We start from the raw sequence: 144,179 nt of genomic DNA on the forward strand, positions 1-144,179 counted from the left end.
TCTGCACCAAGATTCCAAAGCCTTTGAATTCCAAAAGTTTTGTCCTAAGTTTGGGGAATAGTCATTTGGCAGCAAAATCTAATCAGAACTGACATGAGGCTATTATAATCTTTATGAATCTCACTGCATGTGACTTTCGTACAATTTTCTGCAGAAAGTGGATATGTTATAGCAAACAGTGTTACCCCAGACCGTGCAGGGGGCATTATGATAAATGGTCTAGAATGTGCATATACCTATATAAAATTGGAAAATCCTGAATTCAGAAGCATAACTAGCCCCAAGATTTCTGATGGACCCATGCAGCTGTGTTCTTTATCTTCATTTCTTGGAGGTAGTTACACCAGCCAATTGTTAAGACAGCCATGTCACTGAAGAAAAATGAGAAGCTTTTACCAGAAGAGCAAGCTATGACCCCAGAAGACTTGTAAGAAAATGGTACATGTTGCAAGAGGCTAGAGGGTGGGAAGGGGAGAGAAAGCAGAAGAGATGGGGGCAGAGAGAGATAGAAAGAGAGTGGGTTTATGAGTGGGAGAAAATTGCTTTGAGATTTTAATACTTACACTTTTAATAGGTAAGAGCCTATTTATTTTTTCCTTTAGATGGTACAGGAACAGACATTAGGAATCCTTACAGTCCTGGAATTTTCTAGGCCTGTATCTCTTTTATACACTTAAAATATGTTTTAAGTGTATGAAGGAGTTTATGAAAGTTTAAGTGTATGAAAGTTTTTAAATATATCTTTTTAAAAGCTTTATCTCAGTTCATTTGTATGATTGTATGGCATGACTCAATATAGTACTTAATTAAGTATTAAATACAGTAAACATCTCTCCAAATCTTCTTCTCCTTGGAATTTGAGACTTTTATTAAAGAAAATGAAGTAAGTTATTTTCTTTGTTTTAGTCAACGGAAATAAAGTTTAATGTGCTCCTTTTCTTTACACTTCTACAGTTTGATGTTCTTGCATCAGCAGCTGCAGACCAGTCTGAATAGTTTATACATGTGATGAGGGCATTATTTTCATTGGCATTTCCCACGTCCTATGAGGTCTTTCTCCTAGCTCCATCTGAGCGTGCCTCTGGAGATCTGAGAAAGTGACAAATGATGACAGATGAGATAAATTCATCTCATTAGAGGCTTGGTCCATGTAGGACAGTTCTACTGCGCATGTGTGTAAGCATTTTTCCCCAGAGCAGTTTTGAAAATTAAGACTCATAAACATTTGTTAAATTATTTTATTCCCCTAGGACATTTATACTTTGTTATAAGAAAACGCATCTTAATTTTTTTTGTTTTTGCCTCTTTAACATTGAATGATCAATGCTAAAACCAGGTTCTGTTGCTATCTGAATTGCATCTTTTCCTGTTATTAAAGTTAGGGGAGTTTTTCTGTAACGTTTGTTAAATGATTCATGAATTGTTTGCTCTGTCTGCTTTATAAGCTATTGGATAAAGGTCGGCACTGCATTCGCTTGTAGGAAATACCTTCCAGCTCTAGTCTTTAGGTTTGCAAGTGTGAACTTTGGCGAGACAACAACCCTTGGGGTTACATATTTAACGAGAGAGATTGGGGATGGTTGATGACTGTGATAGCTCATGGAGTGGGTGGTGATGGTGCTCTGGGTATGGAGGTGAGGGACGTGTTAGGCAGCTCTCCAGACTTTTTTATGCCCATCTCTTGTTGGAGACTGTCCATTACTTTCTAGTTGCATTAACTAGGACCAGCAGTTAATGGACAAGCAAGAAGGGAGTTAGATAAAAATGGGTGAATATGGATTAAGATGTGAAGATGAATATTATTATTATTATTATTATTTGAGATGGAGTTTTGCTCTTTTTGCCCAAGCTAGAGTGCAATGGCATGATCTCCGTTCACTGCAACCTCCACCTCCTAGGTTCAAGCAATTCTCTTGCCTCAGCCTCCGGAGTAGCTGGGATTACAGGCGCGTGCCAACACGCCCAGCTAATATTTTGTAGAAACAGGGTTTCACCATGTTACAAGGCTGGTCTCGAATTCCTGACCTCAGGTGATCTGCCTGCCTCAGCCTCCCAAAGTGCTGGGATTACAGGCATAAGCCACCTCACCCAGCCGATTAATTTTAAATTATATGGGAGAATAAAAAAGAACAGGTCATTTGTGGTTATAGTTGTGGTCCTATCTCTTTTTAATTAATCTTTTACCCTACGTTACTTAATCTTTTTTTTTTTTTTTTTTGAGATGGAGACTCACTCTGTCACCCAGGCTTGAGTGCAGTGGTGTCATCTCGGCTCACTACAACCTCCTCATCCCAAGTTCAAGTGATTCTCCTGCCTCTGCCTCATGAGTAGCTGGGATTACAGGCTCCTGCCACCATGCCCGCCTACTTTTTGTGTTTTTAGTAGACACGGGGTTTCACCATGTTGGCGAGGCTGGTCTTGAACTTCTGACCTTGTGATCTACCTGCTTTGGCCTACCAAAGTGCTGGGATTACAGGCATGAACCACCGTGCCCAGCCTCACTTAATCTTGATAACACTCTTTTCAAGCAGTTGCTTTACATATTGAGAAACTAAGACATGAATTTGTTTTTTTGTTGTTGTTGTTTGTTTTTTGATACGGAGCTTCGCTCTTATTGCCCAGACTAGAGTGCAGTGGCATGATCTTGGCTCACTGCAACCTCTGCCTCTTGGGTTCAAGCAATTCTCTTGCCTCAGGCTCCCAAGTAGCTGGGATTACAGGTATGCGCCACCATGCCCGGCTAATTTTGTGTTTTTAGTAGAGATGGGGTTTCACTATGTTGGTCAGGTTGGTCTCAAACTCCTGGCCTCAGGTGATCCACCCACCTCAGCTTCCTAAAGTACTGGGATTATAGACATGAGCCACTACGCCTGGCCTCACTTAATTTTGATAACATTCTTTTCAAGCAGTCGCTTTACATATTGAGAACCTAAGACATGGATTTGATATCTTTGGTAAGCGCACACAACCACTAGGTAGTTGAGAGAGAATGCAGGAATTTATCCAGAGCTGAGGAGAGACTATCTTCACTCTTAGGCATTTAAAGTTGATTGGGAAGGACCAAACTGAAGAGCCACAGAGATGGGTGGTCAGGACTGCTATAGTTGAGGTGTGTCTCAGAAGGATAACATGTTGACATAGGCATGGATTGGAATGTACAGAAAAGGAGAATGGTGAGGCTTGTGTGTGCTTGAAGTCTGGAGCTTGCACATGGAAGGATGAGTGGGAGATGAAAGGAGGCTGCACAAGTGGGTGGAGAGCAGTAAGAAGAATTTATGGGTGATTGGGACTCACGAAACCCTTGGTGGGTGAGGGTGGACCATGATGAAAGATGTGTAAGGAACTATAGATGCTTTGGTGAGGAAAGGAGAGAGGAAGAGTTTATTGGTGCTGAATTGGGAATGTTCTAGAGGTTTGTAATTTTTTTTCTACCCAGTTTAAAGATGAAACAGTGAGGAACTTTTGAGTCAAATGGATCTATACTGAATCTCCCAGTTTGCTACCTAAAGATCAAGTTACTTGATAATTCCTAGCTAAAAAAGTAAAGAATACTTTTAGAGAGTAGATCCAGAAGTCAATCACATACACCGCCAGTGCTAGAATTCTCTTTTTCTTTTTTTCCTACTGCAAATAGCTTTGCTAGTATATTTTTGTGGCAGGGGAATAAATAGGTTTATGTCCATTAGATGTAAATGAAAAGACTAGGAGATACACAGTTACGTTCAACTTTGAGGAAAAAGGTAGGGAAAGATACAGCTTGACTGTTTTTAGGAGTGTCAGGCCACCTTTTGTTTTTATTGGTGTTTAGCTGTAGGACACACATTCTATCAACAGAGCAATGGTGACCTTTCATTTTTTACTCTCCCAGTGACAGAAAAAGGATGTAATTGTTCAAAGTCTTCCAGTGCAACTTTAACTCTACTGTAAAGGGGCTGTAAGTATCGGTGCAGTGTCCTGCATAGCAGAGAGTTCTTGGCAACCACTTTGTCAATCAGCTCCTTTTCCTAACTGTGGTCCTCATCATTTGCTTATTGTTTGCCCAAAGTTGAAAGGTTCTTTCAGGTAGGTTGTCAAGTTGACTTAGGAGTAAAAGCCCATGGTGGTTCAAGGCAGAATGGCACAGATGGTCAGTTTTAGCCAATAGTTGTTTCAGAAACAGCAACTCAATGTGTCAGGCAAAATCCTTGGAGTATGAATTCTGATTCCAGTTTTACCAGCATTGTGTTGTGACTTTGGGAAGATAAAGAATTTTGGTTGGCCTGTGATGATCTTCTTTAAGTGCTCTGATATGTAGATATATGTTCTCTAGCAGCTATTCTTCTCAATTGTTGTGGTTAATTTTTTTTTCATCACCAAGAGCTATGTTGTGGGGACAAGGGCAGTGTCCATCTGTGGCTGCATTATTGCTGCTCCTTTTGGTCAGGCTTTTCGTCCTGTCTGCTTCCTAGTACCCAAATCTAAATCTCTAAGGAATCTGTGAATCTTATTTTTTTTTAATTTTATGTATTCCCTAAGGAATTTGTGAATCTTATTTGTTAAATCATGATCTTATGTATTGAGGAAAATAATTATTAAGCTTATTTTATTTGACTGTCAAAAATATAAAGCTATTCTAGGATTAATGATTAGTTGAAAATCTTAGTAATCATTACCAATTGTGGGAAGAACGGTGGTTTCATATGAGTACAGTATGACTAGCGGTTTTTAAAAATGAGGAATACATGGGAATTCTCAGGGCATTATATTTTACCCATGAAATAATTCTATTTTTAGTAATAGCTACTTAAATTAATTTCATCTAGGTTTTGTTCTCACATGATCTGTTTCTTAAACTTTTTGTTTATTTAACATTATATTTTACACATGAAATAATTATGTTTTGAGTAATAGCTACTTAAATTAATTTCGTCTAGGTTTTGTTCTCACGTGATCTGTTTCTTAAACTTTTTGTTGATTTGACATCAAATTCTAAGTACTACAGAAAGTACAAAAGGCATCAATGTGAGGCAGTGGAGAGAGGAAGGCTGTAAATATAGAACAGTGTCCGTATGAAAACACCACAGAGGCATATTCTATTTCTATAGAGGTATTTTATTTTTACAGGATTTTATTTTTTCCAAAATTCAAGCTAGGTTCTTCTACTTTTTTTTATTAAAAAGCATCCTAAAACTATGTACTTTATAGCATATTGGATTATCTGTGGAATCCAGTACCCTAGCCCTGTCTGTCATCATGGAAATACTCACAGGGCAATGAGCTGTGTACACCCACATGTTTCTGGGCAGAAATGGATTGGCTGCCTACTGGGTTGTGTCTTACCTGATTAGGAGCTTCTTCAGTATCAGGGAGCAAAGTTGTACTTGAGCAATTTAGGATGTGCATTTTACCCTTTCCACTTCTGCACAAAAATATAAATGTTGGGATATGAGTTTTACAGAGTTGGGTGCATGTAGGCACTGATGTTTCTCTGATGACTCTCCTGGCAACTTTGGCTCTCCCCAGTGTTGTTTTTGTTTGACTTTTATGTACAGAACAGATTTTAGTCCTGTTTGGACACATCTATACCCAATTTGTTTTCCAAAGCTCATGCCTGAGCCCAACCGAAGGCTGTATTCCTATTTGACCACTCAGTATTCTCATGGACACTGGAAAAACAATAATACAAAGCCATGCGAAGCATGCTGGCTACAAGGTTTATTGAAAGGTTTTCCAGCCACAGTGTTTCCATATTTTTATAGGATAGTGTATTTTGTGAGACACTTTTAAAAGTGTTAAAATACATAGAGGAAACATTATGCCATCTGGATATTTTGCCACAGAAGGTAAGTGAAATGCGAAAATGCTATTTTTGACCATTGGAGTTGTACTTTCTGGCATGTTGGCTGGCTTCACAGGAGCATATTCTTCTATTGCCTGCCCCTTTTCCCTCCCACCTACTCCTCCTGTGCCCATGGCAGGGACTAGATGTGTGGCCAAATCCAAAGTCAATTACCTGTATAGCCCTCCATAACTCATCACCAGTAGTGCAGAAAGAGGAGGCATCCCATGTAGAATCAACTTTAGTTACTGGTCTGTTTCTTAGAAAACTCAAACATTGTCATAACTGTCATAAGAAAACAGTGTTTTCTTATCCCTCTCTTATCCTTATGACATTGGTTGATCTATGACTTGAACAAAAAATTCATGGAACCCATTGTGAGCAGGAAAGGAGTTATCTGAAAGGCTTTAAACAACCCTGATGTCAGGTTTTCCTGCCAGTAATGATAGCTGGAGATATGCTCAGATGCTGGCTGCTTTCTTGCCTTAGTGTGTTCCACTGAATGCATGATGCATGCACTTGTGAATACATGCAGATACATGGGTGTAGCTGCTTGAAAGACTGGATCTTTCATGGGACAGCATATTAGGCTTTTTTTTTTTCCAAACAAGGTCTCATAATGTCATCTAGGCTGGAGTACAGTGGTGTGATTATGGCTTACCGTAGCCTCAAACCTCTGGGCTCAAGCAGTTGTCCCACCTTAATCTCCCAAGCAGCTAGGATCATAGGTACATGCCACCAAGACTGGTTTTTTTTTATATATTTATTTTGTAGAGAAGAAGTCTCCCTATGTTGCCCAGGCTGGTCTCAAACTCCTGAGCTCAAGGCACATTGGGCATTATGTTGCTATGTTGAAACATACTTCCTGCTTCCTCATATTGATACCTGCTTACTGCACATGTACACATGGATAATGCACAGGTCCTGTGTCTCTCTGCTGTGGGGAATTAACTCATGCAACTTACTGTGCACTCTCCATCTTGCAGTAGAAGTGGTTTAGTTAGAAAATGGGAGAACTGTTTTTAAATATCCCTTTGGAACTGTGTAAATGTTGAATTAAAGTGTCCTTAAAAAGCAGTGGTTTCTTTAACTTTTGAGCATGTGTGATGTCCCCTGTGAGGTAAAACACTCTGCTTGCTTCCATTCACCAGTGGCTGATTTGCAGGCTTGTGCACTCTGTGGCTTACGCTGTTCTCTCTGAGGATGATTATGAGGAGTGGCTGAAAGGCTATCAAGAAGCCAGCACCACATTGAAAAATGGAGCTCAGTGGTTGGAAGAGTGTGGTCAGATCATTGAGAAGTTAACCACACATGATAGTCTTTACAGATCCAAGAAGGACTTAAGCAGCTACCGAACAAAATCTTTGAACAGGCATCCTTCTACTATATAGTGATGTTTTCTTGTTCTGCTTCTTGTTCTTTTCCTATTCTCTTGTCTTGTTCTCTGAGACATTTCTTTGTTTGCTTTAAGAAGCACTTAATTTTCATGGCTATCTGAAATATCTAGCCACCCTCAACTGAGAATGACAGCTTAAGAACTCTCAGGCCAAAAACAGCATCAGTGACTTTCTGGCTTTGCTTAGGATTAGGCTTAATGAGATTAGCTCACCATGTTGAGTTACATGAACAATCAGAACGCTGTGGGCTGATTAGACAATGTACACACTAAGCATTCTCACACTTACTTGTGGAAATAATATTTAAGTTTTGCCATTGCTACTCTGTATTGCCTACTTCATTTTGTGTTGTTATGGTGGCTGTCTTCACTCTATCCCAAGGCATTAGGTAGCTTTCTTTTTATGGGAGTCCCTCAAGTCTGAGAGCTGGATTTCAACTTTTTCTGTTTTATGTCAGCAACCATTAGACCATCCATTTTCCAATTTCTATAACTTTGAAGCCATCACCTGTTTGCTTTTTTCATTTCTTTTTTTATTTTTTAATTCCTTTTAGTTTTTTATGCTCAGTTTTTATGTTTCTTATTCAATTGTTTATATTCAGTCATTTTAATGGAATTTGGGTAGGAATAGAACTGAATTCAAGTGTTCATTTGCCTTGATTTAGTGGAATTATCCAAAATTACTTTTAGAATCTGAAAACAGTGATTATATATACTGGGTAATTTACAAAAAGAAAGAGGCTTATTGGACTTACAGTTCCATGTGGCTGGGGAGACCTCACAATTGTGGCAGAAGGTGAAAGGCACATTTCACATGGCAGCAGACAAGAAAAGAGAGCTTGTGCAGGGAAATTCCCCTTTTTAAAAGCATCAGATAATGTGAGACTTATTCGCTATCACGAGAACAGCACAGGAAAGACCTGCCCCCATGATTCAATTACTTCCCACCAACTCAATCCCATGACATGTGAGAATTCAAGATGAGATTTGGATGGGGACACAATCAAACCATGTCAACATTTTACTTGCAAATTATATTTGAAATTATCTTAAGTTACTATGTTGCTAGTCATTCACAAAACATTTAAACAAATTGCGATGCCAGAACTCATATATTGACATGCAGGGACCCCTGGAAATCAGTAGAGAAATGTATTAGAAAAAAAGTTCTAGCAAAGACCTGGCTGATTGTTGGCCTTATCACACAACCTCAGGCATTGGTCACATTAGCTCACAGAGCTAAGAAAAACCAAGTACTAACCTTGTTACTCAAGACTTTAGGTACTATTGATTTAGATAGATAAAAGATTTATTACAAAGTTATCCTGAAGAATATGTCCCTCATGCAGAGGACCCAGGAGGTTATGATGACCCCGGAAAGCCTGACCAGCAGTAACAGTAAAAGTTACATAGGGACATGAGTGCAGAAATATTATCTCTACTGAAAATAAGTTTTATACTAGGCAAGAGTTACAGGGTATATGTAGAACTTTAGCACACGGGGTCAAACCAGTTGTATAAGTTCTATATGGTTTATGGGTTAACAATGGTAAATCCATTATGCTTATGAGAAGTGAATTAGCACAAATGATTGGAATAGCAAATAACTCCAGGGTTCATGATGAATTAATTGCTAGAGCACAAAATAACCAAGACCTCTCTGACTTATGATGGGGATGGGTAACAGCAGTTTGGATGAGACAATACTCAAACATCATTCCCAGGTTAATCTAAACTAAAAAATGGAAGACTTTAGAAGGAGCCATTAAAATACTCAAGAATATGGAAGATTATTATGAATGTCTGATGGGACAGTACTTTATAGAACACCTGGGAAATTTCCCATCAAAAATGACTTTTTAAAAAGTCAAGTTAATATATCCAAGATAAATCCAATTACTCACAATATACACATAATATACCATAATGAGGTGGGAAATTGAAGAAAAATAAAATTGAAAAGAAAGAGAAATAAGCTTTCCTGTATTAGGCTGACTTGTCCCAGAGGCACAAACTGGCACATCCCAGACCCAAGAAAAGTCTTGATAATATTATCTAATGTACTCTGGAGACTCTCCCAGCACTCCCTCAACATAGGGAGAAGAAAAATTTTCCTTTGTTTTAGGGTATGAGTTTATAGATTCTTGTTCTCTGTAACCAGTAACTTCAAGTATTCTGTTTTATCTAAAAAGCACAGCGAAGGTCATGAGAAGCCTGAGCAGGCCTGAACTACAGCTATCTAGACACCATAGTGAAGGTTATGGGATAAGCCTGTGCCTAGGCAAACCTACATAATGGACATCTGGGTTGCATAGCAACAGTTATGTGCAATCCTGAGTTATGAACCTGTTACAATTTGATTAACTGTCTTTGTCCTGCCTCTGTATCCTGCTTTCATGCCACTGTAAGCTTGCTTCAAGCTAGCCTACCCCCTTTTGTAAAGTGTGTATAAAAGTCAAGTGCTGTCTTTGTTTCAGGCCCAGTCTTTGGATGTGAGTCTGCTGGGCCTGAGTGCACTCAATAAAAGATTCTCCTGTTTTAGCCCGAGGTCTCTCTTGTCCTCCTAAATCCCACAATAATATAAGACTGATCTTTTGACTGCCGTAAAATCTTTCTTGCCTCTAAACCAACACTTCATTCTATAGTTTAATCTTCTTTCCACTTTTTCTGTTCTCTTAGCTTAAGGAAAGATTATGACAAACTTTGTATGTTTTTCATATGTACTTGCAAAAGATTATACAATTTTGTTTTGATTATTCTTACTTTAGGCTGAAACTTCCCTAATCTTCCCTTAGAGATTGTGGCATATCATGCTAGTTTCCTTTTCATATCCAATTGTTTCTTCTGCATTTATCACCCTAGCTATGTGATTATATTTTCTGAGCTTCCCTGCAGCTTGTTATAGCCATTTGACTAAGCCAGTGATTTGTAAGCACTGTGCTATGTGTACCTTCTATAAATCCTTCCTCCTTCTTCTCTTCATCTACCAAGCAGTCTGGAATGAAAATACAATAGCTGGACATCAGTAGCCCTCCTAGGTAATGCAAGCAGGAGTGAAGGACAACACAGTCTATTAACTTCTTTACTAGAAGATAAGTTTCAGAACAATAAGAAACTTGTTTATGTTGGTCAAAGCAATATGCCCAGCGCTCACACAAAGTGTATGGCATGTGCTAAGGGCTCGGGTATCAAATGGGTATTGAATGAATGAATAAATTAATTAGTTCACTCTGGAGTCATGAGTAAACAAGGTCTCAGCTTATTTCACATAATCAAACTCCTGATCAAATCACATTACTCTATTTTTTTATCTTTACTGCCTCAGCCTTGCCAATGTTATAGGAAGATAAGATTTTTTTTAATGTACATCAATATTCCTTTCCATTAAAATGTTTTAAAAGCTGTTTTTATAACAGTGCTTTCCAATATTTTCCTGCTTAGCAAGTTCAAAATTCTAGGACTTCAGACAATATTATTCTTAACACAGAATGCAGCCACTGGATCCTGAGGATTTCACTAGATGTTAGTTACTGAAACTGAACTTTCTTGAATTCTTTTCCTTCCACTGTGGTCTCCCGCATTTCAACATATCACCTATACTTGTCCTCAAACTTTATTTAAATTTTTCAACAGAAATAAATTAAATATTAATCATTACTCCTTCCCTGTTTTTTGAAGTGATCCTTTTCTTCCTATGATACCAATTCCTCTGGGCCCTTTTCATGGCCACTTTTATGGTTATAGGGTTTGCAAATACATTTTTTGCAAATGCATATAATTTTATTAATTATTTTTTACTCTACCTCCAAAGTTGTTGCTATTTAACTCTTCGTGAGAAAAATTAAACTCATGTTTTACTTTTGTTATATACTTATTTATACTTGAGCTCCTTGATTTCTGCTCAAATTGCTTTTCAAGTTACCTGCCTTTTAGAGAAGACATTATTTGGTTTTCATTAGGTGTATCAAGCTTTTCTTGATAGGTGTATCAACAAGTGTAGACTTCTCTATACAGAATTTTCTTTTTCCAGAGTAGTTTTCTGAAAAGTCTATTAAAACAGAGAAAAATACAGGTCTTCGAAAGAGCTCTTCCTAAACCTCCCCTCTACCAGAAATATTTCTATAGTCACATGGTCCTTTCTCCCTTCTTGCTTTTGTCTGAGTCCAAAACTAATCTCTCCTTGATCTGGACTGCATGCACTTGTGCCTTCTCAGGGCCCTTTTGTGTTTTTTCTTCTCTCTTGACTTCAAAAATGAGGTTTCTGTATTGGCTGTTACCCTTTAACATAGAAGTATACCCACCCTTTTTAAAAATCTCAGAATAAAAAGGCTTGATTTACCATGTATCTGCTTTACTACCTCATCTCTCTTCTCAGCGAAATATTTGGGAAGAGAAGCCTTCAGTTTGTGTCATTGTTTTCTCACCTCCAGTTCACTTTCCCCACTGCCTGACATCCAGCTCACTCATGCACATCCCTTGTCACTAAGTTGCCATAGACAACGTTTAGCTTTCCTGCCCTCCTGGCAAAATTTGACTCTGTGCATTGGGATAATATGTATTCAGCGCCTATTGACCAGGCACTGCGTTGGGTCCTGCTGTTATAGAAATGAGAAGCAGACATCCTCTCCATTCTGATAAGACTCAGTGGAGCAGCTATTCCTGATTCATATGCAGGTCGCTTGACTTGGCCTAGCTTTTGCAAGCTTCACTTAATGCCATGTAAATCTCCCTATTCTCCAAGTCTTTCTTTCCGATTCCCCTTACTATACACAACTTCTCAAGGCAATTGTCTCCATGCTCATGGCTTCAGTTGCCTTCTCTATTCTTTGAGGACAAAACAATTATAAATGTTTTCATTTAATAGCTTTATTTTATACAAGATGTCTCATTTGCTATAAACATAGATTCAAAGTTGCTCCATAAAAGTAATCGCTAAAATATGGTGACATTTTTAGCATGTAAATTTTAGGGAATTTCCCCAATTACTCTTAATGGTTTGATTTAGTATGTGTATTATTTTTGAAAATATATGTTGGGATGTCACAAATGGACTTAGTCTACAGAGATTTATATCCAACTCTTGACTAGAGAGCTCCATTTTAATGTGATGCTGAGACTAAAAACCTATCTTTTCCTTCTTACCTATTTTTCTTCCTACATTCTCTGCTAGGAGAAAGGCACCACTGTTTCCCCAGTCCCCCACACCAGAGCCTTAGCAGCTCTGTTTTCCCTGTATCTCCCCTCTTCTTAACATATAATTACCAAGCACTACCTATTCTATCTCCCAAATGATCACAAAACTTTTCCCTTTGCTTTAATCACTGCCACTGCCTTTAACATTACTCTTCTTTAAGATGAAGCCTGTTAGTTGGTCCTGTTGTTTCCTTCAATCCTTTGTTATTGTTCAGAGTGACCACACTGCACACACATCTGACAGTGATGCCTCACCTTTGTATGGTTCAAAGATTCTCATGTTTTCAGAATAAAGTTAAAACCACCCCAGCACCAAATTTGGAATCAAATAGACCTGGGTTTGTATCCCAGGTTCATGCACTGTCCAGAAGTGTGGTCTCAGAAAACTGAACTTTCTAAGCCTTTGTTTGCTTATCTGCCTAAACTCTCTGAGAGTGGGGACTGTTTCATATATACAGTGCCTGGCACGTAGAAGGGACTTAATTATTATTATGCCAAAGGATAATTTAGAGACACAAACAGGAAGACACACAAAATGGAGGGTCCAATGCCAGCCTGGAAGAATGAGATGAGACAGCAAGAACTGGGCATTTAGGTAGGGAGGAAAGAAATTGACTGGACCCTGTGGGGAAAGACTAAGGGGTGGGAATGCAAGGCAGAGCCAGTCTTTGGTCCTGGTGCCCAGCCCTGGGAAAGCTGGCTACAGGCCGATGTGGAGGATACCTCCCAGGGGACCCTGGGGACAGTGTCAGCCACTGAATGAAGAATGAAGGGGAGACATTTTTAAATCAATATGAAAAAATCGTTGTTCTTTCAAAAATTATACGAACCTACAATATCACTTCCTCTAAAAGATCGACTTCCACCTTCACTTCCTGATAATCAGGCTGGGGGAATTGGGGAATGTAGACTACCTGGAATCAAATCCTGGCTACCCCTGAGCAGTCATGTGACTTTGGGGAGCTTACTTACTTCTTCATCTCAATTTATTCTGTAAAATTTGTAAAATGAGATTATTTCTGAGGGTTAAATGAGCATACCACAGTTGGAACACTGTCAGGCACATGCTGTTTGCCAGTTGTTGACTATTCATCTTTATTGAATTAGGACTATGGTACTCTACTTTATGGTTCTCAAGTTTGTATGAGAAAATCATGCTTAGTGCATTGATAATCAAAAAAACTAAATCAGAAAAACCCTGCCATGGAAGGAAGACACAGAGGGGAAAAAAGGGAGTGGGCTAGTTTCAGTATTTCAGAGCTTGTGGGGACAAGTTAGTTCCCTATTTTATAAACAAGGAAGTGGAGGCAGGATGTGTCCTGGGATCTCATGCAAGATACACAGTGATAACTCCTTACTGAGAGTAGAACTAGGGTCCCAGGAATTGCTATGGACAAAGTTCTGACAAAAATTACCCCTTGGAAGACAGGAGGAGAGTGTTTAGATACAAAAACATTCAACAATTTAGGCATATCTAAATTCAGTGAGCAAATGAAAAATGTACTACTTGGCAAAACGAACTTGCTAATGGGACCCATTCTGCTAACTGGGAACCCATTCTACTAACTATAAGTTCCTGCAGAACTTATAGAGGAGGATGGCTTCAACTAACAAATCGGCCTGTGCTTTCCTCAGGACCTAAAAGCTCAGAAAGCCTGTGATGAATGAAAGCATTAGTCCCAATAGCACTGCACAAGGGGCCAGGAAAGCAGCAGCATCATAAGTGACAGGGTGGGGTAGCCCAGTCTGGGACACTGTGAGCTGTGGGGCAGGGCAGCAGCTGGGCAGGGCATTGTGAACTGTGGGATAGGGCAGCCGGGTGGGGCATTGTGAGCCACATGCCTGGGATCCCCTGGGTCAGTGGGCTTCAGTCTGGAGGTGATTGCAGAAGGAGGAGCAGCTCCCTTTGTTGTCTCTTCAGGCAGTTGTAGTGTCTCTTCAGTGTTTGTTGGGTTCACAACCTATTTAAAAGCCAGCTGGTCTTCACCCTCCCAGACAAGTCAGCTCAAGGGAGGCGGTGGGGTGCAGGCCTTGGCCTGAGCCCCACCCAAGGCTGAGCTGTGGGGCAGGCAGGAGAGCAGGAGGCAAGACCATCTCTGCAGGCGCAGTGAAGCCCTGGCCTAGAGCAGCAGGTGTGAGAGGCCAAACCTGCAAGCTAAGGCACAGGTAGTGGCAGAGAGGAGTAGAGGCCCCCCATGGGGAACACATTGAACTGCTGTGTGTGCCCCAAGTGGGGCTGGCACCGGGGGCGTGTGTGGCCCTGTGAGCCTGAGATCTGTGAGGCAGTAACTGGGAACACAACGCCAGTAGCACCAGTGCCTGCTGCTGTAGAGCCTACTGAATTTGCTTTTGAAGCTGTTGAGAGCCTCCATGTACACCACATCCATGACCAAGAGATGCCAGAAGGTAAGGAGGTGATGGATGCCATCTGCTCTTGGCACACCTTTGGCTGCCACTGTCCCCAGGGTCCCCTGGGAGGTATCCTCTACATAGGTCTCCTTCATGCCTGTAGCCAGCTTTCCCAGGGCTGGGCACCAGGCACAAAGACTGGCTCTGCCTTGCATTCCCACCCCTTAGTCTTTCCCCACAGGGTCCAGTGAATTTTTTTCCTCTCTACCTAAATGCCTAGTTCTTGCTGTCTCATCTCATTCTTCCAGGCTGGCATTGGACCCTCCACTTTGTGCCTTTTCCTGCTTGTGTCTCTATTTATTATCCTTTGGCATAAGAAGCATTATTTGAGGCTTTTTTTTTTTGATATATTCTCTCTTGCTTCTAAATAATATCTCAAATACCCCAGCATTCCAGTACCTATCCCATTCTCTCTCTTTACCTATCCAGATGGTGCCTAAGTAAAGGAACCAGGTAAGTGCCCAAGTGTTCCCTTCCTTCCATTTATTAGAGTATGGAAGAAATAATACTAATACTAATACTCAGGACAATTCATACCCAAATATTTTGGAATTTCTTATTTAAATTCAAAATAGAGGTTGCCATGGTATTCTTAATAGGTTGTTTTAAGTCACCTTGATAGAAGCTGCTAATTCCTTCTAACTATAATTTGAACACAGAAGGAAAGAAAATGGAGCGTGCTTAAAATAATTGGGAAAGATGTGAAGTGTTACTGCCAGGGCTGCAGAAAAATTAACGTGTTTTCCCCCCAAAGGAATTTACCCATGAAGTTCTGTTTACTTTAAAATTCCCAGTTTACGCTGGGCAGGGTGGCTCAGGCCTGTAATCCGAGCACTTTGGGAGGCCTAGGCAGGTGGATCACCTGAGGTCCAGAGTTTGAGACCAGCCTGGCCAACATGACAAAACCACGTCTCTACTAAAAATAAATAAATAAATAAATAAATAAATAAATATTAGCCAGGCATGGTGGTGGGCCCCTGTAATCCCAGCTACTTGGGAGGCTGAGGCAGGAGAATCACTTGAACCCGGGAGGCAGAGGTTGCAGGGAGCCAAGATGTGCCATTGGACTCTAGCCTGGGAGACAGAGCGAGACTCCGTCTCGAAAAAAAAAAGAAAGAAAGAAAATTCCCAGTTTAACACAAAATGGGTCTCCACATTTATTCTGGTGACTTAACAGACTTCATTTACCTCCTTGTTCTAAAAGAGAGGTGGGGCGGTTCATGATCAAAAGCTTCAAAGAGATGAAACATAAGTTTGGACTTCAATTTGTAATGTAAAGATTGAAAGTCAAAATGCCAGACCTTAACTATGCAAGAGTGTTTGTTGCCATGGTTCCTCTTTCCCCCTCCTGCCAGTAGCATCTTGTTCAAAGATAATAGAGTTGGAGTTCTTCAGACTTTAAACTTCTGGGAGAGGCAGGGGGATGGGAAGAGGTAGAAAAGAGGAAACATTTAAAATTTTGCCTCTAAAATTTTGGAAAGAGATAAATCTAGGTAAAAATAATTCTGGATAACAATATGTCTTGAATAAAAAGTAAATCTTCCAAAATAGAAAACACTGTATTGTAAAGATATTTAAATCCAGTTGGTTCATTGGTTTCATTTAAATGTCAGAGATTTCATTAATTTAGAGGAAATGTCTTGTAGCTCTTCTATATAAACGTTGGTTGGGCTCTTCAGTTTTTAAAAAGGTAGAATAATTAAGACTCATGATGAATGTGACTTTGTAACTGGGATGTACTATACTCACTTTTCAGGATATTTCAGAATTGTCTTAGAATAAATAAATACGTTATATGAATTAATTGATTATACCTTTATCCACAAAGCACGTAAGTACTTGTGTAAACTTCTGCTTTGCTTGAAAGTGTAAGGTAAGACTCTGAGTGATTTTATACATGAGTTAGTAGACGAGTAGTTTTGGATGACAGCCCAAAATAGACTCTTTATTGTCATTCTTCAGGATTTACAATACTTTTTTCACTTTTTTTTTTTTTTTTTTTTTTTTTTTTTGAGACGGAGTCTCACTTTGTTGCCAGGCTGGAGTGCAGTGGTGCGATCTCGGCTCACTGCAACCTCCACCTCCTGGGTTCAAGCGATTCTCCTGCCTCGGCCTTCTGAGTAGCTGGGACTACAGGTGCACGCCAACACACCCAGCTAATTTTTGTATTTTTAGTAGAGACAGGGTTTCACCATGTTGGCCAGGATGGTCTCAATCTCTTGACCTCGTGTTCCGTCCACCTCGGCCTCCCAAAGGGCTGGGATTACAGGCGTGAGCCACCTCACTCGGCCTACAACACATTTTATGTATGTCTCATTTGTCCCCTCCAAATACAGATAAGGCCTCTGTATGTTCTCCCTATATTGCTAATGACGAAACAAAAAGAGATCTTAAATGACTAGTAAGACAGCTACTAAACAGAACTAAGGTTTTTAAGTCCTCAGAATGACATGGAAATGATAGATATGCTGAATTTAGTTCTGTAAAGTTTTTAAAACTCCAGAATACATCTTATATTTTACCTGTAAAGTAGACCTGTCTTTTAAAATGATTTTTAAATGATTTTTAAAATTATTTATTCCATTTAAAGTTCATTTTACACAACTCAAAGGCAACATTTACCTCTTCATTTTTTTTCTAAATAAAGGAGAGTCTGACTACGTTACCCATGCTGGCCTCAAATTGCTGGCCTGGGCTCAATAGACTTTTCCACCACAGCCTCCTGAGTTGCTGGGACTACATGCATCTGCCATCTTGCCTGGCCCTATCTCATGTCTATACATTTATTTCAATGGATAAGAATAAAAGTAGAGGTAGTGAAATAGCTCAGGTTTGTCATTCAAATAAACAAGTTGATAAATTCTAAAGAATTTCTCTTGGTTACTGTGAATTGAAGCTGAGAGTGTGTGGGACAGGAGAAGGTGGCAAGAGGCAGGTAAGGAACCAGGCATTAAGCATAGGGTGATAAGGAGTGTTACAGCAGAATAGCTTTAAAAAAAAGTTCGTGAGCACAGAATTTCTCATTTTGTGTTGATTACCATGACCATTAAATTTTTATTTCAATTTGTCTTAATTGTATTTGTGTGGAATTCAATAAAACAATAAGCAAAATCTCAATTTTATCAATTGCCTATTAACTTTTCATAGGAACACAGCAGAGCACCAAATGATAAAAGTATAGACACATTGAAAGTTTGCTTTTAAAATCTTTATTTGAGACAATTTTATATTGGTACTCCTGGAAACTGAGAAATTTCTACTTAGATGTGAAACATTTTGGTTTTTTTTCAATGAGGAATTAAATTATTTCAGTTGTTTAGAAATTAGACACAAGTTATGCTTTACTTTTGTCTTCTCTCCTGAAACATTTCAGAAGAACGAGATTTATTTAAGGCATTTCAGAAAGCTGTTTCTAAAAACCTGGAATAGATTTCAGATTACTCAAAAGTGTTTTTTACTACCTTACCTTCATTTAGCAGCCTAGCTAATGTAACTCAAGGTAGTAACTGTAATACAAAATAAGGTACTGTGATCTTATTATCCAGTTTCACTGTTACTCACCAATTTTTCATGCGCCTTTTATGTTCTGACTTTAGAAGCTTTACTAATTTGGGAGGTAAAGGTGCTCTCCAGTGACCCATTTATTTCCCCTACCCTAGCGGTGAGGGAAGGAAAGAATGGACAATATGAAGTGAAAAAGCCTCTGAGCAACAGACTTGTCCTCTTTTCAGCAGCTATTTTAAGCCCTCCTTTCCAATGTGTTTAATGGAAAACATACAGAAAATACAGAAAAGTAATTTGTTATACTCAGAATACTCAAAGCTAATATTCATTATGATTCTGGTATTGATTCTTTCTTAATCTTTATGCATGTGAATATAACATTTCTTCAAAAACAAGATTACTGTATATGTGCTGCTTCCTAACTTTTATCTAACACAGTGAAATAATGACATAAGTTCCTGAAACAGTGCTTGACATCTAGAGAGCACTCCAGGATGTCTTTCCATGCCTGTGCACCTGCACCCTGTTCTACCTCATGCCTTCTAATAGAATCTTGGTATACCATGGACTGGTTGGAGCATTACTTATTTACCTGTCATTTATGATTGTATATCTTTTATAGTAACATCATACACAGTTCCATTTTGTTTGATCATGGGGACACAGATAAAAAATGTACTTTGATAACTGATGCATTGTACCTCCCTATAAAATTCAGATGGTATATTTCTGTCTCAGAACATAAATCAATGGGATGAGTCATTTTGTAGTTAGGGTAGTTTAGTATTAAATGTTCCTTTGCCAAACTGAAGTTAACCATTGACTATTCACTGGACATTAGCATTTCTTATTAAAGTTTTTGTGATTCTTGGTAGCTCTTTTGTGGTTCCTGGCAGTTCTGAATAGCTGCCCCTTTAAGAGTTCTGATGCTGTCTTAGATGACCAATCAGGAGACAGCACTAGAAGAAATCTTAGAAGATGTGGGAAAACTGGGAGAACTTAACTAGTTTTAGGTATACTGAAACATATGTAATGAGTATTTGTGTTCCAGATGCAGGGCAAATGGTACTACACAAGACAGACTGCCCATCCTAACTCTGAACCTTACATTCTAGAGGGAGCTAGGATCAATAGCACTTGAATAATCAAGAATGTGAGGTGGTGAAATGTTTAGAAGAAAGTAAAACAGAGCAATGGATTGAAGAGGAGGGCAGTTTTACAGTAGGGAAGGAGGCAGAAGTTGGCTGTTTCCTTAGGTGACATGTGAGCAGTTCTAAAAGTGAAGGGAAACTTGTGAGGATGTGGAGAGCTTCCACACAGAGGAATAGCTGCTTTTGATTTCCTTAAATGGAAGCAAACTTGGTTTGACCAAAGGACAAAAAAACACAAGGGTGGCTGCAGCAGATTGAAAGACAGGCCAGGTGGTTAAGACCTTACAGAAAGACACAAGGATGGCTGCAGCAGAGTGAAAGGCAGACCAGGTGGGTTAAGACCTTGTATGCAATATGAGCGTTAACAAAGATTATAGACTTTGTGATGAGAAGCCATTGGAGGAATATAGCCCAGGGAATCCTGATATTTCTTTAAGAAAAAGATCAGATTAGCTGCTCTGTGAGAATATGCTGGGATGCAGGTGAGGGTGGAAGGAGGCAGACCAGCTAGGAAGCTGATGGAGTGGTTCAGATGAGAGTCAACAGTGAACAGAAAAATAAGAAGGACCTGAAATAGGCTGACTTGAAGAAATTAAGTGAATCTGGAAGTAGGTAACAAAGTGATCAATAGACAAGTCACAAAACAATGCAGATGATCTTTAAACACATCTTAACACATAAGAGAAAGGCAAATGAAAACTATGCTGCAGTTTCTCTCTTATTGGGAGAAATTTCAAAAACTTTCCAATACATTCTTTGGTATGGCTGTGAAGGAAGTTGTGTCCGTATGTTGCTGGTGGAAATGCAAAGTGGCTCAGCTCCATAAAGAAAACTTTGACATAATCTTACAGCATTGTAAATGCATTTATTTATTTATTTTATTATATTTTAAGTTCTAGGGTACATGTGCCCATATGCAGGTTTGATACATAGGTATACATGTACCATGTTGCTTTGCTGCACCCATCAACTCGTCATTTACTTTAGGTATTTCTCCTAATGCTATCCCTCTCCCAGGCCCCCACCCCCCAACAGGCCCTGGTGTGTGATGTTCCCCATCCTGTGTCCAAGTGTTCTCGTTGTTCAATTCCCACCTATGAGTGAGAACATGCGGTGTTCGGTTTTTTGTCCTTGCAATAGTTTGCTGAGAATGATGGTTTCCAGCTTCATCCATGTCCCTACAAAGGACATGAACTCATCCTTTTTTACGGCTGCATAATATTTCATGGTGTATATGTACCATATTTTCTTAATTCAATCTATCATTGATGGACATTTTGGTTGGTTCCAAGTCTTTACTATTGTGAATAGTGCTGCAATAAACATATGTGTGCATGTGTTTTTATACTAGAATGATTTATAATCCTTTGGGTATATACCCGGTAATGGGATTGCTGGGCCAAATGGTATTTCTAGTTCTAGATCCTTGAGGAATCGCCACACTGTCTTCCACAATGGTTGAACTGGTTTACAGTCCCACCAACAGTATAAAAGTGTTCCTATTTCTCCGCATCCTCTCCAGCATCTGTTGTTTCCTGAATTTTTAATGATCACCATTCTAACTGGCATGAGATGGTATCTCGTGGATCTGAGTTGCATTTCTCAGATGACCAGTGATGATGAGCATTTTTTCATGTGTCTGTTGGCTACATAAATGTCTTCTTTTGAGAAATGTCTGTTTATATCCTTTGCCCACTTTTTGATGGGGTCGTTTGTTTTTTTCTTGTAAATTTGTTTAAGTTCTTTGTAGATTCTGGATATTAGCCCTTTGCCAGATGGGTAGATTGCAAAAATTTTCTCCTATTCTGTAGGTTGCCTGTTCACTCTGATGGTAGTTTCTTTTGCTGTGCAGAAGCTCTTTAGTTTAATTAGACCCTATTTGTCAATTTTGGCTTTTGTTGCCATTGCTTTTGGTGTTTAGTCATGAAGTCCTTGCCCATGCCTATGTCCTGAATGGTATTGCCTAGGTTTTCTTCTAGGGTTTTTATGGTTTTAGGTCTAACATTTAAGTCTTTAATCCATCTTGAATTAACTTTTGTGTAAGGTGTAAGGAAGGGATCCAGTTTCAGTTTTCTGCATATGGCTAGCCAGTTTTCCCAGCACCACTTATTAAATAGGGAATCCTTTCCTCATTTCTCGTTTTTGTCAGGTTTGTCAAAAATCAGATGACTGTAGATGTGTGGTGTTATTTCTGAGGCCTCTGTTCTGTTCCATTGGTCTATATATCTGTTTTGGCACCAGTACCATGCTGTTTTGGTTACTGTAGCCTTGTAGTATAGTTTAAAGCCAGGTAGTGTGGTGACTCCAGCTTTATTCTTTTTGCTTAGGATTTCTTGGCAATGTGGGCTCTTTTTTGGTTCCATATGAACTTTAAAGTAGTTTTTTCCAATTCTGTAAAGAAAGTCATTGGTAGCTTGTTGGGGATGGCATTGAATCTATAAATTACTTTGGGCAGTATGGCCATTTTCACTATATTGATTTTTCCTATCCATGAGCATGGATTGTTCTTCTGTTGCAGGAAGTCAGGGACCCCGAATGGAGGGACAGGCTGGAGCCATGGCAGAACAACATAAATTGTGAAGATTTCATCTTAATATGGAAGTTTATCCGTTCCCAGATAATACTTTTATAATTTCTTATGCATGTCTGTACTTTAATCTCTTAATCCTGTTATCTTTCTAAGTTGAGGATGTACGTCACCTCAGGACCACTGTGATAATTGTGTTAACTGTAAAAACTGATTGCAAAACGTGTGTTTGCTGTAGTCCCAGCTACTCGGGAGGCTGAGGCAGGAGAATGGCATCAACCCAGGAGGCGGAGCTTGCAGTGAGCCAAGATCGCACCACTGCACTAGAATAACAGTGATTTTTATGGAACAAAGGAAGACAACCATAAGGTCTGACTGCCTGTGGGGTCGGGCAAAAAGAGCCATATTTTTCTTCTTGCAGAGAGCCTATAAACAGACGTGCAAGTAGGAAACATATTGCTAAATTCTTTCCTAGCAAGGAATATTAATATTAATACCCTGGGAAAGGAATGCATTCTGAGGGGGAGGTCTATAAATGGCCGCTCTGGGAATGTCTGTCTTGTGCAGTTGAGATAAGGACTGAGATACGCCCTGGTCTCCTGCAGAACGCTCAGGCTTACTAGGGCTGGGAAAACTCCGCCCTGGTAAATTTGTGATCAGACCAGCTCTCTGCTCTCGAACCCTGTTTTGTGTTGTTTAAGATGTTTATCAAGACAATACATGCACCACTGAACACAGACCCTTATCAGTGGTTCTCCTTTTGCCCTTTGTCCTGTTCTTTCAGAAGCATGTGATCTTTGTTGGACCCTTATCAGTGGTTCTGCTTTTTGCGTGTTGAAGCATGTGATTTTTGTACCTACTCCCTGTTCTTACACCCCCTACCCTTTTGAAACCCTTAATACAAACTTGCTGGTCTGAGACTCAGGCGGGCATCATGGTCCTACCAATATGTGATGTCACCCCTGGCAGCCCAGCTGTAAAATTCCTCTCTTTGTACTGTCTCTCTTTATTTCTCAGCCGGTCAACACTTACAGAGAATAGAAAGGACCTACATTAAAATATTGGGGGTAGGTTCCCCCAGTATTCTTCCATTTGTTTGTGTCCTCTTTTATTTCATTGAACAGTGGTTTGTAGTTCTCCTTGAAGAGGTCCTTCACGTCCTTTGTAAGTTGGATTCCTAGGTATTTTATTCTCTTTGTAGCAACTGTGAATGGGAGTTCACTAATGATTTGGCTCTCTGTTTGTCTGTTATTGGTGTATAGGAATGCTTGTGATTTTTGCACATTGATTTTGTATCCTGAGACTTTGCTGAAGCTGCTTATCAGCTTAAGGAGATTTTGGGTTGAGATGATGAGGTTTTCTAAATATATAATCATGTCATCTGCAAACAGGGACAATTTGACTTCCTCTTTTCCTAATTGAATACCCTTTATTTCTTTCTCTTGCCTGATTGTCCTGGCCAGAATTTCCAACACTGTGTTGAATAGGAATGGTGAGAGAGGGCATCCTTGTCTTGTGCTGATTTTCAAAGGGAATGCTTCCAGTTTTTACCTATTCAGTATGATATTGGCTGTGGGTTTGTCATAAATACCTCTTATTATTTTGAGATATGTTCCATCAATATCTCGTTTATTGAGAGTTCTTAGCATGAAGGGCTATTGAATTTTGTCAAAGGCCTTTTCTGTATCTATTGGGATAATCATATGGTTTTTGTCATTGGTTCTGTTTATGTGATGGATTACGTTTATTGATTTGCATAAGTTGAACCAGCCTTGCATCCCAGGGATGAAGCCAACTTGATTGTGGTGGATAAGCTTTTTGATGTGCTGCTGGATTTGGTTTGCCAGTATTTTATTGAGGATTTTCACATCCATGTTCATCAGGGATATTGGTGTGAAATTATCTTTTTCTGTTGTGTCTCTGCCAGGCTTTGGTGTCAGGATGATGCTGGCCTCATGAGTTACAGAGGACTGCCTCCTTTTCTATTGATTAGAATAGTTTCAGAAGGAATGGTACCACCTCCTCTTTGTACCTCTGGTAGAATTCAGCTGTGAATCCGTATGGTCCTGGACTATTTTTATTGGTAGACTATTAATTATTGCCTCAATTTCAGAGCCTGTTATTGGTCTATTCAGAGACTCAATTTCTTCCTGGTTTAGTCTTGAGAGGGTGTATGTGTCGAGAAATTTATCCATTTCTTCTAGATTTTTTAGTTTGTTTGTGTAGAGGTGTTTCTAGTATTCTCTGATGGCAGTTTGTATTTCTGTGGGATCAGTGGTCATATCCCCTTTATCATTTTTTATTGCGTCTATTTTATTCTTCTCTCTTTTCTTCTTTACTAGTCTTGCTAGTGGTCTATTAATTTTGTTGATCTTTTCAAAAAACCAGCTCCTAGATTCATTGATTTTTTTCAAGGGTTTTTCATGTCTCTATCTCTTTCAGTTCTCCTCTGATCTTAGTTATTTCTTGCCTTCTGCTAGCTTATGAGTTTGTTTGCTCTTGCTTCTCTAGTTCTTGATGTTAGGGTGTCGATTTTAGAGCTTTCCTGCTTTCTCTTGTGGGGATTTAGTGCTATAAATTTCCCTCTACACACTGCTTTAAACATGTCCCTGATATTCTGGTACATTGTGTCTCTGTTCTCATTGGTTTCAAAGAACATCTTTATTTCTGCCTTCATTTTGTTATTTACTCAGTAGTCATTCAGGAGCAGTTTCTTCAGTTTCCATGTAGTTGTGCAGTTTTGAGTGAGTTTCTCAATCCTGAGTTCTAATTTGATTGCACTGTGGTGTGAAAGACAGTTTGTTGTGATTTCTGTTCTTTTACATTTGCTGAGGAATGCTTTACTTCCAATTATCGGGTCAATTTTAGAATAAGTGCCGTGTGGTGCTCAGGATGTATATTCTGTTGATTTGGGGTGGAAAGTTCTGTAGATGTCTGTTAGGTCTGCTTGGTGCAGAGCCGAGTTCAATTCCTGGATATCCTTGTTAACCTTCTGTCTTGTTGATCTGTCTAATATTGACAGTGGGCTTTTAAAGTCTCCCATTATAATTGTGTGGGAGTCTAAGTCTCTTTGTAGGTCTCTAAGGACTTGCTTTATGAATCTGGGTGCTCCTGTATTGGGTGCATATATAGGATAGTTAGCTCTTCTTGTTGAATTGATCCCTTTACCATTATGTAATGGCCTTCTTTGTCTCTTTTGATCTTTATTGGTTTAAAGTCTGTTTTATCAGAGACTAGGATTGCAACCGCTGCTTTTTTTGCTTTCCATTTCCTTGGTAGATCTTCCTCCATCCCTTTATTTTGATCCTTTGTGTGTCTCTGCACATGAGATGGGTTTCCTGGATACAGCACACTGATGGGTCTTGACTCTTTATCCAATTTTCCAGTCTGTGTCTTTTAATTGGGGCATTTAGCCTATTTACATTTAAGGTTAATATTGTTATGTGTGAATTTGTTCCTGTCATTATGATGTTAGCTGGTTTATTTTGCATCATTAGTTGATGCAGTTTCTTCATAGCATCAATGGTCTTTACAATTGGCATGTTTTTGTGGTAGCTGGTACTGGTTAATTCTTTCCATGTTTAGTGCTTTCTTCAGGAGCTCTTGTAAGGCAGGCTGGATGGTGACAATCTCTCTCAGCATTTGCTTGTCTCTAAAGGATTTTATTTCTCCTTCACTTATGAAGCTTAGTTTGGCTGGATATGAAATTCTGGGTTGAAAATTCTTTTCTTTAAGAATGTTGAATATTGGCCCCCACTCTCTTCTGGCTTGTAGAATTTCTGCTGAGAGATCAGCTGTTAGTCTGATGGGCTTCCCTTTGTGGGTAACCTGACCTTTGTCTCTGGCTGCCCTTAACATTTTTTCCTTCATTTCAACTTTGGTGAATCTGGCAATTATGTGTCTTGGAGTTGCTCTTCTTGAAGAGTATCTTTGTGGCGTTTTCTGTATTTCCTGAATTTGAATGTTGGCTTGCCTTTCTAGGTTGGGGAAATTCTCATGGATGATATCCTGAAGAATGTTTTCCAGCTTGGTTCCTTCTCCCTGTCACTTTCAGGTACACCAATCAAACATAGATTTGGTCTCTTCACATAGTCCCATATTTCTTGAAGGCTTTGTTCATTTCTTTTTACTCTTTTTTCTCTAACCTTGTCTTCTCTCTTTATTTCATTAATTTGATCTTCAGTCACTGATACCCTTCCATCCTCTTGATCGAATTGGCTATTGGAGCTTGTGCATGCATCACTAAGTTCTTGTGCCATAGTTTTTGACCCCATCAGGTCATTTAAGGTCTTCTCTACACTTAGCCATTTGTCTAACCTTTTTTCAAGGTTTTTAGCTTCCTTGCAATGGGTTTGAACATGCTCCTTTAGCTCAGAGAGGTTTGTTATTACCGACCTTCTGAAGCCTACTTCTGTCAATTCATCAAAGTCATTCTCTGTCCAGCTTTGTCCCATTGCTGGCAAGGAGCAGCAATCTTTTGGAAGATAAGAGGCACTCTGGTTTTTAGAATTTTCAGCTTTTCTGTTCTGGTTTCTCCCCATCTTTGTGGTTTTATCTTCCTTTGGTGTTTGATGCTGGTGACCTACAGGTAGGGTTTTGGTGTAGATGTCCTTTTTGTTTATGTTGGTGCTATTCCTTTCTCTGTGTTAGTTTTCCTTCTGATAGTCAGTTCCCTCAGCTGCAGGTCTGTTGGAGTTTGCTGGAGGTCCACTCCAGACTCTGTTTGCCTGAGTATCACCAGTGGAGGCTGCAGAACAACAAATATTGCAGAGCAGCAAATATTGCTGCCTAATCCTTCCTCTGGAAGCTTTGTCTCAGAGGGGCACCTGGCTGTATGAGGTGTCAGTCAGCCCCTACTGGGAGGGGTCTCCAAGTTAGGCTACACAGGGGTCAGGGACCCACTTGAGGAGGCAGTCTGTCTGTTCTCAGAGCACAAACGTCATGCTGGGACAACCACTGCTGTCTTCAGAGCTGTCAGACAGAGACGTTTAAGCCTGCAGAAGCTGTCTGCTGCCTTTTGTTCAGCTATGCCCTGCCCACAGAGGTGGAGTCTATAGAGGCAGTAGGCCTTACTGAGCTGAAGTGGACTCCACCCAGTTCAAGCTTCCAGCCACTTTATTTACCTACTCAAGCCTCAGCAACGGCGGACACCCTTCCCCAGTCATGCTGCTGCCTCACAGTTCGATCTCAGACTGCTGTGCTAGCAGTGAGCAAGGCTCCGTGGGTGTGGGACCCACCAAGCCAGGCATGGGAGAGAATCTCCTTGTCTGCCGGTTGCTAAGACCTTGGGAAAAGCACAGTATTTGGGCAGGAGTGTCCCATTTTTCCAGGTACAGTCTGTCATGGCTTCCCTTGGCTTGGAAAGGGAAATACCCCAGCCCCTTGAGCTTCCTGGGTGAGGTGATGCCCCGCCCTGCTTTGGCCCACCCTCCGTGAGCTGCACCCACTGTCCAACCAGTGCCAATGAGATGAACCAGGTACCTCTGTTGGAAATGCAGAAATCACCCATCTTCTGCGTCGATCACGCTGGGAGCTGCAGCCCAGAGCTGTTCCTATTTGACCATCTTGGAACAGATCCCCTGTAAATGCATTTAATCCAGAAATTCTACTGTGAATAATTTTTCCTGAAGGTGTATCCATGAATATAAAATAACATAAACACAAAATTTTTGTTCTATTATTTTCAATAGCAAAATATTGTAGATAACTCAAATGTCTAGAAAGGGACTGGTAAAATAAACTGATACAACAATACAAAGGAGAACTATGGAGTTGTAAAAGGAATGAAATCTCTCTTTACTGCTGTGGAGTGATTCCCACGTTATATTATGTTAAAAAAAAGCAATGAGGGGCTGGGTGCAGTGGTTCACACCTGTAATCCTGCACTTTGGGAGGCCAAGGTGGGCAGATCATGAGGTTAGGAGATCGAGACCATCATGGCTAATACAGTGAAACCTCATCTCTACTAAAAATACAAAAAATTAGCCAGACCTGGTGGCAGGCACCTGTAGTCCCAGCTACTTGGGAGGCTGAGGCAGGAGAATGGCGTGAACCCGATAGGTGGAGCTTGCAGTGAGCTGAGATTGCACCACTGCACTCCAGCCTGGGCAACAGAGCAAGACTCCACCTCAAAAAAAAAAAAAAAAAAAAGCAAGGAGGAGAATGTACAGTAATATACATAAAAGAAGGCAGGGGAAACATGTATTTGCTTACTGTAAAAAAAAAAAAAAACAACACTGGAAGGGATTCTTGATGATGATGTGTGACAGTTTTTCCCTTAACTTCAGTGGGTAGACAAAGTGCATATTTGCTCAAGATGTTATTTTGGCATTGGTTTTCCAGTGAATGCTAACCATTCATTTTTTGCTTTTCAGTTAATTTGTGAAAGCTTTTCTTTGTAATTTATTGTTCATTTTTTAGCATATAGATTGCTCTTGCATTTCATTTGATCCTCATAATATTTTGAATTTGTTGATATAAGAATTATACTTGTTTTACATGTGAGGACAAGGCCCCTGAGAAGTACAAATTAGGTTTTTCAAGGTTTGGATATATAAGACTTGGTAAACTGAAAGTGTAAATTCTACATAAGACTAGAATTTATAGAATGATTCATGAGTTTATTTGAATACCCTTTTTATTTTACTGTCTTAAAGTTTATTAAAGTAATTAGGCTTTACAGTTAAAACTGTAATAGTCAATGGTGAGAAATGAAAAGGAGGTACTTATAACCCAGAAGTGTTCTTTTCTTTTAAAGACAGATTATTGCTCTCACTCAGGCTGGAGTGCAGTGGCATGACTGTAGCTCACTGCAGCCTTGAACTCCTGGGCTCAAGCAATTCTCCCACCTCAGAGCATCTGAAGTAGCTATGGCTATAAGCGTGTACCACTATGCCTGGCTAATTTTCAAAATATGTTTTATAGAGATGAGGGTCTCACTGTGTTGTCCTGCCTGGTCTCAAACTCCTGGTGTCAAGCAATTCTCCCACATTAACCTCCCAAAGTGTTGGGATTAGAGGCATGAGTCACCACAGCTGGCTCAGAAATGTTCTTAAAAGCCTAAGAAGTAAAGTGCTCTTAAGACATATATAGGCCAGGCGCAGTCGCTCACGCCTGTAATCCCAGCACTTTAGGAGGCCGAGGTGGGTGGATCACGAGGTCAGGAGATCAAGACCATCCTGGCTAACAAGGTGAAACCCCATCTCTACTAAAAATACAAAAAAATAGCCAGGTGTGGTGGAGGGCGCCTGTAGTCCCAGCTACTCGGGAGGCTGAGGCAGAAGAATGGCGTGAACCTGGGAGGTGGAGCTTGCAGTGAGCTGAGATCATGCCACTGCACTCCAGCATGGGTGACAGTGCAAGACTCTGTCAAAAAAAAAAAAAGAAACATATAAAGGGGAAGTATACTACCTAATGTGAAATGTCACAGCTCAGTCACAGTCACTAAAACAGATCAAGGAGTTAAAAAGTTATGGCAAGACTGAGAACTGACATGGAGAACAGCAGTGGTTAGGAAGCCCAAGGTGGGGTTGTCCGACCTGGGAAAGCAGAACCAAGGCATGAGTGAGCCTGAGATGGGCACAAAGGAGCTCCACGTGTGCCCTCAGGTGATACAGGTAGGCCAGCTCAAGGCTATCAGGTAGGTAGCATCTGATGCATGAAAAGTCTGGCCTTAGATAAAATCTCAAACTGCATCATAATTGAGAGACTTGGAATGTTTTTATGGGCCATAAAACTAATACCAGGTACAGTATAGGGATGATAGAGCAGGTCAGTAAATGCAGTAAGTCTTTACATAAACAGATGCTCAGCAGTTGGCTCAGAAAGTGTTGACGTATTTTATTTAATTGGGATATATGAAAGTAATATGTTGAAATTAATCTCTTTCTCTGAATATGCTCCTTCTGTCAGTTAATTCCTTCATTACTGCCCTCTCCCTTTTAATATTTTGACAGGAAAAATTATTTCTTGCATAATTTTACAAGTTTTACATAAGTTTACAGTTGCATAACTTTAATACCTTTGGCCTTTAATAATGCATCTTACTTATTCTAAATTGCATACATTGTTTTGTTACATTTTTAACATCTTTACAATTGAGATAGATCTTACGACTAATAGAATCTTAGAGAAAAACCGGTATTCAGTGTCAGCGAGTCTACAGATTCCTTCTTCTGAGGGATGTTTACATTTAGACCTGAGCATAACTGTTTTTTAAGTCACACGTTTCCCCATCATTCTATTATGCTGCCAGATCACGTTGTAACTTAAATTGATAATACAAAAACACTGGGTCTTAAAATACAGTGATAGTTATAACCCCTAAACATGAGATCAAAATTATTTTCCTAGTTTCCTAGTTTCAAACATTTTAGGAGGTTACAAAAATAATTTTGAAGGCATTCACATAAAGTTGTGTAGTTATTGTGTTTTTATCCTCTGGATGTCTCTAAATCTCTGCATGTGCCTGTTTATGGGGCCTAATATTTTATTTAATAGTTGGCAGTCTTTTGTGACAATGAAAAAAGAGTAGTGTGATTTCTCAGAGTCTCCTTAGGCTCTTGGGAAAAGAGTTAATGGAGAATGCAGAAATAACAGTGTATGTGTTTAAGTTTCTGTCTAATGGCTTAAGTGTCCATTCTATAAAATAGCAATATGTGGTATTTGTCATCAGCAGAAATTACAAGTTATATAGAAAATTGTGGTAGGCTATAGACATAAAATGAATATTTTCTGAAAACCCCATGCAAATAAACACTAGTAAATTCCTAGTGAATTCAGTACATACAGTATGTACAAGTGATATGAAACTCATCAAAGTGGAAATAATATTGTTAACTATGGAAAAATGGTCAAAGTGTATAATCTAATAAACAAATATAAGTTAGAGCCTCAATAGTGTTCCTCCTTCACATCAGTAGGAATTTTTTTAAGTATCCAAAGCTGAACTAGAAGCTAAAACTGGTGTGATTTGAAGCACTGTGCCCTAATATGCCCATATCTTCTTTAGAAAGCAACTTAGCACTATATATTGATTCATGAAAACAATCTCACCTTTGTTCTAGTCATTCCACTTTTGAAAATCTTTCCTGAGGATCTCTAAGAAAAAGTACAAGATACTATACATGAAGGTTTTCCTCATAAGAACAAAACTTTGTAAATGCCTAAATCACCGACAATAGGGCATTGGCTAAGTAAAGTATAGGAATAACACTTGATGAGCCAATATTTTCCAAAGGGGTCAAGGTCATTTGTAAGAAAATAAAACATAAATGGTGTACTGCTTAGAGCTATTTTTTTTTACCATGCATAAGGAAAACAAAAAGTAATGGTTGTGAGTTTTAAACAAGGCATTATTTTGGCTCTTGCAAATTTCTGTTCTTGATAAGACATTTCTTAAAGAAGTAAGCAAGAGACTTTTACCTATTCCTGCCTTTAGTGTAATCATCAGTACTATCAGCAGTGCTGACTAACCAAGTCTCTTACAGTTGCCAGTTGAAGAAAATCTACCTCAAAATAGTTAAAAAAGTTTATTGAAAAATTAACTTACATAGCCAGGGAGTTAACAGGAGTCAGTGAGGCACTGCTTGACCAAGGAATCAAATGATATCCCCAGAACCTATCTCAGTTATGCTCTTCTCTGTTGATCTCTCCTGAAAATACCCTTCTCTTGATGGCAATGGGAGCCACTGGCAACTCCTGGTCAGCTACCAGTCCTGTGAGCCAGTTCATCCTTTCTCCTCTAGTTCTTCGGAAGTCCCAGATGAACTGCGATTGACTGGCCAACTCCTTGGTCAGATGCCTAAAACCCCAGGAATGGGAGAGTGACAGCTTGTTACTTGGGCTGATCTTGTTTTATTTCCTGTATGTTTTCATTTCTTCTTGATTTTTGTATTGAAATACACAATAGCACATCTTGGTTTTATGTGTGGGGTATATGTGTATGGGCGTAAGCCTGCTACTTTTTGAATCTTGTACATAATTTTCCTGGGCTTCCATGGAAAATTCCAAATTAAACATTATGACACAGGTACTGAAACATTATATGAGTTCTGCAAACATTACTTGTTATGTTTCACACTCAAATGATAATATATTTGCTTTTTTGATACAAAGTAGTCATGGACTTTTTCAGAAGCTTTAGGTTAGGGACGGCTATACAAGTCTCTTCCTGTCATGTTGTGCACAAACAATTTTATTTTTCCACATAGCTAACATTATATCATCAAATTTTCAAATATGTGGGAAAAAAACTTGAAAATGACTTTTGTGTAAGTTTTTTACATAACAATAGTTTTCTCCCAGTGAACTTCAAATCATGGAGAAAAAAAACAGATTTTTTAGCTATGTAATATTCTAGTGAGATGGCAGTATTATTAAAATGGATGATTCGGATTTCTGCTAAATCAGAAACTCCTAAATTATTTTTATACTAGATTCTAACCACTTTATTTGGAGGGAAGAAAAGGATCCTGGGTAGATAAATTTGTGAAATGCTGAGTTGGATAGTATTCACTAACAGGCTGATTAGTTTTTACTGTACCACTGTGCACTTTGATTTTGTAAAAGCAAGGGATAGAGTGGATTGTGATTTGCCCACTAAACCCCTTTTTAAAAAGTAGAACAGTTACTAATATGTGATTTGGAAGATATTGCCTTAATTATTACTCTGAGTAGATCTTCATCTAGTTTCTTACAAGATTACTTAAGATAAGTGGGTTGAGATGGACAGTGCTGAGGAGTGTCATAGGTTTTTATTGTTTTCCCTTATTACAACTTTTATTATATGATGACAAAGTTTGTTTAATAAAAATTCAAGAATATTATTTTTAGTCTTGCCTAAATGGATTATCTCACTTTGGTGCAAGGTGGACTGTAAACAGACCTACCTTGACATACATAGGGCCAACATTTTTTAGAAGAAGGTCTAAGTAAGATCTGTTTCAAAAGCATTCTTTATGAAGTCCCAAATGAATCATGTGTTGGAAAGAAGTGAGATTTTAGCTTTGGAAATGGAGGGCAAAAGTTAAAAATCATTTTCTGACATGAAAGTGTCCTTATAGATTAGAGCATTGAACATTTTATGCAGTCTGCTTAAATCTGCCATGATGAATTGCCCCTGAATAAATCACAGATAAGTAAATGAATTAGCCATGTTATTTTCTGAGGGATAGTGGCCAAAAAACAGCTCTTTATTTTAGCATGTTTGATATATTGAGCTAGTGTCTGACAGTAATTTCCCACAGCATCAGTTGCTGCTTGAGCCTATTCCTAAAATGTGCTGCGAATATCAGTAGAGAGGCAAGTGATTATATTTTTATTTGATAAGTAGAAGTGGTAGATGCAGGAGGCAGATGAGGGGGAGGGTGTCCGGAGAATCTGTTACCTGCCTGTGCACTGGGAGAATGGGGTGGGGTCACGGGAAGTTTGCATCTTGTGCAGTGGGGAGGAGCCTGGCCTCTTCAGCTTGTGTGTGGTGGCCTGGTATTCAGTCTGTGAGTTGGGAGCCCGCTGGAAGGATCCCCTCTCGCTTTTCTGAGATTTTTTGTTCCTTTTTGCCAAATAAATTCTGTTCTACTCACCCTTCAATGTGTCCTTGAGCCTAATCTTTCTTGGTCGTGTGACAAGAACCTGGTTTTAGCTGAACTAAGGAGCAGAGTTTTGCAGCAGAAGGAGCAGGGCATGTATATGACTCCTCTTTTGCATTAGATTATTTAGTTTTAGTCTCTTTGAAAGTCCTTGACATAGCCCAGTTTTATTCCATATGTATACAGAGAGGCTATAATTTTGCATTCCCAAGTAGAATTATTATATTTTTGCCTTTATTTCCTTCATATTTATTACTAGAAACTTTTTTCAGGACTATTTAAAGTGATTGAAATGAATGTGTAGCTACTTTAAAAATCATTTTTTCTATTCGCATAAATTATCACATTTTTTTTTCTCTGTAGATAGAGCTTTGGAGCCAAACCCTTCTGATGATCCAAGGGCAAGCACAATCTTCTTGCAAAAATCTCAAACATATGGTGAGACGACACTGTTTTTTCCACCAAGAAGACGACTGAAAACTCTCTGTCATAATGAGTGTATTATAGAAAGTATTTAGAGAAACTTACATTGGTTTAAAATTTTCAACTTTTCATATATTCACTTGTCCTATTTTAATGTGTGAAATACTTCTCTTTAGTTGTTACTGTGTGAGTGAAAACATGTAAACTTTCTGTTTATACATTTTGCTACCTTTTGGCAACACCATTTGTCATGTGATTTAAGAGTAGTCATAGATTTATCTTTATTCATAATTTTTTATTCATATTTTTTGTCTTTCGCCCTTTCTTCCCTTGCTCCAAAAAGTTCATTTTAATGATGAATGATAGAATTTAGGCTTCAGCTTGGTCTTTATTTAAACAAATAAAAAAACCATTTGTTCATCAATGGGGATTGAATTTGTGATTTCAGCCTCCTCTTATACAGTGCTTTAACCATATAAGCTTATCACATTCAAGTTTATGCTACTCAAAACTTTTAAGCTATTAAACTTTTCCTGTTAATGTAATATAAATTTAAACATCCAGTACTCCTGCTTATATTTTAAATGTTATGTTAAATCCTAGTTTATTTGATTAAAAAGCCATATACAACCAAGTTTTTTAGTTGATTTCAACAGCAAGAATATAAATGAGGGTTCTATAATAATATTTGAAGTAATGCAGCACAATAAAATTTGGGTTTCTAATTGTGCTTTTATGGTTTGTGTGGATTTTGCCTGCCTTAAGTCAGTCATCTCTGGTCAGGACTTGTGTTTGTCCATTTTTGCATTGCTATAAAGAAATACCTGAGTCTGGGTAATTTATTTTTTAAAAAAGTTTAATTGGGTCCTAGTTCTGCAGGCTTTATGAACATAGCTTCAACACCTGCTTCTGCTGAGGGCCTCAGCAAGCTTACAATCATAATGGAAGGCAAAGGGAGAGCAGGTGGTTTCACATGAGAGAGGGAGCAAGAGAGAGGGGAAGGGGGAAGGTGCCACACTCTTAACTAGCTCTTATGTAAATTACCAGAATGAGAATTTGCTCATTATTGTGAGGATGGCACCAAGCCATTCATAAGGAATCCACCACCATTACCCCAAAACCTCCCAGGAGGCCCTGTCTCCAACATTGGGGGTCACATTCTCATATGACATCTGGAGGGGGGCGAAATATCTAAACCATATCGGAATTGTATTTATCAGTTCCTTCCAGAGCCATGGGCTTCTCACAGAGTGTGCGGAAGCACTGAAGGCTATTTCCTGTCCCTCAAGTCTTCAGTGGTAGGAATGTTTGCTTTTAAGGCCTTCCAGCATCAAAGGAGGAGGCAGTGTAGGAAACAAAGCATAGCCCAAGTCCCTCTTGGAGCTTTTATTATTCTGGCCTTTGTTAGAAAAAAATAATGATTTTGTTTGCTGCAGATACTATGTCCAATTAAGTTTGCATACTCATTTTAAAATTTAAATGTAAGATAGGTTACTTTCCAGTTGTGCAAAGACACATTTTTTTGTTAGTGACATATTAGTAGATGACCAACAAGTGGTTTGAGATGCTTACAGGGATTCTGGTGCATCTACAGATTTGTACCTTGCCAGGAACTAGTTCTTAGAGCTGCTAGCTCTTAGATTCTAGTAATTAAAGTAAGCCATGTGTAAATGCAGAGTGAGAAAATACCAATGAATCATGGCTCATATATGCAACAGTTGTTAAACTTATTTATTAGCTAAATTTCTCATCTGGCTTAATTTGTTATGCCCCTTTTTTTGTACATGAGCATTCTTTCATTTGACTGTAATAGAATAGATGATAGATGATAGATAGATAGATAGATTGACAGATAGATAGATAGATATTTTTTTTACCCCGAGATGGAGTCTTGCTCTGTCAACCACAGCTCGAGTGCAATGGTGCGGTCTTGGCTCACTGCAACCTCCGCCTCCTGGTTCAAGTAATTCTCCTGCCTCAGCCTCTCAAGTAGCTGGGATAACAGGCGCATGCCACCATGCCTGGTTATGAATGTAATAGAATATCTGTTAGGACAAAAAGTAAAGCCAAGTTTTTAGATTTTACTTTATAAGATTTATTAGGCCCTATAATTTAAGTTATAAATAGTTGGAAATTATTTTTAAATGGAATTTTGTCTCATTTACATAGAGATAATCAATCAGATATTAGCAACTATTTTATTTTATATTTGTATCAGAACTGATTTTTTTTATTCTTAGTTCAAGAAAAGAGAAAGAGCAACCACATGAACCATGTAAGTAAATAGTCACAAAGTTAAGAAATTCATAGTTTGAAGGAAAATATGTCTATCTTGATTCCTTAAAAATAAAATGAGGACCCAGTGCTATTAGCATGGAACTCTCTTTGTGGACTTTGCAAATCTCTTCTATCTTTCCAAGTATCAGATTTATGCAGAAAAGTCTTTAGCTTGGTGTGTCCACCTTTTAAAGGATCTGACATGCAAGTTAAATTTTAAGAATGTGGTTGGTATAAAGATCTTTATTTAATCTTAAAATAAATCAAACAACAAAATTAGAATAACTAAGTTAATTTTCCACACTGTCTATTGACTTTCTGGTATAGCAGGTAAAAGCACAGCTTTCTGGGTATACCATGACATTATTTTTTTCCCACTGCTTTGTCCAATTGTAGCACATTTTTATTAAATCAGTAATATTTACATGATTCTGCTTATGCCAGTATTATTTACTGCTAAGTCATACGGTGTTTCAGCTGTGCATCTTCATTATGTATCCTTCATTCCTTTAAACAGTTCTGGCATCTGAGCACTTCTTCAGTTCTCCCAGATAATCCTTTTCCTGGCCTATGTTAGTTTACCCAGCCAAGTGCAGTAAGTAGCCGTTGGCTGGTCTCTCTGCTTTCACATCCTGTAATTTTTAGCATAGAATTAATTGTCTGACTGTATTCATTTGCCTGTCTCTAACAGTTATTCTTACCCCAAGTGTTGTAACATTTGTCACATGCATATCAAAAATATTCATCAGCTCAAATACATCTGTTTTATATTTCTCTTGGGGCAATTTTCCTTGGCCTTTTGTAATCCTAGTTCAGTGTAGAGTGGCTTTCCTAGATGTGCTACATGCTTGTTTTTCTAAGCTATCTCTTGAAAGTCTTCTGAGATCTCACTTAACTGCCCTCTTCTGTGAGATTCCCTGAGTCCTAGATTCTGTGTTTCCTTCTGCCTTGTTATCTTCTCTAGTTGTACTAGAGCACATTTTCCTGGGAAAGGGCACATGGGAACATGTTTAGAGACCCAGCCAGTCTTAAAACCCTTCTTCTTTGATATAGTATAAAATTTTAGGTTGAAAACAACTAAAATGCATACTAATAGAAATAACTCAATTTATAACAATGTAGTTAGAATTAATACCAAGTTAATTTCAGTAGTATATAAAATCTTGCTTCTAAATAGCTCTGTTCTCTATCCTCTTCTTTGTGTTATTGTTATACAAATTACTTCTGAATACACTATTAGCCAAAAAAAAAAAAATTTAGGTTGACACTAAATGTTCCGGTTCTAAAGGTATTTTGTAATTGTGTTCTCATTATAGTATTGTTTTTTAATCTGTTGCCATTGTGTGATACATTATTTGTAACCGGGTTTTACATATCTCTAGAAGCTTTTTAGGACCTTCTTTCTCTCTGGGATTCTGAAATTTTGTAATGCAGCTTGGTGTGGGGATCTTTTCCCTTTATTGGGGCTACTAAGTCTTCAGATTATCTCTTCTAGAGAATTTCTTTTCTTCTCTATTTTCTCTGTTAATTTTTTCTGATATTCTTGTTATTCAGATGCTGGGCTGCTTAGACTCCTGTATCGGCATTGGTTTTTAATCCCCCCACCCCCTCCTATTTTCCAGTTTGTCTTTTCATTCTACTTCTTGGATATTTTTTACTTTATAGTTTAATATTTCTCATGTTTCTCTTGTTGAGGGTATTTTTTTAAAGTTTTGCTCCAAAATTTTTACTGGTCCCATGAATTATTTTTTCCTGTTGTTTTGATCTCTCTTGAATGGTGGTCCTTGGCTTTCACTGGAAGCAGGACTTCTGTTCACTAAGGAGACTCACTGTGAGGTTTTGGAAATGAAGCCAGCATTTCATCTGGGGGACTTCAGTGTATTATCTGGGGATCTTTACTCTGGGACCATTCCATTCCTTCTGAGAAGGCTCTCCCAATTTTCTGCCTGGGATGTAAAAGCATGGCTACTTGCTTTCCAGAAGCAGAGGTGGAGTTCTGCTTCTTGCTGTACAGTTTTTTTTCCATCTCTCAGGTTTTAGCTATGGTATCTCTGAGCCCAGAAATTTCAGGTTTTATATATCCAGAGAACACACATTTAAATTCCTTGTAAGATGCAAGGACAGGTGGACTTGGGGATCTAACCATAGATTTTCAACTGACCTCGCTGGCTTTTATTTTATGCTTCACCCTACTTTCAGAGGTGCCATTTCCCTCTAAGTTGAAGTCTGCCTTGGGTTCTGGAAGACAAACTGGCTTGCTTGTTTCTGTTCCAGTCACTTCTTGTAGGCACCAAAGTTGTGCTACCATGCCAGTTACCACTCCATTATCTACTTTTTATAATTCAGCATGTATTAAAAATCATCAGTGTCAATCTTCCCTATTGGTCCTGCATATAACTTGAGTTATATTAGTAATTCTAATGAAATTTCAGGAGAGAGGGAATAAATTTATGGTCAATCTATTATATTTAAAACAAATTTATGACCTATATTTAAAGTGTAAATTATAATTTAATTTCAATATAATTAATATTAATCCAGAGAATTTTACTTATATATTTATAATAAACTTATTACACTTTTCTACCGGGGCCTTTTTAAATTTTCTTTTTATTTCTGAGACAAGGTCTCACTCTATCATTCAGGCTGGAGTGCAGTGGTACAATCTTACCTCACTGCAATCTCCACGTCCCAGGTTCAAGCGATTCTCCCACCTCAGCCTCCTGAGTAACTGGGATTACAGGCGCCCACCACTGTACCCGGCTAAATTTTAGTAGAGACAGGGTTTCACCATGTTGACCAGGCAGGTCTCAAACTCCTGACCTCAAGTGATCTGCCTGCCTTGGTCTCTCAAAGTGCTGGGATTATAGGTGTGAACCACTGTGGCCAGCCCTTGTTTAGTATTCCTATTCAAATTTTATACCCTGCCATATTGTTCCATTACTTCACACTATAAATGGAGCTGTTTTCATTAATGCCCAAAGTGTTAGAAGTATTAAATTAAAATGTGTTCATTTTTAGCGTGGTCAACATAGCAAGACTGCATCACTACAAAAACATTAAAAAACAAATTAGCCAGGCATGGTGGCATGTCCCTGTTGTCTCACCTACTCAGCAGGTTAAGGCAGAGGATTACTTGAGCCCAGGAGTTTGAGGCTGCTGTTAGCTCTGATTGTGCCATTGCACTCCGGCCTGGGCAGCAAAGTGAGACACTGTCTCAAAAAAAAAGTTAATTCTTTGAAAAATACCTAAAATTTGTCCTCCCAAAAAGGAGAGAGACAGAAGTAAACTTTAGAATTTTCAATGGGCTAAAACAAAAGGCAGCAGGTACAATGAAAAAAAGTCAGTATAGGAGTTCAACAGATACTGGACCTTTGATGGTAATGTTTTGGTTTTGGCTTACTAAACTATGAGGTATGATGATTTTCTAGTCTTCATTATTCAACCTTAAGAATACTAAGTAACACCTTCCATTTTGTGTTAAAGTTTGTAAAATTTTATATTCTTGGTATTTATGCTGACTGAATGAAGATAATTTGTTCCTTTCTAGTTTTGACTACCTGAAATAATACCTATAAATGGTAAATTGTTACTGTATTTGATATAATTAAATATAGTAAGATTTATCTTCCAAATTGGAACTGATTTAATTAATTTGTCAAGCACTTGTTGAACTTTTAAACTTGTCCAAAATTCTGTGCTCAGCATCTCCAGGTAGAGAAGAAAGGACTCTCCCTTCCTTGGAAAGACCTACTTTCTTATGAGGGGAATACTCTGTAAGAATTGGTATCATGTGACAAGTTGTGAATTAGACTGACTAGTTTACAAAAATGGAAATATTTTGTGGTGTGGTTGCTGGCAAAGGAATCCCAGAGGGTAAATGGGGTCAAGTTTGCTGGGACAAAGAAAAATAATCCTAGGCAGAGAGCAGCAGGAAACTGTGTGGCAGGAAAATGCCTATGCGCAGGTCGAATGACTTGTAGAATAAAATGAATCAACTTTGGAAATGAATGGAAAGTATTCTCCGAGAGTCTCATTTGAGTGATATCCTGGCAGTCTTATTGAAACATGAAGTGAAAGTTAAATTCGTAGAGTTGTCTTTGTTATCTGTTTTCAGGATGTGAGAGAATATTAAAGTGATAGTCTTTTTATCTTCTATGTAAGAAAACAGGACTAGAGAATGCTATGGCTTTCTCTGTTGTTGGTTATGGAGCAGCCTTGGCACACAGAGCCCCTGAATCTAAAACACTTGTTTTGTCCCACTGTCTCCTGGAATATTACATTTAGGATTAGTAACTTAGTAATGTAGCATTAGTCTTCATTCATTGCAATAAAATGCTCTTGTGCCAATATTATTTAATGCATTACAGCTTATTGCAGTAAGTAAATAATAGAAAATCTCAGCTGCTTTATATTGCTTTAAAAACACTGACATCTTAAACATTTCTCATTTATAAAGAAGGGGAATTCACAATAGACGCTTGCCAGGTCTGATGATAGGTACCATATTAAGGGCAGCCTTTTATAACCCATTTCTCAAACATCCTCTATTGAATTTAAGAGCCTCCAATGGGTTTCCCATGCAGTGCACGTAAGTCTACACTCAGTTCACTAAGTGTAAGAAGTACCTTAGTACTTTGTCATTTGACATTTTAACCAATGGGAAAAAATACACTTTATAGGTTTAACTTACTGTGATGTTTTCTTCTATTTCCCTTCCCCTTCAGGTATCTACTAAGCATTTTACTAAAAAGTACAGCTCGTGTTCAACCATATACCTAGATGACAGCACAGCCAGCCAGCCTCATCTTACAACCATAGTAAAATCGTGAGTACAACTATGATGTCAAGGGACACAGCCCCTTATTCTAAGATCATCCTAGCCATCCTCGGTTATTTCAGCCGTTTGATTGTCCTTTTGGGCAATCAGTTTAAGAAACTGGTGTCAACTACATATTGATTTCTGATTCTATATATTAGTTTTCAAAAAAATACTAATTTTCAGTTTCTCCTTTAACTTTAGACTTCACGTTGGAAGGGAAAATTAGTTAGCAAATAATCAATCCCTGGAAAAGTACAGTTATTTATTTGATGCTTTTATGCCTTATGACAATGTTGAATACAATGAGTAAGATAGGTGTCCTTTATAGGATGTTTTCCCCCCAAAAAAAGGTTTCTTATGAGTCACGGGCCTAAACCAATCAATGTGTACTAGTTTTGACATTAATCTTGGAAGAAGGAACAACTTTTTCTCTACTGGCACCGTAGTGTATCTGCATTTGACTTCCCTTCATTTTGCATGAACACCTCATAGGGCACAAGTGAAGATGCACTTTTAGAACAACCTAAGACGAGCCTTTCAAGTTTATTTTAAAAGCAACAACAACAACACCAACTCTGTTGGGGTTGTCTAGAGAACATCATTATCATCTGCTTGGATTATGAGCATTTAATTTTTGGACCACAGTTTTAGAACACAGTTTGGAAAGTGCTAATTTAGAATATTAATGTCTTTATCTTTCATTATACTTCTTTTTCTTCACAAGAGGATGGTTGTCAGTTTTACTTTTCATTCTATAAACATAGCTAGCTTATAAACAATTTTGTTTCTAATGCACTAGCTTTCCTAGCCAAACCAATTGTCAGTAACTTCTATTTTAATTAAAAGTAGGAAGTTTACACTCATGATAATGTCACTTTTCTATCTCACTTCTAACAGTGGTTGAGATAAAATTGTGTTTCAGCAAAAACTTGACTCAAACTCTGTCTAAAGTCTTAAGTTTTGTGACCTATTAAGTAATCCCTAAATTTTTGTATTCAGCCAAGTCTCTAAACCCTTGGGAAAAAAAATTACTGTACTTTGGCTAGAGTCCCTGGCTTCTATTCAAAAGATTGTAATATGTTAGTATACAATTCAAAAGTAGTTTTAAAGATTAATCTTGCTCAAACAAGTATTCATAAAGTTTATGTTTTTTTCCTCCATCATTCTAATTTTTAGAATTCTACTTTTGGAAGTGTAGTAAGTTTTAATTTTCTGTCAGCAAGTTTGAGAAATTATCACTTGGTATATTCACTATTTGTAACATAAAGGTTTATTGAGCAAATTAATAGGGCAAAATGGGTTTATGAACAGATTTTGGAAAATGTTTTATATAGGTGAGTAGAGCATTGTTCTCAACGGAATGCATGGACCACATTTGATTACTTACGCAAGTTTTCTTAAAATATATGTCTGCAATCACATGCCTCTTCCTACCTCCACCTCTCCTTCAAATCTAGGCACTCAGAAGCCTTTTAAGAAAATCGGGATGGATGTGAGGCATTCTTATATGGATAAAAGCATCTCAGAAGATTCTGCTTTGAACCCCAACCCAATCATTTGGAAACCCTGCTGTACATTGGAATCACTTGGGAAATTTTAACAACCACCCTGATGTTCAAAGTTATACACAATGCTAATTAAATCAAAATGTCTCATGTTAAAAAGAAGGCAGTTTTTAAAGCTCTTCAGGTGATTCCAACGTGCAGCAAATTTGAGAGCTACTGCCTGATTTGAATTTAGGACAACAAGCTGCTCCTATTTGGTGGGACCTTGGGCAAGTCAATTTTAAACATTCTTTTTCTTATCTGTAAAATGGTGTTGGATTCAATGTCATTTAGATCATTGGTCCTTTTCAGCAGGTAACTTCACATTGTGTGATTTTAAAATTATTTTAGAGATTAAAAACTTCTTGAAGCACTATAGACATAGCCATCTTAGATACTAATGTTACAGGCTTTTAAAAACATGCTAATATTATATAGACCTATTGTTAAATTCAGATTTGCCTTCCCTCAATTATTTGAGCCTCATTTTAGATGCTGTGGGCACATGGAAAAACATAACTTATGTTTCCTAATACACAGTGTCTGTAGACAACTTAAGAATACAGTAACATATATCTGAAGAGTTTTACTTGTTCATAAATATTTCATTTAAACTAATTGAAAGTACCTGCCCTTAATATTATACTGTGTAGTGTTATGCTGCATTATCGTTAGCACTGCTTATTTTCAGAAAGCTATCACTGATTTTGTGTGTACCTAGGTTTACTAACATGAATTATGCAAAAGTTATTGTAAATGATTTAATTTGGTATAAAACACTTTTATCATTAATTTTTAGGAAATAATAAAACACGGATGGGTAGGAGATAGTTAATTAAATCAACTAAAGTGCAGGGCCTAACAACTTAAAAAAAAACACTACTGTATGTCTTAAATTTAAGCATATGTACACACAGGTATAAATTGCATGGGATGAAAGGTTTTGTGGGTAGAAGAGCATCTAACAGGGAAATATGTTATTATTTATATATTATAATCATCAACAGAAACATGTCTTCTAACAGTATATTGCCTAGCACTTTGATCCTCGTATTTTTGTTAAAAGACAAAAAACTACAACAAGAATATAGTGCCCTAATGGTACTGTTCTGAAGTAGAAGATTTAAATTTCAGGGCCACTGGGATAATTTCTTCCTCCCCCCTTTTAAAAAAAAGTTTTTAGGCCCAACAAATGATAAAATCCATTGTTATGATTTTTTCTCTTTCCGTAGTGTGGCCTTAGCAATATATTATCACATGAAGAAAAGGTGAGCTCTTTTAAAACCTTTCTTGTTATTCCAACTCATTACTTTTTATAATATCAATCTCAGTGTTAGTTCATAGCTATAGACACCATAAGCTGTATTGTGCCTACTGAAATATTGAAGCATATTATTTGTGTTCTCTTTCACCCTTGAGACTCTTTAAGTCCTAACTTATTGAGAATCCCAAAGAATCTGTGTTTATATACTGTGTAAGAAATTAAAATTGAGATTTTTAAAAAATCTGCTTCTGGCTTGGATTTTACTACCTCAGCACTATTGATACTTTGAGCTGTTGTGAGGAAATAAATGCTTTGTTGGTGCGTTACAGGAAGTTTAGCAGCATTGATGGCCTTTACCCACTAGATGTCAGTAGTAAGCAATAACCCAGGTTGTGACAACAAAAATATTTTCTGAAAACTATATCGTTAACATAAATAGCATTTTTTAAAGAAAAATAACTTCTCTACAATAAAAAAAGTGTGTCATGCATTGATATTATTGCAAACCTCTAAAGTTTGGCATAATAGAACACAGATGGATTCCCTTCACAATATTTTTAGAGAAGCAATAAGATGATCAAGCTTTTTGCAAATATATAGTTACTAAAAGGTGTATCTTTAATGCTTTTAGATAATTGTGAGTGTTCTTTAATACTACCTCAAAACTCCCCTGTAACTAGTTTCTTAGTTACAGGGGAATTTTGCATATCAATACATTTATTCCATCAATACTCACTGATTTTTCTTGTGCAGTAAATGGGTCTTTCCCCCATGCTTGCTTGTATAATAGTATGCATTGGTTATTTGGGAAATAATGGTTTATGTTTTGTTGTGTCAAAAACTCACTTTTGTTAGTATCACCATGTCTTATTAAGAGCTCTTTAAGTATTGAGAAGCTGTCGAGTTTACGGTAGGAGTGTGTTTTCCAAAGTTCTGGGTTTTAGCCTGAAAGCTTGACTATTATCATTGAGAACAGTTATTCTCTTTTTTTGTTTAACTTTTATATTAAGTTCATGGGTATAAGTGCAGGTTTGTTACATAGGTGAACTTGTGTCATGGGGATTTGTTGTACATATTATTTCTTTGCCCGGGTATTAAGCCTAGTACCCATTAGTTATTTTTTCTGATCCTCTTCCTCTTCTCACCTTCTACCCTCCAAAAGATTTCAGTGTGTGTTGTTCCCCTCTATGTGTTAATGTGTTCCCATCATTTAGCTCTCACTTACCAATGAGAACATGTGATATTTGGTTTTCTATTCTTGTGTTAGTTTGCTAAGGATGATGGCCTCCAGCTCCATTCATATTCCTGCAAAGGACATGATCTTGTTCTTTTTATGACTGCATAGTATTCCATGGTATATATGTACCACATTTTCTCTATACAGTCTAACATTGATGGGCATTTATGTTGATTTCATATCTTTGCTTTTGTGAATAGTGCTACAGTAAGCCTATGTGTGCGTGTGACTTTATAATAGAATGATTTATATTCTTTTAGGTATATAGCCAGTAATGGGATTGGTCGGTTGAATGGTAATTCTGTCTGTAGGTCTTTGGGGAATCTCCAGACTGTCTTCCACAATGGTTGAACTAATTTACACTTTCACCAATAGGGGAACACTTATTTTTCATTGATGTAAAAGGCTTACTTTATTCATTTTTGAGAATGATAGTCAGTTGTACTTTTAAATAAAAACAATATTTTATTTAAAAAAGTGATTATTCAGTTTACATTTAAATCATTGTTTCTTTTTCTTAACACAACCATACTGCAGTAAGAAGAAGTGCTTCTTGTTAACTTTCCACTTATTCAGAGTATTAAATAGGAAGGCAAAGATTTAATAATACCATTAATTTTTACTGCTTCATCAAAGACATTCTTAACTAAATCAGGCTCTCTTTTTTAACTGTAAGGGGCTGTGGAGAATAGAATGACTTCTAGTGTAATTTGATCACCTTGATTTATGCTGAGAAACCTTGATTTATGCTGAAAAACCAGCTATTTCACCCACTTTTGCTTTTATAAAATCATGGCAAGTGTCACAGTGAGAAAGCAAGCAATGCCTTCATATCCTTTTAAAAACTATTTTAATTTATTTTTTATTTTTAATCAGCTTTCTCAGGCTGAAATAGTATTTTTATCAGAACAGTTTTGACTGCTTGGGCCTCATGAAAAATGGCCTGCATAGTATTCCATGGTATATATGTACCACATTTTTTATACAGTCTAATATTGATGGGCATTTATGTTGATTCCATATCTCAGGCTGAAATAGTATTTTTATCAGAACAGTTTTGACTGCTTGGGCCTCATGAAAAATGGTCTAGGGGATCTCCAGAGGTCCACAGAGCACATTGCAAGAACCACTGGTTTATTAAACAGGCAAAATGTATTAGTTGTATTAACCTCTTAAGTTCATCAAAGACTGGCCTGTTTGAAAATAAAAAGACAGATTAAGTTTTTAATTCAAACTACTTAAAATAAATAAATATATCATGAGAATCTAATACAGAGAAAATGATGATAAAGAGAATAATTATATTATTATCAGTAATTGATAGTCATTATTATATTATTATTAATACTTTTTTTTTCAATGTATATGTGTCCTTTTTTTTTTTTTTTTTAATTATACTTTAAGTTTTAGGGTACATGTGCACATTGTGCAGGTTAGTTACATATGTATACATGTGCCATGCTGGTGCGCTGCACCCACTAACTCGTCATCTAGCATTAGGTATATCTCCCAATGCTATCCCTCCCCACTCCCCCATCCCCACCACAGTCCCCAGAGTATGATATTCCCCTTCCTGTGTCCATGTGATCTCATTGTTCAATTCCCACCTATGAGTGAGAATATGCGGTGTTTGGTTTTTTGTTCTTGTGATAGTTTACTGAGAATGATGGTTTCCAATTTCATCCATGTCCCGACAAAGGATATGAACTCATCATTTTTTATGGCTGCATAGTATTCCATGGTGTATATGTGCCACATTTTCTTAATCCAGTCTATCATTGTTGGACATTTGGGTTGGTTCCAAGTCTTTGCTATTGTGAATAATGCCGCAATAAACATACGTGTGCATGTGTCTTTATAGCAGCATGATTTATAGTCATTTGGGTATATACCCAGGAATGGGATGGCTGGGTCAAATGGTATTTCTAGTTCTAGATCCCTGAGGAATCGCCACACTGACTTCCACAATGGTTGAACTAGTTTACAGTCCCACCAACAGTGTAAAAGTGTTCCTATTTCTCCACATCCTCTCCAGCACCTGTTGTTTCCTGACTTTTGAATGATTGCCATTCTAACTGGTGTGAGATGATATCTCATAGTGGTTTTGATTTGCATTTCTCTGATGGCCAGTGATGATGAGCATTTTTTCATGTGTTTTTTGGCTGCATAAATGTCTTCTTTTGAGAAGTGCCTGTTCATGTCCTTCGCCCACTTTTTGATGGGGTTGTTTGTTTTTTTCTTGTAAATTTGTTTGAGTTCACTGTAGATTCTGGATATTAGCCCTTTGTCAGATGAGTAGGTTGCGAAAATTTTCTCCCATGTTGTAGGTTGCCTATTCACTCTGATGGTAGTTTCTTTTGCTGTGCAGAAGCTCTTTAGTTTAATTAGATCCCATTTGTCAATTTTGGCTTTTGTTGCCATTGCTTTTGGTGTTTTGGACATGAAGTCCTTGCCCACGCCTATGTCCTGAATGGTAATGCCTAGGTTTTCTTCTAGGGTTTTTATGGTTTTAGGTCTAACGTTTAAATCTTTAATCCATCTTGAATTGATTTTTGTATAAGGTGTAAGGAAGGGATCCAGTTTCAGCTTTCTACATATGGCTAGCCAGTTTTGCCAGCACCATTTATTAAATAGGGAATCCTTTCCCCATTGCTTGTTTTTCTCAGGTTTGTCAAAGATCAGATAGTTGTAGGTAAGCGGCGTTATTTCTGAGGGCTCTGTTCTGTTCCATTGATCTATATTTCTGTTTTGGTACCAGTACCATGCTGTTTTGGTTACTGTAGCCTTGTAGTATAGTTTGAAGTCAGGTAGTGTGATGCCTCCAGCTTTGTTCTTTTGGCTTAGGATTGACTTGGCGATGCGGGCTCTCTTTTGGTTCCATATGAACTTTGAAGTAGTTTTTTCCAATTCTGTGAAGAAAGTCATTGGTAGCTTGATGGGGATGGCATTGAATCTGTAAATTACCTTGGGCAGTATGGCCATTTTCACGATATTGATTCTTCCTACCCATGAGCAAGGAATGTTCTTCCATTTGTTTGTATCCTCTTTTATTTCCTTGAGCAGTGGTTTGTAGTTCTCCTTGAAGAGGTGCTTCACATCCCTTGTAAGTTGGATTCCTAGGTATTTTATTCTCTTTGAAGCAATTGTGAATGGGAGTTCACTCATGATTTGGCTCTCTGTTTGTCTGTTGTTGGTGTATAAGAATGCTTGTGATTTTTGTACATTGATTTTGTATCCTGAGACTTTGCTGAAGTTGCCCATCAGCTTAAGGAGATTTTGGGCTGAGACAATGGGGTTTTCTAGATAAACAATCATGTCGTCTGCAAACAGGGACAATTTGACTTCCTCTTTTCCCAATTGAATACCCTTTATTTCCTTCTCCTGCCTGATTGCCCTGGCCAGAACTTCCAACACTATGTTGAATAGGAGCGGTGAGAGAGGGCATCCCTGTCTTGTGCCAGTTTTCAAAGGGAATGCTTCCAGTTTTTGCCCATTCAGTATGATATTGGCTGTGGGTTTGTCATAGATAGCTCTTATTATTTTGAAATATGTCCCATCAATACCTAATTTATTGAGAGTTTTTAGCATGAATGGTTGTTGAATTTTGTCAAAGGCTTTTTCTGCATCTATTGAGATAATCATGTGGTTTTTGTCTTTGGCTCTGTTTATATGCTGGATTACATTTATTGATTTGCGTATGTTGAACCAGCCTTGCATCCCAGGGATGAAGCCCACTTGATCATGGTGGATAAGCTTTTTGATGTGCTGCTGGATTCGGTTTGCCAGTATTTTATTGAGGATTTTTGCATCAATGTTCATCAAGGATATTGGTCTAAAATTCTCTTTTTTGGTTGTGTCTCTGCCAGGCTTTGGTATCAGAATGATGCTGGCCTCATAAAATGAGTTAGGGAGGATTCCCTCTTTTTCTATTGATTGGAATAGTTTCAGAAGGAATGGTACCAGTTCCTCCTTGTACCTCTGGTAGAATTCGGCTGTGAATCCATCTGGTCCTGGACTCTTTTTGGTTGGTAAACTATTGATTATTGCCACAATTTCAGCTCCTGTTATTGGTCTATTCAGAGATTCAACTTCTTCCTGGTTTAGTCTTGGGAGAGTGTATGTGTCGAGGAATGTATCCATTTCTTCTAGATTTTCTAGTTTATTTGCGTACACGTGTTTGTAGTATTCTCTGATGGTAGTTTGTATTTCTGTGGGATCGGTGGTGATATCCCCTTTATCATTTTTTATTGCATCTATTTGATTCTTCTCTCTTTTTTTCTTTATTACTCTTGCTAGCGGTCTATCAATTTTGTTGATCCTTTCAAAAAACCAGCTCCTGGATTCATTAATTTTTTGAAGGGTTTTTTGTGTCTCTATTTCCTTCAGTTCTGCTCTGATTTTAGTTATTTCTTGCCTTCTGCTAGCTTTTGAATGTGTTTGCTCTTGCTTTTCTAGTTCTTTTAATTGTGATGTTAGGGTGTCAATTTTGGATCTTTCCTGCTTTCTCTTGTGGGCATTTAGTGCTATAAATTTCCCTCTGCACACTGCTTTGAATGCATCCCAGAGATTCTGGTATGTTGTATCTTTGTTCTCATTGGTTTCAAAGAACATCTTTATTTCTGCCTTCATTTCGTTATGTACCCAGCAGTCATTCAGGAGCAGGTTGTTCAGTTTCCATGTAGTTGAGCGGCTTTGAGTGAGATTCTTAATCCTGAGTTCTAGTTTGATTGCACTGTGGTCTGAGAGATAGTTTGTTATAATTTCTGTTTTTTTACATTTGCTGAGGAGAGCTTTACTTCCAACTATGTGGTCAATTTTGGAATAGGTGTGGTGTGGTGCTGAAAAAAATGTATATTCTCTTGATTTGGGGTGGAGAGTTCTGTAGATGTCTATTAGGTCTGCTTGGTGCAGAGCTGAGTTCAATTCCTGGGTATCCTTGTTGACTTTCTGTCTCGTTGATCTGTCTAATGTTGACAGTGGGGTGTTAAAGTCTCCCATTATTAATGTGTGGGAGTCTAAGTCTCTTTGTAGGTCACTCAGGACTTGCTTTATGAACCTGGGTGCTCCTGTATTGGGTGCATAAATATTTAGGATAGTTAGCTCCTCTTGTTGAATTGATCCCTTTACCATTATGTAATGGCCTTCTTTGTCTCTTTTGATCTTTGTTGGTTTAAAGTCTGTTTTATCAGAGACTAGGATTGCAACCCCTGCCTTTTTTTGTTTTCCGTTTGCTTGGTAGATCTTCCTCCATCCTTTTATTTTGAGCCTATGTGTGTCTCTGCACGTGAGATGGGTTTCCTTAATACAGCACACTGATGGGTCTTGACTCTTTATCCAACTTGCCAGTCTGTGTCTTTTAATTGGAGAATTTAGTCCGTTTACATTTAAAGTTAATATTGTTATGTGTGAATTTGATCCTGTCATTATGATGTTAGCTGGTGATTTTGCTCGTTAGTTGATGCAGTTTCTTCCTAGTCTTGATGGTCTTTACATTTTGGCATGATTTTGCAGCGGCTGGTACCGGTTGTTCCTTTCCATATTTAGCGCTTCCTTCAGGAGCTCTTTTAGGGCAGGCCTGGTGGTGACAAAATCGGTCAGCATTTGCTTGTCTGTAAAGTATTTTATTTCTCCTTCACTTATGAAGCTTAGTTTGGCTGGATATGAAATTCTGGGTTGAAAATTCTTTTCTTTAAGAATGTTGAATATTGGCCCCCACTCTCTTCTGGCTTGTAGGGTTTCTGCCGAGAGATCCGCTGTTAGTCTGATGGGCTTCCCTTTGAGGGTAACCCGACCTTTCTGTCTGGCTGCCCTTAACATTTTTTCCTTCATTTCAACTTTGGTGAATCTGACAATTATGTGTCTTGGAGTTGCTCTTCTCGAGGAGTATCTTTGTGGCGTTCTCTGTATTTCCTGAATCTGAACGTTGGCCTGCCTTGCTAGATTGGGGAAGTTCTCCTGGATAATATCCTGCAGAGTGTTTTCCAACTTGGTTTCATTCTCCGCATCACTTTCAGGTACACCAATCAGACGTAGATTTGGTCTTTTCACATAGTCCCATATTTCTTGGAGGCTTTGCTCATTTCTTTTTATTCTTTTTTCTCTAGACTTCCCTTCTCGCTTCGTTTCATTCATTTCATCTTCTATTGCTGATACCCTTTCTTCCAGTTGATCACATCGGCTCCTGAGGCTTCTGCATTCTTCACGTAGTTCTCGAGCCTTGGTTTTCAGCTCCATCAGCTCCTTTAAGCACTTCTCTGTATTGGTTATTCTAGTTATACATTCTTCTAAATTTTTTTCAAAGTTTTCAACTTCTTTGCCTTTGGTTTGAATGTCCTCCCGTAGCTCAGAGTAATTTGATCGTCTGAAGCCTTCTTCTCTCAGCTAGTCAAAATCATTCTCCATCCAGCTTTGTTCCGTTGCTGGTGAGGAGCTGCGTTCCTTTGGAGGAGGAGAGGCGCTCTGCATTTTAGAGTTTCCTGTTTTTCTGTTCTGTTTTCTCCCCATCTTTGTGGTTTTATCTACTTTTGGTCTTTGATGATTGTGATGTACAGATGGGTTTTCGGTGTGGATGTCCTTTCTGTTTGTTAGTTTTCCTTCTAACAGACAGGACCCTCAGCTGCAGGTCTGTTGGAATACCCTGCCGTGTGAGGTGTCAGTGTGCCCCTGCTGGGGGGTGTCTCCCAGTTAGGCTGCTCGGGGGTCAGGGGTCAGGGACCCACTTGAGGAGGCAGTCTGCCCGTTCTCAGATCTCCAGCTGCGTGCTGGGAGAACCACTGCTCTCTTCAAAGCTGTCAGACAGGGACATTTAAGTCTGCAGAGGTTACTGCTGTCTTTTTGTTTGTCTGTGCCCTGCCCCCAGAGGTGGAGCCTACAGAGGCAGGCAGGCCTCCTTGAGCTGTGGTGGGCTCCACCCAGTTGGAGCTTCCTGGCTGCTTTGTTTACCTAAGCAAGCCTGGGCAATGGCGGGCGCCCCTCCCCCAGCCTCGCTGCCGCCTTGCAGTTTGATCTCAGACTGCTGTGCTAGCAATCAGCGAGATTCCGAGGGCGTAGGACCCTCCGAGCCAGGTGTGGGATATAGTCTCGTGGTGCGCCGTTTTTTAAGCCGGTCTGAAACGCGCAATATTCGGGTGGGAGTGACCCGAGTTTTCCAGGTGCGTCCGTCACCCCTTTCTTTGACTCGGAAAGGGAACTCCCTGACCCGTTGCGCTTCCCAGGTGAGGCAATGCCTCGCCCTGCTTCGGCTCGCGCACGGTACGCGCACCCACTGGCCTGCGCCCACTGTCTGGCACTCCCTAGTGAGATGAACCCGGTACCTCAGATGGAAATGCAGAAATCACCTGTCTTCTGCGTCGCTCACGCTGGGAGCTGTAGACCGGAGCTGTTCCTATTCGGCCATCTTGGCTCCTCCCTTATTAATACTTTTTAATTAGTAATTATTAAGAGAAAAAGACTAGGGAATCTGAATCTCATTCACATTTATTTATTTATTTATTTATTTATTTTATTATTTTTTTTGAGACGGAGTCTCTCTCTGTCACCCAGGCTGGAGTGCAGTGGCACTATCTTGGCTCACTGCAACCTCCGCCTCCTGGGTTCAAGCGATTCTCCTGTCTCAGCCTCCTGAGTAGCTGGGACTACAGGCATGTGCCATCATGCCCAGCCAATTTTTTTTTGTATTTGTTGTAGAGACGGTGTTTCACTATGTTGGCTAGGATGGTCTCGATCTCCTGACCTCGTGAGCTGCCTGCCTTGGCCTCCCAAAGTGCTGGAATTACAGGCATGAGCCGCTGCGCCCGGCCATATTCACATTTACTAAAGTTCTAAAGACTTTATTGCCCATTACTACTGCTTTCTAAAACATTCTTGTGTTCCAATGTCAGGTTAGAGGACTGAAAATACAACAGGTTCGTTACCATGGCCTGTTAGGGAGGGTCAGTACTTACTGGCAATTCTGACTTGTTACTGTAATAAAAGACTTCACAGGACTTGATGTGCTGAGTAAGAAGAGTCCAGGAGACCCTCTGAAGTTCAGGCTCCAGGAGAAGGATTTGTAAAACAGTTTGCCTTGGTGAAGCAAAACAGCAAAACACACAGGAGGCATTATTTTACTAAACAGATATGTTTAGTAAATATATTAATCATTTCTGAATTAATTTCTTAAATGCACATTTTTACTTTATAGAGATGCAGATAAATCCCTCGATATGTTTGACGAGCAATTACATCCACTCACTGTATCACTTTTATTGAGGCCGTATTTTTCTCATAGACTTGTGTTTGTTTCACACTGAAGTCAAAGACATTTTTAAGTATTCTTCCCCATGCCATGTTGCATCTAATTGTCTTATTTAAGAAGTGTTATAAAAAGGATGTGCTAGAATAAGAAATGACCTGCAGCTCTGGTTAATTAGTGAGCTAATGAGAGTAAATATATAATCCAAATAACCGAAAATGTATCTTTTAAAAAGATAATTGTCAGTAGCATCAAACAATATACATTTTTGTAAATGCCTTTAACACATATACATGATTTCTGTGAATAGAAATAAAAAACAATGTAAATTTAAATAAATGGTGTACAAATTAAAAGTGTACTTCCTCAGGTACATAATAGCCACATGTGGCTAGTGACCGTTGTATTGAATAGTGCAACCTTAGAGCCTTATGGCTACAGAAAACTAAATGTGTTTTTTCAAAGTTTGTTGCAGAGGAGAATGAATTATTGTCAGTAAGTAAGACTTTAAAGCCTAAAAGTAGTTTACATTTTTATAGAATTCTATGGGAAAAAGAGTAGAAAGGAACATAAAAATTTTCTGAGCTTGAGCCCATTTTTTTCACTGAATGTTGATGACTATTGAATCATTATAGTATCTTAAGATTCCACTGTTCGTATTTTAGAAACTAAAAGACATCTCCCCAATCCAAATTGTTCTAAGTGACACACAGGCACAAGTATGAATATTGCTGTCTTAAGAATACTTCATTTTTTTTTCCAACGGATACTTACATCACATCCTTTCTTCTTTCAGCAAGAAAAGATGCCAAAGGAATACTTTGAGTATGTTCCTGAACACAAGTTTATTTACAGATTTGTCCATGTTCTTTTTAAAGCCACAAACCTAACAGCTGAATTTGCAATAGTAACTTTGGTAAGATATTTCTTATTTATAAAGCATTTTTAGAAGTTGGTACTTGTACACAGGGTATGGTGCTGTTTTTAAATAAAAGTTGGCTTCTGGGCTGGGCGTGGTGGCTCACACCTGTAATTTCAACACTTTGCGGGGAGGCTGAGGCGGGTAGATCACCTGAGGTCAGGAGTTTGAAACCAGCCTGGCCAACATGGCGAAAACCCAACTCTACTAAAATTATAAAAATTAGCCAGGTGTGGTGGGGGATGCCTGTAATCCCAGCTAATCAGGAGGCTGAGGCAGGAGAATTGCTTGAATCCGGGAGGCAGAGGTTGCAATGAACCAAGATCTCCCCATTGCACTCCAGCCTGGGTGACACAGCAAAACTCTGCCTAAAAAATAAAATAAAAAAAAAAGTTTGCTTCTGAAATTATTATACAAACTTTAAGAGAAACTTATGAAAGTAAAGTAAATACACACATTCGAGTTGAATCATCATTACAGCTTAAAATGTTGCCATTGCGTTTTTCATAATAGAACCATTGCTATTAAAAGCAGCGGGAGAGATTTCTGATGTCCCCCCCACACATCAGTGCATATGCAGTGTGCACACATGCAAGGCAGGCGGAGGTGTTGGGATGGGGAGCAGTAACAAAACCATCTGGTCCATGGGCGGAGACGGATTCCAGTGGAGCTCTGAGTTGAGTCCCAGGCTGCATTCCTCAGGCAGTTCTCATGCAGGCTGTGATTGACAGCTGCTGCCGTGTCGTCTTTGTTCCTTGGGCCATGAGTCTTAATCTACCCCTACTGATCACTTGTGCCTGCTTATGAAATTGCCCAGGAATGTGGTTCCAGTACACCTGGGACACAAGCTTTGCTCGTTAGTCTTCCAAGCCATAGCTGTTTCCTTACATTTACATCATCCCTACAGAATTCCTATTGTAAAAATGTTAATAATAAATTCTATTCAAATTGTTGAAATTGTTTTACCCCTCTTCACAGCCAACCTATAGAGGAAAGTCAACTGCATGGCTGGGAAGGAAAGAATACTTAGGTCAATACTTACTTATTTACCATTCAATTAGAGTTTAGGAGAGAAGGCTTCTGATGTGCACTTGAGTCAAAGCCCTCAATGGGTGCTGGACCAGACACAGGCCTTTTCGAGGAGCTGCAAGTCATTTGGAACTCTTAGCACAGGCTGGAGGGAAGCAGGAGTGGTGCTTCCAGATTTAGAGAGATAGATGATGCTGGGGGGAAAGCTGGATTGGAAAAGGGAGAGTTTTGTACTCAGGCTAAGCTAGATGTGCCTTTTAGATAGCAGAGTATAGCAGTGTCTAGTCATCATTTGGATATACGGGACTAGAGCATGAATTTGTGGTAGAGATGCAGAGTGAAGAGTAATAGCAGCTGTTCAAATGCAGAGTAAGTGTGTAGAATAAAATTGGACAAGCCAGGCATGGTGGGTTCATACTTTTAGTCCCAGCTACTTGGGAGGCTGAGCTGGGGGGGATTACTTGAGCCCAGTAGTTTGAGTCCAGCCTAGGCCACATGGTGAGAACCCATATCTTAAGAAAAGAAAAAATAAAGCCAGGTGTGGTGGTTCACCCTTGTAATCCCAGCACTGTGGGAGGCCACAACAAGAGGATTGCTTGAGCTTAGGAGTTCTAGAATAGCCTTGGCAATAAGGTGAGGCCCCATCTCTACAAAAAAAGAAAGAAATTAGCCAGCCATTATGGCACTTGCCTGTGGCCCCAGGTACATGGTAGACAGAGGCAGGGAGATTACTTGAGCCAGGAGGTGAAGACTGCAGTGAATCATGATCATGCCACAGCACTGCAGCTCGGGCAACAAAGTTAGACCCTGTCTTAAAAAAGATAAAGAAAATTGAGAGACGATAGGTCTGTAAGGACTTATAGTGAGTAAAGGACAGGCTCCCAAAGGAGTAGCTACTAGAATGGGAGGAGGAAAAGCAGGAAAGGATAATAAAAGAGTTAAAAGAGGCTGTGGTCACAGTGCTGAATGCTGCCGAGAAGTGACTCATTCCATAAACACTCACTGGATACTGACTCTGTGTCACTCTTCTAAGTGCTGGGGTAGGAGGGAGGACAGGTTGAACACAGTTCTTGCCTTTATGAGCTTATGTTCTAGTGAGACACAAGTAGTTTTTCAGGTAGTGTCAAATAGCAGGAAGAGGAAGCAGGATAAAGGGATTCAGAGTGTTGGGGTGCTCAGTACTTTAGATAGAATGATAAGGAAGAGTCTCTCTAGAGAGCCAACATTTGAACAGTGACCTGCCCAAAGCAACGAAGGGAAGGAGTGCTGGCATTACAGGCAGCAGAGACAGGAATGAGTTTCACATGTGTTCACAGAACAAACAGCAAGGTGACCAGTGTGGTCAGAGTGAGGAATAAGGGAAGCAGTGGAGATAAGGCCACACAGGCAGGGCCACAGCTCACAGGGCCTTTTGGCTTCAGGCCATAGGAAGATGTTAAGGTTTTATTCCAGTTTGATAGGGGACTCATGTAGATCTTGAGCAGGGAAGTGAGTGCTGTTAATAAAGAGGTTATGGTGACTGCTTTGGGGAAAGTAGGCCATGGTTGGGAGGCAGATTGGAGGCAGAGAAGAGGGCTAAAAAGCAATTAGAGTGATACAGGTGAGCAATGAGAGATTGTGGCTCATAATCAACCCAGGCAGACTACCAGTGAAGGCAGACATAACAGGCATTGGAGACATTGCAGAAGGGTAACTCAAATGCAGGTATTTGGCCCCAGCAGCTAGGCAGATGGCAATGTCCTGTACAAGATTAGAAAAGGCTTGGGGAGTTGACTGTTGGGCTGGAGACTTCCAGTTTGTAAGTGTGAAGGCACCAGAAACCTAGGCAAGAGAAGTGTTGGAAGAGTAATGTCAGTGGGGCAGGCAGTGTACATTAAGGAGAGATGGAAGATGAGGAGCTGGCATGAGGGCATGGTGCTGTGAGCACCAATGAGATGACACAGCTGGAGGAGTAGTGGGGAGTGAGATGGGAACAAAGGAAACACAGTTAGATTGGGGAAAGTCGCTAGTAGAGAGGCACAAAATCTTCAAAAAGAGGCGATTGTAGGAACAGTGTTCTGCAAAAGTGGAATGGGATCAACTGCACTGAGAAAAGTTGGCATCAGTGGGGAAAACACTTCTACATCTGAGCTTATGATCATAACCTTCAGACAAGAAATAAACTCGTATAAAATAAACTTTTTCCCTTTGTTTTGACATAAAGAGTTCAGGTAGCTCGCAGACATACTCTTCTGCAGAGCACCCTCTGAGGTAACACCTCCTCACAGCTCACCTTTAATCTTTACTCAGCTGTTCACTTTGCCCAATTCTTTGTAAAGCAGATGTTTGATAAATGTAAACTATCAAACATGTGCTAATTCATGAGATTGTCTCACAAACTACTCGGCAGGCTTAGAGGAATCCCAGGGATGCAGAAACTGGCAGCTGCTTCCACCTTTAAACCAACAGAATTGACTAAGTTGCAGGATGTAAGAGAGAATAAATTTTCATGAAGTGATCATGAAGATGGGAAAATAGGGGCTGAGAGGAGGACCATTCTTTTATACACATGTGTTTTTTATCAAGCAACTGAATATTGAGAATGTTTTACAACCTCTGAGATCTGCACCTGCCATGCTGCTCTGCACAGCGGCCACTGGGAGGCTCTCTTGACCAGCAGTTTTTTAAGCTAGCACCACAAAAAGGGTTAGTTTTTGTGAAAAGGAGATTAACATTTGCTCACTATCACATGGGTTTTATATATTCAAGCTTGACATGCCTGTAGAATTTCTATCTACCTCCCAGCTAGGTATGAGACATTACATTTGGTAGGCACTTGAGTATTTCCTGAACAACTTCAATCCACACTGGTCCTTAGTGTGTGCTGCCTTTTATGAGTGTGAAGATGATGACACTGCCTCTCTTCATGGTGGCCTTGGCTGACATATGCAGGCATTCTTGTCACAGAAATTGGGCTGGAAATTCCCATAGGCAGAGAAGGCAGCAGAAGTATCTGACCTATGATTGTAATGTGGTCTCTTGCTTTGCCTGACCAAGTAAAGTATGTAGAGCATAAGAATAAAAGACACTTTCTGGTCAAAACCAGAAGAAATCTGTCATTCAAAAGAGTTCTTATCACAGCACTTAAAGTGAACTAAATCAAAGGCCAGTGCTCTATTTTGCAGATTTACATAGAAAGACTCAAGTTATGTGGAGATAGACCTTTGCCCGACCAACTGGAAGAGGATTGTCATGGGAGCCATTCTTCTCACCTCCAAAGTTTGGAAAGATGTGACTATATGGAATAGGGAACACTGCAGGCTCTTTGTGAACACTAGCATTGAAGGCATGTGAGTTTCTAAGGTTTTTGTGAACTTTCTAACCATTTTCATTACCTTATTTGCTCCCATAAATGTAACACTTTAAGACATATTTTTAAAGGCTACAGTGTGCAGATAAGGAAAACACATAAAACCACATACTTCTTTATATCCAGCTTTAGTATAAAAGTTCATATCTTTTCACTGTTAATGGGTAGGTCTTGGTGAATTACTGTTGTAATAATCTGCTCTGCTCATACATGGAAAAGTATTTTTCTGGTGGTTTTTGGCAAATACTTCACAAGTGCACTACCAGAACACCATAGCACAGTAAATATCTTTATGGCTTTTTAGAAGCTGTCTGTAAGTTCCAGTCTCTTTTTAAGGGACACATGTCTGGCTGTTGAAATAATTGGCAACTCTTAAGGTCTAGGGCCTCTGGACTATGGAGAAGTTATAGCCTCAGCCTCAGTCACACATTGTGTATTTGCTTTTGCTGATGTTTTCTCCCTTTTATTTAAATGTCTGTTTTTTTATAGAAACCTTGAGATGCAGAATAGCCACAGATCCCTGTGCCCTCCCCATTAGGAGTGTTGCATGTGTTTAGAAATTGGGTTGATGAGTTTGCAGCTCCAGTGTTTCCTTGAGGCAGTATGCAAAAAATTGCCCAGGCATCACACAATGCCCACCACACTCAAGAGGCTCCTGGGGCACTCATACAACCACAGCAGCAATCTGTGGGACTTGAGTTACCAAGGAGAGTGCGAGAAATCTTGCTGAGTCATGGGGTTGCTCATAAATGGTGCCAAGATGATACTGAAACATGGGCTTCATGGGGGTTTCTTCCAGTCTGGCCTTATGACTGTTGTAAAGGGAAGAGCCTTGGAGCTTGTAAGCAGGGTGAGCTAGGGAGGCATTTCCAGCAAACAGTTTAGCAATGTCCACAGGACAGTGAGAATAGCTATGTGGGTGACACTTAAGAAAATATAAAGGAACACATGTTGCTGTCATTGAGCAGCATATGAATATCAAGATCACGACAGGCAGTGGCAAGAGTTTGTTTTTTTACCTTTGCCCATTACTCCAGATAAGACTGCCATCCAGAATGTATGTGATCACAAAGGTGGAGCTCGATGGCTGATTAGAAGTCTCTGCCAATTGTTCTCCTCATAACAAATTGAGTAACTATCTAAATAAAAAACACCTTTATTAGAACTAAAAATAGCTAAATAATTATAGTACCTGGTTTAAACTTTGTATCACTGAAAAAGGCAGTGAACACAGTAGGAAAGACAGTCTTGAGTTGCTGATGCCAGCCCTCCCTTATGTCCTAGCATTGGCCATGTGACAAGAAGAGAATCTGCATGCTTGGGGAAGGGAGAGCACAGCAGTGTGAGACTTTGCATTGAACTCAGTGCTGCGTTGTCATAGCAGAAAGCAAAACTGGGCTGAACTCAGCCAGTGCCCACCCATGGATGGAACATTTCTAGCCCTAGCCTGAAGGGAATCACCCATCCCAGTGGCTGAAAACTGAGTTGTGGAAAGCCTCACTGTTGTGGGATAAAGTATTCTGGGGTCCTTAATAAACTTGAAAAACTGTCTAGGCCACAAGGACCGCAACTCTTAGGCAAGTCTGAGTGTTGTGCTGGGCTTGGAGCAGGTGTATTTGGGGGGCATGTGACCTAGAGAGACAGCAGATGGGGCAGCCCAGGGAGTGCTGTACCACCCCTCCTTCAATCCTAGGCAGTGTAGCTCACAGCTCTGACAGAGACCTCTTTCTTCTGCTTGAGAAGAGTAAAGAGTAAAGAGGACTTTGTCTTGCAACTTGGATACTAGCTCAGCCACAGTAGGAGAGGGCACTGGTCAGAGTTATGAGGCTCCCATTTTGGGTCCTAGCTTTTGGATAATACCTCTAGACAAACCCTGGGCCAGAAGGGAACCTGCTGTCTTGAAGGGAAGGAGTCAGTAAGGGCAGGATTCATCACTTTCTGACTAAAGAGCTCTTGGACCCTGAATAATCAGCAGTGGTAAGCAGGTAGTACATGTCATGGGTCTTTAGTGAGCCTCAGAGATCTGCTGGCTTCATGTGTGACCCAGCACATTCCAAACTGTGGTGGTTATGAGGAGAGACAACTTCTGCTTGAGAAAATCTGAGGGAAGAGTACAGAGGACTTTGTCTTGAGCTTAGACACCAGAGCAGCCACAGTGGAGAAAAGCACCAAGTGGGCTGTTGGGGTCCCTGATTCAGGCCTTGGCTCTTGGATGGCATCTCTGGGCTTTCCCTGGGCCAGAGGGGAGCCCACTTCCCTGAAGAGTGAGTTCCAGGCCAGGCAGCATTCACCACAAGCTGACTGAGAGCCCTTGGGCCTTAGTGAACATCAGTGGTGACCTGGCAGTACACCCCAAGGGATTGTGATGCTGGTGAACATGGGGACAGGCTATTCTGCCTGGGTAATGGGGAGGGAAGAGTGGAAAGGGGTTTGATGGTTTTAGTGCCAGCTCAGTCACAGTCAAATAGAGCACCAGGTGGATTTCTAAGGTTTATAACCCCAGCCCTAGCCCCCAGACAGCACCTCTGAACCCATCCAGGGGCCGGGGGAACTTACTACACTTAAGTGAAGGACAGAAGGTTCTCTGGCTTCACTACCTGCTAATTGTAGAGCCTTGGGGCTTACAGCAAAGTAGCTGGCAGCCAGGGAGTTGTTACAGTAGAGGCCTTGGGCAGTCACAGTGCTGTGTGGGCTTCAGATCAGACCCAGTGCTGTCCCAGGTGTAGTGGCCACAAGGGTGCTTGTATCACTCATCTTCGAACTCCAGGAAGCTCAGCACACAGAGACTCTTTTTGTTTGGGGGAAAGTAAGAGAAGAAATGAGTCTCTGGCTGCTAATGCAGAGAATTCTTCCAGATCAAATCCAAGATCACTAATGTGCTACCTCTACATATCTGCAAGAACCAATGACATTCTTCATAGACATAGAAATAGAAAAGACAATCCTAAAATTTATATGGAACCACAAAAGACACAGAATATTCAAAGCTATTCTCAGGAAAAAACGAAAAAAACAAAACAGAAGGAGTCACATTGTTTGACTTCAAATGATACTCTACAACTATAGTAACCAGAACAGCATGGCGCTGGCATGAGAACAGACACATAGACCAATGAGATAGAAGAGAGAACGCAGAAACAAATCCATAAGTCCACAGTGAACTCACTTTCAACAAAGATGCCAGTAATACACAATGGGGAAAGGATGGTCTCTTCAATAAATGGTGCTGGGGAAACTGGATATCCATATGCAGAAGAATGAAACTAGTTTTTCTCATCTTATACAAAAATCAAATCAAAACACATTGAAGATTTAAATTTAAGACCTCAAACTATGAAACTAAAATAAGAGATTAGGAATATTCTTGAAGACATTGGACTGGAAAAAGATTTTTTAATACTCCGTAAGCACAGGCAGCCAAAACAAAAATAGGCAAATGAAGTCACATCAAGTAAAAAAGCTTATGCACAGCAAAGGAAACAACAAAGTGAAGAGACAACCCACAGACTGGGAAAAGATATTTGCAAACTATCTGTCAAGGGATTAATTACCAGAATATATGAGAAGTGCAAGCAACTCTGTAGGAAAAAAACTAATAATCTGATTTAAAAATGGGCAAAAGATCTGAATAGACATTTCTCAAAAGAAGACACATTAGCTGCTGATGGCAAATGCTTCTGGTTCCTGCTACAAGGGAGGCCTAGATGGGAAAATTACCTGAGCTCAGGAGGTCAAGGCTGTGGTGAGCTGTGATTGTGCCACTCTCCAACCTGGGTAATAGGGTGAGACTCTGTTTCAAAACTTTAAAAAATACATGCAAATGGCAAACAGATATATGAAAAGATACTCAACGTTATTAATCATCAGAGAAATTCAAACCAACACTACAGTGAGAGATCCATCTCACCTCACTCAGAATTACTTTTATCCAAAAGACACGCAATAACAAATGCTGGCAAGGATATGGGGAAAAGGGAACCCTCGTACACTGTTAGTGGGAATGTAAGTTAGTACAACCCCTATGGAGAACAGTTTGGGGGTCCTCAAAACTAAAAATAAAGCTACAATATGATCCAGCAATCCCACTGCTGGCTATATACACAAAAGAAAGGAAATCAGTATATCAGAGATAAGAGATACCTGCACTCTCATGTATGTTGCAGCACTATTTACAATAGCTAAGAATTAGAAGCATCCCGAGTGTCCATCAACAGATGAGTGGATAAAGAAAAGGTACATGTACACAATGGAATACTATTCAGCCTTAAAAAATAATGAGATTCTGTTATTTGCAATAACAACATGGATGGAAATGGAGTATAATGAAATGGAGTATTAACTTATTATGTTAAGTGAAATAACCCAGGCACAGAAAGACAAACTTCCCATGTTATCACTTTTTATGGGAGCTAAATGTTGAAACAATTTTACTTGTGCAGATAGAGAGTAGAAGAATTGTTACCAGAGGCTGGTAAAGGTAGTATAGGGGATGGGGAATAAGAAGTAATTGTTAGTGGGTACAAAAATGTATTTAGAATAAGATCTAGTATTTGATAGCACAACAGGGTGACTATAGTCAGTAATTATTTAATTGTACATTTAACAATAATGAAAAGATTATAATTAGATTATTTGTAACACAAAGGATAAATGTGTGATGGATACTTCATTTACCTTGGTAGGATTAGTACACATCGTTGGCCTGTATCAAAATATCCTATATAACCTATGAATATATAAAGCTATCATGTATGCACAATTTTAAAAAAAGACTATCATTCGGCCAGGCTCGGTGGCTTACGCCTGTAATCCCAGCACTTTGGGAGGCCGAGGCAGACGGATCATGGGGTCAGGAGATCGAGACCATCCTGGCTAACACAGTCAAATCCCATCTCTACTAAAAATACAAAAAATTAGCCGGGCATGGTGGTGGGCACCTGTAGTCCCAGCTACTTGGGAGGCTGAGGAAAGAGAATGCCGTGAACCCAGGAGGCGGAGCTTGCAGTGAGCCAAGATCTCACCACTGCGCTCCAGCCTGGGTGACAGAGCGAGACTTCATCCCCCGCCCCCACCAAAAAAAGGCTATCATTCAGAATTACTACACTATGTATATACAACTGAAGTGAGGATGTTGTGACTAACAAAAGGCTAGTGACTGTTGGTTGCTGTTGAAATGGCTGTTGGTGAAAATGACCACTTTGCTGATAGTATAAAAGAGTGATGATGGTGATGTTGCTAGTAGCCATTTTAGCAAAAGATGTGGCAGAAAATTAATTTGAAACAGAAGTACTTTGAAAGTTCCAGACACTAAACTGACTTTGATCACTACTGTCATCAGTCTTCAGACTGATTTCTCAAAGGAGACAAAATTTGTCATTATGAACACAGCTTTGCTATAATTGCAGCTAAGTGATTCTCAAAACTTGCAACTAAGCTGGCTGGGCTCTAGTTGTAGTTACAAGGTCAGGGAATGTGCAAGTTCTCACAGATGTGAGCTCCAGGAGCAGTGGTGTCAGAGGCCTGCTGTAGGAAAACCAGTTCTACACAATGCTGTTTGTGAATGTGGAAGCATCAGAAGCTATGCTCTGAAAAGGCTGCTTTTGTTTATGATCTTTGGAAACTGGAAAGCATTACAACAAAGTGTTGAATATACATTTACCTTGTCTCCCTGCTGTTGATTATGCATAATAATCTTGTTTTGACTGTAAATTGGACCATTTAAAAATGAGTGTCTATTGGGTTTTTCTTAAAACTCTTCAACATCTTCATGTCTTTTTGGAATATATTTTCCTTCAAAATATCAGTTAAACTGAGCAGCTGCTCTTAAGAAAATTTGCTGTGCCTGTAAAGGGTATGCTGTTCAGTCATTTAAAAAAAATAAACAGAAAAAACTAAGAAGATCCATATCCTGTAGGCATATGCTTATCTTCAGTAACTAAACCTCTATTAATAGGTGTAATAATTTAATAAAATATTGTATTTCTACACAGTCAAAGTGTGTTCATGGAAAAATGTGAGATAATATAAAATAAATAAATACAAAAGTCCTGATTAGCTGATTATTAAAACATTGTCTGATTTACATTTCTATAGCCTTATGGTCATATGAACAGGAAATTGATGTTGGAAATAGTTTCAGATGGGTTTTCAATCAAACAAATGAGAAAACTACATCTCTGCTCATATTTTAACTGCTCTTCCAGAGAACATCAAACATTTGTTGACTTAGCCAGTGGATAAGATATTAAAACTTTAAAACCGAGAAACTAAATATGTTTTTCAGGTATTGATTGTTTTTATACAATTAAGTCTTTACAGGGATTACTGTGAAAGTGGTTCTATATTATTTTATATTCATTTGTTTAAACATTTAACAAGAAGCCAGGTACACTGGCTCACACCTATAATTCCAGCACTTTTGGAGGCCAAGGTAAGAGGATCACTTGGGCACAGAAGTTTGAGACCAGCTTGGGCAACAAAGACCCTGTCTTTAATTGAATTTTTCCTTTAAATTAGCCCAGCTCAGTGGCATGAGCCTGTAGTCCCAGTGACTTGAAAGGCTTAGGTAAATGGATTGCTTGAGCCCAGGAGTTTGAGGCTGGTGTTAGCTAGGATCATGTCACTGCACTTTAGCCTAAGTGACAGACTGAGACCCTGTTTCTTAAAAAAAAAAAAAGGCAAGGGCAGCTCTATGATCATGTGACAGAAGGCTGCTCTCAGCCTTTATCTCTCCCACTGCCTTCAACTCATCCCCCACATTCTGTTCTGTCTGTGGGTGACAGAAGCTGAGCACCTTGGGGTTTTATTTCCAGCTCAGGAGAAACACTGAGTGTGTAAGTCCAGTGCTCTGCCAGAAGTCATATCATAAAGTGAGTTTAGTCTAGCCAAGATGTCTCTCTTTAATCTCTCTGCCTTCCAATGTTTAAAGAGTATTCCTGTCCTGTCTAGTGACAGTTTCTCACCTTCATAATTTCAAGGTGAGTAGAAACTGGCGTTATGCCCTTTGACATAGCCTCATGCACTGAGGCAGAGGGAGGGGATTCCCTTCCCCATCAAATGTAGCTTATGTATTTGGGACCAATCCTTGTTGTTTTGGAGTTTTTCCTCCTCAGAAATAACAGGGTGGCTCTCCATGGATCCATTTGTTGCCATGGTGATGTACCCATGGCTTTTGTTGGTGTTTTTTGACTTCAGTAAGCTCTTTTTGTTATCCTTGTGAAAAAGTCTGCAAGTTCTTCAGAGCTAATAAATGGCATTCATCATTCCTGTCATCTGATCACTATTGTGGGGCCTTGTGAGTGAGCATGGAGTCTGAGCTGTGCACCTGCACTAAGGGAACTCTCAAGAATGAGCCCCGAGTCAGCAGCACATATGCATAAGAGGTGGTCACCTTTCTCCTCATCCCAGAGTCAGGGTGCTGGATGCAGAAGGGACTGCAAGCAACTGTGCCTTGTTTGGACATTAGCATAGGAATCCAACTGGGTAGCCTTTATTTGTTTCAAAACAGAATTTAGAGACATCCTAGTAGCTCAGAATTATATTTTTAAATGAATAGAAATAAATTTTATTAAATGACAACAGAAAAAAACCACTACATGTTTAGGACATGAACTAAACTTATGTAGTATTGTTTGAAGGGTATCTACAAAATTCTCACCCTAATGTTTTCTTGCAAAAGAAGTGAAAATATAAAGTGCAGAGAGATTCTGTAACAAGGAACCACTGAGAAACACAAAATATTTAAAAGTCATATAAAATTTATGTGCATTTTTGAGGATTATAAAATAATCAGTTGGCATCAGACTTTTCATTTTTGCAACATTTATAGATTTTCTAGTGGGAGTTTTCACACAGCTTTTGAAAAATATGTTAAAACTGAAAACTTTCTTGTATTTTGTAAACTACTGGGGTTCCAATTCAGGGTGCTTTTTTATATTTATAAGGTCCATCTACAGCATGTAATATCATGGGTCTTTGAGTGAATATCAACTAAAGGCATTCTGACATTCTGTACATTCATAGGTTTTACCTCAGAAATGAGTTTTTTCTTGTCTTCAGGTGGAACTGGAACGAGTAAAACACTACCATATGTTTGTATTTATAAGGCTTTTCTTCATTGAACCGTTTTATGTTTTCAAAGAGAAATGACAAAAACTGAAGGCTTTACCATGTTTCTTAAAATTTTGTGGTTTTTCTCCATTTTAAATCCTAAAATGTCTTTAAAAGCAAGTGGGAAAATCAAGTTTATTATCACATGTTTTACATTTATGCTTTTTCCCCAGTATGAGTTTTTCTAAGTTTTCAAAGAGAACTGAGAAAATTCCAGGCTTTCCCATATTTATTACATATATAGGGTTTCTCTCCAGTGTGTGCTTTTTCATGTGTTCTTAAAGAACTAGAACTTATAATTGCTTTATCACATTTCTTACATCAGAATAATGTTTTTGAAGATAGCCCAGTGGACTAACATTGTCCCATGTTGGTTTTCTTGTGTTTCTCCTCCCACAGGAATGAGCTTGAAAGACAGTTTTTGCAGCTAACTGACTATAACGTCGAAGTTTCTGGAAGTGTTTATGCCAAGTACTATTTTGATCTTCGATCCTTGGCAAAGGACAATAGCTTGCATTTGCCAGTTTATCTTCTCAACAAAGAAAGGGCACAGAACCTGGAAGTAAGGCGATAAAGTCACTAAGGGGGGTTTTCTGTCAACCACCAAAGCCAACATCTGTGACTAGATTAGATTAAGTAGTGATGAGAAAAATGAAAAGCTCCAAAATTAACTTACATACTGAAGAGCTTATTTCCTGTATCATTTATGGTTTATACAAGAATCCACATTATTTAAATATTATAGATCTCTTCTGTGACCATAATTCAGAATATTTTTAACCAAATTTAATTCAGTCTTAGTGGTATTCTTTTTGAATCTTTGCCCTTTCAAGTAAGCATACATGAATAATTTCTTGCAATTCTATTTTAAATGATATCTGCATATGTAATGCACTTACCACTTTTGCCTGTTTTTTATTACTTAGTTTGCAAATTTATGTCATTTTTTATTGTATATATTACAGTGCAGCCAGTTCCATATGTTTGTTAGGCAAAGCATTAGTGCTTAAGCCAAGAGACCTACACGTAGTCTGTATAAGGTATGAGCGTCTCAGGTACTGATGCAAGAAGTACATGTGTTTTACTGCAAATGGTAACTTTTGGGGGGCAAAGCAATATTTATGGTTTGTGACTTCTGGTTTCAGTTGTGAGCAAAGTTACAACTGAAATGGATGCATATTTATAATTAGTACTTTCTGTGGTACCTTAGAAGTACTTTAGAATAACATACCTTCTACCATAATTAATGTGCCAGGTTCTGCCTTTTGCTGCTTTAGTCGTTCGACCTCTTTGATGTTCCAGTGCACTCCTGCACACATCTGCTTCATTCAAATTTGCTTTGAGGATATAATAACTACTGCAGATGGGGTAGACTCTGAATAGATTAATAAACTATAAATTTCCCTTTGCTCCAGCAATCTAATCATAGCCCTTAAAGGAGATTACCTTAGTGAGGTGGCAGGGAGTAGCATCCCCGGAACCTGGCAGTGCGAACCTCAGCCAAAGGAGCTGTAACTGTGAACTATCTAAAGGAGCGTCTGCATGTGTGGCTTATCATCAATGGTGCTTGTTAAAAGGCTGGAGCCCTTTTTAAAGTTGTACCTCTTTTCTGTTTCATTTACTTTCTTAGGCTATTTCAAGGATGGAAGACGCCAAAATCTTTTATAGTGCTACCATGAGAAGGTCCTTCAGCGCTGATAATTTCATTAATCTTCAGCGCTCTAAAGCCATTATCTCTTGAAGGAAGAAATGAGGGGCTATATCATGTGAACCCCTCATCAAAAAAGACCGGAAAATATTACCTCTCCTGCTCAACAACTAGAAAAGTTAGTATTTTCAAAAGAAGAAAGATCTCAAAGTTGAGAGGCTTGTGGACAACTAGGATTGCACTCCACAGGAAAAAAATGGGATCTTTGCAGTGCAACAACTCTCGTACACTCTTCTGTCTTTTTAAATGTAAACAGGTATAAAAACTACTCCAAAGTGAAGACTTCTTGCCCACACACAGATATCTTTTTTTGTGTGTGGACTAATAGCTGTGAACTATGTAAGGGTTTTAAAACAATAGTTTAAATTTTTAGATTTCAGACATAATTTTCTGTTTCTTTTCTATTTTTCTTTTCCCCCAATATTGCTGCAGACGCATTTAAAATAAATGCAGTATTACTATTAAAACATGGGACTGTAACAACTCATGAAGCCACTAGAAGCAGAGCGCTCATTTTCAGGTGTTGAAGGGTTCTACCTGCCTACTTTTACCATCGGAGCTGCTAGTCACTGGCAATCATTTTAAACAAAAGCTGATGGAGGACATTTGCCATTCATATCTTTTGTAAGCATTACTTGCTAGCATTTTAGCATGTTTGGGGTCACAAAAGAAAAACTATTAGTTATTGGTTACCTACTTGTATTAGGGTCCATGGTATGTTTCTTATAAACTATAATGATCCTTTTGTGTGTGTGTGTGAATTTTATTTATTTATTTACTTATTTTTTATTTGCTGATAAGTTTTCTTATTTGTTAAATAAATGTATTGAGAGATATTTTCATAATGCCAAACCACATGACGATCCAGTGGTGATATAAAAATAATAATACGTGATGTGATCTGAAAGTTTCAGGGCAGATTCTAGTTTTAATGTAGTGTGCTTAGACCCTCCAGTGCACTGCAGCTTATGTATATATGCTATAAACCTTTATAAAATACCATTCAAAAGTTTCACAGTATTTATTTTTTCTTTTTTATAAAAGATGGGGTCTTACTATGTTGCCCAGGCTAGAGTGCAATGGCTATTCAGAGGCACAATCATGACTCCACAGCCTGGAAATTCTGGCCTCAAGCAATCCTCCCATGTCAGCCTACCAAGTAGCTAGGACTATAGGTGTAGTACCACCGCCTCTGGTTTTATTTTGCAAAAATTGAATATTAAGCTTTTAACTTTTTGTTTCAGTCAATATCTGCTGTCTCCAAGAAATACTGAAACAAAAAATTAAAAGCTTAATATTTAGGAGCTGGGCATGCCTGTATTTCCAGCTACTCATGAGTCTTAAGTGGGAGAATCACTTGAGGCCTAGCATTGGAGGCAGCAGTGCTCTATGATTGTGCCTGTAAATAGCCATTGCGCTCCAGCCTTGGCAACATAGTGAGACCCTATGCCTTTAAAGAATTGCAAAACTAAATACATGTATAAGCAATATAATAAACTTTCCAATGATGTTTTGTAAATGTTTGTAGCATTGATACTTTTACAAGTATCAAGGCTTAAAATTACACTAAGACTTTTGGAATTCTTGTATTTTTATAAAGTGCCCTCTTCTCTTTTAAAGTAGTTCTTAGCAGGGCTGTTATCTACGTTGATCACCTAAAATTATTTTCCCTACATGTGGTAAAGGAAGAATATGATCAGTGTTAATTTACATGTAACAGATTAGAAGGAATTGGACCCTAATAGTAGCAGGTGATTAAACATTTTATTATCCCACCTGTTAGCCTGGCTACAGGTATTATATTTCATGTCCTGCTGTTTACAAAAAAGAACTTCCATAAACCTTAGAAATCTTACTTCCTCAGAAATTATTGTTTATGGAGTTTAGAGCTTGGAGATTTAAGTATTTATTGCAGTTTTATTTTCAAATGATAAATGCTATCTATAATTTATGTGGTTTTTATTTCTCATGTTTACATTAAAATAAAACCTGATAAACTGTTTTAATTAAAATGTGACCAATGTGTTCATAACACTTGTATTTACATTATGTTACATATCTGCCTAACTTACATGGTTTAAGTCAGTCTTGATATGTCTGAAGACATTTTGATAAGTTGCTTTCACCGTTCATAAGTTGGTTTGATTCATGCCTCTGTTTAAGATGTAATATTTGTTTTCTCTCTCTTAAGCTCTTTTCAAAGTGAAGATAATTTGTTACACTTAAAATCACTGTCCATCCACAGTACTTAGTGGCATAGTGCATTAGATGGCATCTTTGAATAAATGGTTATTGTGCCTGTGAGAAAAAAGCATAATATGCTTATTAGGATATAAAATTATGTAAATATACAAAAGAGAAAGGATTTCCAGAAACAGTACAGAATTAGAACAAGAGGTGTTGGAGGTATTCAGTTACACAGAAAAAAAATTGGAAGTATAAAAAGTAGAATTAGCGTTGCTGTACAGAGGGTGACAAACCACATAATTTGACTTTCGCACACTGTTTTCAAGCTTACATTTTAGTTAAAAATATATCAAATCAGTTAGGTTGTTTTTTAGAACTAAGAGTCTAGCCACTCAGCTTCAGTGATTCTCACTAAATTTTTAATTCTTTAGTACCTAAGGTAAAATCTTTAAATAACTTATCACCTTATCTTGATAAAGTGCTGACTAAAATCAATGATCTCATTTAACTTAAAAGAAAATATTTATAAATTACTGTTTATAAGAAAGTTTGCAGCATATAATATGACAATAAGCAGAAATCCTGACATATATGAGTGGTCAAAGGTTCAAAAACAGTTTGGGAGAGAAGCACTGGACATGAATTTGTGACTTCAGGAGTAAGTCAGTAGAATAAAAATCAGTAACATTGCTCTCCCCTTTGGCTTGAATTCTAGAAGGCAACACAGTCATTTTGATAATTGGGAAATTGGGTCAACTTAGGATAAGAATATAAATGTCACTGAAAGTGGGTAGGTTTTCTGACAAATGTTATGTGAGAATGTGAGGTGGCAGGGAGTAGCATCCCCAGAATCTCGCAGTGTGAACCTCAGCCAAAGTAGCTGGAACTGTGAACTATCTAAAAGAGTCTGCATGTGTGGCTTATCATCCGTGCTGAGCATGGAAACCAAGCTGCTAATACAATGGCAACTATGGCAGTTTTCTTAGAGTTTGATATCTAGGAAATATTTCAACTGTTGTAATATAGCCACCAGTGAAATTTTAACTCCAGTATATTGTGAACTGAACTTTTATATCATTACAAGGAAAAGACAAAGATTTGAAATATACATTTGAACCAAGTGAAATTGCCACTCTTATAAGTCAAAAATGGTTGTCTAATGGCAATTTCATGTGGTTCACCCTAAGGTGACTGCTTAGAGCTCAGTGTTTCTGGAGAAATCTTATCCCGGCCCTTTCCTTCACATTTCCTCTTTATGTAACCTATATGCCCACATGTTATTAAAATCCAACAACACTAAATTCCAATTTTATCACAATTCAAGGTTCATTTTTGACCTAGTTTTTTTACATTTCTAAATACTCTATTTCTTGATTTTAAAAAAAATGCCAAAGCCAATTTTAACCAAAAATCAAATCATTCTTTGTTCCTGCATGAACTGTATTCAGCTCATGCAGTGTTTCTGGAAACTAGTTTAGCTGCAGTATGCAAGTTAGCTTGAATTTTTCGTCAGCAAAGGCTTCTCCCTAAGCACATTTAAGATGACTGTGGCCTGACTGTTCCTTCACACAGCATTGTTGAGTATGAAACTACTTGGAAAATCATTTCACAGATGGCAGAGAAATCTCCCAGGTAAGTGCTAGTTTCTACGCAGGATCTGTAGAGTACGCCCAGAATCTATCAAGTTAAGGATTAAACTTAAATCTACTCAACAGCCACTTCCAGACCTGATTGGGCCTGACATTGTGCCAGCAGGCAAGGCAAAAGATGTAGGAGCCCTTCAGTGAAGTCTGCACCCCTATAACACAAGTTTCTAAGGCAATTTCCATTCAACTATTTTAAATGTGTTCGGCAAGTGTCAGAACATGCACTTAATGTGAAATAAATTTTAAGAATATCAGCTTGTGGTTTAGGATCTCCAGGGTACAAGAAGAAAAACTAACTGGGAAAGTGAAATAGAATAAAAATTATGAGAATCTTGAGTCCAATGAAATAACGTTAATATTCTTTAAAGAGGAACAGGTTAGGTGATTCTTAACAACTGCTGTAAGGGAGCTAAGCAATTTTAATGTGATTAGGAAAATTCAGTGATAGTACTAGAATTTAAGGTCTTTAATAAAATACCAGTAGTATCTTCTTCAAAAGACCTCCACTGACTCTCAAATTAGGCTGCTACCTTCTTGTAAGAAAAATCGCTTTGTCTTCTCCACCTTGTCTATTCTACAAACTCTTACCTGTCAGCCCGAGCTGGTGGCTCCTGTGCCTCCTTGGTGTGATAACTGACTCTTCCACAGGTAGAGCTTCAAGTGTTTTTCCACCTTCTCTTTCACCAGCTGCTTCACCCAAGACCCTTAGGACCCTCTTTAAACAAAATTCTTCCAGCATTATCCTTGCTTTTTCTGCAATGTTTGATGTTGGTCATTATGACCCATTGCCAAAGCATTATTAGCACCAGGTTCCAGAGCATGGAGGCTGTATGTGGCTTACAGACTAACTGACCCCTTGTAACATCACTTATGTGAATCCTGTGTTCTCCAAAGCAGCTCTTCCCAACTTGCTGCACTTACCTATTCTCCTGTCCTACTCACAACCCTCGTCATGTATTCTCAATCTAGACTGAGGTTGAGGTTGCACCCCCACCTTCCAAAACCTACTATTTCCTCTGGCATTAAATTCCTTGTTCTGAAGGTAACCCCCTCCCATCTAATGGAAAGCATTCCACTTCTAACTCTAAAATTAACTTTTTATTTACACCTGCTCCATCAATTATCTTCCTTAAAATTGCACTTACCTCCCCAACTTGAGGAGGTAGCAATTTTGGTTTGGTTCTCTGAATGTCTGAGTGTTTTCTCAAAATGTGGTCCTCATCTCCCCTGCCTCTCTTCCACTGAAAGAGCTTATGAAAAATGAAGATTTTCTAAGTCCAGTGTGGTATCCTGGATTTGATCCTGGAACAGATAAAGAACTTGAGTGGGAAATCTGATGACGTCTGGAGTTACTAGTAATGTGTCAACACTGACTTTAGTTTTAACAAATGTGCCATGTTAATAAGATGTTCACATCAGGGGAAAACTGGCAATGGTATTCAGAAACTCTGAGTTATTTTGGCGACTTTTTGTAAATTTACTTTTATAAAATGGCCTCTTGGGCCCCAGAACTACTGAGTCTCAATGCCTGGGCCTGAGGCCTGGGAATCTAAATTTTTAAGAGGCAACCTAAATGATTCTTATACAGCCTCAAATTTTAAATCCTCCTCTTGTCAATTCCCTTTAATTCCATGTCTGAACAGTTGCTTCTCCCTTGTTTGACCTACCTAACTTAACCTGAGTTAATCTGTTAAACCTTCTGAATTCTATCATGTAAGTACTATTATTATCTGTTTTTTCCCTGATGAGAAAGCTGAAATAGTAGGAGCTGAGGCGTCCAGGATCACACTGCTCAGAAAAGGTGGAGCTGGGACTTGAATTCCCAATCAGCCTGGCTCCCAAGTCTATGCTCATAACCACTCTCCATCAACCCTATTTCTATCCACGGTGAGCTAAAAAGCTCTGCAGGTAAAGCGTTAAAAGCAGCATTATTGCCAATAATATTATCCTAGGCCTACCTATTTCTTTAACTTTCTAAGTCCAACAAACAGTCTTTCTGCTTCAGCATACGGACTTTGCCTCCCCTGCTTTTCCACTGGGGATGAATGAGCAATGAGAAAGCATGGGGAAGATGTGCTGACTGTAAAGTCCTGAACATGGAAGGGACAGTTGCTCTTCTCTGAGGATTCAGCTCAACTATTATATTTTCTAATCTGCCTCTCCCAACTGCCTTATGTACCAATTGAATGAAGTGACAGCACCCACCCATGTCACCCACCTTGACATAGAATTCCATGCTCCCATATTGCTAATTCACCTCTTCCTGGATTTATGTTGCCTCCCCCAAACATTTTAATCTCCTAATTACTCACACAGTTGTGTCTCCCACACACTTATGTCTGGGATCATTGATGGAGAATGTGGATATACCAGGCATTAAAATGAGGTGGCATTTGGTAGATTGGTGGCTAATCTTTATTTTGCCAAAGCAGCAATCAGCAGAAGGTGGTCTGACGGTACTCTCAGGCTCACTAAGCATCCTTCTAGATTTTAAGGGAGAAACCAACTTTCAATCAGTTTCTACGTTCTCATCTGGGCTCCCTGACTTTAGAGGTTGACAGCAAATTACGGATACAACTGCTGAATTAAAAAGTTGTAGAAGTTTCTGTCCTCCAGCCAGACACACAAAAGAGCACCATGTCTATTCAGATGATTTCAGTGTAAATGAAGGGCTCATAAAATAGAAGGCAATCTCAGGAAATAACTTTTTTTCATGTCTCTCTTTATTTCTTCAAGTGAATAATTAAGATTGGCAGGAGAAACCTAGGAAGTATTTTCGATTAAAACATGTTTTAATTAGTTTTGCTTCTGGTGATTAGAATTTGCTTAATTTTACTTGTTTATAAAATTTTTCTGCTTATATTTAAGTACATCTGAAAAATCTGATTATAAAGTTAAAATCTACATCTCTCCCCAGATATTCTTAAAAAGCAGTGTATTTCTTCATAGAAACATGAAGAGAAAAAGACTTCCATGGCATCTTTTTATTTTCTTCACTATTGCTTTAATGCATTTTAAAATTAATCTATATTAATTGAGAATAAAGGAACAAAAACACTTTTTGTCATAACTAGTCTTTATATTTGATTTTTAAAAAAGCTCAAACTTATTTTTTCCTTGCTACAGACAGAATACATACAAAAATTTTTGCAATAACAGTATCAACTAATTAAACATTTTGAGACTAACATAACCACATCGTCATTCTACTGACTCCGAGGAACAAAACAAAAAATTCCTAATCAAGATGCTCTGGGTTTTGTTGTTATTGTTATTGTTAGTATTCAGATTTATAATTATCATCTGCCAGTAAAAATTTAAGTGTTCAAAGTTGATTATCTACAAATACATCACTGACTCTGACATGTAAGTTCTGGAGTTAGCATGACAGTGACTACACTGCATGGGATGGGTACGATACATGTATAGAAATCATAAAGAGCATTGGATGCCTGGACTTGAACCGTTGACTTGGTATGTGCTTCATTTGGCTCACTAATAAATCCACCTGTACCAACCTCATATCAAAAGTCACAAAATATTTCATCTATATCATATATACTCTGTAGATACACACCCATCTACAAAGCATATATACTATACATTCAGTTTTTAGAAACATGAAGTCATATTGTTTTATGGTTTTGTTTTATTTTGTTTTGTTTTGTTTTTGAGACAGGGTCTTGCTCTGTCACCCAGGCTGGAGTGCAGTGGCATGATCATGGCTCACTGCAGCCTTGACCTCCCAGGGTCAAACAATCCTCTTATCTCAGCGTCCCAAGTAGCTTTGACTACAGGTGCACACCACCATGCCCAGCTAATTTTTTTATTTTTAGTAGAGACAGAGTTTCGCTATGTTGCTTAGGCTATGAAGTCACATTGTTGTAAAATGATATACCACAGATGAACATTAATCTGGCTAAAATAAATATTGTAATTGTCATCAAGCTACTAGAAACTTTTGGGAGTTTTGAGTCAGGTGAGTTACTTCCCACCTGCCTACCCTCATGCTTCTGTAATGTCTTGGTAGTCTGTTCATACAAAGCCATTTCCCCTTAATGCAGTTAAGATTTATTTTCCAGGATGACTTGATTGGGTTTTGGAGAAAAAAGGGGTCATGCAGAAGAGGCAGGCATCTCTCAGCCACTTTCCCTCACACCTGCTGAGATGAGTGCTGTTTTCTGTCTCATTGGACACATTTGGGTTAGAAAGCAGTTATTCAAAGTTCTGTGTCTGCTACTCCCTTTGGTCTTTCTGTAGAGCACAAAAGTGAAAGAAGCTCCTTTGGCAAGAATAACCGTTTTATTAAAATGCAACTGCATGTCCTAGCTCTAAGGTTTCCATTCTCTACTGGAGAGTGCAGGTCATGGATGCTGTTATTGAGGTTTGGTGTGTGACAAAACAGGACAAAACAGCCTAAAGAATGCTAACTTTGAAATAGTGCTGTGGGCTTGTTATTTAAAGCTTGTACATGCATCAGTTACACCACACACCCAGGACCAGTTCACTGGCAATGATCACGTGAAAATATGACAAAAGTTTGCAAACACATACCAATAAGGCACCAAGAAAAAATATTTCCAGTTAATTTTGGTTATTTCCCAGTTAACTTCAAAATATGAGGTTGTACCAGACTCAGGTTCAGCTGCTTACCACTTAAAAGCCAGACATGAGAAGTGAGGGTTGGTGGAAGGAAAAGCAGGTTTAATCAGAGCCAGCAAACCCCAAGGATGGCAAACTAGCTTTCTAAAATACCATCACACATTTTTAAATATTACCATAGGGTTTTTAAAGAAAAACTTGCTATGGGAGACATGTGGGAGCCATGTGGAGTGCAGCATCTGTGTCTTTGTTGCGATGGCTGTCAGGGGTAATCACCCAACTGGAGGCCTGGTTGGTGTTATCTTGACTTTGGCCTTAATATGGTGGACTAATTGTGACTCCCCCTAAGCAGGAGAATTTCACAGGGACTCCATGCCTTACTTGTTCTAAGATTACCTTCTGACATTTCTTAAGCAAGAACATAATTAGATAAGCTTGGAGGGTAGTCTAGAGAGTGAAGGAATAGAGGGGTGAGAGGGAGAAAAGGAAGAAAAATAAGAGGATGATTAAAAAGTATTTTTAGAACAGGTTCCCGATTACAATGGGTGAAATTAAAAAAAAAAAAAAGACTCCTGAAAATCTGGTCAACTGATTCACTGAGAGTTCCCATTACTTTCTTTAGATAACCTATTTGAATTCTCATCCCCTTGTCTACGAAGTGAGACATTGCTGAAAATCACGCTGTGAAAGTGACAGCCCTCAAGCTGTCCATATGAAACTCCACTGTGTCTAAGTCTGTCCCCACTTTTACAAAGCTAGCTGTAAAGGAGTTGCTGTACCACCCCATAACCTTTTATTTTACAAATATTTTTATGAGTAAAACTTGTTTTCATAATCAAATGCAAATTATATGGATGGAAATAGGGGGTGGCTGTAAATCCAGCTTCTCTTCCCTAGGGAGGCTGATGGTAGACTTCAGGGAAGCAGATGGCCTTTATCTTTGTGTCTTTCAGGGAATGAGGGAATAGAGGGATAGCAGGGATGAGAATTTTCTTTAAGTGCCTCTGAAAGTTAGTCTGGAACTAGATCCCAAAGACCATGATTTGTACTGCCTGCCCTTGGGGTTAGCATGTTTTCTAAAACTGTCTTATTTCTGAGTGAATTAATTGTTCTTAGGTTTAGCATGTTGCCAAAATTTTTTTTAAAAATCTAAAAATAAATAAATCAGTTTTATCTACTTCATTCCACAGTATTAGGTAACCGTGCATCATTTCTAGATTTCTCCACAAAGAAAAGGGGGAACACCCAAATTAGGCAGCATAACTGAAGGAGGCAGGGCAGTCTACATACATTGTGGGAATACATACTAGATGAGTGGAAAGTTCAAGGTGACCAGAGATTCTCATCTGAAAAACAGAAGAGGAACTGTTGCCCAGACAGGCAATCTGTTTCAAAATACGAGTAAGGGGCTTCTTCCTCGAAGAATAAATAAGATAGGCTAAAGTTCTGTAGCTATGTGTAGTAGGTTTTGTTGTGGCCACTGAAATTTTAATTATGATTCAGAGGATGAGTTGTGTAAGAGCAGGCATATATATACATATATATATATAAATGTTAAGAGCTTTTGAGAGTCCTTAAAACTATAGTACTAACTTTTTCCCTCAACCCCCGCTGTTCCCCATAAAAAATGTTCAAATTGCCTGTGGAAAGTATACATTTATCTACTCAATATCCACGAAGTACAAATTGACCTAGGCTTAAACATTACTTTTCCAATTTTGGTGTAAATTAAATCCAAATGCCTAGACTCCAGGTGTTTTTCCAGGTAGGTTTCCTCAAATGTTAATTGCAGTAGCAATTTTATCTTTCTAAATTTAGCACTCACTCAATCTTGGTCATTGGTATTTTGCTTGCTGATGCACTGCCACTCTCTTGTCCAGTAATCACCTCAAATCCTTCATGAATGAATGCTTAAACAAATTTTTAAAAAAATTCTAATAGCAAAGAAATCTCTGTTTGTGTCTATGTGTGTGTGTGTATCATTATATAGGCTTTCAAATATGAATGAAGGAATGGTTGAACAGTTTAGTAAAGCAAACCAAATTATCTAATAGCAAAGAAGTTCTCTCTCTCTCTGTGTGTGTGTGTGTGTATGTGTGTGTGTGTATGTGTGTGTTCATCAAAACACAGGCTTTCTCAGAAGGAAAGAAACAGTGTAGTGCTAGAGGTAGCACTACACTACCTTTGCAGCATTAACATAAACACAGACCTTAAGTCTGATAAGAAACATTTACAATGTATTCTCTCTGAGGCCTGCTTATTGAGGCTTCCTCTGCCTAATAAAACCTTGGTCTCTGCAATCCCTTATTGGAACTCAGACATTCCTTACTACTAATAATACCTCTTTCAACAAATTGCCAATCAGAAAATTTTTAAATCTACCTAGGACCTAAAAGCACCCCCTCCCCCACCACTTTGACTCATCCCATCCTTCCAGATTGAATCAATGTTAATCTTACATGTATTGATGGATGTATTATGCCATGTATAAAAGCAAGCTATGGCCCGGCACAGTGGCTCACGCCTGTAATCCCAGCACTTTGGGAGGCCGAGGCAGGCAGATCACGAGGTCAGGAAATCGAGACCATCCTGGCTAACACGGTGAAACCCCCGTCTCTACTAAAAATACAAAAAATAGCCAGGTGTGGTGGCAGGTGCCTGTAGCCAGCTACTCAGGAGGCTGAAGCAGGAGAATGGCATGAACCCAGGAGGCCAGAGCTTGCAGTGAACCGAGATGGCACAACTACACTCAAGCCTGGGCGACAGAGCAAGACTGTTTATCAGGCCCTCCCGAAGTTGTTTCATGGATGCATCCTTTAAGTCTGCAGAGGTTTCTGCTGCCTTTTGTTCGGCTATGCCCTGCCCCCAGAGGTGGAGTCTACAGAGGCAGGCAGGCCTCCTTGAGTTGTGGTGGGATACACCCAGTTCAAGGTCCCAGGCAGCTTTGTTTACCTACTCAAGGCTCAGCAATGGCAGGTTCCCCTCCCCCAGGCTCCCTGCCGCCTTGCAGTTGGATCTCAGACTGCTGTGCTAGCAATGAGAGAGGCTCCGTGGTGCACATCCTTAACTTTAGCAAAATAAAGTTTCTCAATTGATTGAGACCTGTCTCAGATACTTTTTGCTTTACAAGTTGGTAACCATAGAGGATTCTGAGTGGAGGTGTCCCTGACCTTTGACAAATCAATGCTTGGTACCAGTTTGAGCTATCTCCCCACTCCAGAGAATTTTTGATTTCCCAAAATTTGGTCAAGATCTGAAGTTTATTTTGCTGTACAACTTCTTCCTGGAGTTTTACTTGCTTCCAAAAAGGGAAGACAAGTTTTCTGCTTCTGTGACAAAAAAGTGCAGGCAACTACTTCCTGGAATTTCAGCTCGCTTTCAACAAAGAAGGTGAGTTGTTTCTTCCTGCTTCTAGGAAAAGATTAACAACCACCTGGCCTTAATTTCTCCTTACCATTAGAGTGCTCAGTAATCATATTGTTGGGTTTGTTTGTTGTCGTGGTCTTTCTCCCATCATATTTGACCAACTCTACCTAGTTTACTCAAATCATTCTTATTCTGTGAAGCCAGCATCATTTTGGTAATAAAAATCTGCCAAAGACATACACACACACACACATAAAATTCAATGTTCTGATTAACATAGATGCAAAAATCCTCAACAAAATACTAGCAAACAAAATCCAGCACCAAATTCAAAAGTTAATTCACCATGATTATGTAGGCTTTATATCTTGGATACAGGACTGGCTCAACATATGCAAATAAATAAACAGAATTTGCCACATAAACAGAATTAAAAACAAAAAAAATGATCGTTTTGATAGATGCAGCAAGAACTTTTGATAAATTTCAACATCCCTTATGATAAAAACCTTCAACAAACTAGGCGTCAAAGAAATATGACTCAAACTAATATGAACTTTCTATGGCAAACCCACAGCTAACATCGTACTGATGGGCAAAAGCTCAAATTATTTCTTTTGATAACTGGAACAAGAATTCATACTCTCACAACTTCTTTTAAACATAGTGCTAAAAGTCTAAGCTAGAGCAGTCATCAAGAGAAATAAATAAAAGGCATCCAAAGTGAAAAAGGGGAAGTCAAATTATTTCTGTTTGCAGATGACTCTGTATTCTGGGTTCTCTATTCTGTTCCATTGGTCTTTGTGTCTTTTTAAAATTCCAGTAGCATACCGTTTTGTTAACTATAACCTTATAGTAAAGCTTGAAATCAAGAAGTGTGCTGCCTTCTGCTTTCTTCTCTTCCTCAAGTTTGCCCTATTTGGAGTCTTTTGTGACCTCATACAAAGATTGTTTTTCTATATTTGTGAAAAATTCCATTGGAATTTTGGTAAAGATTAGATTCAATCTGTAGATCACTTTGGGTGGTATAGACATTTTAACACTAACAAGTTTTCAAATTTGTAAACATAAGATACACACCATTTATTTATGTTTTTCTTAAGATTTTTATCTCTGTTTTATAGTTTTCAATGTACAAATCTTTCACCTCCTCGGATAAATTTATTCATATGTATTCTTTCTGATGCTATTGTCTTTGGATTGTTTTCTTAATTTATTTTGGATAGTTTGTTATTTGTGTATAGAAAAACAAGTTATGTTTGTTAATCATGTTTACATTAATGTTTTATGTGATTATTCTGTAAGTTTATTGAACTTATTTATTAGTCTTAATAGTTTTTGGTGGAGTTGTAACATTTTTCTATGTTTATTATTATGACATCTGCAAACAGAGAAAATTTTACTTCTTCCTTTCCAGTTTTTTGCTATTTAATTCTTTTTATTGCCTAATTGCTCTGGTCAGGAATTGACATACTAAGTTAAATAGAATGGTTGACCAGTTCCACCTCTTCACGGAAATTCTTTCACCTTATTCCCATTCAGTATGATGTTGGCTATGGTGTGTTATATGTGTCTTTTATTATTTGGAGATATATTTCTTCTATGCTAATTTGTTAAGATTATTTTTAATCATGAAGGGATATTAGATTTTATCAAATACTTTTTCTACAGCTATTGGGATAATCATATGATTTTGTTTTTAATTTTGTTTATGTGGTGAATCACATTTATTGATTTGGATATGGTAAGCCATCTTGAATCCCTGAGATAAAACCCACTTGATTATAATATATTATATTTTTGATGTGCTGTTGAATTTGGTTTGCTAATTTTGTTGAGGATCTTTGGATTTTTGTTCATCAAAGATACTGGTCTGTAGTTTTTGTTGTTGTGTTCTTGCCTGATGTTGATATTACAGCAATACTGGTTGCATAGAATGAGTTGAGGAAGAATCTCTCTTCCTCAATTTTCTGGAATAGTTTCTGCAAAATAGTTTCAGCTCTTCTCTGTATATCTGGAAAAATTTATGAATCTGCCTGGTCTTGTTTTTTGTTGTTGGGAGATTTTTTTTCTACTGATTAAATTTCATTAAATGTTATTGGTCTGTTTAGGATTTGTTTCTTCCTGGTTTATTTTTGAGGTTGTATGCTTCCAGAATTTATTCACTTCCTTTAGGTTTCCTAGTTTGTGTGCTTAGAGATGCTCACAGTAGTCTTTAGTGATCTTGTGTATTTCTGTGATATCAGGTGTATTGTCACCTTTATCTTTCCTGGTTCTGTTTATTTGAATTTTCTCTTTCTTGTTTAGTGTAGCTAGCAATCTGTCAATTTTGTTTATCTTTTCAAGAAACAAACTTGTCATTTTGTTGATCCTTTTATCTTTTTTTGTTCTCAATCCCATTGGTTTTGCTCTGATCTTTGTTCTTTCTTTTCATCCACTACGTTTAGGCTTTGTTTGTTTTTGTTTTTTAAACTCGTTGCAGTGCAACATTATGTTGTTAATTTGAGATATTCTGTTGTCAGTGTTGTCAGAAGGGCGTTAGTCTCTTATTGTATTACTGTCTATCTCTTTTCTATCAGCATTTGTTTAATAAATATGAATGTTTCAGTGTTGGGTTCATATTTAGATAGTTATATCTTATTGTTGAATTGAGCCCTTTATCATTATATAATAATCTCCTTTGTCTTTTTTTACTGCTGTTGATTTAAAGTCTGTTTTATGTCATATAAGTATGGCTATTTCTGCTCATTTTGGTTTTCCATTTGTATGATATATCTTTTCCCATCAGTTTTCTTTGAGGCTTGGTTGTCTTTACCTCTAAGATGCATCTCCTGTATGCAGCAAATGTTTGAATCTTACTTTTTCTATACAATTTGCCACTCTGTATATTTTAATTGGAACATTTAGGCCATTTACATTAAAAGGTAATATTGATATGTGAGATTCTGTTGTTGTTGTAATGTTACCTGGTTGTTTTGTAGCAACAGTTGTAGAATTGCTTTATAGGATCTGTGAACTTTTTACTTACGTGTGCTTTTATGATGGCAAATTTTGTTCTTTCATATTTATCTTTAGAACTCTTTTTAGTATTTCTTGTAAGTCCAGTCTAATGGTGACAAATTCCCTTAGCATTTGCTTTTCTTAGCATTTCTCCTTCATTTATGAAGCTTAGTTTAGCAAAATGCAAAGGTTTTTGCTGGTAGCAGTTGTCATGCCATCAGCACATCACCCATCCCATGTGAAGGAAAATAAGACATGTTGCATAACATGGCAATTTGGAAGTTAGTCATCATCTCAATGCAAGTAGGTATGAGTAACTAAGGCGCCTTGCACTTGTTCCTACCAGATTTTTTTTTATACTTTAAGTTCTAGGGTACCATCTCACACCAGTTAGAATGGCGATCATTAAAAAGTCAGGAAACAACAGGTGCTGGAGAGGATGTGGAGAAATAGGAACACTTTTACGCTGTTGGTGGGACTGTAAACTAGTTCAACCATTGTGGAAGACAGTGTGGGGATTCCTCAAGGATCTAGAACTAGAAATACTATTTGACCTAGCCATCCCATTACTGGGTATATACCCAAAGGATTATAAATCATGCTCCTATAAAGACACATGCACACATATGTTTATTGCAGCACCTACCAGCAGATTTAATGTCATTGCAATGGAAGGTGCTGGCTCTCACCTGAATTGTCTGCTTCTACACTTGATGGTAGTCTGCTGAGAAGCCTGTTTCTTGCCAAGTGCTCTGTGGCTCTAAGAGCTGGAGATTCTTTGGTTTCAAACTTTCCTAAGTCCAGTGATTCTGGTTGAGGGTGGCTGCTTTCAGTAGCGTGTAGGAACTACATTGCGTAGACAATCACCATTGTTTGTCCAATCACCATTTAGCCATCCAGTCAGCCTCCAGCCACTTATCTAACAAATACTAACTGAATATGGAATATGGAACTCTTTCTAAGACCTCAAAAAACTGCTGTTGACAAGGAAAGACAAAATCTCTATTTTTGCATAGCTGACTTTCAATTATTTAGAGCCACTATGGTTACATTTTTGAATGTCACAAAACAATTTATCAGAGTTACCCAGGTTAAAAACTAATTGAGGTGGAGAAGAATTCTTTGAGGAGGTGGCGTTTTAGCTGGGACAGAAGGTTGAGAATTCAGCTATGAGGAAAGTATGAGAGAGTATATTCCAGGTGACAGGGACCACAAGAACAAAGCCATAGGGTCAGAAGGAGCTTGATGTCTTTGAAAAACAAAATAAAGGCCATCGGGGCTGGGTTTTAGTCACATGAGATGAGGTAGAGGAGGAGATTGGGAACAAGTCTTTTAGGGCCAAACAGGCCTTGGTAAGGAATTTGGATTTTAGTCTCATTTGAATGAGAAGTCATCAGAGGATTTTAAGCAGGAAAGTGACTTAACGGAATGTGTATTTTAAAAAGATGATTCTGGATGCACTGTGGAGAATGGAAGACAGGAGGATGTGGATGAAAACTGAGGAGGTCTTTCAGGGCGAGGCAACAGTGGACTAAACGCTTGTAGTGGTGATAGAGATGGAGAGAGGTGGAATAATTTGAGACACACTACACTGTTTTTTTTTTTCTTTTTTTTTTTTCTATTATTTTTGCCCAAATCTGCCATTGCCGCAACTTTGGGATGGAAGTCTCTCAGTGTAGTTCTTCCTTCAGTAAATCCCCCACTAATATTTCCCAGGGCCACTCTGGAAGAAGGTTTTGGTCAGCCATGCTTCTGGTAACCAGACAGCATGCTTGGCACTACAGCTTAGCCAGAGGTCTCTTTCTTATTACCTAAAACTATCCTTATTCTTTAGAAACTGCCACATCAGGAGAGCCACCTAAAGCCTTTCCCCAACTCTAATCAGACCCTGGCCATCTCCATCTCCTGGTTCTATTTTTGCTGCTTGGCCAAATTCTTGGGGAGTCCACCACAGAGGCCTTACTGGCTTCAATTCCTAAGACAAGACAATGTCCCGTTTCCCAGTTCTAGAAAAATGTGTGGGATTGGTCCATAGTAGACTGACCTATTTAATATGCATGGTCCTGAAGCAGCCTCGAGGGTCATGGGATGGCAAAGTTGTCATCTTGAGTCAGCTGTCAACTGCTCAAGCTGGTGTGTACAGGAAGGAGCTGGGCACCAGACCCACATTGTCTGAGACCAACAGGAGGACGATTCATCAAGGCAAATCGAGGTGCTGTCACCAGCAGAAGGGAGAATAGATGGCTGGAAGACAAATACAACATCTCTGAAGTACCTTTCAAGCTGCGACTCCTAAGCTTTCTCTTCCAGGAACCATTCTGAATCTAGACTGGTTGGAGAGCCTGGCTTGGTCACACAGTTGACTTTCTTGTCAAGGGGAAATGCAGACAAATGTTGTTAGTGACCAGGTCTAATCTTTCAGGGAAGTCTTGCAAGAGCCTAACCCATGGTCCACAGGTTTCTGTGCATGCACTGTGAACAAGCACCCACTGGTAACGACTGCATCCAGAGTTGTTTCAAAAATTTCCAAGAGGAATCTCAGCCCTGGAAAACAAGAATGGGTTTGACCCAGAGTTGCCTGCATTGGAGATAAACTTTGGAGAACTCCCCTTGTTAGCGTACTAAAATCCCCACCCAGGGAGGGAGGAGCTCATTCACTTTTTTTTTTTTTTTTTTTTTGAGATGGGGTCTTGCTCTGTAACACAGGCTGGAGCGCAATGGTGTGGTCTCGGCTCACTGCAATCTACGCCTCCCCAGTTCAAATGATTCTCCTGCCTCAGCCTCCCAAGTAGCCAGGACTACAGGCACATGCCACCACACCCAGCTAATTTTTGTATTTTTAGTAAATACGGGGTTGCACTATGTTGGCCAGGCTGGTCTCTACAATTCCTGACCTCATGATCCGCCTGCCTCAGCCTCCCAAAGTGCTGAGATTACAGGCGTGAGTCACCACACCCAGCCCATTTACCATTTTTTATACATGCGAGGTATGTGGAACATGACCAGTGACACCCTTTACTCCATCTCTACGATTAATGACTCAGCTCGCCAGCCCAGTAAAAGCCCAGCTTTCACCTTTGTTCTGGGAGGCGCTGCTTAAAAACTATCCATGATGTCCTCCTTACTTGCCACATAAAATCCCCTTGTTGAACCCGCCTTGGCTGTGGTCATTGGACGTCACCTGCCAAGCCATTGAACCCACCTGCCATGTGGGTAACAAGATGAGGAAGAGAACCTTAAGTGATGGGTCAGATTGTCTGACTGATGATCTGAAGACCTGATATGAAGATATTTTTTCAGCACATAATTGTAGGTGTCTACTCTGGACCAGGAGCTGAGCAAGGTGCGTGAGGCCCAAAGGTCATTCACACCCACATGACCTTGGAAAGAGCCCGTGCTCGCCTCATGGACAGAGCACAGCACAGGCACAGACGGGTGCTCAGTGGAAGTTGTGAGTAAATAAATGACAGCTTAGCACACGCGTTGGTCTGGAAGAGGCAGTGAAGTTAAGTGATGAATTGAAAAAGTGATTAATAGAAAGCGCTGCTCTCAGAGCCCTCGCAAATGCTCTTCTCACAGCCATGCCTCTGATCAGTCACTGTAGGCTCTTCCTGCCTACAGAAATGAAGCTTGGTTGCTTCACCTGGGAACACACCCCAGACAGAGGTCCCTCGTCATTGCTGGCATCATTCCCCCTGCCTGGCATAGCCTCCTGGCCTGTGGAAATCCTACTCACTTCTCAAGACTCAGCTTCAGGAAGCTTTGTTCCCTGGACCAAGTTCCACTGTATTGACTCCTGCCTGTGCGCTTCTGTGTTCCTGCTGACACCCCCTGTCACTCTCCCTGCCACCTGCATTACGGAGGACCCAATGCTCACCTGCCTCTCACCCAGGATCTCAAGCACTTGAGAGCAGAGGCTGGCCTCCTGCAGCCTTGTCCAAGACCCTCCCACCCAAGACACAGACGATGCTCTCACCAGGTCCCCGCTGGGCTTGACTGCTTTATTTTACTCTTGGAAACAGCTTCTTAATGTGTTGGACATAAGTAGCCAAGACACCAAGGGAGGTCATGGTCTCTTGGCAGAAAGGCTTCCTTGTGCCATGGCTCTCTTAGGCATAGAAAGCTGTCTCATCAAACTCAGTGGCAAATCTTTTTGCAACTACCTGTTGCCAGCCTATTAATTCAGCAGCAACTCAATGGCCTGTAGGGTACTTGCTGGCTCTGTCTTGTTGCCACTCATGCTGAGGGCCCACCATGGGCACCAACATGCCAGTTGTGGGCAAGACAGGGCAGGAGACCAGAGCTGCCACTCTCCACAGACTCTGTTGGTCACTTGTGGGATAGGGAGAATGGAGAGGGAGGGTAAAGAGTGTGTATGGCTCTTCTTTCCCACTGCAATGCTAGTATCTCTGTAATTTCTGCAGAGTTATTAGTTGATGTGACATTGCTACTTTGTGTTTACTTTAAAATGCCCAAATTAGGGTCTGTTGATGCAGTCTTTCAAATGAGATTATGCTGGATATACGGTAGCAGCAAATACTCAGGCTCTAATTTGAAAAGGCATCATTATGGGAAATATTAATGAGTGCTTGTTCTTAATCAGTATGGGCTGGGCTGAATGGCTCTGCAGAAAGCTTCCTGGATTTTAGAGTTAAGCTCCTGGTCTGTTGGGGAGAGAATAGGGCCAAGGAGAAGCTAAAGAAGAGTACAGCTATGCTTCAGTGATTCACTTCACTGTTATTTGATTCATTAAGGTTTTACTGGGGCAATGCTTATCATTGAGGCTTCTGGGAAAAAAAACATTCAGGTGATTGATGAAATTTCAAAAAGTAAAAGAAGAATAAGATGAAGACAATGACACCAGGTTTTGCATCCTTGCTTGCAGGAGGTCTAAGGTTTCAACTCACACACTGGATCTTACTGATTGAAAGCAGCATATATGCCATGATTGACTAATGATGTCTGCCATGGGTGTGGAATAGAAAAATGAAGACAAAAATTCAAATACCTCACTGAGCAGCAGAGTCTTAATCCATCAGGAAAGCCTATGAAAAAAGAAAAACAGTCTTCATTTACACATTTTTTCTCTGTAACAAAATATGTTTTATGTTGAAGAGTGGTACATAATTTCTACTGGGGTTGATCAGATGAAAAGAGAGAGAAATCTGAAGCTGGTGGTAGCTGTCTTGCACCAAGAGAAGAGAAGCTATCTGAAAATGAAGACCAAGCTATTCTTTTAGGCAAGGAAAGCTACCCTATGGCTTTGGTTACATGAGCCCATTTTTCCCTGTTTACTTATGCCAATATGAACTGGGCTTGTGTTATTTGCTACCCAAAGCACCCTAATAGATTTATTAAAAGAGCCAAGAGGGGAATATCTTATAGGAATATCACTTAATTTCTTTTGGCTTTGAGTGGTCTTACCTGTCAGTGGAAAATAATAAACTTATCTGTATTTGTTTAATAGGATTGCAGTAGAAACCAGCCGAGACAAAAGATGCCGGAGTTCTTGGAAAAATGTATGCGAAATTTCAAAAATTAAATTCTAGGGGGATGTGTGTGTGTGTGTATGGTTTGTGTGTATTACAATGAAGAGGACAAGGTGATGTGTATTTCAGATAATGAGGTAGATAATCCACTACATTCTGTTTTTGATTCTGGAAACACTGATCCATAAAAACATGCTATTCTCTATGTTATTCCTGCCACATCCACCAAAGCCAGCAAATTCTTTCCTTTGTAGAATCTGCTTTTCAAATGAGGTTTCCTATATGATTGAACACTTTGATTATATATGTATTTTTGATTACGTATTTTCTTATAGCATCCTGAAACTTTATCTGCACTTAGTAATTTATTCACGTTGCCTGCAATGCCCCCCTATGTAGCACTTTGAGATGATTCTCTGTGGACCTGGCCTTCCCATTGATTTTGAGTCTCTTATCGAGGACCTAGGTAGCTCTCTGTGACTCCAGAATATTCTAAGAGAGCTGCTGGAACAGCAGTGCTGGAAGTCTTTGTCTGCACTCTTCAGGGTTACAAATGCCAGGTTTTTCTCACCATCCCTGCTGTGGTCCAGCATTCAGCTCCTGTGAGGTGTTTGTCTTCCACGGTTCAGGCATCCTTCAAAGCCACTCACACAACCAAGATTGTGTCCCATGGGCAGGGAGGAGCATCCTCTGTTTCTGTCCCAACACTCAAGGTCTTTTCTGGTTTGAGACTCAAAGATCAAGTCTACAGGTTCCAAATACAAAAGGACATCTAATCACTCAGGAAGCCAACAACCATGGTGATTTTTTTTTCTGGTTTTCACTTGAATCTTATTTTTGAGATATGGATCCTTTGAAAGATCTTGAAAGATCTTCCAAGAAGACAATCCACATATCTATTAAAGTCAATCCCTTCTTCTGTCATCCAAATAGAAGACGGTATACCCCTTCCCAGGTGCATGGAAATTCCAGTATCTCCAAGGACTCCAGGAGGAATTTCAGTTCTCATAGTTACTGCTGGCTCTTTTGGCCTATATCATTTTCTTTTGCATCATGCTTTTGTTAGTAGTTTGATTTGTCCACACCAAATTGCCTTGCTTAACATCAGCCTCATTCTTTTGGGTAGTGGTAGCTGCCCAGAACATGACTGCCTCACAGCTGTGCATGGTAGACTTCCCTGGAAGTTCAGAATAATCCAAGTGTGACGTTTGGCATTTCCGCCCTTAAAGTTTTCCCAGCCATCTCTTCTCTCTCCCTCCCCCCAAATCCACCTTCTTTTATTTTTAAAATTTTGTTCACATAGTAGCCTCGCTAATCACATTCTGTGCTCAAAGTGCTTTGCCTTCATCCTTCGTATGCTTCTCAGGTGGTGCTTCTAAATCAAAAAGGGTTCTCTAGAATTCTCTCCCCGAGGGGCATTGTATATCAGCTTTATCAGCTCTTGGAATAAATTATTTCATTTTCACCATTATTCTTAGCATGAATTTGCAAAAATTTAATGGATAACAAATGAGAAAGCATCAGGGAAATGTCCTGACCTTTATTATGTCTGGCAGATGTTAGCTACTATTACTGGCATTATCATTATACAGAGTAGATGTTTTGTATACATTGAATCATTGAATAAGTAAATGACTGAATGAATGAATGAACTGACCATGGTCCTGGGGGTAACCTAAAGTCTAGGAGTGTTTTAGGTAGATCACCATAGCCTCTCTCATTTCTCCTTAGTTGCTCTGGCTTTTCTCACTGAGGTTGCAAAGAGACTTTCATTACCTTAGTGACATAGGGGACACATGTTTCATTAGTATCATTTTGAAGATGAGAATCAAGGCCTAGAAATACTACTTTTACAAAGGCACGTAGCTGGTAAGATTCTAGGCAAGCTGAGAAATGCACACAATGTGGGCTTTGGCGTAAACTTGCCTGGGTTCAAATGCCAAGTGTACCACTTAATCACTTCCGGCCTTCAGCAAATTCTCAGACTCCCCTTAGCCTCAACAACCTTGCTGGCAAAGTGATGGTAATAACAGTACTTACCTCTTAGAGGTGCTGGACAATTAAACAAGAGTGTCCATGTGCAGCACATGGCATGCCCTCTGCCCAGATACCAAGCACACCAAGATGGGGCCAGCTCCTAGTCAAGGACTTTTTTCCCACATTTTCCCTTCACTTCCCTTCACCTGTTACTACAAAGAGTGGATCCATGCTGTATCATCACAGGGAATGTTCCCCCTCTCTTTAGGGACTAGCCCAGATGTTCTATACATCTTGGGTCTGTCTGACATTGCCATCACTTACAATTATCCTGCAAATCCAGCTTTCAAGCTCTGGCAGTGTTATGGGATATCCCCCCAAAATTCATACGTTGAAATCCTAACCCTCAGGACCTCAGAATGTGACTGTATTGGGAGACAGGGTCTTTAAAGAGGTAAACTGAAATGAGGTTACTAGGATGGACCCTAATCCATTATGACTGCTGTCTTTACAGGAAGAGAAGATTTGGACATGGCACACACAGGGGGAAGCCCACAGGGAGAAGATGGCTGTCTGCAATTCAGAAGAGCAGCCTCAGAAGAAACCAACCTGCCAACATCTTTATCTGCGACTTCCAGCCTCCAAAACTGTGAGAAAATTAATTTGTTGTTTAAGCATCCAGAATGTGAGACTTTGTTATAGCAGCCCTAGCAAATTAATACAAGCAGCAAGCAACCAGATGTCCCGCTTGAAAACCTCATCCAAGAAATAGAAAAATAAATGTTGTGGGAATGATGTTTGATGGCGGGGTTTTATTCTGCAGTTGCCTACAGGAATGACAACAGAAAACTGTAAGACGGTGTATTTCAAAATGAGCTCTGCAGAAAACCAGTATGAAAGGCTCTGAAAAAATAGAAATAATAAATTTTCAAGAACACCGAGTTTGGGAAAATTTATATACTCTAATGCCCTCCTACCCACCTTTTAAAAACTGTAATGCTTATTTAGAGATTTGAGAAGTCCCAGAGAAAAGCCAGCATTCTGTTATTACAAAGGGAGATGAGCAGTCTTTAGCCTCCACAGTCTTTAGCCTGCAGCTGAACTGGGGTTCAATGAAGCCCACGTTCTGACATCTTTACTTGGCAGTCCCTCTGTGTCTGACATTGGTTCCTCCCGGTGGGTTATTGGTCTTGCTGACTTCAAGAATGAAGCTGCGGACCCTTGCAGTGAGTGTTACAGTTCTTAAAGATGGTGTGTCCGGAGTTCGTTCCTTCAGATGTTCAGATGTATCTGGAGTTTCTTCCTTCTGGTGGGTCTGTGGTCTCGCTGACTTCAGGAGTGAAGCTGCAGACGTTCGCAGTGAGTGTTACAGCTCTTAAACGTGGCAGTCTGGAGTTGTTTGTTCCTCCCGGTGGGTTTGTGGTCTCACTGACTTCAGGAATGAAGCTGCGTACCCTCGCGGTGAGTGTTATAGCTCATAAAGCTAGTGCGAACCCAAAGAGTGAGCAGCAGCAAGATTTATTGTGAAGACCAAAAGAACAAAGCTTCCACAGCGTGGAAGGGGACCCCAGCGCGTTGCCTCTGCTGGCTTGGGTGCCCAGTGTTTATTCCCTTACTTGGCCCCACCCACATCCTGCTGATTGGTCCATTTTACAGAGTGCTGATTGGTCCATTTTACAGAGTGCTGATTGGTGTGTTTTTACAGAGTGCTGATTGGTGTGTTTATAATCCTTTAGCTAGACACAAAAGTTCTTCAAGTCCCCACCCACCCAGAAGATCAGCTGGCTTTACCTCTCACCTCCAGTATGCAAAGAGCCAGCAGGGAAGAGATTGAGTTTAGATGAGAAAAGAAGCAGGTTGTGCTTGGGCAGCCAGCAGGGCCCTATAAATCTGCATGAAAATGCTGCTCAGAACAGAGAGGGCACATTTCAATAATTAGCACATACTTTAACACCAGCTCATGTCTGTCACAGACAGGAAATTGTAACTTCTGTGTACTGGGCCGTTGTTCAAAGCTGTTGTCAGGGTTAACGAAGTACCTGCTTGATTATCGGTAGCTGGAAATTGAGGTTGTGCTCACATGTCCATAGGTCTTGCATTCCTCAGAGCTCAGAGACCGCCGTGCTCACATGAGAAAGGGCACAGCATGTTAGTAGAGGGGAGCAAAGAGGGAGGCTGGGAGAGGAGGCTGAGGCCAGATGCTGCAAAGACATGGATAAATCTCAGGAGGCTGGACTTGCTCTGGCAGGGAGTGGGGAGATGATGAAGGACACTGAGGTGTGAGGGTGGCCTTTGGTTTTAATCAAAAAGAAGCCCATGCTGGCATCTAACTAAGATAATAGCACCAAGGGAAGGAATGGGAAGCCGGGGAGCTAGAAAGCAGGTATAGTAGGAGAAAGTTCTGACCCAAAGGCTTTGGGCAGATTTAAGGAATGTGAAGAAATCTGGGGATGAACAGGTTCTTTGTGGTTTGATGGGACAGACGGGAGGATGCATTGCCTGTCACTTGATCAGGGAGTCAAAGGGGAGCAGGGCTTGGACCAAGAGAGGTTCTGTATTAAATGTCAAGTGTTTATAAATCAGGGTGAGAGTCCCTCTTGCTGAATCTGCCTCTTTTATCTTGGCTGTTCCACAACATAGATTCCATTGTGCAAATGATCATACGGACATTGTGTGATATTCTAAGCCAAAAAGTGACTCTGGCAGTTCCACCCCATGAGTATCTTTTGGCAAAGTTCTTGTGTGAGAAGGAGTTCCTGTGCAGCACTGTCTGTCTGACTCAGCTTTACAGGAAAGGCTGGAACCGCAGAGCCCATGAGGGTACACTGTTCACAGGCAGGGCTCACACACGCTCTGCCCCCAGCTCCCACACCTGAGCAGGTCACACCAACTTTGAGGCACTACCCTGACCCTAACATGTTTTAAAATGTGAATCATGCTTCAAGTGACTCTTTTGAGATTGGCAGGGATGTAAAGAGTCTAAGTTTTAAACTTAGTTTAAAATAGTTTTAATTGTAGAGATGACAATTGACACAGATATGTCAGAAAAACATGTTGGAATGTCTCGACTGGCAGTGGTAATTCTGTGAGCTCAGTTCACATTGCTCTGGCCTCTGACTTGTAGCATTTAGGAACCTGTGAAACATACAAATCTATGCACATGAAAAATCCAGGCACTAAGAACTCAGCCTTGATTAGCCGTTAAGTGTGCTCTCTGTAGAAGGGGAAAATAACATTGTAAGGAATATGTTTAATCTTTGTAACCAAATCCATGGTTTTTTAACATGGAATATGGAAATTGGTGCCACTAATTATAGCCATTTTTATCAGTTCATTGAAGTTGGCTCAGCAGGCTCTGTTTCTCCCACTCTTCTCTGGCACCACATTTAATTGTTCTGTGTAGTGTAAGGTCTGTAGAATGAAACAGCACTCCTTTTCAAATAGTGTCTAATGTAAGCCTCAGTGATCCAGACCAGACTCTGCAATGCCCAGCAGCCTGGGTGAGAAGTTTGAAGAGTTTGTGAGAACAACGATGTCTTGAATGGGCCATGAGGAACACCGCAACTCTGCTTTTGGATGGATTTCCACTTTTCTTTTCTGCAAGCGTTTTGGAGAGGTAGCATGATGCACTTCTCTGAACAAAATATTTTCATAAGTTATGTTAATGGAGAAATTTCTTTTGGGGCTTAAGTTTCTACTTACCTTTGTAACATATTTTTTTCAAAAAACAACAAGAAAAAAACCTCATTATCTTCCTCTCCCACAATCATAGCAGTAGAAAGGAGACAAGGCAAGTCCCACGTGGACCAGTGGCTGGGTGTGCTGCCAGGATAGCTAAGGCGCCCCTTTTACAAATAGTCTTTAACATTCAGTCACACCCGCAATCTCGGTGCTGGGTAATAAGAATAATTGTATTCATTACACAGTTGAATACAGGAACCTATTTCTGAAATGATTATTCTTGTCTAGAATTACACAGAATTCCACCGAGTGGCATATTCAAGAGAATTTTTATTAGGGGAATTCCAAGGAGCTGCTTAGTGGCAGAAAGAATTTATATTTAATTTGATTTCTCAGAACCAAGGTATTGTGGAGAAAGGCATCAGATAACCACGGAGTGCTGGTTAAGGGAGGGAAGCCTCACTAAGCAGGGTTCACGCGTTCAAGCCCCGCAGCCAACAAGCAATCGTTGAGACTCTCATTCGGGAGTGGGCACCAAGATGTCTCGGGATCCCAGTGAATTCATACTTCCTGCCTCTTATATCCTTGCATTTGGTTACAGAGGTGGCACATGCTTTATTACTGAGCCTGGTTGAAAATCACCTCTGGTCAGACCTTCACAGCTCACCTACGTGGGCCCAGGACTTGTGTGTAGAGAAGAATGAAGGGTTTTGTAAAAGCTTTTACCAGTGTGGAGAATTCTCCTTTTCTCATTTTGCTCTTGCATAAACAAAGATCTTTAAAACAGTTTACATCAGTAGAAAGTTCTATGAGACTACCATGAGCACCTTTGCAGAAAAACAACTTAGCAGTAAATTCTGATGCTTGTCTGTAGTGTGTTAATGGTGGTCCCTGAAACGACATGTCCACGTCCTAGTCTGTGGGTGTGATCTTGTTTGGAAAAAAAAGTCTTTGCAGATGTAACTGAGTTAAGGGTCTCAGGAGAAGCAGATAATCTTGGATTAACTTATGGGCCCTAAATCCAGTGATAAGAGACTCACAGAGAAGAGACACAGAGAGAAGAGGTGAGGGCCATTGAAGGTGGAGGCAGAGACTAGAAAGAGGCTGCCCCAAGCCAAGGAGCACCTGGAGCCACCAGAATCTGAAAGAAGAAGGAAGAGTTATTTTCCAGAGCCTTGGGAGGGAGCATGGCCCTGCCAACATCTTAATTTCAGCTTCTGGTGTCCAGAGCTGTGACAGAATGCATTTCTGTTATTGAAGCCACCAAGTGTGTAAGAATCTGTTACTGCAGCCTCAGGACACTATCGCATGTTCTCATCTTTAGGCATGGGGTAAGCTTCTCTTCTTCATTCTCCTGGGCTTTAGTGCACCACAGTGTAAACACCACATCTTACACTTCCTCATTATCCAACAACAGTCTCCAAGGCTGGGATGGTTGAGTCTGCAAATCACATTTGAGAGTCAGAGGATGTCAGAGCTGGAAGGGGTCTCAGTCGCCTCTTAAAGAGAAGATGTTGGGCAAGATACTCCCTTGGATCTGAATTCTAGACCTGTCCTTTCACTCATGGGCTAAGTGCTTTTGCAAGAAGATGGTAGATGTTTTTTTCCAGGTTGTGCTAGCTTGGTCTAGAAAGCTCCCAGGATCTGGTTCTAGTTGTGTCCCTCTGTAACCTCACCTTCCACCCCCACCTCCTGGATCTCCAGCCACAGGAACTTTTCTGAACATGTTCTGATCCTGCCGTTCATATGCTTTTCTCCACACCAGGCTGAGAGAGGGACAAAGCATCCTTTAAACCCAGATCCCTGTCCACAGGCCTTTCCCTGATCCTCCAGGTGGGGTCGCTCTTCCCCCGCTCCCTCTGTGCATTGTATGCAGTGTGTGGATTCTGACCACACTCTAGGGCTACTCACAAGGCCCAGCAGACCTGCAGGGTCTGTCCCCAACCTTCCTCCTAGAGTGACCTCTCATCACTTCAACTGCAGCCCCTCAGATGCACCAGGATCCCTCCTGCCATGGGGCCTTTGCAGACGCTGTGCTTTCCCTAAAGTCCTCTACTCCTCTTTGCAATGGCCTTGGATTATAGTTAAAATGTTCCACATCTTTGTTGGGATTAATTGTTCAATGTCTGTGTCTTCACTGGGCAGCAAGCTCCATGGGGGCATAGATTATGATGGATTTTCTCCTAGTATAGAGCCCCAGCATGTAGCAGATCTAACAAACAAAGACTTGGTGACTATATGTTAAATCTATGTAGATGATCCTCCATGACTTTATGAGCTCCTCAAGGGTAGGGTCTTCTTAATTTTATATCTCTAGCATTTAGTACAGAGCCTGACCTCAGGTACTATTTTGGTTAGCATTCATTGGCTAGGTGAACAAAATTCTCCTTTTCTAGAGTTTAGTTTTCTCAACTAGAAAATTTGGGAGGTAGACAAGATCAGTATTCCTTACACTCTTTTTTAAAATGGTCATAGCTTCTTAGATGGGGCAAAGGTCCCCTTTTTTTCTAAGCTAACTTGTCCCACTTACCAGTAAAAAAGTAACAAGCCAAATAACAACAAAGAATTGGATAGAAATATAATAATTTAAAATATTCACTCATGCTTTTTTTTGGCTGGCAACCCTCTTGTTCTTTTTGCCTTCTTTTTTTTCTTCCATTCTCTCTATTAATTGTCAGATTCAAACTAGACCAGAGTTTTCCATCACCTTAAGGAAAAAATTGTTGCTGCAGAAAGGCAAAGAGAAAAAAAAGTCAGTTCTCACCTCTCAACTTCAAACCAGACTATTGAAACCAATGGCTTGGTGTCACCAGGGGCCCTTCTGGAAGCAGACACACAGAGCTGAAATTGAGAGTTTAATGAGTTAAGGAGCTATTTACAGAGATTTGGGCCACGTTCAGGGTAACACATAGCCACTGGCATCGGGATGCCTTTATCACCTTAAGCTAGAGGAGTGAAAGGGAAGAGAAAGTATGTTAGGTTGTCCTTGCATTGCTATAAAGAAATACCTGAGGATGGGTAATTTGTAAGAAAAGAGGTTTCATGGGCTCATGGTTCTGCAGGCTGTACAAGAAGTAGAGTGGTATCTACTTCTGGGGAGGCCCCAGGGAGCTTTTACTCATGGTGGAAGGTGAAGCAGGAGCAAGAGAGAGAGGGAGCAGGTGCCACATACTTTTAAACAGCCAGATCTTCTGAGAAGTCACTCACTATCACCAGGACAGTTCCAAGGGGATGGCACTAAGCCATTTATAAAAAAAAAAAAAAAAATCACCCCCATGATCCAATCACCTCCCAGCAGGCCCCCCTCTGACACTGGGAATCACATTTCAACATGGGGTTCAGATGGAGACACAGTTCCAAACCATACCAGAAAGCCTAGCAGAAAGGACTGCTTGGCAGGATCTGTGGCATTCAGCCAGGGACCCAGCAGGGATGGAGCTGGAGGAAGACATGCCCCTCTTTGTGCTTGTCTTCCTTTAGACTCTGCTAAGGCCACCCTTGCCTAAACTCAGCCAGGAACCAGGAGGCAAGGGAGCCATGGATAAAGCCCTTGCAGGAGAGCCACCCAGAGCAGAGTGAGGGGCAAAGCGAAGGCCTCCAGAATGGACCAACGCTGGCTTCAGAGAAGGAAGCTTAGAAGGACCTCAGCAATGCATTTATGCCACAGCAATAAATGTGGGAAAAACATAATAAGAAGTTCTCAGAGCCAGTTTTCCCTCCCTCTCCCAACTTCATCCCTCAAAACAGATAAAGACCCTTGAAACTGGGGCAAAGGACAGGCATTCGGGGTGGAAGGTAGTGGGTGGCGGGGTTGAAGAAGCCCACTGAGGGCTCTGTCATACTGAAGTAAAAGTGAGACTCCACACTAGAGGTGAGGCTCAGACACTGGACCAAATTAAGGACTGGCTAAAATAGGGCCTGGGCGGAAGCAGCTTTCCATAAGACATGCCCACCAGTGTGCCACATCAGCTTACCATTACCATGGCAACACCTGGCAGTTACCACCCCTTTCTATGGCAATGACCCAATAACCTCAAAGTTACCACACTTTTTCTAAAAGTTCCTGCATAAACTACCCCTTAATCTACATGTGATTAAAAGTGGGTGCAAACATGCATGCAGAACTGCTTAGAGGTGATGCTACTCTCAGTGCACTGCTCATGGGGTAGCCCTGCTCTGCAAGATCAGTCATGGAGCTGCCACACTGCTGCTTCAGTAAAGCCATTTTCTGCTGGGCACAGCCAAGAACCCTCAAAGGCTGAGCCCCACTTAAGGGCTCACCTGCCCTGCATCAATATCCCCTGGGCTGAGTTCCTTAACAATAAAGAACTGAAGCCCTAGATTAATGCCAGAAGCTGAGTGCCTGGGGAGCCTGAACCATACTTCCAGTGGAGCCTAGGGAACCAACAAGTCTCCTGAGAGCCTCCAGCACCAGCAGGGTGTATCAGCATCAGAGCTGTGGTGGAGTCTAATCAAGGCACCAGAGCCCCCCAGCCCATGTTTCCTGCAGGCCCATGCAGGGCAGGAGAGATCCCTTTAAGTTCCATGTGTTTCACCTGTGTACACCCCAAGACGGTATAGAGGTTGCTGAGACCAGAGGTCAGGGGGACCATGGAGGTCACTCAGCAGATGTCAACATTCACAGACAATGATGCTTAAAAGCCAGACCGCACACATGAGCTTCTTGAAGTTCTTCTGCAACTTCCCTGAGGAGGAGAGGGGAAAACTCATGCAAAGACTGAATTTACTCAGTTACTAACATGAAGTTTCAGCTCTGGTAGGGAAGGGAGGTTGAGAGAGAAACTAAGTTCAGCTATAGAAACATCAAGCTGTGTTTCTTTCATGCACACCTGAGTTGTGGCCCTGTTCAATAGACGTCTCCTCGATTGGATCAGGTGAGCCTTTGTGTGGCCCAGCAAGGCTTCAGAACTCACTTGTAAAAGTATAGAAAGGACAGGTATCACAAGAGAGGGGACACTTGCCTGGCCTCCCCATCCTTTCCTCTGTCATTTAGCTTTTGTTTCGAATATAGGGTAAGTAAAAAGATTAAAAGCCCCACATGACCTTGGAACTTCATCACTTAGATGGTAGAGAGACTCATAATACACAACATGCCTTTGAAACCATTTTACCCTCTGGCCTGTGTCACCGGGAAAAATCTCTCTCATTGCTCTGCTGGCCCCTGGCCATAGGCCCACACCTTGGAATCCTAGTTTCCAGTCCACTGAAGCTGGTTGATAATAAAAAATGAATCCATTAAGTTTGTACCTGAATTTTTTCCTGCAAGCATCTAAGGAACTGATACCATCTTCTTATCAAAAAATATCTCACTTCTACTGCATTTCATCAGAGTTACAAGGGATTACAGCTAAGTCTGAAAGGGAATAATAAAATGCAAGAAACGGAAGATCATTTAGGGCTGAGAGATGAGTCAATTCAGGTAAGAAAATGAAGACCCAAGGAGAAAAAAATTATTTCCCAAAGACCACCTTCTAAGTTAAAGACTTAAATCAGGCCTCTTGATTGAAAGACCAAAGTCTTTTCTTTCTGCCATTTTGACTCCCCACACCACCACAATCCCCATCTACATCAGGAAGTTATGGCTGGCACCTTCCACAGATGGACCTGAGTACTCTGTCTACCCCGGCCCCATACTCAGCACGGGGGGATTACATGAGGAGGAAGACAGACCTGGTCGCTGCCTTTGAAGTGTATATACCTGCCTGCATTGAACTGGATCAAGAGTCCTGATTTAGCTTATTTGGAGTGGCTGGTGCATTCCGAAAGCCATCTTTCTTAGCAAGCTGAGACCAATCAAAGGGTTGATGCCCAAATCTCATCTGTGCAAGCATGAGAAGACACCATCAGCTTTGGACTTTCCATGTCCTGGTTAAAACCAGTAGACAATTTGTGCCTCCCTAAATGAAGCACTTAGTGAGTGGTTGGAAAGATGGCTGAAGCCATCATTGGTGTAAGCATTGTCAAGGGCATGCCTGTATGGTTGCTTGCACTCAGGCTGATGTTTAGTGTAACATTTTAAAGATCTGCTGGGAGGGAGGCTTCGGGGCTAAATGATACTAAGAGTCCACCTCAGGAAAAATGCTTTGGTAGCTGATGAGGACTGTGTTCTGAAAACTCAACCACTGCACTCCCCATGCCCTATGCACAGGTTTCTATGGGACCCTTGAGTCCTCCACACCTGCCAGTGCAGGCAGCCAGGGCTTTCCAACCCCACACCCCAGGAAAAGGGTTCCTAGATACCAGGGCAAAGAAAGGCAGTGTGGGATTTATAGCTTCAAAATAGTCTTTGGATATAAACAGTCTTGATTTGTAGAGACAATTTTTTGATGCACTAAAGTCTCAAGAGGCCTGGCATGGTGGCTCACGATTGTTATTCCAGCACTTTGGGAGGCCAAGGTGGGAGGATGACTTGAGGCCAGGGATTGGAGACCAGCCCGGCCAACCTAGTGAGACTCCATCTCTACATTTTCTTAAAAAAATTAGCCAGGTATGGTAGCATATGCCTGTAGTCCCAGCTACTCAAGAAGCTGATGCGAGACGATTGCTTGAACCCAGGAGTTCAAGGCTGCAGTGAGCCCTGATTATACAATTGCACTCCAGCCTGGGCAACAGAACTTTGTTTCTTAAAAAAAAAAAAAAAAAAAAAAAAAAAGGAAATCGTTATCCTTTAAGAGCTTCTCCTTGCCCTTTAGATGAGACACTAACTTCTACTGCATCTATAAATCCCCACATCCCCTCTCCTCAGTTTCCATCCTCATCTCCTGCACTTTCCCTCCTGCTAGCCCTGCTTGGCAAGGCCTTCAGCTCCTCACACACAAGCCTCTGCCCTGCATGGGGCCTTGTGCAGTCTCTTCCCTCCCTTGGAACTCTTCCACCTGCTTCCCCTGTCTGTATTTGTCCTCTTTGATTCCTGTTTCAGCCTTTTAATGTCACTTCCTCAGAGAGAGCTTTGCTGATCTTCCAGTCTAGCTCCTGGTTGCTAGTGACTTCCCCTCTAGTTTTCCTGCATGGCAGTTCACGAAACTCTTAGCATGCTTCAGCGCGTGTCCCTTCTGTTAAATGCCTGCCTTCCATAAGCTCGCGAAGCCGGGCAGAACTTGACGGTGGCTCTCTGGTTTCAAAGATCTCCACCCTTGTCACTACGCAATGCTCCTGAAGAAATGAATCTGAAAGAAACAAAGAAGCAGAAAGTATACATCAAGCCTATGTGGAAGAGGACCACTGTAATGATGTCTGAAGCTCCTGTGGGCCTCTCCCTACCTGGCAGGAGAAGTTCACTGTGCCTCAGGGACCTCAGGGAGGAGGCAGGGTGCTGAGCATGGCTTTGGTGTGACCCTGGGATGTCACCCAACCTTGTTCCTGGCCCATCCACAGCCCCTGCTTGCCATAGAGCCAAGTAGCTTCCTTATGCAGTAGGAACTCTTATCCCCATTTATCAGAGAAGCAAGCCAAGGTGAGCAATGGACAGACCTGGAGCTGCCAGCATGATCATGTGATTGCAAACCCTGAGCTCCTTCCAATAACCGTGTGTCTTATAAATAACGGTGATGGTGTGAGCTGTGCCCAGCACCACTGAAAAACAAAATGCCCTAGAGACAGTAATGTCAAATGGAGAGACAGACAGGTAGACAGACAGACAGGTAATCTCCCCTTTGCTACCACTCAGGATGTTGCTTCCTCTCAGTCTATTTCCCAAATCCTCCTTTCCCGCACCCCATAATCTTGTCAGGGCTTACCTCCTCCCTATGCTCTGCGCTTTCATTAATTTTTTTATCACCTATCCCTCAGCTGTAATCTAGGACTTTGTAGGGACAATTAATTAAAGTGAGGAGGTTCTTAAAAGGAGGTATCGACCTGCAAGTCAGCCCTTTCTGTCGGCAGAATTAATCTTCAGATTACGGGTCAAGAGGAGACATCTTTTAAAAAGTGCCCAGCCAATCGATTTTTCAGATGTGTTCATGAAGTCGCAACAGCTGTGTATGAACCTGATTGCATATCCTGCTTACTGCCTAAGAAAAGCATACCCGACTGAGTACACATGAGAGTGCAGCTTGTTTGAAGAATCTGTTGCTGTAGAAGGATTAAAGTGAAGAAAAAGATAAAATGTGTATTTTAAAAAGCATCTATTGATCTATCTAGCTAGCTATCTATAATATATATATATTTCCGGTCCTCAATCCTGGGCAGGGTGTGTGCTGTCAGAGATGGGCAAGGATGGGTGCCAGCCATTGGAGAGCTGTTCCAGGGAGGGAGCCGGACCACTCTCTGGCCTTAGCCAGCCCAGGCAGCACCAGAGAAAGACTCATCCAACACTGAAATAGACGGCCCCAGTGTGTGCGTTACAATAGCAGGTGAGTAAAATTGTCTATTGTACACATGCGGATGTAGGAGCTTTGCAATTATCTAGCCTAATGTGCAGATAAGGAAATCAGGGCCCTGGTAGGAACATGACTTTCTCAGTCTTGCTGTGTATGGTCCATTCCCCAAACTGAAATTCAGGACCTCTGACACCCAGGCTGGGCTCTAAGACATGCTGCCATTTCTCAGGGGAGCAATTGAGAGAAGCAGCCAGGCATTTTCCTGTCTGACCCCAACACCAGGGTTCTAATCTCCCTTAAGCTCACACAGCACCTCCCCAACCACTTTTGTGGAGAGAACAAAAAGAAAGATGTCGATTTACCCGGAGAGCATCTGTCACTAATAGTAACATGCGGCTTTCACTGAGGGTTAACTGTATCCAGGTGTCATTCTTATCTTCTTACAAGTATTAGCCCATTTGCAAATAAAGTGTGGGAGGCTTAGAAAGGTCAAGTGGCTTGTCTAAGCTCACAGAGCAAGTCAAAGCTGGAACCAGAATTCTGGGATTAGTCCTGTGCTGCAAACAATTCTTTATTGCCTCAACGGACAAGGTGCACATCAATTTGAATTACTTGAGCTAAGCTGAGTGACTTGATTACCGTTCCTTACATTGATGAGGATGCCAGGCCTGTGCCTGACCCTTACCAGGAGCTGGAGAGCACAAATGAAGGGACAAAGAGAAGTACACGGTAGCCGAGTATAATGAACAAAATCTCCCGCTTAGGTCAAACAGGGGCACGGTTGTGTTCTGCCTCATCTCAAGAAAAGTTAGGACCTAAGCTCCATGATCATCGGTTTTCTCATCTCTAAAATCGGCATAATAGCATTCACCTTTTAGGGTTCCCAGGGATCTTGGATTAGTCTGCACACATTTCCAGGAACATTCCAGGCACCTGGGGAGCAGTACAGCTCCTTCAGGAGGTCCTCGATCATCATGAACAGATGTTAGTAATCATGACTGACACAGATGCTGCCTACGGGATGATGATGGTGGTGATGGTGATGATAAAGTTGTGGTTACGCTGCTGCTGTGATGATGGGATAACAGTGAGGACACAAGAAAGAACATGGCTCTGCCATGTCAGGACCATTTAGGTCAGTGGTTCCGAACTGGGAGTGATTTCACCCACAGGGGATGTTTGGCAATGCCTGGAAACACTTTTAGTTGTTCACACTGTTGGGGGAGGTGCTACTGGAATCCAGTCGTGGGGGCCAGGGACCTTCTTAAGCACCCTATAATGCATAGGAAACCCCCACAAGAAAGAATGATCCAGCCAAAATGTCTGTGGGGCCCAGGTTAAAAAACCCTGGTCTACGAGGACGGAAAACCTGAACACTGGAAGTGAGAGATTGAAGCTTCCAGGAGCCTTGTTGACTACTTAACACACCCCTTTCAGCTGCTGCTTTGAACCATACAGGAATCTGCACCTAAAAGGAAGAGGGCAGAGTGCCCAACAGTTGGGAAGACTATAGTGAAGCCGTTCCATGGGACCTCCTCCCTCTACTCGCAGGGCAGCCTGGTGCAGCTGCGTCTCCGGCCCCTCCAAGTCCACGTGGAAACTGTCCCCTGGTTGTCTAGATGTGCAAAAGGGTGTCTGCAGGAGCAGTCTTGCTCTCCCAAGCCTCTGACACTGTGACAGGTGGACAGAAGCAGGAGCGGGAGGAGGAGGGGAGAGGAGGAGGAGAGCCACCCATAAAAGAAAGAACAATGGAGCATCGATCAGCACTTTTTCACAGCGGGGGAGCTGCTTTGCTGAGCCCCAGCACTGTCAGACAGACCAGACCCTTGGTTAAACCTGTGCAACTGCTGGCATGGATGGCCGTGCTTAGCTCCCATCAGCAACTCTGCCAGAAAGGAAGAGGCGCCACAGAAGTTATGAAGGGGCCCAGGGCTGGCAGCTGGGTATCTGGAGGGCTGGTACCCTCTTCCCTCCACCAGAGCTGGCTCCAAATTTCAGACTCAAAGCAGAAAGTTTATTCTGTATTTTTCCAGGAGATGGGGCTGGTTGGAGGTGAGAGCACAGGGAAGGCTAGATTCCCTGGGAATCCCCTGTTGTTTTCCTCTCTGGGAGGCCTTGGTGTGCAGGTTCCAGACACTGCCCTGGTTCTCACCATAGGGCAGGGACACGGGGAGTCCTCACCAAATTCCAAATGCCTCCACAGAAAGGGAGGCTCCATGTGGTGATGAAACCTGCTCTGTTCATTTCGTCATTTGGAATTCTCTTGGATGGCCTGTGAGTTTTCTGTTATAGAATCAAAACCACATTTTCTTGAAAGATGAGAGACTGTGGTCTATTCTGCCTGAGACCCCCATGTGATGCCAGAGAAGCCACAACTCGCAGGCCCTGCATCACCTGCTACTGTGTGCAGATGAGGAAGTCTGTCTTCCTGGAGGGGGTTCTTATGAGCACAAACAGTGATGAATGACGTTAAATGCATGATGAAAAACTAAGCCACCACAGAAAGCCGGCTGCTCACCCCACAGAGGCACAGAAAGCTGGCTGCTCACCCCACAGAGGGAGAGCACTTTGTGGATGAGACCTGATTTTTTTTTCTTTCTTTTCTTTCTTTCCTTTTCTTTCTTTTCTTTTTCTTTTCTTTCTTTCTTTCTTTCTTCCTTCCTTCCTTCCTTCCTTCCTTCCTTCCTTCCTTCCTTCCTTCCTTCCTTCCTTCCTTCCCTCCCTTCCCTCTCTTCCTTCCTTCCTTTCTTTTTTTGACAAAATTTCACTCTGTTACTCAGGCCAGAGTGCAGTGATGGGATCACAGCTCACTGTAACCTCGACCTCCTAGGTTCAAGCAGTTCTCCTATCTCAGCCTTCTGAGTAGCTGGAACTACAGGTGCACAACACCACACCCAGTTTATTTTTTTGATTTTTGGTAGAGGGTGTTGCTGTGCTGTCCAGGCTGGTCTTGATCTCCTGGCCTCAAGTGATTATCCCACCATGGCCTCCCAAAGTGTTGGGATTACAAGTGTGACCGCCATGCCTGGCCAAGACCTGCTTCTTAATCATTGTTGGATTCACAGAGCTTCACACTGTGCCATCCATGGTACCATAGAGAGAAAGGAAAGCACTTGTAAATGTGTATGTTACTGCCCCCGCTGCCTCCCAGGGAGGTGAATCCCTCATCAGGGGCCTCTGCTGAGTGGATGATGGGTATGGAGATGGGAGGGAGGGGAATCCCTCATCAGGGCCTCTGCTGAGGGGGTAATGGGTATGGAGATGTTGGGGAGGGGAACCCCTCATCAGGGCCTCTGCTGAGGGAGTGATGGGTATGGAGATGCAGGAGAAGAGGAGTTGGTACAGAGCTGAATTGTCCAACATACAACAGAGAAATAAATGAAAAGTAAGGCAGTGGCTAACATGGGGTTTGGGTGGGGCCAAGGAAAATTGAGTAGCTGGCAGGCGGGTAGCAGGAAAGGGGAACGACGGGGGCTGCAATGTTACAGGGTAGGTTCTGAAGTTGTCTGACAGGTGGTGAGTGATAGAGACCTTTTTCTTGATCTCCCAGTGAAAACTTTAGTAATCACACGACTGCCACTTTTGTAAAAGGGGCTTGCATTTGGGGGCTGCAAGGTTGGCGCAAGGTTAGATCCGAGGTTGCCCGTGGGAGACCTGCCACAGCCAGGCTGCGTGGCAACAGAGCACTCGCTTCTTCTCATGGCTGTGCTGGTGCATGGCAGCCCCTGACTCAGGTCCACAGTCTGACACTGCCAGGTTCAAGGTCGGACTTTATGCCTGGCCCAGATCTCCCACAGGCTACTTATTCCTATCTCCCTCCAAATTCAGCAACGCATTACACCACCTTGAAGAAGATGGGGCAGAGCGGAGGGGAGGCTAGAGGGACAATCCCAAACAGAGCCCTAAATCTACATCAGATTTTCCTTTTAACCAAAATCTATTTGGTATTCAGCAGAAATTTTGAGTCTAGTGTTTGACATAATTTAATAGTGTGCCTTAATGACTATAATTTTCCCCTGTAGTCGAGATACTAAGAAAATGAGACGTGCTTCATCTACACCACACACAACAGTAACCAGGACAGACTTGGAAAAGACAGTAAAGAACAAAGTCCGTGAGGGCCAACAGCTTGTGGGGAACTTCAGAGACACGCAGCACTCCACACAGAAAGCACATTCCACTCCAGTTGTAAGAAGGTTTGAGCCTCCCTGGTATTTGTTACGTTCTTTTACGCTGACTACATTGCTGTGTGGTGGGTAAAACCATTCTCATTGTGCAGGTGCCAAAGCTGAGGCCAGAGGAATTAGGAGATGGTATATGTCCAAGGATAACATTAAGATATTTTAAGTTCAGTTTATTTTATTTTATTTTATTTTTTATAGACAGAGTCTTGCTCTGTTGCCCAGGCTGGAGTGTAGTGGCACAATCACAGCTCACTGCAACCTGGAACTCCTGAACTCAGGCAAACCTTCCTCCTCAGCCTCCTGAGTAGCTAAGGCTACAGGCATGCACCAACACACCTGGCTATTTTGTTGTTGTTATTATTATTATTATTATTATTATTATTATTATTATTCGTAGAGACAGGGTCTTGCTATGTTGACCAGGCTGATCTTGAACTCCTGACCTCAAGCAATTCTTCCTCCTCGGCCGCCCTAAGTGCTGGGATTGCAGGCCTGAGCCACCATGCCAGTCCATAAAGTTTTATTTTAAGTCCTTAGATGTGGGATTTCTTTTTTAGAGCAGCAAGTACTACCTGAACTAAAACAGGTGGTCTTGCAACTTGCAATGGATTATGGAAATAGATGGCATCTATACTGGTGAGGTTCTCACCAAAACTCAAACAGAATAAATGCCATTTGAAGAACAAATCTCAACTTTAACCTTCTTTCCTCCATGGGTAAGTGCTACATTTTTGAAAAAATATGAATTTAAATAAAAGTAATTTATTATGGTGAGAATATATATTACCTATCACGAAACATGTCCTTCTGTATGTTAACTTACCCAGGCAAATGAAAACTTTAGTAAAAACATTTACGTCTATGTCTGTCTTCTAAACTACACCTGTGTGTGTGTGTGTGTGTGTGTGTGTGTGTGTGTGTGTGTGTGTGTGTGTGTTTGAGGGGTTCCTACTTTCTGATGTACAGGACTCTGAGGCCTGAATAGTTCATTGCCATAAACTGAGTTACTTCTTTTGGAAAAACATAAATTTTGTTATTTTAGTCTTCTTTAACTTTCATGTGTTTGACTTGCCTTAATCATATATTGGTAGAATTAAATGTTTCATGATCAGAATTTGGACTTTTGCACATGAGTCCACCAGTGTTGGAAGCTTTCTCAGGTGCAGCAATGCCGATCTCCAAAAGGTCCAACTCGGTAAGCCAGTGTTTGTGCCACTATTTATGTGTTTGTTATTTTACGCTTCAAAAAATAAATTAGAACAGAACAGAAAAATGATACTAGTAACAAAGATGTTGGTCCCATCACTGTAATATAATTAAGGCCGAGATGGAATTGATCAATGAGCTGCATGCGTAAGTCTCCATCTCAAATAGACTTTCAAATGGTTGCATTATAAAGGAAAAAAAACTAGATTCAATGAAATGTGTTCAATATTATGCATAAAAGGCACAATGTATTCAGATATTTTATACTAGTTTTCGGCTTCTGGCAACAGAGCACATCCACCCAGCTACCACCACAGCTAAAACTATAATACTATTTGTTTTATGATGTCTTTTATGCATGCTTTCAAGAACACATTATATACAAAATAGGTGTTTCTAATGTGCTTCACTCTTCCTGTGGCCTCCCAGAGGCTAAAAGCCACATTTGTAGCCCAGTTTTCATGACTGTAGAGGCCCTGAAGGCCTGAATGTCATCTCTTCCCCACTGTTCACTCCTTTTACTGGTGTTATACCCCAACTCTATGGAACACTATTAAACATTTTCTTTGGCTCCAATGTTTTAAAACTCAATTGTCTTTGTTCAGTATGAATTTGTGATCTGTGTCAAATCCTTGTGTTGTGTAGTGAGGTGGGGAACAGGTGAATGCATGGGAAGATGCTGAGCATGTATCAGGTGCTGTGTGAGTGACCGTGAATGCTGGGAGGACCCTTCTGCCCATTCTGCCATAATGGCAGAAGTGGACAAGTAGACATTAGTGTACAGTGAGACCACATCTATAGCATAGGTGTGCACAACGTGACTGAAGACCTGGGAGAAGGATGTGTAAACCAGCAACTAGCGAAGGGCTCTTCAATAGCAAAACTCAAAGCATCCCTTCAGCATAGAATATCATCTATCTAAGGAGTAAAAATTTTAAGTTGACTTTTGGGTCTGGTTCAGCTGACAGAGTGAGCATGTATTTATTTCCTGTAGTGGATTGAATGTTTGTGCCATTCCAAAATTCATATGTTTAAATTCTAAACCCCAATATGATGGCATTAGAAGATGGGACCTTTGGAATTTAATGAGCTCATGAAGGCTTGAGGTGGATATTCCACTCTCCCTTTGATTTTCCTAAATATTGCCCACATCTTGTAATATCTGTCTCCTTATCCAAATTTGTCCAATTACATAGTTAAGGGAACCATCTGAGACAGATAAACTCTGATATAGAGTGCAGAATTTCAAATGTAGAAATTCATACTCTTCTAAACTATTAAGAGAATAAGAAATAAGATGCATGTATGTTATCTATGGTTATAAAAGTAACTGAAAGCATAACTAAAAATAAAGTTATACTGTTAAGAGAATGTGTGAGGAAGAGATGAGAGGGTCTAGAGAAGTGCAAAGAGCTAAGCTATTTGTCTTCCACATTAAAGTTAGGGGAAAAAAAAACTTTTATCTGAGAAATGTGAGCCCTTTCAAATTATCAGGCCTGGAGAGACATAAAAATGAGACAGCAATCATATCCTACTCCTGCTTTTGAGTTATGTATTTACCTATTGAAATGGCTTGCTATTGTCACATGCAGCTATGAATTAACCTAATAATGCCTCACCAGACACTATATTCCACACCCCACAGTATAACAATGTATAGCTGATCAGTGATCAGTTTTATTTCTGTAAACCAATGAGAATTCCTGACAGGATTTTGCACACTCCCTTTCCCCCTTTCTTTTCTTTTCCTTTAAAAACATGCCTGTAACAAAGGCCGAACAAAGCTCATATCCAAGGTTACTTGGGTCTGAGCCTCCTGGGCAGCTTGTCCTTATTTTAGCATGCGAGCTGAAGACTCACGAGGCTTACAACTTTGGAAAGGACACCTTTATTTCTCATAAAGGGCTGCACCCTGCAGGCTGGCCATTCCACAGGCTGAGAAGCATAGCCTCCAGCAGAAGCCCAAAGCTTGAGGGAGGTGTGAAGGGAACAGGAATTTATGCTGAACAGGTTGGCTAAATATACATATTTAATAAGCTATAGAAGATGTCATGAATATCTGTGAAAGGAGAAACAGGCACATGTGCAATTGAGCTTCATGCCTCTTCGTGGGTCACATATTCAAAAAATGGTGATCTTGGCATGATCTAAGGGTGGAGTCTTTGGCCCTCTGATGTCAAAAAGTGACAAAGAGGGGAACACAAAAACTCTCACTGAGCATCCTCCACAAGTTGGCCAAAACTAGTCCAGAGTTGGTGGTCAGTTTTTAGGAAGGAAAGCATTGTGAAACTGCTGAGCTGCCGTGCCAAATGTGCAGAGAGGAAAGGAGAGTCCAGTTGTGGCCTCAGATGACTAGCTAAAGGTGATAGAAAAATGAGTTGTCCGTTTCTTGCTTTCTAGAGCTTGTTTCTGCCTACTCCTTAGGAAAGAATTCTGGTTAAAGGTTAATGAGAAAGGGACTTACTGAGGCGCGTCTGACCTCCCATCCCATCACAGCCAGGAAAACTCAGTTTTTAAGGTTTATCTGGGATCCTCCTGGCCAACAGGGGGATCTGTTTAGTCCACTGGGGGCTTAGGATTTTATTTTTATTTCTCAGTCTCAAGTAAACTGTTTAAATCTCACTTTGTGTTTCATTCTCTTCTTCTTAAGTGGACAAAAGAGAAAAAATAGAAGAATTCCTAGAATTTACATTTATTCAGTAAGCAGCAGTGTCAATGCTTAAACAATTATACAGTAATACTAAAAAGTTCCTTTCTGCAAAGCTGTGGTTGAGTGGGTAATGAATTCCTAAACGCTGGAAATGACAAGATGTGTAAAACTACCCTCTGTTTTTTAAATATTTGGCTAGTCCTCTTCTCCCACAAGCTTCCTTTGTCCCACGATTAATTATTCTAAAATGGTTGGGCCATTTCTCCAGAATACAGAATATGTTAGCTGTCATTACCGCACACTTGGGAAATGGTAGCATTCGAGTCTCTTGCCTGAGCATGGCTGTGAGAGGTATTCAGAGGATGCTGTGGGGAGATAATGTTTTGGTTTCACGATCAGGAACTAAAATCCAGAAGGATCTCACACTTCAGTGCATTCCAAGGCACCCCTGTTGACTATTGTATAGAGGATCCCAAAAGATAACAGCCACCTGGAGAAGGAAAGCAGCTCATAACAGACTGAGCTGTGCATCTTTAAAAAAAAAAAAAAAAAAAAAAAAAAAAAACCTCACTTGTAACTGCTACTAATGAGAGTGTGTATTCAGGGCGACTTGAATCTATGCTCCCAGGTGGCCATCTTCAAGCTCAAATAAACTCTATACTTAATCATAATTTCTGAATCTCGTTGTTTAAGGTTGGTACACCACAATGGCCTAGCATCCTCCTGTTCCATGAGCAATAGACACCATTCAAAGGGCTCTTCCTCCAATATCTAGACTCTCTTTGTACCAGCAATGTTAACTGTGGAGCAATTATTTGGTAATTAAACAACCACAGCAGTGTTATTAGCTCCACACTCTGAATGACATCTTTAAGCCTCTCTAATGTGTTAAGCATGTCTAATGTGTTTTTCCACTTTTGGATAACTTAAGAGACCAGAATATGCCATCTCAAAATATACCCCTTTGGCATAAGCATTATTTTGAGCCAATTATTTTTGAGAAACAGCAGACACCAGAGAAACAGAGTAGAAGTTACCCTTTTGCAAGGAAGACTTACTTCTATAATGAAAATTTTCTTTCATAAGGGTGCCTTCCTTTCAGCACTAGGATGAGAAGGATGGCTTAATCACAAGAGACTCTCATCCATAGAGAAAGCTCTGACTCAAATCTGCATAACAAACTTCACCCTTTGTCTGCCATGCTTTTCCTGGTCACCTTTGCAGAACTGGCCTCCCCTACAGCCTCCTTTCTTTATTTCAGATGAAGATGGTAGTAAAGCCTGAATTCTAAGCCTTTTTTTTTTTTTCAGATTTTCCCGCTTTTCCTGAGTATCTCCTATGTATACAAAAGGAATACATGTTGATAAACTTCTGGTTTGTTTTGTTCTAGTAATGTGTCTTTTTTTTTTTAACAAGGGATCCTAGCTAAGACCTTAGAAGAATAAACAAAAAATTACTTTTTCAACCCCTGCAATAATCAACTTTATTGGGATAAAGATTCATATTTATTGCAATATGTCTTATCTTTATGGAAATTCAAAAAGAATTCAATCACAGAATCAAAATTCCAGAACTGTACCCAAATATTAGTGAAAATTTAGTATACAATAAAAGCAACATCTCAAATTAGTGGAGAAAATATAGAATTATTAAAAAGTAGTGTTGGAAAAACCATATAACCATATAGAACAAGGTAAAATTGAATCCATTCATTACACCCTATACCAAAAAGTTCTAAATATATCAGATATTTAACTGTAAAAAAATGCAACAAAATAATTTTTTTAAACTTGATAAATTTTTCTATCATCTGGGAGTGAAGAAATGTTTTCCTAACACAAAATTTTGAAACATAAGAAAATGTTTAATAAATTTACATAAAATGTTTAAAATCTTAGTATAATAATGTCAGAGGCATCTGAACCAGAGTGACTCCATCTTGAGTAAGCTCTGGATAAAATAAGGCTGAGACCTACTGGGCTGAATTCCCATTCTTAGTCACAAGATGAGCTAGGAGGTTGGCACAAGATACAGGTCATAAAGACCTTGCTGATAAAATAGGCTGTAGTAAAGAAGCCAGCCAAATTCTACCAAAACCAAGATGGCAATGAAAGTGAGCCCTGGTCATCCTCACTGTTTGTTATACACTAACCATAATGCATTAGCATGCTAAAGGACACTCCCACCAACACCATGACAGTTTACAGATGCCATGGCAACGTTAGGAAATTACCCTAGATGGTCTAAAAAGGGGAGGAACCCTCAGTTCCAGGAATTGCCCACCCTTTTCCTGAAAAACTCGTGCATAACTCTCCCCTTGTTTAGCATATAATCTAGAAATAACTATAAGTATCCTTAGTCCAGCAGCCCAAGCTGCTGCTCTGCCTATGGAGTAGCCATTCTTTATTCCTTTACTTCCTTAATAAACTTGCTTTCACTTTACTCTGTGCACTCCCCTCAAATTCTTTCCTGCTGAGATCCAAGAACCCTTTCTTGGGGTCTGGATTGGGACCCCTTTCTGGGAACAACAGAAAAAATAATCTAAGTAAATGGTTAAATGGCAAAACAGAATAAATTATTTGCAAAGTATATTTAAGGCAAGGGTTAATACACCTAATACGCAAAGAACTTTTTAAAATGTTGGTGCAGGGAACCAATTACTTTATAATAGGCTAAGATTATGAACACACATTTCACAGAAACATAAGCACAAATATCTCTTAAAATATTTTGAAAGGTTAAACCTAACTTATAACTTAAAATGCAGATTAAAGGTGTACTGAGTTGTGTGTAACCAGACACAAAAAATCTAAAAGCTTGATGACATATTTGGTTGGTGATTCTATGAGAAATAGGCCCTCTGATAAATTGGCAGTGTAAATGCAACATGGTACAGTGAAGGAAAATTCAGAAATATCCATCAAAACCATGTATGCATTTATCCTTTCAGCCAGCCATCCCACTTCTAAAGATCTAGCCCAAGGATGCACCGAGAAAGAAAAGAAAAGAAAAGAAAAGAAAAGAAAAGAAAAGAAAACATGAAAAGAGGCTATTCACTGCAGCACTATTAGAAATAGCAAAAGCTCAAATGCCCACCAGTAGAAAGTTGATTAAATAGAGTAGAGTGTACAACACAACTGAGTACCATGCAGCTGTGAAGAAAAAAAAAATAAGAGATATCTTCATACACTATATGGAGTAACCTCCAGGCTATAGTAAAAAGATTCTTCAAAAGGAAAATAATGTGCTAGTACACTATCATTTACTAAAACATAAAATTACAAAAATTCAAAAGGGGTGAAGTATATATATATATATATATATATATATACACACACACACAAACACACATACACAAAGATACATATGAATGTGTGTATATATATACACACACGTATATAATGTATGTACGATTTCCTTATATTAAAAAAAGGAAAGATAAAAATGGTTACTGTATCTGCCAACTGTAACTGCAATAATGGCATGTGACTTTATTAGTCTCTTTTCTTGCTGCTAATAAAGACATACCCAAGACTGGGCAATTTATGCAGGAAAAAGGGCTTAATGGACTTACAGTTCCACATGGCTGGGGAGGCCTCACATTCATGGTGGAAGGCAAGGAGGAGCAAGTCACATCTTACATAGCTGTCAGCAGACAAAGAGAGAGCTTGTGCAGGGACACTCCTCCTTATAAAACCATCAGAACTCATGAGATTTATTCACTATCATGAGAACAGCACAAGAAAAACTTGCCCCCATGATTCAGTGACCTCCCATTGGGTCCCTCCCACAACACATGGGAATTCAAGATGAGATTTGGGTGGTGACACAGCCAAACCATATCATTCCACCCCTGGCCCCTCCCAAATCTCATGTCCTCACATTTCAAAACCCATCATGCCTTCCCAATAGTCCCCAAAAGTTTTAACTCATGTCAATGTTAACTTAAAAGTCCACAGTCCAAAGTGTCATGCAAGACAAGGCAAGTCCCTTCCAACTATGAGCCTTTAAAATCAAACACAAGTTAATTACTTCCAAGATACGATAGGGGTACAGGCATTGTGTAAATACAGCCATTCTAATTGGGAGAAATTGAAACAAAGGAGCTACAGGCCCCATGCGAGTCAGAAATCCAGCAGGGCAGTCAAATCTTAAAGCTCCAAAATTATCTCCTTTGGCTCCATGTCTCATGTCCAGGTCACACTGATGCAAGAGGTGGGCTTCCATGGTCTTGGGCAGCTCTGCCCCTGTGGCTTTGCAGGGCATAATTCCTCTCCTGGCTGCTTTCACATGCTGGAGTTGAGTGTCTGTGGTTTTTCCAGGTGCACAATGCAGGCTGTCAGTGGATCTACCATTATCTGGTGGCCCTCTTCTCACAGCTCTACTAGGTGGTTCCCAAGTAGGGACTCTTTGTGGGGGCTCTGACCCCACATTTCCCTTCTGCACTTCCCTATCAGAGGTTTTCCATGAGGGCCTTTCCCCTGCAGCAAAGTTCTGGCTGGACATCCAGGCATTTCCATACAATCTCTGAAATCTAGGTGGAGTTTCCCAAACCTCAATTCTTGACTTCTGTGCACCCACAGGCTCAACACCACGTGGATGCTGCCAAGGCTTGGGGCTTCTACTCTCTGAAGCAACAGTCTGAGCTGTACCTTGGCCTCTTTTTGTCATGGCTGGAGCAGCTGGGATGCAGGGCACCAAGTCCCTATACTGTACACAGCATGGGGACCCTGAGCTTGGCCCATGAAACCATTTTTTCTTCCTAAACCTCCCTGCCTGTGATGGGAGGGGCTGTCACAACGGTCTCTGACATGCACTGGAGACATTTTCCTCATTGTCTTTGGGATTAACATTAAGCTGCCCCTTACTTATGCAAATATCTGCAGCCAGCTTGAATTTCTCCTCAGAAAATAAGATTTTCTTTTCTATTGCATTGTCAGGCTGTTAATTTTCCAAACTTTTATGTCCTGTTTCCCTTTCAAAACTGAATGCTTTTAACAGCACCAAAGTCACCTCTTGAATGCTTTGCTGCTTAGAAATTTCTTCCCACAGATACTCTAAATCATCTCTCTTAACTTCAAAGTTCCACAAATCTCTAGGGCAGGGGCAAAATGCTGCCAGTCTCTTTGCTAAAACATAACAAGAGTCACCTGTGCTCCAGTTCCCAACAAGTTCCTCATCTCCATCTGCGACCACCTCAGCCTGATAATGATTGTCCATATAATTATCAGCATTTTGATCAAAGCCATTCAACAAGTCTCTAGGGGGTTCCAAACTTTTCCACATTTTTCTGTCTTCTCCTGAGCCCTCCAAACTGTTCCAACCTCTGCCTGTTACATAGTTCCAATGTCACTTTAACAATATTGGGTAACTTTTCAACAATGCCCCATTTTACTGGTACCAATTTACTCTATTACTCCATTTTCATGCTGCTGATAAAGACATTCCTGAGACTGGAGCAATTTATACAGGAAAAATAGTTTAATGAACTTACAGTTCCATGTGGCTGGGGAGGCCTCACAATCATGGCAGAAGGGAAAAAAGAGCAAGTCACGTCTTACGTGGATGGCAGCAGGCAAAAAGAGAGCTTGTGCAGGAACACTCCCCTTTTTAGAACTATCAGATTTCATGAGACTTATTCACTATCACGAGAACAACACCAGAAAGACCTGCCCCCGTGATTCAATTACCTCCCATTGGGTGCCTTCCACAACAAGTGGGAATTCAAGATGAGATTTTGGTGGAGTACAGCCAAACCATGTCTTGACAAACTACCTTAAATTCAGTGGCTTAAAAGAATAGCCACTGATTCCCATGTTCCCAGGCCTGTGGGTCACACCAGGTTTGTCTTCTTTCTTTGAGATGTGAGTCTGGGGTCAGGAGGGGCAGCTCTGCTTTAGGCTGTGGATCTTCAAGGCAGCTGGTGTAACTGCTCATGTGTCTCACTTGGCGACCCAGCTGAAAGACTGGGCTACCAGAAATGAAACTGCCTTTACAAAGATGGTGACAGTGAAAGAAGTCTAGCATGGCTGACTCCATCTTGCTTCCAGCCTCAGAGACTGGTTGTCTTTGCTTATGCCTGGGCAGAGGTCAAGCTAACAACAGGAGGAATTTAGTTTATAGTTAAACTTTGAAGGAAGGATAAAAATAGTCTTTCCCTAAAACTGATCCCTCCTTGTTTAGGGGCTGAAACCATCTTTGTAAAACTAACAAAAGGCCACAAGATTATAGGAGAACCCTGAATTCTCCTACTATGTAGTTGTAGTTTCTATAATTCCTTATTGCCCAGGAGTCATGTGGCCAGAGGTCACTAGATTTGTAACTTCCCCAGTTGCTTCTACAATGCTATTATAGAACCTAAGATTGGTCTCTTGACACATTTTTTAGACTTTTGCATTCTGGCAACAGACTAACCCCACCTGGACTTGTGACTCATCACTCAACCGGTCCTATGGTCCCTACCCGGAGGCAGACATAGCACATGAGGACTGTTTTCCACACCCCTATGATTTCACCCCCAACCAGTCAGCAGCACCCATTTTCTAGCCCCTGCCCAATAAACTATCTTTGAAAAACCCTAACCTCTGAGCCTTCAGAGAGACTGTGTAAAGAAATATAAATAAATCAATGGAACAGAATAAAGAATCCAGAAATAGATCCACATATGAATGATCCAATGATGTTCAGCCAAGATGCTAAGGTTATTCAAAGGAGAAAAGATAGTCTAATGGGGAAAAGATAGTCTTAACAACAATTGGTGCCATATCTATATAGAAAACAGGAATCCTTAATCTTTACCTCACATCATATAAAAGATAACTCAATGCATCATAGACGTTAATTTAAAAACTAAAACTATAAACTTCTGGAAGAAAATATAGGGAAAAAATATTTGGAACCTCGGAGTCAGAAAGTTTTTCTGATAGAAAACAAAATGTAGAATCTCTGAATAGACCAATAACAGGAGCTGAAATTGTGGCAATAATCAATAGTTTACCAACCAAAAAGAGTCCAGGACCAGATGGATTCACAGCCGAATTCTACCAGAGGTACAAGGAGGAACTGGTACCATTCCTTCTGAAACTATTCCAATCAATAGAAAAAGAGGGAATCCTCCCTAACTCATTTTATGAGGCCAGCATCATTCTGATACCAAAGCCTGGCAGAGACACAACCAAAAAAGAGAATTTTAGACCAATATCCTTGATGAACATTGATGCAAAAATCCTCAATGAAATACTGGCAAACAGAATCCAGCAGCACATCAAAAAGCTTATCCACCATGATCAAGTGGGCTTCATCCCTGGGTTGCAAGGCTGGTTCAACATACGCAAATCAATAAATGTAATCCAGCATATAAACAGAGCCAAAGACAAAAACCACATGATTCTCTCAATAGATGCAGAAAAAGCCTTTGACAAAATTCAACAACCATTCATGCTAAAAACTCTCAATAAATTAGGTATTGATGGGACATATTTCAAAATAATAAGAGCTATCTATGACAAACCCACAGCCAATATCATACTGAATGGGCAAAAACTGGAAGCATTCCCTTTGAAAACTGGCACAAGACAGGGATGCCCTCTCTCACCGGTCCTATTCAACATAGTGTTGGAAGTTCTGGCCAGGGCGATCAGGCAGGAGAAGGAAATAAAGGGTATTCAATTAGGAAAAGAGGAAGTCAAATTGTCCCTGTTTGCAGACGACATGATTGTTTATCTAGAAAACCCCATTGTCTCAGCCCAAAATCTCCTTAAGCTGATAAGCAACTTCAGCAAAGTCTCAGGATACAAAATCAATGTACAAAAATCACAAGCATTCTTATACACCAACATCAGACAAACAGAGAGCCAAATCATGAGTGAACTCCCATTCACAATTGCTTCAAAGAGAATAAAATACCTAGGAATCCAACTTACAAGGGATGTGAAGCACCTCTTCAAGGAGAACTACAAACCACTGCTCAAGGAAATAAAAGAGGATACAAACAAATGGAAGAACATTCCTTGCTCATGGGTAGGAAGAATCAATATCGTGAAAATGGCCATACTGCCCAAGGTAATTTACAGATTCAATGCCATCCCCATCAAGCTACCAATGACTTTCTTCACAGAATTGGAAAAAACTACTTTAAAGTTCATATGGAACCAAAAGAGAGCCCACATCGCCAAGTCAATCCTAAGCCAAAAGAACAAAGCTGGAGGCATCACACTACCTGACTTCAAACTATACTACAAGGCTACAGTAACCAAAACAGCATGGTACTGGTACCAAAACAGAAATATAGATCAATGGAACAGAACAGAGCCCTCAGAAATAACGCCACTTACCTACAACTATCTGATCTTTGACAAACCTGAGAAAAACAAGCAATGGGGAAAGGATTCCCTATTTAATAAATGGTGCTGGGAAAACTGGCTAGCCATATGTAGAAAGCTGAAACTGGATCCCTTCCTTACACCTTATACAAAAATCAATTCAAGATGGATTAAAGATTTAAACGTTAGACCTAAAACCATAAAAACCCTAGAAGAAAACCTAGGCATTACCATTCAGGACATAGGCGTGGGCAAGGACTTCATGTCCAAAACACCAAAAGCAATGGCAACAAAAGCCAAAATTGACAAATGGGATCTAATTAAACTAAAGAGCTTCTGCACAGCTAAAGAAACTACCATCAGAGTGAATAGGCAACCTACAACATGGGAGAAAATTTTCGCAACCTACTCATCTGACAAAGGGCTAATATCCAGAATCTACAGTGAACTCAAACAAATTTACAAGAAAAAAACAAACAACCCCATCAAAAAGTGGGCAAAGGACATGAACAGGCACTTCTCAAAAGAAGACATTTATGCAGCCAAAAAACACATGAAAAAATGCTCATCATCACTGGCCATCAGAGAAATGCAAATCAAAACCACTATGAGATATCATCTCACACCAGTTAGAATGGCAATCATTCAAAAGTCAGGAAACAACAGGTGCTGGAGAGGATGTGGAGAAATAGGAACACTTTTACACTGTTGGTGGGACTGTAAACTAGTTCAACCATTGTGGAAGTCAGTGTGGCGATTCCTCAGGGATCTAGAACTAGAAATACCATTTGACCCAGCCATCCCATTCCTGGGTATATACCCAAATGACTATAAATCATGCTGCTATAAAGACACATGCACACGTATGTTTATTGCGGCATTATTCACAATAGCAAAGACTTGGAACCGACCCAAATGTCCAACAATGATAGACTGGATTAAGAAAATGTGGCACATATACACCATGGAATACTATGCAGCCATAAAAAATGATGAGTTCATATCCTTTGTCGGGACATGGATGAAATTGGAAACCATCATTCTCAGTAAACTATCGCAAGAACAAAAAACCAAACACCGCATATTCTCACTCATAGGTGGGAATTGAACAATGACATCACATGGACACAGGAAGGGGAATATCATACTCTGGGGGCTGTGGTGGGGAGGGGGGAGGGGGGAGGGATAGCACTGGGAGATATACCTAATGCTAGATGACGAGTTAGTGGGTGCAGCGCACCAGCATGGCACATGTATACATATGTAACTAACCTGCACAATGTGCACATGTACCCTAAAATTTAAAGTATAATAAAAAAAAAAAGAAAAAAAAAAAAAGAAAAAAAAATGTATAGTTTAGAAATCTGCTTTTTGAAAGACACGTGTGATATTGGTCTTTAACCTGGTTTCCTGACATACAACTCCTTTTGAAGATTAGAATCTTCAAAATGATGTATTTTGTTTCCTATTGAGTTGAGTCGTGGCCAGGGAACCGTAGGTAGCTTCAGGATGGGGGCAGTTACCAGAAAGACCAAGGCAAGATTCCAGGGTCAGGACTTTCAACTGCACCCCTCAACCGCTGAGAAGAGAAGAGGAGCTGAGGGTTAAGTTCATCACCAATAGCCAGTGATTTAAATTATCATGTCTACGTAGTGAGGCTTCCATAAAATCCCAAAAGAACAAGGTTTCATGGCCAGGCGTGGTAGAGGCCAGGCGTGATGGAGGCCAGGCATGGTGGCTCATGCCTGTAATCCCAGCACTTTGGGAGGCCGAGGCAGGCAGATCACCCGAGGTCAGGAATTCACGACCAGCCTGGCCAACATGGTGAAACCCTGTCCCTACTAAAAAATACAAAAATTAGCCAGGCGTGTTGGCACCTGTTGGCACCTGTAATCCCAGCTACTGGGGAGGCTGAGGCAGGAGAATCACTTGATCCCGGGATGCGGAGGTTGCAATGAGCCGAGATCGCACCACTGCACTCAAGCCTTGGTGACAGAGGGAGACTCCGTCTCAGAAAACAACAACAACAACAACAAAGAACAAGGTTTGGAGAGCTTCTGGACAGCAGAACACATGGAGGTTGCTGGAGGGCGGTGCGCCCAGGGAGAATGTGGAAGCTCCACACCTTTTCCCCCCTGCCTCACCCGATGCATCTCTTTCTCTTTATTCTTTGTAATATCCTTTATCATAAACTGATGAACATAAGTGTTTCCTTGATTTCCGTGAGCCACTCTAGCAAATTAATTGAACCTAAAAAGGGGATTCTGGAAGCCCTGATTTATATAGCTAGTCGTTCAGAAGTTCTGAAGGCCCGAACTTGTGACTGGTGACTGAAGGGTGCAGTGGTCCCCCTCACAGGCTCAGTGACTGAGCTCTTAACCCGTGAGATCTAAACTGTCTCTGGGTAAACAGCGTTGAATGGGAGGAGGCCCAGCTCGTGTCCACTGCAGGCTTGATTGCTTCCTCATTGGTGGGGAGAAATTCCCACACATTTGGTCACAGAAGTCTTTGTTGATTATTGTGTGGGATGACAGCAGAAGAAAAACAGCTTGAGTTTTTCCACTTTCAACACCATTAAGAAAATTTAAAGGAAAGGTACAGTTTGGGAGAAAATATTCTCTAAACGTTCATTTGATAAAGAACTTCTGTTAAGAATATATGAAGAACTCCTAAAACTCAATTTAAAAAAAGACAAACTTGGAATTTTATTTGTTTGTTTTTTTGAGACAGGGTCTCACTCTGTCACCCAGACTGGAATTCAAAGGCGCGCTCTCAGTTCACTGCAACCTCTGCCTCGCAAGTTCATGTGAATCTCCTGTCTCAGCCTGCCAAGTATCTGGGACTACAGGCACGTGCCACTGTGCCTGGTTAATTTTTGTGATGTTAGTAGAGACAGGGTTTCACCATGTTGCCTAGGCTGGTCTCAAACTCCTGTGCTCAAGCGATCCGCCCGCCTCAGCTTCCCAAAGTGCTGGGATTACAGGCATGAACCACCGTGCCCAGCCAAACTCTGATTTTTTTAATGGGCAATGGATTTGAATAGATAATTTACTAAGTAATGTAATAAATGGCAAGTAAGCACATTAAAAAACCTACAATCAGATGATCTTCAATGGGTGAACACATTATTTGCACATCATGGCACATCCATACCATGAAATTCTCCTCACAATAACAAGAAATGAATTATTGACAAATGCAGTAACTTGGATGAATCTCCAGGTAATTCTGCTAAGTGAGAAAAGCCAATCCCTAAAGGTCATAGACTATATAATTCCTTTTTTCCACATTCATGAAATGACAAAATTATAGAAATGAAGAATGGATTGGTGGTTTCCAGGGGTCAGGGACTGGTGGGCAGGAGTCAGGGAAGCGTGGCTATGAAAGGCCAGCAGGAGGGAGCCTTATGGTGATGAACGTGTTCAGGATCTTGGCTGTACTAATGTCAGCTTCCTGGCTGTGTATCATACTACGGCTTTGTAATATGGTACCATAGGTAGTAAGCTGGGTAAAGGATGCACAGAGTCTTTCTGTGTTTATTTTTTAAAACTCCATGTGAACCTACAATTATCTTAAAATGGAAAGTTTAATTTAAAAAATAACCTTGCAAATAAAAGGGGAAAACCAAAGCGTGTGTAACACCTTCCCTGTATGCATGCTTTCTCAGTGGAACCACAAAACTGATAAGGGAAATTTTCTTTTTATGGACATATTCCAGCTGACAAATTTGATGGGACTGGAATATCCCCATGTGTCACCTTCTGTGAGGTGACAGATCTTTACATGATCATTGACAGCTGCTGACATCACATAATAAGGCCTTATGAACCTCAGGCAGCACCACCTCTAAAGCAGTCTTGCCACAAAACATCAAACCTGGACCTGATCAAGCATCTGGATTGATTATGGATATAGATGGATATAGAGAAAATATGGATATGGATATAGAGAAAATGCAGGAGACAGACGAGCAAGGGAAATGTCTCTGTGGGACAAAATCCACAAAATCCAGATTGTTGGAAACTCTCCAGGACAAAAGATCTAGATTCTTCAAAAACAACAACATTGAAAAAAGAACTGCCAGAAAGAAAAAATACAGAGGGAGAAGATAAATTAAAAGAAACATGAGTTATGCCAGCCAAGTACAATGAATGGGTCTGTTTTGGATCCAGGTACAAACAAACTGTGTAAAAATTTTAGAAGCATCCATATGACAGCTGAGAAAATGTGAACACTGACTTAGTGTTTGATGTTATTAAGAAATTTTTAATATTTTAGAGGTGAAAAATTGTATTGTGGGTATAATTTTTTAAAAATTTGATATTTGAAATTTTTTCTAGATATATACTGAAATATTTATAGATCAAATTGTAAAAATCTGAGGTGGCCATTCATTCGTAATTGTTGAAGCTGGGTGATTAGTACGTAGGGGGTTACTATATTAGGCTTTCTACTTTTGTATACATTTGAAATCTATTGTAAAACTATTTTAGAAAATATAAACAAAGTAATCTAATATTCCCCATGTTGGCCTCTGCAAAAATAATATCTCATGTAACTTGGGAAGCTTGGATATTTTTATGCATGGCATAAAAATGACAATGTACATCCCTCTCCCCTCAGGACACAGAACACATTTGTGAGTCTTTTCACCCTCATCTCTGTGGAGATTTTATTGGGCAAAGAACCTTCAGTAGGCACGAAATTCATTCTCACAAGCAGATGGATACATTATGCTCCATTTATTGCTCATCCTAAATTACAAACATTTCCAGTGAATGGAAAGGAAGATATGATTGAAAAGGACTCTATAAAGACAGGATGTTTCTGTACAGTCCTCGTATCTGCTCACCTATTCCAAACTTTCCAGATATTTTACCAGAGGTTTAAGACATTCTCCTGAGGGTTTGTTGTAGAGGGATTTTTCTTAAATAAGGAGTGCAAGTAGCAAGCAATAGCCCACCCAACTGGAGATAAAAAAAAAAGAGTGTCAGTTTTCCCCAGTGTTAAAAAAACAAAAAAGGCATCTCCCTGCACATCCCTGGCAATTATACAAGGGGATGTACACAGCCCCCACCTTTCCTGAGTTCAAAAGGAAGGTGGGTTCTGAAAGAAGAAAAGGAAGAGTAGATCTCTTTGGATCTCTTGACACTCACAGCAAAGGGATTAAGGTATCTGAGTCAACTCTTGAGGCTTCTTTGAATTCAGGGATGAGGAGAGAATATGGTAAGCTTGACATCAGGTCCCAGAAGTTTTGAGAGAAAAGAACAGATTGCTCTTTGCAAAACAAACCAAGTGGGGTGCATGGAGCCCCAGTGAATGGGAAACAGACAAGTCATCATACCATGAAATGGTCTGAAATGTCAGGTGCACCATCCCTTGTGGGTACCAAATCTGTGCTCCGCATAAACTTCTTCACCCAGAGTCAACTGGCAGGGGCAACTGGCTCACCAGGAGACCTAGCTATCCTCTTCTTCAGGCCCTAATTACACCTCCCTGCAACAGGGACTCTGCCATCTAACAGACAAGGAGGTGATTTGGTTCCCACATGTGGCTTTTTCTGCTGGGTCCCTTGAGGTCCATGGTAACCTTTTCCCCATTCTCCGTAGGCCACACTTTATCATAAGATTGGAGGCAGAGAACTTCAGCAACCACCCCCTTGCCCTCTGGCCCTGGGGTCAGGGTTACTCAAACAATACCTGCTGCCCAAACCTGGAGAAGTGTAGATTTTGCCACTGATGGAAGGATAATAGCTATTGTTGATACTTAATCTTGGGGGCCTAGAATTCCCACTGTTTTCACAACTCGGAGCTTATTTCTACCAGCCCTGTCAGTGAGGATAAATGGGCATGAATAATGAGCAGACCAGTTTCCCAAAAGCTCAGACAGGCTGCAGGGAACATGTAATGAGAAGACAGTGCAGTTCATGCCGGGGAGCCCAGGTTTATCCAGGCCTCATCCTCACTACCTTTCTCTACTGATAATTGGACCAAACAGGACCATTCTGAGTCATTTTTCCCTCTTCATTTATTCTTCAGTTCCACTCAAAAGGTCAGCTTAGGGCATAAGGTCAATTACCTTCTGCAAGGCAATCAGGACAACAGTTACAGAAAATGATAGCAGCCTTACTCTTCCTGTAGGAATTACCAGCTTGTCAGCCTCCAAGCTCATGGAGACAAAGGATCGAAAAGTTAGATCCAGGTGCTCACCTATGTGTTCACTTATTCTGTGTGTGTGTGTGTGTGTGTGTGTGTGTGACATTTGTTGTAAACGAGAGGGCAGGAGTCAGTGACACCGTGGTGCAGAGAATAATCATATTCCCTGCCTTCATGGGGCACACGGCTTGGTGGAGGACAAAGATGTGAATTCAGTAAGTGCCCCAATAAATATTCTCCTACAGTTGAAGAAAGGTGATATGATGTAATGTGCAACAGAGACTTTTACATGGTGGGGCCCTGGCAGGTCTCTCTGAAGCTGAGACTGGCAGGATGAGCAGGAGTTCACAAGACAGAGAGGGGTGAATGTGTTTTCCAACCAGGTCTTAGCACAAACTGTTCTCTTTGCTGAGAGCTGAAAAAAGACAGTGTGACCAGAGACCATCAGGTAAGGAGATGAACATGAGATATGACCTGAACAGGTGGAAGAAGGTGGTGAAAGACAAAGAAAGGAGTATGGTGCAGTAGAGAGGGCACAGAAGCTGATGTCAGGGTGTCTCAGTTTGGAACCACTGGCAGCCCTGCTCCTCTCCCATGTGGTCCCACCATGGGTCTCTAGGGTCTGGGATAAGAGGTTAATGTGTACCTCATACCCTAAGTAGGGGTGGTCCCTGCACTTTGGCAAAAAGTTAAGGAACTAAAGAGATGGAAATGAAAAAAAAGATAGGATGAAGACTTAGAAGACCAAAGCCCTTGGATGTTTTCTTTTTTAATTTTAATTTTTTAATTTTTTATCAAGACAAGATCTCACTATGTTGCCCAGGCTGGACTCAACCTTCCAGCCTAAAGCACTCCCCCTACCTTGGCCTCCCAATGTGCTGGGATTACAACATGAGTCACCATGCCCAGCCTCCTGGGATGTTTCTCAACAAAACACTGGACGCCAAGATTGGTTTTTGTGCCACGTGCCAACTTCACGGAAGCCAGTCTGTGAGCTACCAGCTGCACTCAGCAATTCCAGCTCCCCAAGCTTTGGCTCAATTCCCGTAGATGCACCACTGCTTGTGGCCTGACTCTTTGCCACCCAAGTGCACTCAGCCTCCCCTGGGGAGTCTGCCAGGCTTGCATGGCTCCTACTACACTTGCTGTGCTGGGACCGAAAACAGTTATTGTGCCCCTAGCTTGACTCCACTGTATTTATGGAGGCTTTGACCTCCTCAGTGGCTGCCCTGGCACAGGGAAGCTGGTTAGCACAATTAACACAACCTGGTCATGCAAGGCATTGGTAGTCCATAAGGTGAACTTTGACCAGTGAGAGACAGGAAATGGAAAGAAGCCAACAGAAAAATCACCTGGCCTTCCTCCCCTATGACAGAGTGTTCTGAGCCACGTGTTTTACATGTCCTCCCTGGAGATGTCCCACATGACTTGAGCAACCAACTGGAGCTCTGGAGAAACTGCAGCCATGCTGGTAACATATGACCTTGTATTTGCTTTCTCTCCTTCCTGCTTTATTTCCCTATGTCCCTTACTTTGGTTGTTGGGATTGCACCTCCCAATAAAGCATTAGCATGTCCACTCTGCTTGGGGCTCTGTTTCCTGGGTTAAGACTCTGACTCTTGAATGCTGAGGCAGTGTATTCAGAAGGAGTCCATGCTGGACTCACACCTGGTGAACAAGAGTGCTGTGGTGCATGAGTGAGTTCTTCCAAAGGTGTGAGAAAAGATACTCAGTACCTGTCACCCCTGAACTATTCTTCTGCGGCAAATATGTGTTTAAAGTCAGCAGCCCTTAAACATACTTGAGATCACAGATGAAGCAACATCAGACTAGCTCCCAACATAGAAAAGCACAATAGGAAAGAAATATTTGGTGCTGAAAAGATTATAGCTATGAGCAAATTAGGCAATCCCTCTGTGAGAACCAGCATGCACTATGGTAAAGGTTGAAAACAAAAGCATAGATACAATTGCTTAATAGATATAATAATATGCATAACTGTGTGACAGGCAGTGTACTAACACCCTCATCTTTCATCCCATTTGCTCATCAAAATAGTAATAAAAAGGCATGCACTTTTTTTTTTTTGACAAAGTCTTGCTCTGTCACCCAGGCTGGAGTGCAGTGGTGCAAACTCAGCTCACTGCAACCTCTACCTCCTGGGTTCAAGCGATTCTCATACCTCAGCCTCCCAAGTAGCTGGAACTACAGCTATGCCACCACACCTGCCTAATTTTTTGTATTTTTTTTTTTTTTTTTTTTTTAGTAGAGGTGGGGTTTCACCATGTTGGCCAGGCTGGTCTCTAACTCCTGTCTTCAAGTGATTCGCTCACCTCGGCATCTCAAAGTGCTGGGATTACACACATGAGCCACTGCACCCGACCAGGCATGCACTCTTACAAACCCTTATTTTACAGTCAAGAAAACAGGGCCAGAGAAGTTGGGTAACTAGTCCAAGGCCACAATAAGAGTAGCAGAGTCAGGCTTGGAGCCCAGGAAGTATTTCTTCAAGTTTCATGCTTCTAACCTGAGTGCTGTACTGCCTGGTGGAGTTCTCTGCTAATCCTAACTTTCAGGCAGAGGTAAGCATTGCTGATATTATATGCCTGTTCCTGAGGGCTAATACCAGGAGGGAGATTAGACTTTTCTGTCTGATCTGTTGCTTGTCCCTTCCATGAGTCTTGGGATCAGAATCCTGAATTAGAGAGAGATGGACTCTGGCCAAGGTAGGTATGATGGTTTTTATGTGTCCCCCAGAAAGCACGTGTTGGAAACTCAATCCCCAACACAACAGTGTCAGGAGGTGGCGCCTAATGAGAGGTGTCTAGATCATGGGGGCACCACACTCATGAATGGATTAATGTCCATTAAAAAGAACTTGAGGCTGTGAGTTCCATCTGTTGCTCTTTCTGTCTTTTGCCCTCTTGCCTTCTGCCATTGGATGATTTAGTGAGAAAGCTGCCACCAGATGCAGCCCCTTGATCTTGGACTGCCCAGCCTCTAGAACCACAAGCCAATTAAATTTTTTCTTTATAAATTACCTGGTCTCTTGTATTCTGTTATAGCAGCACAAACAGGCTAAGACAGTAAGACAGTAGGGAAATGAGCTCCAGATGTACTTGAAGCCTCTTGTTCTTATTTTAGGAATTAAAGAGCAATCTCCACCAGTTTCCATTAGAAATGCTTCTCCTTCCATATCAAATATTGTGGGATAGCCTGAAACACCTCTCAATACTTCATGACCCTTCTCCAAAATTCAACAGATATGATTTCTATGGACTTTACAGGGGCTCCAGTAGAAGAGGAAGAGGCTTGGGTTTAATTGAAGGTGGCCTCAGGCATCAGTGAGGAGCAGCCCCTTTGGAGACATATCCCCTACAAAGAAAGCATCAGAATTATTATCCTAATATGTGTGGACATTTGCGGTTCCTTCAGCACCATCGAAATGAAAAGACCATAGGGAGATGCAGGGAGAGGGCTCTGCACAGCATAGCCAACTTGTCAGGTTGAAGACAGACAACCTCCACAGAGCACGGACTTCAATTAGTTAATTCCCCACCCCCATTGTCACTTACTAACATGGGATGCTGATTAAAAATTAGATTCTCAGATTATCTGTGAGAAGTTTCACTTATAATTTAAGAACTTTTGCTGTACAACCATTGCAAAACAATCACATAAAGATTAATTAGCAAATTCCCAAAGCAGTAGTAAACAGCAAAGTAGTTTAATTAAAACCATTATCTCCAAAATCTGAACGTTAATAACAGTTGTAGCCCAGAGAGAAATAAGAGGCACACTGGCACAGAGTGGGGTAAAGGGAGGATGTCCTTTGACACCAACAGTCAGTCCAAGTCTCCACAGCTGCTGTCCTGCTAATTAAACTCCAGAACTCTCTGGCCACTGCATCTTGAGAGGACCTGGGCTCCTCCTATGAGCCTCTGCAGCTATAGCCTTGACAAACATGTCATTGTCGGCCTGCCTCCAAGAAGAGGCCTTTACCCCTCAGGAGAGAGGGAGGAAGCAGGGGGAGTGAACAAGACTTTCTAGTGGGGAATTCATAAAATTTGGAATCGTCAGAAAACATCTGTAACCATGACTCCTGTCTTTCAGAAGACACTGATAAATTTAACCCAACCCTTTAACACAAACTCTGAAGTAAAAGTTTGGCAAAGGAAGCCAGTGGGAATGAAATGTAACAATAGCAACTATGCAGTCAGCTCACACACTGTACGATCTCACACAGTCACAAGATCCTCTCGAAGCCACACTGCCTTCATTCTGTTATTATTTATTCATTTATGAGACAGGGTGTCACTCTGTTGCCCCAGTTAGAGTCAGTGACACAAGGTAGTGTGCAGTGCTCAGTGCAGCCTCCAACTCCTGGCTCCAGTGATCCTCCTACCCCAGAGTCCCAAGGGACTGGGACTACAAGCACGAGCCACTAAGATCAGCTAATGGTTTTTAATTTGTGTGTGTGTGTGTGTGGAGACAGGGTCTGACTACATTGCCCAGGCTGGTCTCAAAGTCCTAGCCTCAAATGATCCTCCTGCCGCAGCCTCTCAAAATGCTGGGATTACAGGCATGAGCCACTGCGTGCTGCCATATTACCTTTATTCTTAAGCCAAAGTCACTCGCTTAGCCTCGCACATGGAGAGCCTTCTCTTTTCAACTCTAAAGCCCATTTGTTTACCTCGATACCACACAGATGCCCTTTGGTGGTGCAACATTTAGCCCATTGAAGGTGGAGACTCACCATTGTGTGAGTCTGGTGTGAGGTACAGCCTAGACTTGACAATGATTGATTTCCCCAAAGAACCCCTTCGGCAGGGAGATCCCAAATCAGAGAGCCCTTATACTCACCCGGGACAGCCAATGTCTGTGCAGCTCCACATGGAGCAACAGCTACTGTGGAGAGGTTGACCTGGACCAATCTAGGACAGGCTGAGGACTGCCCCTCCCCAGGCCCTTCCATGTGTCAGTTCTTGTCACAGGGGAGGGTGTGGAAGCCACCTCTCATCAGAGATCCACATCAGCTCATGCACCTGGCTCTGGTGCTGTCCCACCTCAGGATCATTCCACTTTCTGCTGCAGGGCCTTGTCTGATTTCACAAAGACCTCTAGGTCCACACTAAGAGACAGCCCAGAGGTATGGGGTAGGTGTTTACAATGGAAGTGTTGACAGTCATCCTCATCGTGGAAGCCACCTTCTGACTCACTGCACCCATCCCAGCCATACCCCCTCGTCCAGCGGCTATATGTCGATTTGTCTCTCCCCTAATACAAGGCTCTGCCCTCCACCAGCAGAGCCAGACTGTCTGCCTGCAAGCCTGGCTTTTTATTCTGCTGCACTCAGAAATTACGCAAATCACAACTATTAGTATAACAGCTTCTGCAGAATTCAGAAAGAAAAGGGAAAAAAAAACACTGTCACAAAATCCCTGTGCTTGGTTAAAAGACCATTAATTTCCCCATTGTCCTCACTCACTCTCTTGTTAATATGAGATGTGTGCATCTGAAGCCTGCTTTTCAGTCATATGAACATCTATAAAAGAGACATCAGTCAGCAGAAACCTCTGAAACGGCAACATGAAAGAGAATGAGGGAAAAGCCCAAGTCCAGCCAGGGTGGAGAAGAGAAGAAAGGCGAGATGTGGGAGGTGGCCCTGGAAGGCCTGGGCGGGGGTCTCTAGAGGAACCTGGGAAGACTCTGGTGTGGGACAAAGCTCCAGATGGACTCTGAGCACTCTCGCTGTCCTTCTGGAGGGCCTCGTTCCCCTTCTCATTCATCTCACTCACCATGCTAGAAGCCTCCCAAGGGCAAGAGCTGCACACCTGCACACCTGTGCCCCATCCCCTCCACAGCTCTGAGCAATGAGCAGGCACAGAGCTAGGGCCCGGGGAGGCCATGGAGAAATTGAGCTCCTTTGCTTGCCATCATTTCAGGGAGACCACAGTAGTCTTAGTCCCTGTGAATGGATTGAGTTTCTTCTATCAATCAGGGTCCCCAAAGGAACAGGTGGCACGTGGACATCAGAGGATTCAATAACCTGACAATTTGCAAAGATTTCAGCAGAACAGTGACAGCAGAGATGAAGGAGCACATGATCCCAGGTGCTCAGAAGGAGGAAGGTGCCTCGAGAGCAGGGACTCAGTCAGCCCGAGCAACCCAGCAGGGAGGACGCAGGAGAATCAAGGCCCTGTCTCCCTCCTCACTCCCTCTGCCTTCCTCCCAAGGGCCCCCTGGGAGCTGAGGGAGTAGAGGCAAGGAAGCCACCTGGGCCATGCCTCCAGGTCCCCTCCTGAGGCACAGAGCAAGGCAGAAAAGCTTCTGGGCCAGGCTCTGGCAGCACCAGTTGGATTTCCTCTGTAAGATGAAGACAATGGTCCTGGGAGAGCACAGCCGACCACCTAGCACCCTGGGCCATGTCACCTTCCAGCTCACCTCTCATCTGAGGTCCACACCAGCTTATGCACCTGGCTCTGGTGCTGTCCCACCTCAGGATCATTCCACTTTCTGCTGTGAGGCCCTGTCTGATTTCACAAGAGAACTCTAGGTCCACAATAAGACAGCCCAGAGGTATGGGGTAGGTGTTTACAATGGAGGTGTTGACAATCATTCTCATCGTGCAAGCCTGGGCATTCAGAGGCATTCATATTAGGCCTAGCCCAGGTGTTCACAGCCATTCTCATCAGGGCCAGCCCAGGTGTCGCTGCTATCCTCACTAGGCCCACCTCAGATGTTCACAACTGACCTCATTGGGCCCATGCAGGTGTTCATAGCCATCCTCATCAGGACGAGCCCAGGGTTCATAGCTGCCCTCACCGAGGTTTGTTTATATTTTCATATAACATTGTGAAAAACTGGCTTGAGGCCACTGAGTATAGCTGTGATCACCTGAGTTTGGCCCAATGAGGACAGCTGTGAACACCTGGGCTAGGCCCAATGAGGACAGCTATGAACATCTGGGCTGGGCCCCAAGACTACAGCTGTGCTTATTGGACCCTGATCTGGTGCTCTTAGCCATCTTCATTGAGACCAGCCTAGGTGTTCACAGCCTTTCTCATTGGGTCCAGCCCAGTTGTTCATAGCTATTCTCATCAGGGTCAGCCCAGGTATTCACAGCTGGCCATGGATCTCAGCCAAGTTGTTCACAGCTGTCCTCATGAGACCCAGCCTGGTGTTTACCACCCCCTCCCTGGGTTCAGCCCAGGTTTTTACATCCATCTTCACTGGGGCCAGCCCAGGTATTCACAGCTGTCCTCATTGTGCCAAGCCAAGGTATTCACAGCTGTCCTCATTGTGCCAAGCCAAGGTATTCACAGCTGTCCTCATGGGGTCCAGGTGAGGTACTCACAGCTGTTCCTTTCAAGGCCAACCCAGGTGTTTACTGCTGTCCTCATTGTGTCCAGCCCAAGTGTTCATAGCTATCCTCACGGGGTCCAGGTGAGGTGTTCACAGTGATGCTCTTCGGAGCCAGCCAAGGTGTTCACAGCCATCCACACTGGCTTCATCCAAGATGTTCATAGCCATCCTTATTGGAGCCAGTGAGTTTGTTCACACCCATGCTAATACGTGTCAACCAAGGTATTATAGCTACACTCATCTGGGTGAGCCGAGGTGTTCACTGCTATCCTCACTGGGGCCCAGCCCAGGTGTTAATAGTTGTCTTTACGGGCCCAGCCCAGGAGTTTATAGTGGTTCTCATGAGGGCAAGTCCGGGTGTTCAGTGCCATCCTATTGGGCCCTGACCTGGTATTCAGAGCCATCCTCACTACTCCAGCCCAGGTATTCACAGTCGTTCTCATCAGGGCCTTGTACATGTGCTCATAGTTGTCATCATTAGGTGTTTATGGGTAAGTCCAGGTGTTCAGAGCCATCCTATTAGGCCCAGTTTAGGTGTTCAGAATCATCCGTGTGGTGCCTAGCCTAGAAGTTCCCAGCTGTAATTATCATAGTCAGCCAGGGTTTCCACAGTCATCCTCATCAGGAACAGCCCTGGTGTTCACATCCATGCTCACTGGGCCTAGTTAAGGTATTAGAACCATCTTAATCATCAGGGACAGATCAGGTGGTAATGGCAGTTCTCTTTAGTGCCAGCCCAGTTATTCATAGCCATTCTCATTGGAACCAGATAATCTGTTCACAAACATTCTCATTGGGGCCAGCCAAATTATGATAGCCATCCTCATCAGGGCCAGCTCATCTGTTCACAGCTGTCCTCACCGGGGGAAGCATAGGTGTTCACAGACATCCTCATTGGGTCCAGCCAAGGTTTTCACAGCTGTCCTGATTGGGCCCACCCCAGAGGTTCACAGCTGTCATCATAGGACCCAGCAAAGAAGTACACAGCTGTTCTCATTGAGCTCAGCCCAGGTGGGCCAGTGCCAATTAGTGTGACTATAATACCTTGCCTGGACCCAACTAGCATGGGCAGGAGCAAATTGGCTGACCCCAGTGAGGATGGCTATGAACATCTGGGTTGGTGGCAGTGTGGAAAAATATGAATATCTTGGCCGGCCCCAAAGAGAACCACCGTAAACATCTAGACAGGCCAAAATGAAGCTCTGAAGACAGCCATGAACTCCTGGGCTGGCTACGATGAGGACAGTTGTGAACAACTGAGCTGGGCCAAATTAGGACAGCTGTAAACACTATGCTAGGCTCAATGAGGACAGCAGTGAACACTTGGCTTATCCGCATGAGGACAGCTTGGAACACCCGAGCTGATCTTGATAAGGACTACTGTGAATACATAGACTGAACCCAATAACAACAGCTATTAACACCTTGACTAGTTCCCTATGAGAACCACTGTGGACACCTGGGCTTGCTCCCAATGAAGATAGCTATGAACACTTGGGCTGACCTCAATGGTGACAACTGTGAACACCTTTGCTGGCACCGATAAGGACCATTGTGAACATGTTGGCTTGCAGTAATGAGGACAGATATGAATGCCTAGGCTGGGCCCAGTGGAAAGAGAAGTGAACACCTAAGCTGACCCAACAATGAAAATTGTGAAAAACTGGCTTGGAGCCACTGAGGATAGCTGTGATCACCTGAGTTTGGCCCAATGAGGACAGCTGTGAACACCTGGGCTAGGCCCAATGAGGACAGCTATGAACATCTGGGCTGGGCCCCAAGACTATAGCTTTGAACAAATGGGCCCACCTTGATGAAGATGGCTGTGTACACCTGGGGTAGGCCCAGTGAGGACAGCAATTAACACTTGAGCTTTGCCTGTATGAAGTAAACTGTGAACACTTGTGCTGACTCCAATGAGCCTGGCTGGGAAGACCTGAACTGGCCCCAATGAGGATGGCTATAATACCTTGGCTGGGCCCAGTGAACATAGATATGAACACTTAGGCAGGCCCTGATAAGGAGCACTGTGAACACCTAGGCTGGTCCTAATTAGGAAAACTGGGAACACCTGGGCAGGGCCCAGTGAGAATGGGCTATACTCAGTGATGAAAACTGTGAAGAACTGGCCTGGATCCCGTGAGGATGAATATGAACACTTGAGCTTGGACCAGTGAGAAAGGCTTTGAACACCTGGGATGGCCACAGTGATGATGGCTGTGAACACCTTGGCTGGCCTCAGCGAGTGTTGCTATAATAGCTTGGCTGGCCCCAATTAACATGGGTGTGAACGAATAGCCTGGACCTAATGAGGATGGCTGTTAACACCTCAGGTGTCTCAGTTGAGGATCACTGTGAACACCTGAGCAGGCTCAGATGAAAATAGCTATGAACACCTAGGCTGGTCCTGATGAAGACAGCTAGGAACACCTGGGTGAGGCCCAGTGAGGATAGCTATTAACACCTGGCTGGCTTTCATGAGGATGGCTGTGACCACCTGGTCTGGCCACTATTAAACAGTCTCTGAACACCTAAGCTGGGCCCAATGAGGACAGCTATTAACACCTGGGCTGGCCCAATAATGACAGTTGTGAACACTAACCCAGATAAGGATGGCTATGAACATTTGGGCTGGCATCTAGGTAGATGGCTGTGACCTCCCAGGCTGGCCCCAGTGAGGATGGTTCTAATTCTTTAGCTGGCCTAAAAGAGCATGGATGTGAACACCTGGGCTGGTCCTAATGAAGACAACTATGAATACCTAGGATAACCTCCAATAAAAACAGCTGGGAACACCTGGGATGGCCTTCATTAGGATGTCTCCAACACCTGGACTCGGCCCACTAGGATGGCTCTGAACACCTGGACTTGCCCTGGTGAGGACCTCTGTAATCACAGTGCTGGGCCCAGTGAGGACAACTATTAACGCCTCGTCTGAAAACTAGTGAGGAGTGCTCTGAACACTTAGGCTGAATCTGATGAGGATGGCTGTGAACACCTGACCTGACCTCATTGAGGACAGCTGTGTAAAACTGAGATTGACCTAGTGAGGACAGCTGTGAACACCTAGACTGATCCTAATGGGGACAATGGTGAACATGTAGGCTAAGCCCAATGAAGATAGCTCTGAATACCTGGACATGGCTCCTATGAGAAAAAGTGTAAATGCCTGGGCTTGCCCAATGTGGACAGCTATGAATACCTAGGCTGAGCTCAATTATGAAAGCTGTGAACACATGGGCTTTGTCCACTGAGGACAGTGGTGAACACTCAGGCTGGCCCCCGTGAGGACAGCTGTGAACACTTTGTCTGGGCCCCATGAGAACAGCTGTGAATACCTGGGCTGGCCAAACTAAGGTAAAACAACTGAGCTAAACCCAATGAGAATGACTGTGAACACCTAGGCTAGACACCAAGAAAATAGCTTTGAACACATGAGCTGAGCTCCATTAGGACACCTGTGAATACTTGGCCTGGCACCAGTGAAAACAGCTATGAACAATTGGGCTAGGCTCAATGAGGATGGCTATAAACACCTATGCTGAACTCCATGAGATCAGCTGTGAACACCTGGCTATAATACCTTGGCTGGCCCCAATTAGCATGAGGGTGAACACATTGGCTGGCCCCAAGAAGAATGACTATGAACACCTGAATTGGCACCATGTGAATGGCTGTGACCACCTGGGCTGGCCCCAATGAAAACAGCTGTGAACAACTGAGCTAGGCCCAATATGAATGGCTCTGAACACCCAGGCTTGCACAATAAGGATGACTATCAACACCTCCATTAGACCCAATGAGGATGGCTGTTAACACCTGGGCTGGCTCTGATAAGGACAACTGTGAACACCCAGCATGAGCCCAATAAGAACAGTGGTGAACACTTAGGCTAGGCCAAATAAGGTCAGCCGTTAAAACCTGGGCTGGCCACAGCAAGGATGGCTGTGAAAACCTGAGCTGGGCCCAAAGGAAACACCTATGAAAAACTGGGTTGTGGGGTAGCTGGCAAGATGGCCGAAGAGGAAGAATTCCAGTCTGCAGCTCCCAGTGAGATCGACACAGATGACAGATGATTCCTTCATTTCCAACTGAGGTACCCGGTTCATCTCATTGGTACTCTTTGGACAGTGGGTACAGCCCATGGAGGGCAAGCCAAAGCAGGGTGGGGTGTTGCTTCATCTGGGAAGTGCAAGGGGTCAGGGGATTTCCCTTTCCTAGCCATGGGAAGCCTTGAGAGACTGACTGTACCAGGAGGAATGGTGCATTCCGGCCTGGATACTGCACTTTTCCCGCAGTCCTCAAAACCAGCAGACCAGGAGATTCTCTCCTGGCTGTTTTCATTAGGGGTTATCCTAGGTATTCATAGTTGTCTTCATTGGGACCAGCCCAGGTGTTCACATCCATGCTCTTTTAGGCCAGCTAAAGAATTAGAACCATCCTCACTGGGGCCAGCCTGGGAGGTCACAGCCATCTACCTAGATGCCAGCCCAAATGTTCATAGCCATCCTTATCTGGGTTAGTGTTCACAACTGTCATTATTGGGCCAGCCCAGGTGTTAATAGCTGTCCTCATTGGGCCCAGCTTAGGTGTTCAGAGACTGTTTAATAGTGGCCAGACCAGGTGGTCACAGCCATCCTCATGAAAGCCAGCCAGGTGTTAATAGCTATCCTCACTGGGCCTCACCCAGGTGTTCCTAGCTGTCTTCATCAGGACCAGCCTAGGTGTTCATAGCTATTTTCATCTGAGCCTGCTCAGGTGTTCACAGTGATCCTCAACTGAGACACCTGAGGTGTTAACAGCCATCCTCATTAGGTCCAGCCTGGTTCAGTGTGTTCTACCCCAACAGAGCTCAACAAGCTAAGATCCACTGGCTTGAAATTCTCACTGCTCCACAGCAGTTTGAGGTCAACCTGGGATGCTTGAGCTTAGTGGGGGGAGGGGCATCCATCATTGCTGAGGCTTGAGTAGGCGGTTTTACCCTCACAGTGTAAACAAAACTGCCGGGAAGTTCAAACTGGGCGGAGCCCACTGCAGCTCCCTGGGACAAAACACCTGTGGGAAGACTGTGGGCACAGCTTCAGCAGACTTAAAAGTCCCTGCCTGACAGCTCTGAAGAAAGCAGCAGTTCTCCCAGCACAGCGTTCAAGCTCTGATAAGGGACAGACTGCCTCCTCAAGTGGGTCCCTGACCCCCTATGTGTCCAGACTGGGAGATACCTCCCAGTAGGGGCTGACAGACACCTCATACAGGAGTGCTCTGACATCTAAGGGGTGCCCCTCTAGGATGAAGCTTCCAGAGGTAGGAACAGGCAGCAATCTTTGTTCTGCAGCCTCCACTGGTGATACCCAGGAAAACAGAGTCTGGAGTGGACCTCCGGCAAACTCCAGCAGACCTGCAGCAGAGAGGCCTGACTGTTAGAGGGAAAACTAACAAACAGAAAGGAATAATATCAACATCACCAACATCAAAGACGAAAGGTAAATAAATCCACGGAGATGACGAGAAACCAACACAAAAACGCTGAAAATTCCAAACACCAGAACGCCTCTTCTCCTCCAAAGGATCATAACTCCTCGCCAGCAAGGGAACAAAACTGGACTGATAATAAGTTTGATGAATTGACAGAAGTAGGCTTCAGAAGGTGGTTAATAATAAACTCCTTTGAGCTAAAGAAGCATGTTCTAACCCAATGCAAAGAAGCTAAGAACCTGGATAAAAGTTTGGATGAATTGCTAACTAGAATAACCAGCTTAGAGAAGAACATAAATGACCTGATGGAGCTGAAAAACACAGCATGAAAACTTCATGAAGCATACACAAGTATCAGTAGCTGAACTGATCAAGTGGAAGAAAGGATATCGGAGATTGAAGATCAACTCAATGAAATAAAGTTAGAAGACAAGATTAGAGAAAAAAGAGTGAAAAGAAATGAACAAAGCCTCCAAGAAATATGGGCAATGTGAAGACCAAATCTACATTTGATTGGTGCACCTGAAAGTGACGAGGAAAATGGAACCAAGTTGGAAAACACTCTTCAGGATATTATCCAGGAGAACTTCCTCAACCTAGCAAGGCAGACCAACATTCAAATTCAGGAAATACGGAGAACACCACAAAGATATTCCTCGAAAAGAGCAGCCCCAAGACACATAATTGTCAGGTTCACCAAGGTTGAAATGAAGAAAAAAATGTTAAAGGCAACCTGAGAGAAAGGTCGAGTTACCCACAAAAGGATGCCAATCAGACTAACAGCTGATCTGTTGGCAGAAACTCTACAAGCCAGAAGACAGTGAGGGGAAAATTTTCAACATTCTTAAAGAAAAGAATTTTCAACTGAGAATTTCATATCCAGCCAAACTAAGCTCCATAAGTGAAGGAGAAATAAAATCCTTTCAGACAAGCAAATGCTGAGAGATTTTGTCACCACCAGGCCTGCCTTACAAGAGCTCCTGAAGGAAGCACTAAACATGGAAAAGAACAACTGGTACCAGCCACTGCAAAAACATACCAAATTGTAAAAAGCATCAACACTATGAAGAAACTGCATCAACTAGTGGGCAAAATAACCAGCTAGCATCATAATGACAGGACCAAATTCACACATAACAATATTAACCTTAAATGTAAATGGGCTAAATCCCCAAAGACACAAACTGGGAAATTGAATAAAGAGGCAAGACCAATTGGTGTGCCCATCTCACATGCAAAGACACAAATAGGCTCAAAATAAAGGAATGGAGGAAGATTTACCAAGAAAATGGAAAGAAAAAAAAATTAAGGGTTGCAATCCTAGTATCTGATAAAACAGACTTTAAACCAACAAAAATCAAAATATACAAAGAAGGGCATTACATAATGGTAAAGGGATCAATGCAGCAAGAAGAGCTAACTATCCTAAATATATATATGCACCCAATACAGGAGCACCCAGATTCATAAAGCAAGTTCTTAAAGACCTACAAAGAGACTTAGATGTCTGCAAAATAATAGTGGGAGACTTTAACACCCCACTGTCAATATCGGACATATTAAGGAGACAGAAAATTAGCAAGGATATTCAGGACTTGAACTCAGCTCTGGACCAAGTGGACCTAATAGACATCTGCAGAACTCTCCACTCGAAATCAACAGAATATACATTTTTTTCAGCACCAAATCACACTTATTCTAAAATTGACCAAGTAATTGGAAGTAAAACACTCCTCAGCAAATGCAAAAGAATGGAAATCATAACAGTCTCTCAGACCTCAGGATTAAGAAACTCACTCAAAACCACACAACTACATGGAAACTGAACAACCTGCTCCTGAATGACTACTGGGTAAATAATGAAATGAAGGCAGAAATAAAGATGTTCTTTGAAACCAATGAGAACAAGACAAAACATACCAGAATCTCTGGGACACGTTTAAAGCAGTGTGTGAGGGAAATTTATAGCGCTAAATGCCCACAAGAGAAAGCAGGAAAGATCTGAAATTGTCACCCTAACGTCAAAATTAAAAGAAGTAGACAAGCAAGAGCAAACAATTTCAAAAGCTAGTAGAAGACAAGAAATAACTAAGATCAGAGCAGAACTGAAGGAGATAGATACACGAAAAACCCTTCAAAAAATCAACGAATCCAGGAGCTGGTTTTTTGAAAAGATCAACAAAATACATAGACTGCTAACCAGACTAATAAAGAAGAAAAGAGAGAAGAATCAAATAGATGCAATAAAAAATGATAAATGAGATATCACCACCAATCTGACAAAAATACAAACTACCATCAGAGAATACTATAAACACCTCTATGCGAAAAACTAGAAAATCTAGAAGAAATGGATAAATTCCTGGACACATACACCCTCCCAAGACTAAACCAGGAAGAAGTCGAATCCCTGAATAGACCAATAACAAGTTCTGAAATTGAGGCAGTAATTAATAGCCTACCAACCAAAAAAAAGCCCAGGACCAGATGGATTCACAGCCGAATTCTACCAGGGGTACAAAGAGGAGCTAGTACCATTCCTTCTGAAACTATTCCAAACAATAGAAAAAGAAGGAACCCTCCCTAAACTCATTTTATGAGGCCAGCATCATCCTGATACCAAAACCTGGCAGAGATACAACAAAAAAAAAAAAAAAAAAAAAAGGAAAATTTCAGGCCCATATCCTTGATGAACATAGATGCGAAAATCCTCAATCAAATATTGGCAAACCCAATTCAGCAGCACATCAAAAAGTTTATCCACCATGATCCAGTGGGCTTCATCCCTGGGATACAAGGCTGGTTCAACATATGCAAATCAATAAACGTAATCCATCACATAAACAGAACTAATTACAAAAACCACATAATTATCTCAATAGATGCAGAAAAGACCTTTGACAAAATTCAACAGCCCTTCATGCTGACAAGTCTCAATAAACTAGGTATTGATGGAAAGTATCTCAAAATAATAAGAGCTATTTATGACAAACCCACAGCTAATATCATACTGAATAGGCAAAAACTGGAAGCATTCCCTTTGAAAACTGACACAAGACAAGGACGCCCTCTCTCACTACTCCTATTCAACATAGTATTGGAATTTCTGGCCAGGGCAGTCAGGCAAGAGAAAGAAATAAAGGGTATTCAAATAGGAAGAGAGGAAGCATATTGTCTCTGTTTGCAGATGACATGATTGTATATTTAGAAAACCCCATCATCTCAGCCCAAATCTCCTTAAGCTGATAGGCAACTTCAGCAAAGTCTCAGGATACAAAATCAATGTGCAAAAATCACAAACATTCCTATACACAAATAACAGACAGAGAGCCAAATCATGAGTGAATTCCAGTTCACAATTGCTACAAAGAGAATAAACAACCTAGGAATACAACTTACAAGGGATGTGAAGGACCTCTTCAAGGAGAACTACAAACCACTGCTCAAGGAAATAAAAGAGGACACAAACAAATGGAAAAACATTCCATGCTCATGGATAAGAAGAAACAATATCGTGAAAATGTCCATCCTGCCCAAAATAATTTATAGATTTAATGCTATCTCCATCAAACTACCATTGACTTTCTTCACAGAATTGGAAAAAAACTACTTTAAACTTCATATGGAACCAAAACAGAGCCCACATAGCTAAGATAATTCTAAGCAAAAAGAACAAAGCTGGAGGCATCATCCTACCTGACTTTATACTACAAGGCTACAGTAACCAAAACAGCATGGTACTGGTACCAAAACAGATATATAGACCAATGGAACAAAACAGAGGCCTCAAAAATAACACCACACATCTACAACCATCTGATCTTTGACAAATCTGACAAAAACTAGCAATGGGGAAAGAATTCCCTATTTAATAGATGGTGTTGGGAAAACCGGCTAGCCGTATGCAGAAAGCTGAAACTGGATCCCTTCCTTACACCGTATACAAAAATTTATTCAAGATGGATTAAAGACTTAAACATGAAACCTAAAACCATAAAAACCCTCGAAGAAAACCTGGCCAGTACCTTTCAGGACACAGGCATTGGCAAAGCCTTCATGACTAAAACACCAAGGGCAATGGCAACTAAAGCCAAAATTGATGAATAGAATCTAATTAAACTAAAGAGCTTCTGCACAGCAAACGAAACTATCATCAGAGTAAACAGGAAACCTACAGAATGGGAGAAAATTTTTGCAATCTATCCATCTGACAAAGGACTAATATCCAGAATTTACAAAGAACTTAAATTTACAAGAAAAAAAACAAACATCCTCATCAAAAAGTGGGCAAAGGATATGAACAGGCATTTCTCAAAAGAAGACATTTATGCAGCCAACAAACATGAAAAAATGCTCATCATCAATGGTCATTAGAGAAATGCAAATCAAAACAACAATGGGATATCATCTTATGCCAGTTAGAATGGCGATCATTAAAAAGTCAGGAAACAACAGATGCTGGAGAGGATGTGGAGAAATAGGAATGCTTTTACACTGTTAGTGGGAGTGTAAATTAGTTCAACCATTGTGGAAGACAATCTTTGTTGTTCTGCAGCCTCCACTGGTGGCCATTCCTCAAGGATCTAGAACTAGAAATACCATTTGACCCAGCCATCCCATTACTGGGTATATACCCAAAGGATTATAACTCATTCTACTGTAAAGACACATGCACATGTATGTTTATTGCAGCACTGTTCACAATAGCAAAGACTTGAAACCAACCCAAATGCCCATCAATGATAGACTGGATAAAGAAAATGTGGCACATATACACTGTGGAATACTATACAGCCATAAAAAGGGTGAGTTCATGTCCTTTGCAGGGACATGGATAAAGCTGGAAACCATCATTCTCAGCATACTAACACAAGAACAAAAAACCAAACACTGCAAGTGGGAATTGAACAATAAGAACACATGGACACAAGGAGGGGAACATTATGCACTGAGGCCTGTTGGGGGGTGGGGAGTGGGGGGAGGGATAGCATTAGGTGAAATACCTGATGTAGATGACAGGTTGATGGGTACAGCCAACCACCATGGCACAGGTATACCTACGTAACAAACCTGCACATTCTGCACATGTACCCCAGAACTTAAAACAAACAAACAAATGAATAAACAAACAAAAAAAAACTGGGTTGGACACAAGGAGGATGGCTGAGAACACCTGAGCTGGCCCTGATGAGAATGGATGTGATCACCTGGGCTGCCCTGATGAGGGTGACCCTACAATATTGGCTGCACCCATGGAGCATGAATGTGAACACCTAGGTTGGCCCTGACAAGGACCACAGTGAACACCTAAGCTGCCCCCGATAAGGAAAGCCTGGTCTGGCCCCCATGAGGAAGGCTTTGATCACCTAGGAAAGCCACAATAGGATGGTTGTGAACACCTGAAGTGGCCCTGAGATGGACCTCTATACAACTATGTTTATACTCGTGAAAACATGTGAACTATAAACATGTGAACTGGGTCAGAGAAGTATCACGGTGAACACTTAGGCTGGACCCAGTGAGGAGAGCTATGAACCCCTGGCCTGGCACAATGAGAATGTCTATGAAAACCTGGGCTTTGCCCAGAGAGGACAGCTGTGAAAACCTGGATTGACCCCTGAGAAGAGGCTTGGAATATGTTGGCTGGCCTGCTTGAAGGCGGCTATAATACCTTGGCCAGCTCTAATTTCCATAGCTGTGAACAGGTGGACTGGCCCTGCTGAGGATGGCTATGAACATTTGGGATGGTGCTAATGTGGATTGTTGTGATGGGCTAAGCTGGCTCAAGTGAGGACCACTGTGAACACCTGCAAAGGCCCAGATAAGAACAGCTATGAAAACCTGGGATGCTCCCAGTGGAGACAGCTATGAACACCTGGGCTGGGCTGAGTGTGGACAACAGTGAAGACCTGGGTTAGCTCAGATGATGACAGCTATGAATACCCTGCCAGGCCCTGATGAGGGTGACCTTAATACCTTGATTGACACCAATGATCCACATTAGGACAGCTGTGAACACCTGGGCTGGACCCAATAACT

At 40.9% G+C, this 144,179-nt stretch overlaps 1 protein-coding gene across 1 annotated transcript; it reads left to right on the forward strand.

Moving 5' to 3' along the window:
• Positions 1 to 14,210: 14,210 nt before the first annotated feature.
• On the forward strand, positions 14,211 to 69,245 carry LOC468811 (cyclin-Y-like protein 2). Its single transcript, XM_016934405.4, is given in 11 exon segments — positions 14,211 to 14,813; positions 33,950 to 34,024; positions 36,250 to 36,284; positions 41,014 to 41,114; positions 43,885 to 43,920; positions 53,336 to 53,387; positions 54,183 to 54,302; positions 58,499 to 58,515; positions 58,517 to 58,663; positions 67,192 to 67,354; positions 68,423 to 69,245. Coding segments are annotated over 11 exon segments (1,068 nt in total). The 5' UTR covers positions 14,211 to 14,602; the 3' UTR covers positions 68,534 to 69,245.
• The last annotated feature ends 74,934 nt before the right edge of the window (positions 69,246 to 144,179 follow it).

This window comes from Pan troglodytes, chromosome 20 (genome assembly GCF_028858775.2).
Source record: "Pan troglodytes isolate AG18354 chromosome 20, NHGRI_mPanTro3-v2.0_pri, whole genome shotgun sequence".
Classification (NCBI taxonomy): domain Eukaryota; kingdom Metazoa; phylum Chordata; class Mammalia; order Primates; family Hominidae; genus Pan; species Pan troglodytes.